Source organism: Podarcis erhardii (assembly GCF_964252035.2).
Source record: "Podarcis erhardii genome assembly, chromosome: 2".
NCBI classification, from domain to species: Eukaryota; Metazoa; Chordata; class Lepidosauria; order Squamata; family Lacertidae; genus Podarcis; species Podarcis erhardii.
In genome coordinates this window covers 115,951,211-116,095,006 of record NC_138498.1, presented here as the reverse complement: position 1 = coordinate 116,095,006, position 143,796 = coordinate 115,951,211, and the positions used below count along the sequence as shown (strand labels likewise).

General features: G+C 47.1%; 1 protein-coding gene across 20 annotated transcripts; it reads left to right on the top strand.

Moving 5' to 3' along the window:
* The first annotated feature begins 31,136 nt into the window (after positions 1-31,136).
* On the top strand, positions 31,137-143,224 carry TNXB (tenascin XB). Of its 20 annotated transcripts, none has more exons than XM_081852226.1 (46): positions 31,137-32,117; positions 66,901-67,351; positions 68,359-69,033; positions 69,935-70,047; positions 71,363-71,516; positions 73,568-73,849; positions 77,994-78,686; positions 81,114-81,446; positions 83,545-83,826; positions 88,758-89,066; positions 89,662-89,961; positions 90,892-91,179; positions 91,480-91,767; positions 92,229-92,513; positions 93,717-94,028; positions 95,455-95,757; positions 97,258-97,569; positions 99,077-99,388; positions 100,738-101,049; positions 102,634-102,918; positions 104,128-104,415; positions 105,505-105,792; positions 106,283-106,570; positions 107,927-108,205; positions 109,749-110,039; positions 111,250-111,567; positions 112,799-113,110; positions 115,677-115,991; positions 117,046-117,348; positions 117,870-118,196; positions 119,894-120,184; positions 122,719-123,003; positions 125,120-125,407; positions 126,426-126,710; positions 130,200-130,511; positions 132,053-132,175; positions 133,013-133,156; positions 134,739-134,858; positions 135,371-135,514; positions 136,104-136,234; positions 136,882-137,014; positions 138,896-139,047; positions 139,363-139,459; positions 140,614-140,775; positions 141,822-141,985; positions 142,979-143,224. In XM_081852226.1, exons 2-46 carry the CDS (start codon positions 66,910-66,912, stop codon positions 143,075-143,077), a joined length of 12,219 nt encoding a protein of 4,072 aa, XP_081708352.1. In that variant the 5' UTR covers positions 31,137-32,117; positions 66,901-66,909; the 3' UTR covers positions 143,078-143,224. The 20 variants fall into 20 exon arrangements, with proteins under 20 accessions (XP_081708352.1, XP_081708353.1, XP_081708351.1 ...); XM_081852227.1 differs by having other exon boundaries at positions 95,446-95,757; positions 97,267-97,569; XM_081852225.1 differs by having other exon boundaries at positions 95,446-95,757; positions 109,752-110,039.
* The last annotated feature ends 572 nt before the right edge of the window (positions 143,225-143,796 follow it).

Sequence of the window (143,796 nt, the reverse complement as noted above, 5' to 3'; positions counted from 1 at the left end):
CAGCGGCAGCAGGAGGCCCCATTAGCTAAAGTGGTTCTTCAGGTTAAGAACAGTTTCAAGTTAAGAACAGACCTCCGGAACGAATTAAGTACTTAACCCGAGGTACCACTGTAAAGCCTCTTAGCAGCTTACACACACACTCTCTCTCTCTATCTATATATATGAATGACAGTTAAAAACAGGTATGCAAAAACATTCAAAAGATCATTACAATTACGTACCAAACATTCTTCATGTCTGCATAGGCTTGCCTCAATAAGAATGTTTAAGCAGGTGCTAAAAATAGTTCAGCAATGCAGGGATCTCAGCTAAAGCGTTCATGACAAAGGGCCACCCAATCTCTGCAAGGAAGGAGAGGCCACAACTTTCAGAGGAAGACTGTTCCCTCGGTATGCAAAGTTGCAGCATTTCCATGGGAAGTTTTTGGATACTCACTGATTGGAGATGAAGCAGGATGTCCGCCCCAAAACATTTGCAGTGAAAGCGGAATCATGTGTCACTGCCCTAATATCATATTGAGCACAAATAATCGCAAACGCGCCATAGAAAGGACACCTGAAGCATTTTGGAGTAGTGCTGGGTCAAGACACAAGAAGTTTCAGTCCAAATTCAAGATGGGATAAAAACGAGGTGTGTTTGTGTGTGTGAAACTGCCTTCTTGCTTCTGTCTTTCTGGGGTAGAGGGGTGACTTTTCCAAGAATGACCCAGTCCTAGAATGCCAGCACATACTTCACAAGCAAACACACCCTTCATGCACAAACACACAAACACAGACAGATACAGGACATTCTGTTTATGTATGTTCTGAGTGGCTGCAAGGAGAGTGAAGCTGAATTCAGATTTGCCTCCCAGGCTAAAGCAGGTCAGCTGATACTATTGTATAGCACCAGGTGATTGACAGATGGGCGCAGCTGCTCACCTGCAAAACATGGCCTGTGGAACTGTGTAGAGATAAGGATTTGGCCTGTTGCCTGGATTCGGTCCTCTCCCGATCCCTGCTTTAACTGAAATCGACTTCCCTCCTGCTCCCACTTGTTGAGTCTCGTCCAGCCCTCTGGAGCAACAGAGAAGAGGGCTTCTCCATGATGTTCCTTCAGATACTTGGAAACACTATCATGCCTCTGCCCAACTGTCTCTCCTAAAGGCTAAACATAGCCAGCTTCTTCCATTGTTCTTCATAGGTAGAGAGAGATGGGTGAACCTGCCAATTTCAGTTTCTCCCATGTTTTCATTTTTCCAGTCATAAATTCGGTCCTCTGCATTTCCAAATCAACGTGCAAATATTTTTGGGAGGGGAAAAAAGCCCTCAGGAAAATTAATCAGAATTTTAGTGCACATGTTTTTGCAAAGCAGTTTCCCCAAATATGTGTTTTGGTACATTATTTTCACTAACATATTTATACTTATGCAAACTTATAACTCCAACATGTGCATTTTTCTACACATAACTTGGCTGGAGAACTGAGTCACAAAATTGAGAGAAGTGCACATTTCAAAGGCGGTTGGGCTGAGAGGAAGTGATTGGCCTAAGGTAACTCAGTGAGCCTCATGGCTGAGTAGGCATTCGAACCTTGGTTTCCCAGATCTTAGTCCAACACTCTAAGCAGAAAGCCAGTGTGCCATAATACTTAGAGTGTTGGACTATGACCTGGAAGACCAGTGTTCGAATCCCCACTTGGCCATGAAGCTCAGTAGGTGACTTTGGGCAAGTCATAATCTCTTAACCTATCCTACCTTACAGACAAACCTAGACAGCATCTTAAAAAGTAGAGACATCACCTTTTCGACAAAGGTCCGTATAGTAAAAGCTATGGTTTTCCCAGTAGTGATGTATGGAAGTGAGAGCCGGACGATAAAGAAGGCTGATCGCCGAAGAATTGATGCTTTTGAATTATGGTGCTGGAGGAGACTCTTGAGAGTCCCATGGACTGCAAGAAGACCAAACCTATCCATTCTTAAGGAAATCAGCTCTGAGTTCTCACTGGAAGGACAGATTGTGAAGCTGAGGCTCCAATACTTTGGCCACCTGATGAGAGGAGAAGACTCCCTGGAAAAGACACTGATGGGAAAGATTGAGGGCACAAGGAGAAGGGGACGACAGTGGACAAGATGCTTGGACAGTGTTCTTGAAGCTACCAGCATGAGTTTGACCAAACTGCGGGAGGCAGTGGAAGACAGGTGTGCCTGGCGTGCTCAGGTCCATGGGGTCACGAAGAGTTGGACACGACTAAACGACTAAACAACAACAACAACCACCTCACAGAGTTGTTGTGAGGATGAACTGGGGAGGAGGAGAACCACAGTGGTATCTTTGAGCTCCTTGGAAGGCAAAGGTGGTATATTTATGTAATAAATAAATAAATACACCACACTGGCATGACACAGAGAAGCAATGGGCATTCTCATTTGTGGGTTATGCACACCTTCAGCTCACAAAAGATACGCCCTGTTGCGACTTATGGAAGTTAGCAGGCTGCCTTATGCCGAGTGATGCCATTGGTCCATCTAGTTCAGTACTGTCCACACCGATTGGCAGTGGCCCTCCAATCGGTGTGGACAGTACTGAACTAGATGGACCAATGGCATCACTCGGCATAAGGGGTTGACTCTGGGACCCTTTGCATGCAAACTGGAGGCCCTGGCCACTGAGCTATGGCCGTCCCATAAATTCTGGGCTTGACGGATCAGTGGCGTGGCTTGTGCTTTTGTCCCTTCAGATGGTCTGGATGTTCCCAACCCGTGAGGAAAATGCCAACCTCTGGGCTCTGTTCTTTCCATGCGCAGGGTGCAGGGCTTTCTTTACCTTGCCATCAGCACCTTCCTCTGCCAGGCTGCGAAGTCTTTGCCACTGGCCAGGCAGGGATATTTCCCCTGTGATCTAATTCTGTGTTGTTTTCACCAGCGATCCCCAGGGCGGAGGTGGCAAGAGAGCCTTCTCTTCCAGAAGAGGCTTAGTCGTTTGCCAGCCCATGGCCAGGAAACTCTGAGAGCTGAAGCTTCTGTCTCCTGGGTGGCCTTCAGCTGCTTTGTCAAATGGGCTCAGGCAGCTGCATGTGCTCAATCCACGTGCCTAGTCTGCTTCCATGAGATGGAGTGGTGAAGAACCTTGGGTCCAAGGACTGGATGTGGCCCTGCAGGCCTCTCTCTCTGGCTCTCAGATCCCTTCCCAGGAAACTCCTCCTCCCTAAGCCACAACCCTTATTCTCAGGCCACACCCCTCTGTGCCCTTCCTAACTGCTTTTGCCTGGCTGGACTCTGTCCTTGGATTGTGATAATGCCCCTTGCTTGACCAGTTGTTGGAGCAGATGATATGGCGGAGCAGAGGCACGGATCTGTCCTCTCAGCAGGTGATTTGCTACTGCTTACCAAGAGGGAGGGATGGCAGGGAGGCTGGATTGAAGATTAAATCTGTAAATTAAAATTTAATCCTCCTATGCCTTGTGTGTGGGGAGAAATATGAGAGTAAACAGACTGTGAAGCCCTTTTAGCAGAGTAAAAACACATACACATTGGCAGCTTGCTGGAAACTTGGAATTAGGCAATTACACCTTTTATCTGTGTCAACAACAACAACAACAACAACAACAACAACAACAACGTGCCTCAGGCTGGGTTTTAGCATAGACCACATGTTTTAGCAAAAATTAAAAGGTTTACTTACATTTCAATGCAGGCAGAAAATTATTCTATGTAGTATTCAGTTAAAAATGCTTCTTGGTTACAAAATACAAAATTAGTTTTGAAAATGGAGTCTGGGCTCTGAGCAGAGCTCAGGCATGTATGTCTACTCACATCGCTGGGTTGAAAGAAGTGAGAGATTGAGGGAAGGAGGAAGGAGAAAAGATTAAGATCCTTTGTCCTATTTCCTGCTGCAGGAAATAGAGAATATTATGTTGTAGAGATTTGTCTTCGCTAAGAATACAGGAGTCTTAACCCCTTTATATTTAGTAAACATAGCTGTCATTTTGATTGCAGATTTTCCACAGTTGGCATGGTGCAGATGCACTGGCAGAACCATTCCAGTATCCCTGCTGTTGCATTTGCACTGCACCAACCTACATTGCCCTTACGCCCACAAACACACCCCAGGGTCCCAAGGCTGTTCAAGCTTCCCATTGGCTGCTATTTGTGTAACCAAAGGAGTGCAGGCTAATTGTGTCTGTGCAACTAACATGTTGAGTTGGGCCCCAAGTCTGCTTTCTGCTTACGACGTGCTGTGGTTGTCTGGTCCAACACATTTTGCTGCCTGAGGCAAAAGGCAAAATGGTGTTCCTTCCTTTCCACATACAGAAGCAAACCAGACTGAGAGATGCTATTTGCTTTCTCTTGGTTTTCATTTATTTTTTGGTATTATGAATTATGGTTTGTGTTTTATTATGTAAACTTGGTTGCATGGGTGGTAGTAGTGAATAAATGGATAAAAATGGAACATTATTTCAACAGTGGTGATGTGACAACATCCAGTGCGCACGCCTCCCCCCCTCCCCAAAATGTAGTCAGCAGGCTAGTGTGGCACATATAGCTCAATCCCCCAATATATTGTATCCCCTGCCTTATCTTCAGCATCCACTGCCTAAGAAAGCTGCCTGATTCTACCTAATGATAGAGCCGGGCCCAATAGTCTCTATTGGCTTACTATTTTTATACTACAGCACTGGATGAAATGGGCCATGGGTCTGATTCAGTATGCAGCTTTATGTGTTGACAAGTGTATCCTCCTGAAAGTTGAAGAGCCATGAAATCCCAGACAAGTATTGATCGATGTCTGAGAAATGAGGTTCCACAAAATTGTCTCCCTTTAGTTGGCAAATGTATTAAGAGCAGCCAAAACGTTGCTCACCGTGAAATGGCGGCCTGCTCAAATCCCCATGGTTCAGCAAGGGTGTGGTACAACGGCAAAAGTTACGGAATTAGTGAAATTAAGAGATGAGAGACCGGAAAAAAGAGCAAATGGGAAAGACAGGGTTGTATGAAGCTGAAGTTTAATTTGGAATTATCCAAGTTTAGAAAAAAGTTTGATTGTGAGTGGGATGGTGAGTGGGAACTCTGAGAGAATAAATGATTCATATGACCTGTTGATACTAAATTCATGAATATATTTGATTCTTTGTAATACTGACCAGCTTAAAATGTTTTATTATAGATTTGATATATGTGCTGGAAGCTGCCCAGAGTGGCTGGGGAAATCCAGCCAGATGGACGGGGTATTATTATTATTATTATTGTTATTATTAATTGATGAGTGTGGACCTGAAGGAGCATAATAATATATCGTTCTGATTTTAAATATGATGGCTGTATTATATGTTGTGGTTTGCATCCTGTATCAACCATACTCAAAGTAAACCCACTGAAATTCATAGCTGTGAACTAACTTTGGCATTGTCAAGCTGAAATGTGTGCAGAGGAGGGCAACCAAGATGAGCAAGCGCCTGGGAACCAAGCGTTATGAGGAGCGTTTGAAGGAGCTGGGTGTGTTTAGCCTGGAAAAGAGAAGACTGAGAGGAGATAGGATAGCTGTCTTCAAATATCTCAAGGGCTGCCACATGGAGGAGGGAGCAAGCTTGTTTTGACAACCATATGTCAGGAGTGCTCTGATGGTGTTTCCTGCTTGGCAGGGGGTTGGACTCGATGGCCCTTGTGGTCTCTTCCAACTCTATGATTCTATGATTCTATTCTATGATTCCTGCTCTGGAGGGAAGGAGCTGAACCAAGGGCTTCAAGTTACAAGGAAGGAGACTCCAACTAAACATCATGAAGAAAAGGGTCCCCTCGGGAGGTGGCGGACACTCCTTCCTCACGAGCAAAGGTTGCATCTGTCTTGAGTGCTTTAGTTGATACAGTGATATCTCAGGTTACATACACTTCAGGTTACAGACTCCGCTAACCCAGAAATAGTGCTTCAGGTTAAGAACTTTGCTTCAGGATGAGAACAGAAATCGGGCTCCGGCGGCGTGGCAGCAGCAGGAGGCCCCATTAGCTAAAGTGGTGCTTCAGGTTAAGAACAGTTTCAGCTTAAGAACAGATCTCCAGAACGAAACAAGTTCTTAACCTGAAGTACCACTGTATTCCTCCCTCAGGGTCTCTTCCAGCTCTATAATTCCATGATTCTCTGATTCTTAAGTCTGATGATTTCGGTGGGGAAACCAAGCACAACTAAGTTGGCAATCACCTTACACGTTTGTTGTTATGTAACTTTTATTACGTAAAGCTTTCAAGGGGTGGGGGGTGGGGGACAGAACAGCGAAGTTTAGAAAAAAGCTTGATTGCGAGTGGGATGGTGAGTGGGAACTCCTGACGGTGTCTGGGTGACGGATCATAGCAAGATTACATGTCCTCTTAAACGAATGAACAGCTCAGGCAAGTGGGTTCCAAAGCAGTTTAACAGCAGCAGAAAGCCGCCCCCACCTCAGATCCCGAGGAGATTCAAAATATTTACCTCAGAAGCGCACGCAAGTTCCCTCTAATGCAGAAACCACCTTTGACATGGGAGATGCTGGAAAGTAGGGGTTGATATTTTCAGGCCAGGGGGCACATTTTGTATTTTGAGGATGAGTCTTAGGTGCCAGTCACAAAATGGCTGTCATCAAGGGGCATGACATCGCACAAATTGGATGATGATAGCATTCATCGGGGGGGGGGCAGTTGGATAAGCTGCAACCCCCAGATTCCCAGGTATCTTTTTTTTAAAAAAAAAAAAATTGAATTTAGTTTACAGTCGCACCTCAGAAGTCGAACACCTTGCGAGTCAAACGTTTTGGCTCCCGAGCGCCTCAAACTTGGAAGTGAGTGTTCCAGTTTGTGAAAGTTCTTTTGAACCTGAAAGTCTGGTATGGCTTCTGCGGCTTCTGCAGGAGCTTCCTGCAGCCAATCGGAAGCCGCACCTTGGTTTCCGAACTTTTTGGAAGTCGAACAGACTTCCACAGTGGAGGAGCCAGTGTGGTGTAGTGGTTAAGAGCGGTAGTCTCGTAATCCTGGGTAACCGGGTTCGCGTCTCCGCTCCTCCACCTGCAGCTGCTGGGTGACCTTGGGCCAGTCACACTTCTCTGAAGTCTCTCAGCCCCACTCACCTCACAGAGTGTTTGTTGTGGGGGAGGAAGGGAAAGGAGAATGTTAGCCGCTTTGAGACTCCTTCGGGTAGTGATAAAGCAGAATATTAATTCCAAACCTCCTCCTCCTCTTCTTCTTCTTCTTCTTCTTCTTCTTCTTCTTCTTCTTCTTCTTCTTCTGAGGTACGACTGGTAGAACCTGAAATGTGAAAGGGAAATCTACAGACACTATTCTCAGTTTTTGGGTGAGAAATTAGCCTTCTTCCTGCAGATGCCTAGGGACAGGACTGCAGAATGATGTAGGTTCGACTCCACCCCACCCATCATCTTCTCCATCAATGGGCGGAAAGGCACCCACACCAGCCATTGTCGCAGTCATTCACAGAAAAAACCTCTGTGCCTCTCCTCTTTCAGAATAGAAGGCAGGCTGGCTATCCAATCTTGGTACAGTGGTGCCTTGGGTTACAGACGCTTCAGGTTACAGACTCTGCTAACCCAGAAATACTACCTCGGGTTAAGAACTTTGCTTCAGGATGAGAACAGAAATCGTGCAGCGATGGCGCAGCGGCAGCAGGAGGCCTCATTAGCTAAAGTGGTGCTTCAGGTTAAGAACAGTTTCAGGTTAAGAACAGACCTCCAGAAAGAATTAAGTTCTTAACCCGAGGTACCACTGTATCTTAAGATATATGGCTATGTTTAAGGGGACAGGCACTATGTAGGCAAGGCTGAAGCAGCACAAAGAGGAACAGAGCAGAAAGCACAAATAGCCTCTCCAATCTACAAATCAGACCCCTTCTCCTTCCAGAATCAATTCCTCTCCTCCGTCACTGCCCTTTCCCTACCTTTTGGTGATACTTGCAAAAAATTTTGCAGTCAGAATAAATTATGTAGATCAACATTGTGGGGGGTGGGGTTTAGTTTCACATGCCTCATGCAATTTATGGTGGCAAACTTGTGGGTGTGGCCAGATGTTTGTGAAGTTTGCAAAAGGCCAAACATTGTTGTGAGACTAAATTCTTCAGCTCAAGACTTTTTCTTAAAAAAACAAAACAAAAACATGCCTCCATCCCTTCTATGTGCTGAGGTCAATCTTTGGGATTCCTTGGTACGGGGATCAGACATGTTAGAAAATGAAATGAAACAGGGGAAACCTTCCAGAGAAAAGCCGGTAAGTTCTAGCAATAAAATAATCTGGCCTTAGTGAGTGTTGTGGTTAAAATACACCCCCTTCCCCCACCATTGCTGTTTCGAGGTCTGGAAGAAGAGCTGGCTGTGGAAGGTGTGCAGGGGATAGTGGCCAAGATGACCCAGGGTCTGGAAACCAAGCCTGATGAGGAATGGTTGAAGGAGCTGGGTATGTTTAGCCTGGAAAAGAGGAGACAGAGCGGATATAGGAGAGCCATCTGCAAATATCTCAAGGGCTGTCACATGGAAGAGGGAGCAAGCTTGTTTTCTCCTGCTCTGGAGGGAAGGAGCTGAACCAATGAATTCAAGTTACAAGAAAGGAGATGCCGGCTAAACATCAGGAAGAACTTTCTGACAGTGAGAGCTGTTTGACGTGGAATGGACTCCCTCAGGACTCTTCTTCCTTGGAGGTTTTTAAGAAGACGTTGCAGGGCCACCTGCCATGGATGTTTCAGTTGAGATTCCTGCATTGGAAGGAGCTGAACTAGATGATCCTCAGAATCCCTTCCAACTCTTCCATTTTACAATTTTATGTTGGTCTTCCATAGCATAAATTATCCCAGAAAACACCTCCAAGGAAACAAACATTATCTGTTCCAGTTACAGATAGGTAGCCGTGTTGGTCTGCCATAGTCAAAACAAAAAAATCCTTCCAGTAGCACTGTTAGTTAGTGTTAGTAGCACTAAGTTAGTTCTAGGTATGAGCTTTCGTGTGCATGCACACTTCTTCAGATACACTGAAACAGAAGTCACTAGACCCTTCTGGAATTATCACAGCTATCTGCCAATCACCCATTCCCACCACCCTTCTGAGTAATACCCCTCCCCACCTTCTCACTATATAGAAGGGTCTGGTGACTTCTGTTTCAGTGTATCTGAAGAAGTGTGCATGCACACGAAAGCTCATACCTAGAACTAACTTAGTTGGTCTTTAAGGTGCTACTGGAAACATTATCTGTGTGTGCCCTGTGATCAATATGTTTGATTACTTGTGGAAGGGAATGAAGCCAGGCCTGGAGGAGGAAGAGAATTATTATTGGTATAATAATGTGGGATCATAAAATCATAGAATTCTAGAGTTGGAAGGGACCCTGAGTGCCATCTAGTCCAACCCCGGCAATGCAGGAATCTCAACACGTGGTCCCCCATCTAATTTGAAACCTATTCCAGCTCCTGCTTAATTCTGCAAATGCGCTAGTGGTTTCATTCCTGCACCACTAGAAGGACGCATTATTACTATTGCTATTAATATGTTTGGGTTTTCCCCCCAAGCTGCACAGTTCTGCAGTTTTCAACCTTGGCCTCTTCCACAGTAGCCTCGATTTCAGTAATGAAAGTCATGGATTTCTCCCCAATTTGAGCCCTGATGAAAAAAGCAGGCAGCTTCTAGCAAACGGGAGGCCGAGCTGTTTTTTCAATGAGCCCCTTCTGCATTGTTTTCGGCTGCCATGTTTCCAAACACTTTGTTCTCTCGAAAACCCAGAAGTGCCGACTCTTCAAGCGTCTGTTAGAACGTTCAGCCAATCCAAGGGTCAGGGGAGAGATTGGATGCATTTCAAGCTTGGAGGTGAAACTACCCAATTTGCATGAGGGTGCTGTGTTCATTCTGATTTGCTTGTGAAGTGCTCATATGTTTCCCTGTTAATTGACTGTCTATCCGACACTTTTCAGTGCATTTCCCCACTGCTTTCCTAATGAGGGCAACAGATCCCTATAACCCACTTTGATTGTGCTGACTTATTTGGGGGGTGCCCTCCTGTAAAATAGTGACTTGTAAAATAGTGCCTGTCTGAAGGCACCCTTACAGATATGACAACTCAGCAGTAAGAGCCATTGGGTTCAGTGGAACTTGCTCCCAGGTAAGTGAGTACAGTGGTACCTCGGGTTACATACGCTTCAGGTTACATACGCTTCAGGTTACATACGCTTCAGGTTACAGACTCCGCTAACCCAGAAATAGTGCTTCAGGTTAAGAACTTTGCTTCAGGATGAAAACAGAAATCGTGCTCTGGCGGCGCGGCAGCAGCAGGAGGCCCCATTAGCTAAAGTGGTGCTTCAAGTTAAGAACAGTTTCAGGTTAAGAACGGACCTCTGGAACGAATTAAGTACTTAACCTGAGGTACCACTGTATAGGATTGCAGGCTAACTGTATTTTATTTTCCTGGAAGCTGTTGGCTAGGATATTTGTTTTAGTTTCTGGAGTTGTTCAAATGGATTTTGTTTGAGTGCTGTTGAATTGCTTTGCATTTTTATTGTTTTATTTTTCTGGTTGGGAGCAGCTTTGCTTCTGTTCTTGATAAAAAAGCGCAATGAGAGGCGTTTTACATACAGTCATATCTCAGCTCCCAAACGCCTTGGGAGTCTAACGTTCCGGCTCCCAAACGATTGAAAATCGGAAGTGATTTTTCCAGCTTTCAAATATTCTTTAGGAAGCCGAACGTCCAACAGGGCTTCTGTGGCTTCAGATTGGCTGCAGGAGTTTCCTGCAGCCAACTGGAAGCTGCACTTTGGTTTCCGAACATTTTGGAAGTCGAATGGACTTCCAAAACGGATTCCGTTTGACCTCTGAGGTACGACTCTCTCTCTCTCTCTCTCTCTCTCTCTCTCTCTCTCTCTCTCTCTCTCTCTTCTATGTCTTCTTCAAAAACACACAGAGAAATTTCCAAAGCACCAACAACAGTTAAAGAACAAACAGGTAAGAGCTAGACAACAAGTTTGTTTGTTTTTAAGCAAGCAAATGAAAGATCAATGAAATAGAGATAAGACCAGCCATAAAACAATCAGCAGCAATAAAAGAACAAATATTCTCCACTGAAAGCCCGAAGGATAAAATTATCATCACCTGGCACCTAATAAAGTAGATTGTTAAGCATATTAGTCACCTTTCTGAAGAAAACTTGTACTTACAACACAAGGTGACTTACAACATAAGAATCCCACACTAAAATAGTTTAAATCTTGAATAAGCCTGAACAGTAGCAGCAATTAAAAACCATGCAAACAGATCATCCAGGAAGTTTTGAAGTGGGCTGTGGTTATTATTCATTGCCAAAGGGGGAACACTTAGCACGTTCTCAAGGGCGGTGCTGTCTTTTCCTTCTTTTCCAAGGCAAAATTGCCTCTTCCGAGAGACCATGTCCACTGGGCTCCTCTGGCAGAAGCTGTTCCACTAGGATGTAGTGAGGGTGAATTGGGAGAAGCAGGGCCACTCCATCCACTCTGCTGAGAGATCAGCTGCTGGTGCTTTTATCTCTCTCTCACCCATTTCCATTCTAACTTATCCTGGAATTAACATGCAATCCGTGCCTTGGTTTGCTTGTTTTCCTCTTCCCTCCTCAACCCTCTTTCTTTGTGTGTTATGCCTTCTATAACACATCAATCTTGTGTAAGCTGCTCTGGGAGCTTTTTTTGGCTGAAGAACAGGGTAAAAATCCTTTGAAAAGGTAAAATTAGGAATGTCAACAGTCGTCCTGTTGCCAGAAGGCCCACATATCAGACAGGGCGGGGAAGCTAACAGCTTTCCCCTTCACCACTGAGTTTTCTATGATAAAAATATGATTGGATCCCACCACTGCACTCCCTCTGGCTCAGAGGTGTTCAGACTTCAGGTTTGTGGGTTATATTTTGTTCCTCACTGGACCTGCCAACTGTGGGAGGCTTAGCGTGGTACAGTCCAAACATTGGCCAGAATACTGCATCTTCCTTGGGCGGGCGGGTGTCAACCAGATCTCCTCACGTATCTGTACACCTGCAGCCATGAACCCTTATCGTACCACTGTAAACAGTTACAACTTTCCCAAAGAATTCTGGGAACTGTAGTTGATTAAGGGTTGTCCAGGGTTGCTAGGAGACCCCTACACTTGCCACAGAGCGAAAATTCCCAGAGGTCCCTGGGAAGAGGGATGGATGTAAAACCAGCTCTGTGGCCCCAAATATTTGGGGAAGCCATGAGCATTCCAAGTGGCATCATACTGCTTTAAATGCATAGTGCCGGTGCAGCCTATGGCGAACACTGAATGCAAACCCAATTAATGTAGAACTACAAACGCTGCCTTGCTCATTTGCGGAAATGAGCAGGAACCACTTCATGGATATAAGTGTGTATCGAAGGCTGCATCCTAGGTTCCTACCAAGCTTCTCAGTAAAGGACCCCCTGAGAAACTTCTGAGGAAGCCCATATGCCTGTAGAAGAAATGCTACATTCCCACGGAAGGGGGATTCCCAGAGTAGTTTAATAACCAAGGGAAATGTAGCTCTGTGAGGGAGGTCTCCCTAACAGCTCTCAGCACCCTCAACCACCAGGATTCTTTGCTCAGGTGTGTGAGATATAAGAGGGACTAATCAATCTACAAAACCACCACCACCACAAAAACGTTTTGCAACCCACTGCCTTGAAACTTTGGCTTGTGAAAGAGCAACTTTGGGCTGTCGGCTTGCACGTCTGACCTACAGAGGGAGCCTCTCCCACATTTGAATGGCTCTCCGTTCACGGTGCATGGATGCAGATACACGGATCTCCCCCTCTCCGCCCTCTGGTCCCTTGGGACGAGGCCAGAGCAAGGATGGCGACTCCCCTGGTCTGCAGTCATGGGTTTATGATGTTCCTGGCTCCTCCGATTATTGACTACCCCTGGTTAGGCTCATCCTTTGACAGCTCCCAGGACAACAAGCCAGGAAGGCTGGCTCCAGCACCGTTCACTTGCTGTGCGGGTGTCCCCCTCAAAGGGGAGAGAATGGACACGCGAGAGAGAAACCCCAGATTGCGTACCCGGGCCAGGCCGAAACCAGTAAAACATGAGCCTCCCCACTGCTTTCTGGGTCAAGGAATCCAAGACAAGACTCCCACAGGGACATTTCTGGGCTTCCAACAAGCTGACGAGAAGAGAGAGAGAAAGAGGGAGGGAGAGAGAAAAAGGTCACCCGGCAACAGCCGTCTGGACAAACAGAAGACGGCCTTCCTTCCACACTGGCTCGTGGCCTTTGGGTTGCCATGGAAATGGGCTTGGAAACGTGCAGGCCTTGTCTGGTGACATTTCGATCGGGGGTCCCCCACACACATGCAGAAGTAGCTTGTTCTGACGACGGTCCTCCGTCATTTCTTTATAGACAGAGCAGGTCTGCTGTCCTCTGTTTCTTGGCATCCTGGCTGGTGTTAGGACGGCCATCTATTTAAACTGTTTGCTTATTATATTGGTAGTCCACTTTTCTGATATTTTATCCTCACAGCAGCCCTGTGAGGTAGGTTAGGCTGAGAGATGGTGACCAGCCCCTAATATCACTTGATGATCTCTGTGACCAAGTGCACACTGCTTATTTAAAACCCAGACTCCCCCCCCCCCGAGAATCCGGGGAACTATAGTTTATTGAGAAGGCAGGGAATTGTAGCTTTGTGAAGGCTAAACTGCAGCTCCCATAATTCTTTGGCTGGAAGCCATGTGTACACAGCTGAAGAGAGGGTTTTGAACCTGGGTTTTCCCATTTGAACCACAACAGCCTCCCCTGGCTATTAAGGAACAGTTCCTTGAACAAACAGAAAACCCAAAGGCGGCACTTTGGATGGTGTCAGTGAGGAAAATGTCACCTTGCTGGTTTTCCATCTGCTGTCCAAGGCTTGAGCCAAGATTCTTCGTCCATAAAAAAAGGGGGGGATGAATGTGTGAGGCAAAAGCAGAGAAAAGTGTGCCTCTGGGCATGTTCAAAGTGCTTTTCCTGTAGAACAGCGAGGCTCCACACACCTGAGGTTAGTAGACAAGAGTTCACAGGGACAAGGGATACTACTATCATATATTCTCAAACTGGCACGTGGAAACTAAGCACAGTTTTCCCCCCTCGTGTTGTCCAGCCACCCCCCACATCTGATCCAAAACCCCTTCTCCAACCCCTCTTAATCCCTGACCCTCCTTTGAGTCCCAGCCTGAGCTTGAACTTTCCCTTTCTCACACTCTTGTTTTCTTGCTCTCTCTTCTCTCCAGAGACTCCTGGACGTATTTTTATCCATGAGCTCAGCTCCCGTTGTATATTCCTGGGATCTGGAGCAGGAGAAAGCGACTCGGGCCCAGTTGTCTGGGGTCCAGCTGGAGCCTCGTCCACGACGAAAGGGAGAGGATGAAAATGAAGAAGGGGAAGCAGGAGAGAGAGAGAAAAAGGGGGAAGATCTTGGAAGGGAACATTATAGCAGCAACGAGCTTCTCTGGAAGGACATCCGGGGTCTGTATGGGTTAGAGGGGAGCCATGGGGAACTGGACACCAGAACTCGTGGGCTCCATTGCAGCAGATTGCAGGGACCACAGAAACCGAGAATTGTTTCCTCACAAGAAGCATTTCATAGAATCATAAAGTCATAGTTGGGAGGTATCCCAAGGGTCATCTAGTCCAACTCCCTACAATGCAGGAATCAGAGCTAAACGTGACAGATGGCCATCCAGCCGCCATTTAAAAACCTCCAAGGAAGGAGAGTCCACCAATTTCCAAGGGAGTCTGTTCCTCTGTCAAACAGCTCTTATAATGAGAAAGGTCCTCCTGATGTTTAGTCGGAATCTCCTTTCTTGTAACATGAAGTCATTGGTTTGAGTCCTACCCTCCAGAGCAGGAGAAAATGAGCTTGCTCCATCTTCAATGTGACAGCCCTTGAGATATTTGAAGATGCTTATCATATCTCATCAATGCTCATCAATGGTTCCTCTTCATCCTGGAGAATGGTGCTCATCAATGGTTCCTCTTCATCCTGGAGAAGAGTGACTAGTGGGGTGCCACAGGGTTCTGTCTTGGGCCCGGTCTTATTCAACATCTTTATCAACGACTTGGATGATGGACTCAAGGGCATCCTGATCAAATTTGCAGATGACACCAAACTGGGAGGGGTGGCTAACACCCCAGAGGGACAGGATCACACTTCAAAACGTCCTTGACAGATTAGAGAACTGGGCCCAAACAAACAAGATGAATTTTAACAGGGAGAAATGTAAAGTATTGCACTTGGACAAAAAAAAAATGAGAGGCACAAATACAAGATGGGTGACACCTGGCTTGAGAGCAGTACATGTGAAAAGGATCTAGGAGTCTTGGTTGACCACAAACTTGACATGAGCCAACAGTGTGACGCGGCAGCTAAAAAAGCCAATGCAATTCTGGGCTGCATCAATAGGAGTATAGCATCTAGATCAAGGGAAGTAATAGTGCCACTGTATTCTGCTCTGGTCAGACCTCACCTGGAGTACTGTGTCCAGTTCTGGGCACCACAGTTCAAGAAGGACACTGACAAACTGGAACGTGTCCAGAGGAGGGCAACCAAAATGGTCAAAGGCCTGGAAACGATGCCTTACGAGGAACGGCTAAGGGAGCTGGGCATGTTTAGCCTGGAGAAGAGGAGGTTAAGGGGTGATATGATAGCCATGTTCAAATATATAAAAGGATGTCACATAGAGGAGGGAGAAAAGTTGTTTTCTGCTGCTCCAGAGAAGCGGACACGGAGCAATGGATCCAAACTACAAGAAAGAAGATTTCACCTAAACATTAGGAAGAACTTCCTGACAGTAAGAGCTGTTCGACAGTGGAATTTGCTGCCAAGGAGTGTGGTGGAGTCTCCTTCTTTGGAGGTCTTTAAGCAGAGGCTTGACAACCATATGTCAGGAGTGCTCTGATGGTTTCCTGCTTGGCTGGGGGTTGGACTCGATGGCCCTTGTGGTCTCTTCCAACTCTATGATTCTATGATTCTATGATCTCCTCTCAGCCTCCTCTTCTCCAGGCAAAGTCGTAAGACTTTGTTTCCAGACCCTTGACCATCTTGGTTGCCCTGCTCTGCACACGTTCCAGCTTGTCAACACCCTTCTTAAATTGAGGTGCCCAGAACTGGACACAGTATTCCAGGTGTGGCCTGACCAAGGCAGAATAGAGTGGGATGATTACTTCCCTTGATCTGGACACTATAGTTATGTTGATGCAGCCCAGAATAGCATTAGCCTTTTTTGCTGCTGTATCACACCGTTGACTCGTGTTCAGCTTGTGGTCCACCAAGACCCCTAGATCCTTTTCACATGCACTGTTAGTAAGCCAGGTGACACCCCCCCCCCAATCTTATATTTGGCCCATCTGGTTCTTCCTGCCTAAATGCAGAACCTTACATTTGTCCCCGTTGAAATTCATTTTGTTAGTTTGGGTCCAGTTCTCCAACCTGCTAAGGTCATTTTGAACGGGAGTTTGTGGAGATGATTCCTGGAGAGTGGTGCAGTTGGCTGAAGCAGCCCCAGCAGAAAGCGGGTCGTTGTTGTAACTGCTAATTAATAAAAAGACTGTATGAAGTCTTGTCTTAATGCATTGAACCCAAACCTTTTACAAGGCAGCCTAAAGGAGGTTGAGAATTGGCAAGCCATGGAGGGAGGTGGGGGGAATAGGAATACGGAATCAAAGGACTTTATTCAGACTCCTTGTTCAAATTTGTTTCCTTGTTCTTTCGCTCCCCCAACCCCAATAATTATCTTTGGCCCACCTATGCTGCCCCTCCCTTTCCCAGGTTCCTCTATAGGCCCCTGTCTGGGACGATCGCAGGCCCCCAGAAGTCTGTGTTGACCCCCTTTGCAGGCCAAAACAAACGCCACTCCTCTTTGAAGGGCCGTTCCTGGAAGGACTGGCTGTGGCGATGGGGTTTCCAAACCGCTGGGGACAGAGAGACCCTTTTCTCTGCTATCACTCAGGCTTTTCATCCCCTCACACACTGGCCCCACAGAGAGCAGGAGTGAGGAGCCCAGCCAGGCAACCTCAGCGCTTGGGACTGGCCTGTAGGAATGTGCAGGGAGGTTAAAAATGCCGGGAGTGTGATCCTGTCCTGTCTCCCAAACTGCATATGTAACCAAATTACTGCCTTTTGGAAACGGACATTTTATGTCGGGCAGGGGTGGGGGCACTTAGCACATGCTCAAAAGAACCATCTTTTGGTTGATGGAAGGTGACAAACCTGAACCTAGGAATTGTGTGAATTTTCTTGAGGCAGTGATTTAGAAGGTTCATAATCAATCAATGGTAATAAGAATATTAAAAGTCAGGTGGCACATCAGGAGATACCTGGCCTTTTAGAAGACATCTGAAGGCAGCCTTGTACAGCAAGGTTTTTAATGTTTTAGGTTTTTTGTGTTTTAATATTTTGTTGGAAGCTGCCAGAAAGTGGTGGTGGTGGTGGACAACTTTCAGTAACTTAAATTTTCTGCTGGGTTGGGCTGAAATGATGGAGGAAGGGGTCAGAGTGCTGGACTAGGGCCTGAGCGCCCTGGGTTCGAATCCCCACTCAGCAATGAAGCTCACTGGGTGTCATTGGGTCAGTCAATGTCTCACAAGCTAACCTACCTCACAGGGTTGTCATGAGGATAACATGGAGAGGGGTGCAGGGAGAACCGTGTATGACTTCTTGAGCTCCTTGGATGAAATCTGGGACATGAATGTAATAGCTAATACCTATTGATCTCCTTCTGCAGGACCTGTAAGATAGAGCTATTCCACCTAGCCTTCAGTTTGAATTAGCCTGATCCTCTATTCCGTTTTCCCCTTTCCTCTTCTATGAAGAAACCCTTTCTGGGACCCCACATTTAATTCTTCCTTGGTCTCCTTGCTGCCACTAGTAGGACCAACTTGGCCAGTTAGCCCTGGTGATCATTTGATGTCTACTGACTGGGTCCCCCCCCCCCCAAAAAAAATGACCCTGAATTTTAGAATGTTATTGATATTGATGCTGCATTTTATGTTGTATTTTATGCTGTTTTCAAGTCGCATTTTAATCAAGGTTTTATATTTGCTGTTAGCCGCCCTGAGCCCGGTTTTTAAACCGGGAAGGGCAGGGTATAAATAAAAAATTATTATTATTATTATTATTATTATTATTATTATTATTATTATTAAATATAACATGGGTGACTAAACATTGTGTCTCATTTGGCCATAAGTGGTGACAGGAATGTGCTATTAAATGGGTGTTTCTTAAGCATGACTGAAGGTACAATTAAGGGAGGAGGGAAGGATGAGTGTTTGGATTGCATGACTGGCATTGCTATAACATGCTTAACGTGAGTCAACAGTGGGATGCAGCAGCAAAAAAGGCTTATGCTATTCTAGGCTGCATCGATAGAAGCATAGTTTCCAGATCAAGGGAAGTAATAGTCCCACTCTATTCTGCCTTGGCCAGACCACACTTGGAATATGTTGGGTATGTTTAGCCAGGAAAAGAGGAGACTGAGAGGAGATAAGATCTTCATATATCTTAAGGGCTGCCACATGTAGTAGGGAGCATGCTTATTTTCTGCTTCTCTGGAGGGTAGGACTCGAACCAATCACTTCAAGTTGCAAGAAAGGAGATTCCGACTAAGCATTTGGAAAAAAATTCTGACAGTAAGAGCTGTTGGACAGTGGAACAGACTCCCATAAGAGGTGGTGGGCTCTCCTTCCTTGGATGTTTTTAAGCAGAGGTTGGATGGCCATCTGTCATGGATGCTTTAGCTGAGATTCCTGCATTGAAACGGGTTGGATTAGATGATCCAAGATTCTCTGATTCTATGGTAGTTATTTGGATGTCTGAAAACCATATCAAATACTCTTATAATCAGATTGCTTCCCCCTCTCCCCCAATTTAACTTGGAATAACTTGGAAGACCCTCTGAACATTCCTTGATTATGAATCAGGAAGGTTTGAAATAGCTCTGTTGTCACGAACCTGTCTACATCTAAGTCCCATTATTATGGTGTGTGTGTGTGTGTGTGTGTGTGTGTGTGTGTGAGAATAATATAAAGGGGTTACCAGAACACATGGGGGGAAACGGATGTGCATGTGTAGAAAATAGCAATTAAAATGATCAAAGAGTTAAAACACTTTCCCCAGAATGAGACCCTAAAACATTTAAAATGAAGGCGGCCGGGGGAGGGGGTGGAATACTGTTGCAGAAGTTTATAAAGCGATGTCTGGTGTTGAGGATGTACAGTAGATAAGCTCTTCCTCCTCTCTCCAAAGCCTATACAATGGGCCGTAAAATTTAGATAGGGAAATTTAGCACAGGGAAAAGGATGCACACATACGGCACAGTAAGAACACAAGAGCCTGGTGAATCGGGCCAACGGCGCATTGAGTCCAGCATCTTGTTCTTAAGTGACCACACAGATGCCTGTGGAAAACTCAAGCACAAGAGCTCTGTCCCTTCTTGTGCTTTATAGCAGGCACGTCCAACCCCTAAGAGACTGCAATCTAAAGGTAAAGGTAGGTACCCCTAACCATTAGGTCCAGTCGCGGACGACTCTGGGGTTGCGCGCTCATCTCGCTCTATAGGCCGAGGGAGCTGGCGTTTGTCCACAGACAGCTTCCGGGTCATGTGGCCACCATGTGGCCAACCAGAGTGGCGCATGGAAACACCTTTTACCTTCCCGCCGGAGCAGTACCTATTTATCTACTTGCACTTTGACATGCTTTCGAACTGCTAGGTTGACAGGAGTAGGGACCGAGCAACGGGATCTCACCCCATCGTGGGGATTTGAACCGCCGACCTTCTGATCGGCAAGCCCTTGGCTCTGAGGTTTAGACCACAGTGCCACCCACATCCAGCTCCCAAGAGAATATAATCTACTCCCAGTATGAAACAAGTGGCAGTGATCTACCCATTGTCATTAGGGGGAGGGAGTTAAAGTTGCTGACCTTTTTTAAGGGGAGGGCAAAGTTGGGGAAATGAAAGATGAAAGTTATTAAGCTCAAAAACAACATCATGGCAAAAGAACAGACAAAGCGATAAGACAAGCTTAGTCTCTGAAACGACTTCCCAGTTCATGGACAGAAGGACGGCGGGGGCGAAGGCATCCTACACAATTCTTTTTACAGCCAACAATCAAAAGGGAGCTTGCAATCGACAGCAATCATTCGGGGATCGACCTGTTGGACATCGCTGCTTTACAGCTACTTGTATTCAGAAGCCTCTCTGCCTCTGCCCATGGAGGCAGAGAATCGCCAGTATGGCCAGTAGCCATCGATAGCCCTATCCTCCTCCATGAATTTGCCCAATCCTCTTTTAAAGCCCTTCAGGTTAGTGACCATCCCTCCTGGGAGGAGTGAGTTCCATAGTTTATGCACCGCATGTGTCAGAGCTGCCCCAAGGTCCCAGCTCACAGAGGACCAATGCCAGGTCGTCGTTATATACAAAAGTCTTTATTGAAGTTCAGTTTCCATTTCAAAGCCGTAGCGCGCAGCTCTACGTCTTAAACCCTAGACCGCCGAAGTTCCGTCTGAATCTCCTCCCCCGACACCAGTTTAAGATTCTAGCCCTGCTCCACCTCTTCCTCTGCTCTCTCCTCCTCTGGGTCCTCCTGTCCGCTGAGGCATTCCCCTTTCTGGACTCTTCTGACGCTGAATCGCCTGACTCCTCCCCCTGCCTCTGGCGGGCTTTAGGACCTGGTTCCCAATCCTCGTTCTCTGCTGTCCCGCGCGCCTGCACATTTGAACTTGGCTCTCGCGCCAACCCAGTGACCTTCCTCCTGACCGTTACACTGCTTCTATCACTGCTTCCCTCTTCCGGGATGCTGGCTGGACCTGACCTCTCCTCCGTTGCCTGACTCTCCGATGGAGGCGTGATCAGCCCTGACCCATCTTCTCTCCCTGCTGGGGGATACGCTGGCCCCGATACCTGGGGCTCTTCCCTCCCACTATGCTCTGGTGGGGAAGCTGGTCCTGATCTCCAACTACTGCTCTGGGAGTCACCGCTGGCCCCTTGCTTCTGGAGTGTCCCCCTTGGGACCCCCCTTGCCCTGGCCACCGGCGCCCCCTTCTGTGAATCTTCCGATTCGCTGGAGAGGCTCATGGAATCTCTCGGGCCACTGTCATCTTCTCCTACGCTGCCCTCAGATTCTTCCCCTTCGCTCTCCCTTTCCTCCCTTCCCTGCGCTTCTGCTCCTGAGCCCCTGACAGCATGCATTGCTTTTTTTCTTCTTTCTAAAAAAATGTTTAGAGGTACTCTCATTTTGACTCGAGAAAATCACCATTTTCAAATCGTTCAAATTGGAGAAAATAAATACAGTAAATGGACAAAAGTACAAAGATTTACAAAATGTTTAGGGGTATGCATACCCCTGCGTCCCCCCCCCCCGAGAAAAAGCACTGACCATGTGAAAAAGTTCTGTCCTTTATCTGTCCTATTGCAGTTTATGTGGAAATTGTTCAACTGGGTTGTGCACTTCTTGCGGTGTTTTATTCATTGCTTGTGACTACTTTTGTAATTGTGCAAATATTTTCATGGTGTAAGCTGCCTTGAGCGTGGTCTGAACTATGGAAAGGCAGCACACAGATAAATAACGATGATGAATCTTCCAGCATGCTGCTTCATTGGGCATCTATGAGTTCTAGTGTGTTATGAGAGAGAGAGAGAACTTTCTTTATCCACTCTATTATTCCATGCACAATTGTATACACTTCCATCATGTTGCCTCTTAACTCACCTTTTCTCTAACAAAAAAGTCCCGAATGCGGCATCCTTCCCCCTTAAGGGAGATGTTCCATCCCCTTGGTCGTTTCGGTTGCCCTTTTTCTGAATCTAGGGAACTCACTGCCACAAGATACCATGGCCAGAATGGGTTTAGAGTAGCCTAGGTTTAGATGGTTTTTAAAGGCTACCTGGACAGCACTGGCACATCATGAACGATTGGATGATTTGTTAGTAGCTCCAGATCGCCTCCTTCTCCATGAATTTGTCCAATCCTCTTTTAAAGCCATTCCCAATTAGTGGCCATCACTGCCTCCTGTTGGAGCGAGCATGGAGGGCTACACAGGTCCCTCATCACTGCCTTATCCTCAGGGCCGGCCCTATGACGAGGCAGCGTGAGGCAGCTGCCTCAGGTGGCACATACCGAGGTGCAGGGAAAGGACAGAGCTGGGGGTGCTATGTGGACTGTCCTCAAGGCCTGTATTGCTGTAAGATTCAACCACCACTCAAAGTGACTTCTTAATGTGCCATGGGAAAGGGTGGCATCTTGCCCTTTGCCTCAGGTAGCAAAATGTATTGAACCGGCCCTGCTTATCCTATAGCCCAGGGGTCGGCAAACTTTTCACCGGTGGGCCGGACCATAGCTTGCTGACTCCTGCTATAGCCTTTCTCTCGACCAGTCAGGCTGTATTAAGGATTATGCAAATCCCAAACGCTTTGGCAGCACACGAGATACCAAATCTGACGAGGCCCTTCTGGCAAAGGGTCAGACAGCAATGAACCAGCTGGGAACCATCGGCTTCATTCATTCATCGGCACCGACGCCACGGTTTGACCATAATAACAGCTTGTCCTTCAGCATGCATTAGGCGCGAGTGGAAGCCTTCAAGCCTAGGAGGCTAAACCAGGATTAAGTTCTGCCCATTCATAATTAAGTTCTGCCCCTTAATAATTTTGGTGAGTCTCTAATGTGCCCCTTCATGTCTTATTAAAGAATTCTCTTTTTTTCTGAAATACACACTTTAATTACCAGCCAACCCAGGACACATCACATATTGTTGATACTGTAAATGTTCCTTTTAAAATAATTTGTCAGCCAGTTTGTGTCTCCTAAGAAGCTTTTTTTTTTTGAATCCCCAAACTTTCAAAAACTATATGGGCATAAAGAATATATGGAGCATAACGTCTATTCAGACCATCAGTAGGAGGAGTCTCCTAAACTCCCAGCCCCCATAAGAAACTGCAGTTCCCAGGATCCTTTGCGACAGAAGCCATGACTGTTCTAAGTGGTATGGTACTGTTTTCAATGTTGGAGAAAACAATAATTTCATAAAACTGTATTTTGATCATTCTGTTTTCTTTTGAGCCTATGGCCTAGCTAAACTGTACTGCCTTTTACAGTACAGAACCAGCTGCTTTTTGGTACTGTACCTAGCGAATGTCCATTCCAGTACCCTGAAAAGAATAAACTGTTAGAATCTATGATGGCCATTGTATACATGAATCAACTGGGCATGGCAATTGTGATTAATCTTGAATTGTTTTCTGGACAGATGAAAGAGGACACTTTAAATGAACAGGAAAAATAATCAAAAGCCTTAATAAAGACAGACACTGAAAAACGGTTATATGTAATCAAATGATACTCTGATGAGGGCTGATTTGAAGAGCCAAATAATTTTAATTGGTTCAGGATGATGGTATTGGGTTTCAACGATTAAGATTGCTGTGATCCTTTGATTGCTGAATAGAAATGACGTGTGTAATTTGGAAGTGTATACAAACATTGCTTTGGATGTGGTTCTTTGCAGCCTCCCCCTTATTTTCAAGGCTGTCCCTGTGTGTATTTGTATTTAAACGAAGGCCTATCTTTCCCCTCGGAGCTTGCATCCTTTTCTTTTGGAGTTTCTACAAGGGTAACCTCCAGTCTAGGAACCTAGTCCAGCATCTTGCTTCAGCCAGTGGCCCGCCCAGATGCTCCCAGGAAGTCCACAAACACACATAGGCCACATCTGCACCCTAGGGCATGTTGGGAAGAGGGACCACTCTGGAAAATCTGTAGCTCCATGAGGGGGAAAGGGGGCGTTCTGACAAATCTCAGCACCCTTCCCTTTGGGGGAAGCTGTGGCGGTTTGAAGTGTTATCACCGCAGCATCTCGTCCTCACTGTGGCCAACCAGATGTCTTTGGGATGCTCACCAGCAGGGCTTGAGCCTAGCAGCCCTGCTTGTGACCCCTCGCCACTGGTACCCAGCTGGGATTGCTGCCTCTGAACATAGGACATAGACCTCATGGCAAGTGGCCACCGGCAGCCCTCTCCTCCATAAATATCTTCTGCATGACAAGCTCTTCCAGATCGCCTGCTTCTAGCCTGCGTTATCCAGCTGACTGGCTCCGATCCGTATCCAAGAAACACATCCACAGCCTTTTCTCCTCAAGGAGCCCTTGGCTCTGATCTCGGTCCCACAATGAAAATTTGTTCTTGTCTTGTAAAGAATGTATTGGGTCTCGTCGTAATAAGCAATGGAATGAGCTGGGAGGGAAAGAGAGGGGTTGTTGGAAGAGCTTGGCTTCCCTCCACCGTGTTGTTCAGCATCCGCTCCTCTTATTGCTGTCCAAACCTGCCTTCCCCCTCACGATTCTCGCTCTTTCTCTCCCTCTTTCCAATATGTGACCTCATCTCTTTCTCCAGGAAAGATCACGACAAGCACCGTTGGGGGGCGGAGGGTGGGGCAGTCTGTGGGGAAGGAGGCCAGCGGCAAAGGGTGGGTGGAGGGGGTGGAGAGAGTCACAGAGAGGGCAGGTAGGGTGTCCAAACTCACCAGGAGCCAGGGGGTGTAGTGGTGAGAGTGCCGGATTAGGACCTCTGGAGACCAGACTTCAAATCCCCACTTAGCCATGAAGCTTGTTGGGTGAGCCTGGAGAAAATGGTGGAATATCGATTCAATAAGTAAACAAACAAACAAACAAACTATGGTTAGGGATGGGATGGGGAATTTGGTTCATTGTGCATTTTAAGGTGAAATTACCCAATCTGAATTTCTGAAGACAATACAGGAAGAGAAACTCAGCCGTCCTTTGAAATTCACACTTCTCTGAATTTCGCCATGCTGTTTGTCCACCAATGTGTATGTGTGTGTGTGTATATATATATATATATATATATGGGGAGGGATTGTAGAAATCATAGAATTGGAGAGTTGTAAGGGACCTCTAGGAACATCTAGTCTGATCCCCTGCAATGCAGGAATATGCAGCAGTCAAATATGGTGATCGAACCTGCAACTTTGGCATTATCAGCACCAAGCTCCAGCCAACTGAGCTATCACATGCTCATGCAAATGTTGATGAAAATAACATGCAAAATATTAGGGGAAACTTCTTTATATCTCTTCTTCTTTGGTGATCACTTGTCTTTCATAAGCACGGTTTTAACAGTGAGTCCGTAAGTGACTGTGGAGGCCAATTCTGGATCCACATGTCCTTCCACACTGGGACTGAGGTTTCCGGGCGGGAGTTGATCACGGTGTGTATTTGCCAAGTGTGCCTTCCTCTTAGCACGTTTCTCCCTTGCATCCTGAGTTCGAGTGTCTTCAAAGCCCGTGGCACCTTTGGTAAAGGCTGTTCTCCAACTAGAGCGCTCGCAGGCCAGTGTTTCCCAGTTGTCGGGGTTTATACTACATTTTTTAAGATTTGCCTTGAGACAGTCTTTAAACCTCTTTTGTTGACCACCAGCATTGAGCTTTCCATTTTTAAGTTCGGAATAGAGTAGTTGTTTTGGAAGACGATCATCAGGCATCTGCACAACATGACCAGTCCAATGAAGTTGATGTTGAAGAATCATTGCTTCAACACTGGTGATCTTTGCTTCTTCCAGTATACTGATATTAGTTCGCCTGTCTTCCCAAGTGATGTGTAAAATTTTTCGGAGACACCGTTGATGGAATCTTTCAAGGAGGGAGATGGCGTTTTTAAGTGGTCCATGTTTCACAAGCATATAGTAAGGTTGTAAAATGTCAATCTTTATATCTATCTCTATGTGGAAACATGTGCACTAAAATGCTGGTGAGTTTTCATGAGGATTTAAAAATAGTGATTGTAAACTGTTGCAGAAATGTGGAGAACTGAATTTAAGACTGGCCAAATGAGGAACCTGAAATTGACAGATCCATCCATCCCTATCTGTAGCTTAGTTTGGTACTTTAAGAGGCACTGGACTCTGCAGCATAGTGTCAAGTGTCCCTTATTTGAAGGGACAGTCCTTTATTCCAGCACCATGTCCCGCTGCTGTCCCTTATTGATGGATGTCCCTTAAATGTCCCTTAAATTTCAAAGGAAGCAGCTCCTCTTCCTCCCTCCCTGCCGGTCAGGGAGGAGGGAGGCTCCAACTGTGTTGCTTCGCTGTGTTGCTCACCTAATAAGAAATCTAAGAACGACTGGGGGGTGGAGCTTGCATGCCTTGTGTGTGGCTAGTTAATGCAAGCTGAGGAGGTTTTTGAATGCTGGACGCCATTTTGTTGCACGTGCTGCTGCAAACTTTGCAGTGCAAAGCCAGGCCGGGGAGCCATCTTAAGTTGAGACTGCATAGGCCTTGTGTTGCATGTGATTCAGATTCTATTCAGTTGAACCTCTGGTTCAGACTGGAGTGCCTGGAACAGGTGAGTCTGCAGGTCCCTTATTTTGGCTGCTGGTCCCTTATTTTCAAGGCTACTGGTCCCTTATTTTCAAATCTGTAAGTTGACAGCTATGCTCTGCAGTCCCCCGTCATAGTGCCCTGGCTATCAAGCACCTCCTCCAAGAGCTGAACTGGGAGTTTTTTTCAGTGCCAGGTTTACATCTTTTATGCGCCCAAACCATTAAATTAAAAAGACATGTTGTTGTGCTTTTATTTCCAGTCTGCTTTTCGTGTCTTATTGTCCTTCTGCCGCTTACTCGTCATGCTTTGAGATATCTGGCGGTTTTCAAAATTGCTTTTGCAGTTTTATTTTGTTTGCAGCTTTCCAGGACTTAATGTATTCTTCTTTTTTAATTTCTAAATGGCCTTGAAAACAATATAAACACGTCACAGATATTATTGTCTGCTTACAGTAACAGATAATGCATTACTCTGCCCCTTCCCATGACTTGCAAAAAATGCCAAACAAGCACATTTTTCTTGGCAGAATTTCCCTTCGCCTGATGCAAAAACTTTGTGTTGTGTCTTGTGTCTCCATGTGTGTACTAGAGTTCATTTATTTATTTTGCAGGACATATATACCACTTGATTGAAATAAAACCTCCAAGCGGTTTACAATATAGCTATCAAGAAAAAAAAGTGAGAAACAACTATATAAAGCATACAAAAATAGTTTGAAATCAACAGTAAGCTAAACACCATATTTAAAAAAATGTCAGCATTCTACATTTCTGGATAGGCTTGTCTAAACAAAAAACATTCTTAGCAGGTGCTGAAAAGAGTACAGAAAAAACACCTGCCTGGTGTCACTAGGCAGGGAGTTCCAAAGTGTGGGTTCTACCACACTAAAATTTGATTTCCTACAAATACATAACAAGTATTATGTGGAACCTGCAACAGAGCCAGTTCCTATATCTATATATCTCTATCTATCCATGTATCTGTTATAATTATTGGGTTTTTTATGCCATTCACATTTTTATCTGTAAAAGGCAGGGTATAAATATAAATATTAATACTGTAATGAGGTAACCATATTTCAAAAAGTGAAAATCTGGACGCAAAAGTTGTTCAGGTTTTTTGGGCAAAGTTGTTGAGTTGTTTTTTTGTTTGTTTTGTTTTTTTGCAAACTCTCCAAAAAAGAGAGAAAATATTTCACCTTTTTGTTTTTTGAAAATTACCACACACCTGGGTTAAAATAATTCCACCCAGATGCCATTTTCGATGGACAAATTCCGGCACTTTCCAAGAAATTCCACCCGTGTGGCGGCCCTAATTAATATTATTTTATTGTGCATTCATGAAAGCTCAAGGGAAGACATTTCTGCTTCATTTCTAGTTGGTGTATACTGTAACTCCCTGCCAAAATCATGTAACTTCTCCTACCACAAATGTGTTACTTGTCCAGGTCCTGTTTCACTATACCACAAGTGTGTCCCTCCAGAGGGCAATCTGGCACTAAATGCAGGAGAAACAGCGTAGAACAATTGATAAACAGAATGATGTCTGGTCAGCCCACCATAAATGTAATATGCTATTGTAGCATCAGCATGCCAATGACATCTTGCAAAATACACCTGCAAAAAAACAAACAAAAAGTAATCAGTCTGGAGTTGCACCAAAGAGGGGAGCTGCAAGAGATTGTTGCAGCACAGAGTGCTACTGTTTTGTTTTGTTTTGTTTTGCAGGCTGCCGTCCTATACGCACCTAGGCAGGTTTAAGTAGTGGTCAACTCAGGATGGTGTTAGGATGGGACTGTCATTCAACCACTCCCTTCCAGTCCCCCTTTCCCTGCTGGTGTTTTGTTTCCCCATTTTGAACAGGCATTCAGCATTCTATGGTCACCGAGCATGCTCAGTTCTCCTTGGGCTGTTTGGGGGGATTTTCCTACCCCCAAAACTTAGGTCCCCCTACAAAAAAGATTATTTTTGTATCACCTTGCCGACAAAGGTCCATATAGTTAAAGCTATGTTTTTCCCAGTAGTGATGTATGGAAGTGAGAGCTGGACCATAAACAAGGCTGATCGCCGAAGAATGGATGCTTTTGAATTATGGTGCTGGAGGAGACTCTTGAGAGTCCCATGGACTGTAAGAAGATCAAACGTATCCATTCTTAAGGAAATCAGCCCTGAGTGCTCACTGGAAGGACAGATCGTGAAGCTGAGGCTCCAATACTTTGGCCACCTCATGAGAAGAGAAGACTCCCTGGAAAAAACCCTGATGTTGGGAAAGATTGAGGGCACAAGGAGAAGGTGACGACAGAGGATGAGATGGTTGGACAGTGTTCTTGAAGCTACTAACATGAGTTTGACTAAACTGCGGGAGGCAGTGGAAGACAGGAGTGCCTGGTGTGCTCTGGTCCATGGGGTCACAACTAAACGACTAAACAACAACAAGATGGGGTTTCCCCATCTTTCATCTGTTAAGGCAAGAGAACAAAATTTCTGTGGCAAGTTTATGAGGCCAATTTTGCAAGAAATGTTTTTGAAAGTGTTGAGTTTCATGGCCTTGTGCCGACCTATGTGAAGGATGTTCCAATGATAACAATTCTCTATCTCTGTTCCCCAGTCTCCCCAGTATTTTTCAGCTGCTAAAGAACGCTGTTGCGCTTTGTCCAAGAACATATGAAGAGCTCGCTGCATCAGACCAATGGCCCACCCCATCACAGAATCATAGGATTGTAGAGTTGGAAGAGACCCGAGGGTCATCTATTCCAACCCCCTGCAATTCAGGAATCTTTTGCCCAGCGTGGTACTCGAACTCATGACCCTGGGTTGAAAACTCTCCTGCTGTTCTCACAGCAGTCAACCAAGTGCCTCCAGAAAACCCTCAAACAATACCTGAGCAAAAGAGGACTCTTCCCTCCTGCCATTTGCAGCAACTAATATTCAGAAGCATTACTGCTTCCATGACGCACCCATAATCGCAGATGACCAACTCCACAAATCTTACGTCCAGGATTAGACTCTGACTGACCCGATCTATCAGTGATAGCAACATGGTAATCTGTCTCCATTATTTTTAACATGTTTAATGAATGGATTATTCTCTCTCAGTGGAGGCTGGTGGTCCTTAGGACTGGTAGGGCAGAAGGGATGGAGCTCAACAGTAGGTGGCGCCAGAGAGCCAAGTGATCCTAGTTTTGTCCCAATTTTTCTCCCTGATGACTTCTGCAAGGGTAACACTGAACCTAAGGAGGAGGAATCTAACAGATAGTGCCACCCTCTGGACTGTTTGGAAGTAAGGAGGTAGTTGAATGGGGGACCGTTTTTAAAAACATATTTTATTTATGATTTTTAGTTTCAAAATTTGACTTCCTTCCCCCTCTTTCTGCAGTTCCTTGAATTTTTTTAAATATTTTTTGCATATCCAAATTAACTTAATTTGCTAATTTATTCACCTACTTTAAATATATACTCTTATAAAACTGCAGGCTATTACAATAATCCTGCCAATGTTCTTATCTGTTTACAGTTTGTTTGTAGAGATTCAATAAACCATTTCCATTCTTTTATAAAAAGTTTGTTATCTTGATTTCTTATTCTTCTGGTAAGTTTCGCCATTTCTTTTTTAATTCATAAGTTTTGGTATCCATTCTTCTTTTGCTGGGACTTCTTCTTTCCATTTTGGGTCAAGAAGCATTCTTGCCACTGTAGTTGCATACAAGAATAAATTTTTATACAGTTTGAGTAGTTCTGTCCCTAGAATTTCCAAAAGGAAAGCTTCTGGCTTCTTCTTTTTTACAACATATTTATTTTTAAACATCTTTATTTTCTTTTAAACATCTTTTTCAATTCATTATATATCATTTCCCAGTAAGCTTTAACCTTACTACAAGACCAACGCATATGATAAAAACGGGAAAGTGCTTTAGCCTTTACATGTAGTTGTTTCAATGGCTTTAAAATGGAGTTTGAACAAACAAAAAATGATTTTCCAGGTCTTTGGGGTTCACAGCACCTACGTAGGAAGGAATTGTCTAGAACAGGTAGATACTGGCAACATAACACAGATGGTGTCTCTTTCTGAAAGTGGATCCTGCAAACATTTTTGATTGCATAGAGACTAATAAAGGTAACGGGACCCCTGACCGTTAGGTCCAGTCGTGGACGACTCTGGGGTTGCGGCGCTCATCTCGCTTTACTGGCCAAGGGAGCCAGTGTATAGCTTCTGGATCATGTGGCCAGCATGACTAAGCCACTTCTGGCGAACCAGAGCAGTGCACGGAAACGCCGTTTACCTTCCCGCCGGAGCGGTACCTATTTATCTACTTGCACTTTGACATGCTTTAGAACTGCTAGGTTGGCAGGAGCTGGGACTGAGCAATGGGAGCTCACTCCGTTGCAGGGATTTGAACTGCTGACCTTCTGATTGGCAAGCCCTAGGCTCTGTAGTTTAGACCGCAGCACCACCCGCTGTACTAATGCTAATGCTAATGCTAATGCTAATGCTAATGCTAATGCTAATGCTAATGCTAATGCTAATACTGTACTTCAAAGCTAGGAGGATAAAAACCCACCACCCACTACGCAAGTGTTAAATCACACTTTCTAGTTCATCCCCCCCATCACTTTCCCTATTATAAAAGTCTGCCGGGGCAGCAGGGTTGTTGAGCAAGATCTTTAAATCAACTATAATTAAGCAACCTGAATGCCAGTATGTGACTGAAACCCAACCCCAAATAATGACCGTCTGAGAACACCCTGGGAGTCTTTTTTTCAGCTGAAGAAACCACAAAGATCTGATTATTAATAAATTCAAGGAGCATGCGCCTACATCTATTTAATTGTGTATACACGGAATGGGAAGCTGTGTTTTGTGGAGCAGTGAATCTGCGGAATTCACTGCCACAAGAATTCACTGCCAAGTCACCAACTTTAGAAGGCTGTAAGGGGTGTAAGTGTCTGCTAGACAAATTCACAGAGGATAAGACTATCAGTGGCTTCCAGCCAAGATGGCTATGCCCTGTCCCCATTGCTGGATACCAGTCGCTGTTGGGGGTCACAAGTTGGAAAAGCAGCACAAGTCCTACTTGCAGGGTTTCCCATCGAAGCATCGGCTTGGCCACTGTGAGAACAGGTTGCCTGACTAGGTGAGTTGCTGACCTGGTCCTTACATTTGTAGATCATGCCAGTTGCGTGACAGTCTGCACAGGGGATCTCCTCTTATGTGGAAGCAACAGCTCTGTCGGAGAGAGTGCTTGCGTGTGAAGCAGCTTTTAGTTTATGGTGTGTGGAGCCACAACAAGGAGAGAGACAGAGAGAGAGAGAAAGACAGACAGAGATGGTTCCAGGGGAAAGGATCAATGGATGGAGGCCACATATCACACAGGGAGAAAGAGGGCGGCAAAGTGAAAAGAGATGTGTATGCGGGAGGGAGAAAGTTTAACATAGATATGAACAAGTGTGTTGGAACAGGAGGACTATGGAGTGATCTGAATCTCTGTGCCAAGATAGTTATCAGAGAATCCCATTATGATCTCATGGCGTTTTGTGTCTGACTGCCTCCGATTCCAAACCAAGGAGAAGCAAAGGAGTGAATGAGTCTATGTGTGTGTTTGTGTGTGAGTGTGTGTGTGTGTGTGAGTGATGCACATATGCTCGCTCACACCCCAGTGCTGTACTGAGCCAGGAAATCCAAAGGCCAACACATTCGCCTCCTCTCTCTCTCTTTCTCCAGGGCAGGAGAAAGAGTCGCGCAGAGAGAGGGAGCGAAGCAGAGAGAGGCAGCGGACGAGTGGAGCTCTTTGCAGCCCGAGCATCAAACTTTTTGCAAGTAAGGAGGGGATTCCCTGTGGGGCAGCTGAAGCAGGGAAAGTCCTGGGGGGGAAGTGGTGTTGTGTGCTAAAGATGCCCTGCAGAGCACCTGAGTTTTGAAAAAAATATTTGGGCTTTCCTGAAAGGATCCCCGAGCAGCTACAGTGATAAAGGAAAGCATTGTTTTGCTGATGGGAAAGTTGAGTTTTTAAGAACATGTCATGGTAACAAGAGACTGACAGGCTGGGGAGAGAAGGGAGCAGAGGGACAGATGGATGGATGGATGGAACGGAAGAGAGATTAAGGGTGAATGAAGGCAGGGAGAGATGAAGCAGTGTTAGAGCAGGCAAGAGAAGGCAGTGCTGTTTGACACACGGATAAGTTTAACGCACGAGTTTCAATCTCTCAAGATTTAGTGGCAATCTATAGAGCACAGACAGGTGGCTTTTTAAATAATAAACTATTGTGCTTACTAAAGTCATGGTGGCATTGTGAAGAAAACGTGAATTCATTGACGAAAATAAAAAGTACATCGGCTGAGCATAGCCATTGAAGAAGTATCGCAAAGTGTGAATGAACGGAATGATGCTCTAGAGGGACGAAAGGATAATGAATGGTTGTGTCTTATCTATGAAGCTATAATTCCTCTGGTGTCACCGAGAAGCTTGTGAGAACGTTTCCAGAAATCTGTCTTATCTCTAAAGCTATAATTCCTCCGCTGTAGTCACACAGCTTATGAGAACGTTTTCAGAAAACTGTCAAAGGAGAGCTCTTTCAGCTAAGAGAGAGCCACGTGGAATTCAAAACCTACTGGGGTAGCCTGTAGGTCTCTGTGTGGATTTCGAAGTAGATTGGCAAGTGGGGTTGACTGCCGGCTGTTCAACAATGGCAGCAACAAGAAAGCCAATTTTCCTGCCTTTGTTGGGGTGATGAAATGGAGAAGAATGGTAACCCAAAGTGGACTTTTGTGTGCGCTCAGTTCAGTTCCGGCACCGAGCATTAATTCACAGGTTAACCATGTGCTCAGAGGCGCACAGTTCTTTCACACTATGTCCTTTACAGCTGGCTCTTCTGGATAGATCTTGGGCAGCCTTCGCCCGCCTGGTGCCCTCCATACGTTTTGGACTACAACTCCCATCAGCCCCAGCCAGTGATGGGAGTTGTAGTCCAAAAGCACTATAATCCAAAGCATATGCTGGCTGGGGCACCTGGAGGGCAAAGGCTGAATCTTGGGGTTCAAGTGAGTAGGGTGTGTGTGTGAATCTGTCCATTTAATTTCTGTAATTTTATATTTTTCCAATTAGAAGTTCAGTTCTCCATATTTCCACCACAGTTTGCTACTATTAATATTTTTATAGCAAGTCCTCAGGAAAATTCAGCAGCATTTCTCCCAGTGATACACCTGTTTTAAGCAGAATGTTCTATGCAAGCAATTTCCCCCAAACGTTCTTCATTTTGGTATGTTATTTTCACAGTTATATGCAGTTTTATGCATGCTTTACCCCAGCACATGTATTTATGTACACATTTATTGGCTGGCAAGACTGCACTGCAAAGTTCGGAGAAGTGTGAATTCTGAAGGATGGTTAGGTTTTGTCTTGGAAAGCATGGATTAGGTACCTCTACCTTTTGACATGAAGTCAATCAGATTTCTCTCCCATTCCTACTAGTGAGAGAAGCCAGCTCTGACAAGTCTGAAGTCTGCCCTAGATATCAGATGCTTGTGTGTGTGTGTTTGTAGACATTGGGGCTGTCTCCTATCTGAAACCCTGGACAGCTGCTGCCAGTCAGTGTACGCAATACTGAGTTAGATGGGCCAGTGGTCCAACAACATAAGGCAGCTTCTCGTGTTGCTAGTCTTTGGGGAAAGGACCTTAGCTCAGTGGTTAGAGCATCTGCCTAATATGCAGAAGATCCCAGGCTCCTGCCATCTTCAGGGAGGTCTAGGAAAGTCTCCCTGTTTGAAACCCTGGTGAGCTACTTCCTATCAGTGTGGCTTAGATGGACCAATGTAGAAGGCCATTATTCTACATTCCTATCAGTTTCAAGGAAGGGTAATTTTCCAGAGCAGTAGACATCTTAGTCCGTTGCAGCAAATCCAACAAAGAGTCTTGTGGCACCTTGAAGACTCACAGATGTGGCCTTTGTGGTCCAAGCTCCAGCTCACCCATCTCATGGAATGTGACCCTGTCTTGCAGGCATTTAAGAGGAGGGCGAAAGCAATGGGAAAGGGCAGAGGTAACTGGATGTACTGAAGCATAGATAGCAAGGTGGGTGAAGGATAAAGGCTGAGATAAAAGATTCAAAAGAGGATGGGGCTCCTGCTCCTTTAAGAGGGAAACTCAGCAGGTATGTCACTATTAAAGATGCAGGAATCCTGTCCTCTTTTGCATCTGGTGTCCCTAAGAGCAAACTATTGTTTGGGGCACAGAACTGGATAGACTGAGATTGTATATTTATACATTCACCTATTTTAATGGGCATAACTAATTCATGATTTCGTTGGGTCTACTTTGAGTAGGACTCAATTGGATACCACCCAAATATCATCTAGTCCAACTCCCCTGCTGATGCAATAAATCTACTGGTAATTTGGCCACCGAGGTTCTCTGAAAGAAGGAGAGTTTTTGTCTCCTTCCAAGTCCATCTCTGTTCCAGAGTTGAATGCCTTACGTTGTCAGGACATTCTTTCCAAAGTTCAGTCAAAAACCTGTTTATTGTTGTTTGAACCAGTTGTTTGGGGCGACTGGAAACAGATCTACCTCATCAGAGAACTTGATGCTAGATTTACGGCACAAAACGATGTTTTTGCAGGCTTTTTAGGGTTTTTTTAAGTCAATTCCAGGGACGCAGGTGGCGCTGTGGGTTAAACCACAGAGCCTAGGACTTGCCGATCAGAAGGTCGGTGGTTTGAATTCCCGCGACGGGGTGAGCTCCCGTTGCTTGGTCTCTGCTCCTGCCAACCTAGCAGTTCGAAAGCATGTCAAAATGCAAGTAGATAAATAGGTACTGCTCCAGCGGGAAGGTAAACGGCATTTCCGTGTGCTGCTCTGGTTCGCCAGAAGTGGCTTAGTCATGCTGGTCACATGACCCGGAAGCTGTACGCCGGCTCCCTCGGCCAATAAAGCGAGATGAGCGCTGCAACCCCAGAGTCAGCCATGACTAGACCTCATGGTCAGGGGTCCCCTTACCTTTAAAGTCAATTCCATCAAGTGGTGGACTGTCTACCAGTTCATGGGAGAAATGCAGGCTGAGAAATGCACACAGGAAGCAGTCCTCACCAGAAAACTGGAAGAGGACTGGACGATCCTTTACTGATTCCATTTATTTCCTTATATCTCTAGCCTACCTGCCCAAGGGGGCTTTTGCATGGTTCTCAAGAGGTTGCCCTTCCATGCACAGACCAGACCTCCTTAGCTTCAGCAAGGCAGTGGCCTCGTCTGCCTTCAGCATGGGCTCCCTAACTATAGCAAACTCCTACTGTGCTTTGACATCTGCAATGGTTGGCATCCATTTGGGCTGGTAGGGTGAAAAGAAGGGAGCTCAACAGTAGAGGGAGCCAGAACCAACAGCAAGCAGAGGCAACCAATGCTAGTCTTGCCCCCTTCCTCCTCCCTGCTGAGTTCTTCAAGGGCAACACTGATACTAATGCTAACAACAACAATCTTATTATTTATACCCCTCTCATCTGGGTGGGTTGCCCCACCCGCTCTGGGGAAGACTAAGGGGGAGGATGGTTGTAAGAAAAAAGGCAGAATGAGGTTGGTGGGGCAATGCCCCCTTCGCCTCCACTGTTCCACATGCCTCCTACCATTTTGATACTGCTGCAGCCTTCCAGTAGAGCCTTGTTCACATCACTCCACCTCGGAGTCCAGGGATGGTGTAGAGCAGGGTGTGCTGCTATACCAGGAGAAGGGGACCTCAAGGCCCAGGGGAAGGCTATGGCTCTCCCCAGGCCAGAGCCTTCACGGACTCTTCTCCTTGAGTGCTTTTGCTTAGACAAGACATGCCCTTGACTCGCAATCATGCCTCTTGCTTGCCTGGAGAGGGGGGGAAATGGATGGATTTTGGCAAGTAGGAGAGGATATAGTAAACTTAATTTATCCCTTCAGTCTCACGTGAGTGAGGTTTAGAGCTTTCGCTGCTCTGAGTTAAAATATTACAGGAATAAAAACAGACTTGAAAGTAGGCTGCTTAGCCTTAAATATACTTAAATATGCCCCTGCCCTTTGGGATTCACCCTCTTTCCCTCCTACAAAAATAATCAGATGACAGACTGCGCAGTAAGCACAAAAAAATATGATGTTTACTCACATGTAAGTCTTGCCAGGATTCAGCACTGTGAAGAATACGAGGCCAGCAGTGATACTTACAAGTTGCTTTCTACATACTAAAAGTACTAAGACGGTGTTTGCTCTTGGGAGAGAGCAAATGACACATTGATTTCCATCAGCAGGTAAATGAGAAAAGAGGACGATAGAGACGAGGAGGAAATAGTAAGGATAAAAATCGTTTGCCTAAGGGATATGATACCGCAGAGATATCCTCTCTGGCAATTCAGCTCTCTGTGAGCCTTAACCCCTTTATACACTTGTACAGTAAACATAAATTGTCATTTTGGCTGCAGATTTTTTCCCCACAGGATGGAGAGGTGTTGCCTGTGTTTGTAGAACCCTCTGGCTTTTGTGTTGTTGATATATAGCCAAAGAGTGACATTCTCTGCTCCATCTGCTTTTCCCTCTGTCCCTTCCCACTGCTGAAATGCAGGCTCTGGGAGATTGTGCAGAAGGACATGTGCCTTTGGGGCCCTGCTTCCCTCTGCGTTGTTATACCTTTGGTCTGATCCAGCAATTCAGTTCTTTTCCCCATGATGGTGGTGGTGGTGGCTGGTAGCAATTGGGACTGATAGGGTGGAAGACAGGGAGGCCGACAGCAGGTGGCGCCAGAGCCAATGAGAGGCAGAGCCAGCTCATTCTAGTACTGTCTCCATCCTAATCGCTTCTGAGGGTGAAACTGGGACAAAGGGGTGGGGCATTTGATGCTCATTGGATGGCTCTGAGCAAATCGCTCAACCTAACCTTCTTCGGAGGACAGAAACATAGGGAGATGCCTTATTCCAAGTCAAGTGGTTCATCTAACTCAGTGTTTCTGAATAGACAGGCAGATTATTTATTGGGTTTCAGCTAGCAGGGCCTTTCCTTAGATAGATCAGAGAGGTCTGACTCTCCATAAGGCCGCTTCCTGCGTTCCTATGTAAAACTGTCATAGCAAAAAGTCACAGCAGCAGTAGGATGATAGCACAGATGTCCCAAAACTGGCAAAGGGAATTAACATCTGAGAGGAGAGGTTCTCAAGAGAAGACATTAGAATCATAGAACTGTAGAGTCTGAAGGGACCCAAAGAGTCATTTAATCCAACCTGCCACATTGTCGGAACCACAGCTAAGTAACCCCTGACATTCAACGTCTGTTTAAAAACCTCCAAGAGAGTCCAGTCCGCTCCACTGTCAAACAGCTCTTACCATCAACCTGGTTTTGTTTGCAGAAATGCAGAATTTTCTTCTTTCTTTTTAAATTTTTTATTCACAATTTCAACATAACAAATTATCAAAGCATATCATATTCATTATTTCTCCCAATTTCCCCCCTCCCCCTCCCCCACAAATCCTCAGCTCTTCTCTGTGATTTCTCAACCTATATAAACTTCTGCATATTGTAAAATTGTACACATCCTTATATTATCTGTCTACTATGTTAACCCTCAATAAATTCGTGTATGTTTATTCAAAACCTGCCAAGGAATCCAGCTCATTTTGTTGTCTTCTTAAATAATTTGTGAAAGGCTCCCAGGAAAAGCAGTATTTTCTAACTAAGTGAAGATGTACTTGAGGAACACTGAAAAAGTGTGCATGCACACGAAAGCTTCTACCAGAACAAACTTAGTTGCTCTGTAAGGTGCTACTAGACAATTATTATTATTATTATTATTATTATTATTATTATTATTATTATTATTTCGACTGCGTCAAACCAACACGGCTACCTACCTGAATCTAGAATTGAAGGAACACTGTTTAGGGTATTGTGTTAGGAATTCTGTTACTCTCTGGAGGCCTTCATGTGCATAAGAGCACAGTGGCTGTTCTCACAAAACAAATTCCTTCCAGTAGCACCTTAAAGACCAACTAAGTCAGTTCTTGGTATGAGCTTTCGTGTGCATGCACACTTCTTCAGATACAAGTGTGCATGCACACGAAAGCTCATACCAAGAACTGACTTAGTTGGTCTTTAAGGTGCTACTGGAAGGAATTTGTTTTGTTTTGACTATGGCAGACCAACACGGCTACCTATCTGTAGCTGTTCTCACAGATATTCATGGGATGCCCAACGGCAGGAATTGAGCACAACGTTACTCTAGTCTCCTTTCCTGCAGTTTCCAGCAACTGGTATTCAGAAGCATGCAAAGGATGTGAGTCCGCCCCAGATGTTGCTGGACTTCATCTCCCATCAGAACCAACAGCCAGCATGACCAAGGGTCAGGGGTGGTGGGAGGCCTTGTCCCAGCAACATCTTGAGGGGACGGCGGTACAGATTTGCCACCCCTGCTTTCTACTGTGTCACTGATTCACCTGAATCCATGTTGCTTATGCGAGATCCACACAATGTTGCTGTTGTTTAGTCATTTAGTAGTGTCTGACTCTTTGTGACCCCCTGGACCAGAGCACGCCAGGCACTTCTGTCTTCCGCTGCCTCCCGCAGTTTGGTCAAACTCACGCTGGTAGCTTCAAGAACACTGTCCAACCATCTCATCCTCTGTCGTCCCCTTCTCCTTTTGCCCTCCATCTTTCCCAACATCAGGGTCTTTTCCAGGGAGTCTTCTCCTCTCATCAGGTGGCCAAAGTATTGGAGCCTCAGCTTCAGGATCTGTCCTTCCAGTGAGCACTCAGGGCTGATTTCCTGAAGAATGGATAGGTTTGATTTTCTTGCAGTCCATGGGACTCTCAAACGTCTCCTCCAGCACCATAATTCAAAAGCATCAATTCTTTGGCGATCAGCCTTCTTTATGGTCCAGCTCTCACTTCCATACATCACTATTGGGATCCACACAATATGTGATGTGTTTATTGTCTGGTACATAAAGTGTGCATTTGGGGGGGCAGGGGGTGGAACCCTTTAACGGGAGTCATCAATGGGCAGAACTTCATCCAGCTTTAGTCTCTTAGACTCTGTCCTAGGTTTGAATCATTCCACTTGCTCCTGAATCATGTTGAAGGGCAAGCTGTCATTGTGGTCAAATTACAGCGCAGGTGAATGAATGAATCGTTGCTGTTTGACTCTTCGCCAGAAGATACTTTTCAGATTTTGTCTTTCCTGTGCTGCCAAGGTTTGAAAGTTGCGTCATCTTCAGTGTAGCCTGACTGGTTCAGGTAAAGGCTCTAGGATAAGGACCTGTGATTGGGGAACCTGTGCAGCCCTCCATATTTGTCCCTTGCAGGAGGCCACCAACATGGAGGGCTCTAAAAGAGAATTGGGTGAACATAATGGAGGAGGAGAAGACTCTTGATGGCTACTAGCCAGGGCAGCTTTGCTCTGATGGTCAGAGGCTTCTGAAGACCAGCTTCTGGAAGCCACAGGAGAGGAGAGTTCAGCTGCCCTCAGGTTCTCCATAGGCATCTGTTTGACAGTGGAACGGTCTCCCTCAGGAGGTGGCGGACTCTCCTTCCATGGAGGTTTATAAGCAGAGGTTGGACGGCCATCTGTCCTGGATGCTTTAGCTGAGATTCCTGCATTGCAGGGGGTTGGACTAGATGACCCCCAGGGTCCCTTCCACCTCTGCCATTCTATGATTCTGCAATCTAGGTGGCCGCTGTGAGCACAGGATACTGGACTGGAGGGGCCATTGCCCCGGCAGAGCTCATCCTTACACGCTTTAAAAGCTGTTTGGAGAGAATGAAGTTGGCTTAGACAGACTTGCTCCCTGAGGCAGAGTGATGGCCCGGACCCAATGTTTACACAGAAGTAAGCTCCAGCGGATTCAACTATGCTTATTCCCAGTTAAGCCGTGTCCAAGATATTGCAGTAATGAGGTTCTTTCCCATCGCCGTGAGCCATCAGTGGGGAGGGAGGGCTGAGCCAGGCTTCCCCTTTGCCCTTTCCTTGTTTCTTTTTAAAGTAGATTACGAAGCTCTTTGAGGCAGGATTCCTGTTGTTCCAGGACCTGCAGGAGAAGCCCAGGAGACGCATTCCGACCCGATGATCCCGTGCAAAACAAAGGGCAGGGAAGCTTCCTTGGCCCATTGCAGAAAACCTTCAGGCGTGGAGTGGGCCCATGCTGTGGGTGGGCGGAGCCAGATTCAAAAGTGGGCAGGGCAACGAATGCGACTGTTTTGCTGCTGTGCAGAAGAGGACATCCTAGCCGTGCAAAGGTCAGGGGTTTCCACACAGACAAACCACATTGCACCTCTCCCACCAGGCAAGAAGTTCAAGGGCACATTCCAGGACTAGAGTGGGGTGTGGCTTGTGGTGTAGTGGCTAGAGAAGAAGAAGAAGAAGAGTTTGGATTTGATATCCCGCTTTATCACTACCCTAAGGAGTCTCAAGGGGATGCGGGTGGCGCTGTGGGTTAAACCACAGAGCCTATGACTTGCTGATCAGAAGGTCGGCAGTTCAAATCCCCGCGACAGGGTGAGCAACCGTTGCTCGGTCCCAGCTCCTGCCAACCTAGCAGTTCGAAAGCATGCCAAAGTGCAAGTAGATAAATAGGTACCGCTCCGGTGGGAAGGTAAACAGCGTTTCCATGCACTGCTCTGGTTCACCAGAAGCGGATTAGTCATGCTGGCCACATGACGCTGCCTCCCTCGGCCAATAAAGCGAGATGAGTGCCGCAACCCCAGAGTTGGTCATGACTGGACCTAAAGGTCAGGGGTCCCTTTACCTTTTTAAGGAGTCTCAAAGCAGCTAACATTCTCCTTTCCCTTCCTCCCCCACAACAAACACTCTGTGTGGTGAGTGGGGCTGAGAGACTCCAGAGAAGTGTGACTGGCCCAAGGTCACCCAGCAGCTGCATGTGGAGGAGCGGAGACGCGAACCCAGTTCACCAGATTACAAGACTACCGCTCTTAACCACTACACCACACTGTAGTGTTGGACTATGAACCGGGAGACCAGGGTTCGAATCCCCGCTCTGCCACGCAGCTCACCTGACCAGACACTGCCTCCCAGCCCAAACTACCTGAAATAGAGGCAAGCTGCGGAACTGCCGGGGGTGCCAACATCCCCGGGTACTTCCCTAACACGGCCGACCCACCCATGAGACAAGGTGAGGCGACTGCCTCAGGCGGCAGCAAATCCTAAGGTAGATTTTTATTTCCTGCTAGTTACTGGTGTAGATCTTCACTCACCCCTTCTTCCCTGGTGGGGAAGTGAAGGGTGCCGTTTTGCGGTTTGCACCAGGTGCCAAAATGTCTGGTGTCAGCCCTGCTCCCTGAGGTCTCAGGAGAAAGATCCAGCCTGTGGCTATATTTTTGGAGGAGGAACATGGAGGCAGCTCAGCAGCTCACGGACTGGGAGACCTCCCCTGGTCTCCATCTGCTTGAACAGGGTGCAAACAGAGACCGTTGCAAAAGCAAGGCTGAGCTGGAGTGGCGCTCGGCAGAGGAGCCGTGTGTGTGTGTGTGCATGATTTGTCATGGGTAGCCGATAACCTTGCACAGAATGAGATGCAGATGCTGCCAAGCCTTGCCCAGAAAAGCGGCCAAGAAAGGTTCTAACATAAATAGAAGATATGCAAAAGGAAGTACCATGATTACAGAGGGGCGTGTGCCCGCCAGTTTATCTCCAAACGGGAAACTCCAAGGAACACAGTCAGCTAAGATGAGAAGGGTTCAAACAGAGCTTAGCTGGAGCCGGGAGTTGCAGTTGTGGTGGTGTTTGTGTTATCCTCCAGGATTGTCGTTTCAGGGCCAGGAGGTTGTGAATAAGCATGGGCAGAGTGTGTTTCTTTCCTGCTGAATATTTCCATCCTCATTCAGCTGAAGTCAAAGGAGCAGAATGCTGGGGAAAGGAGAGTGCCTCTGAGCACATGCAGAGTGTGAAATAGCTCCATCCTAGGCATGTCTGCTCAGAACTAAGGCTCATTTAGCTCAATGAGACTTTGGGGTTTATGTTTTAAAGCAGATGACAAGGTGTCTGTGTGTGTGTGTGTGTGTGTGTGTGTGTGTGTGTGTGTGTGTGTGAAAGCATGACTGCAAATTCTTATGAGAAGTCCAGAAGCCTTTGCTTTTGATATGGAGGAGAACATGCTAGCAGATAGGACATAGGTTGTTTGGGGTCAATGCAAAGGATATTTGGCAAGGATCATGGGTGGTTCTTGTTTCCTATTCTAAACACAAGCGTTTCCTTTGCTCAGGCCCACCCTACAACCGCTCCCTCTCCTCTGAAGGCCTTTTCCCTTTTGGTCCCAGCGTGCATCTTGCTGCCTATTGTTTCCACTCTGTAGTGAAGAAAAGGACTTTTGTGCATGCTCAGGTGCCCTCTTTCTACAATTCTCTACATTCTTACACTCCATAGCTCCAAATGTAGGCAAGAGAAGTGGGTTCTGGGGGTGCCCTTGGCAATGATCTCTAGGCCCCCACCTTCATGGGATTGCTGGAAATGGCAGTGCCGGGGAGTGTCTGACCAGGAAGTCTGTCAGTTCCAGTTTGTTTCAGTTTCTAAGTTTTCCAGTGTTAAGTTCATCTCTCCTCATTTCCACATCAGTTTGTGATTTATTCGTTAGTTTAAAAAGGCTTCATGATAGTGCAATTTTCTCCTTTTCCCCCCTCTGCAACTTGGCCTAATTCTATATAACATTTGCAGACTAATTTCACCAAATATAATGCATCTTGGTATGTTGTTTTCACTCATATACACATCCTCGCGCATGCATTACCTTGGTATTCATGCATTTTCGTACACATTACTAATTACTTGGCTGGAAACCGGCACTGCAAAATTTGGAGATGAGCCGGTTTCAAAGGAAAGGTGCATCCTGGTTCACTTACTAAGAAAATAATAATAATAATGACAACAACAACAACAATTTATACCCAACAACAACAACAACAACAACAACAATTTATACCCTGCCCATCTGGCTGGGTTTCCCCAGCCACTCTGGGTGGCTCCCATCATCATCATCATCATCATCATCATCATCATCATCATCATTTTTTTATTTATAACCCGCCCTCCCCAGCCGGGCTCAGAGCGGCTAACAATAATAAAAGTAACACAACATTATAAAATCAATTCGTTTTAAAATCAGTTCAAAATCAAATTAATGGTAACCATTGGGCTAGAGTTCTGTTCTATTAATAATAATAATAATAATAATAATAATAATAATAATAATAATAATTTATTTATTTATTTATTTATTTATTTATTTATTTATTTATTTGTACTCCACCCATCTGGCTGGGTTTCCCCAGCCACTCTGGGTGGCTTCCAACAAAGATTAAAAATACATTAAAATGTCACTTCCCTGAACAGGGCTGCCTTCAGATGTCTTCTAAATGTCAGGTAGTTGTCAGATATAGTATTGACCCTCCTCTGTACGTTGATTGTATCCCCAGATTTCTTTCCCCCTCGCATCGACATGCCTTTAGTACTGCTGGTTTTACAAAGAAATGAATGGAGCAACTGAAAAGCCACCCTAAGCATCCATTGCTTTGAACTGAGGCTTCGGGACATTTTCACAGCTGATCTGAAAAATCGCTTTAAGTGCCTTCTGGTAGGCTTTAATGACGTGTCGTCTCTGCGGCAGCTGTCTTACATTACCCTGCTAAAGGCTGCTGCTAGGCTGAGAGGGCAGGCGGCAGCAAAATGGTTAGAGCATCTCCACTGCATGCAGAAAGTCCCAGGTTCTGCCCACCTCCAATAGCATCTCTAGGAACAGCTGGTGAAAGGTTCCCTGCTTGAAACCCCGGAGAGCTGCTGCTGGTCAGTGTGTACAATACTGAGCAAGATGGAACCATGGTTCTGACTTGGAATAAGGCAGCTTCCTGTGTACCTTCTAGGAAAAGTGAGCTTTACTGAGCGATTCTTGGAATCTCACTACTGAGCAGGCTGTTATGAGAATAAAACAGGAATACAGTCAAACCTCGGTTGTCAGGATTGGGTGGCTCCTGTGGACCAATCAGACTGCTGCATTCTGAATCCTATTGTTCTAGGACCAATCAGACTGCTGCATTTTGGATCCTATTCAACTCAGTACATAACAGTTCCGGAAATCCATTCGGCTTCTGAAATGTTCGACAACCGAGGCACGGCTTCTGATTGGCTGCAGGAGCTTCCTGCACTCAAGTGGAAGCCGTGTCGGACGTTTGGCTTCCAAACAATGTTCAAAAACCGGAACACTTACTTCCGGGTTTCCGGCGTTTGGGAGCCGAAACGTTCTAAAACGGAAACATTTAGGAACCGAGGTTTGACTGTACTGGATAATTCCTCTGTAAGTGTCAGGGGCGGGAGCCTGGAGCAAGTCAGTAATACCTCACACAGGGTCAGTGAATTTAACTATTTAAAGGAACAAACAGCACAGGAGGCCTGGCTGAGAGAGGGCAGCAACTCTTCCCAGTAGGTCTTGTCCCAATGCGGCAGTTGCGGAAGCTGAAGATCCCCACCTTCCCACAGCTTCTTAAGTCTCCTCCTCCCAGGGTCCTTCCCAAGCAATCTGAGACTCTGTAGATATGTCTCTGCTCCTCCCTCTTCATTCCTTTTCTGGTTCTGCGAGACCAGAGGGGAGGTCCCCTGGCTTCTTCAGGAGTCTGCCTCTTGGTCTCCCTTCTCTCCAGCCTCCTCTCCTGCTTTTGATTCTGGATTGCCCTCTGCCTTAGCCTCTTCCTGCTCACTAAACCCTGTTGCCTCTTCAGCTTCCGACCCTCTTCTTCCCAGTCTTCTCCCTCTTTTCCCTCTGACCACTCTCTGTTGTCCCACTACCACTCCCTGGGCTCTGACCCTTCTTCCCTTGGGGTTCCCCACCTGGTGCCTTCCACCCCTCCTCTGCATCCAGCCAATTCATGACACCAAGGAAGGTTTGGGATACAGAGAAAATAAGTTTTACATTTAAATTACAACCGCAATGCAAAAACCCCTGTTTTTATAGTGTCATGGATGGAAAATTCTTTCAGGTTCCTCCCCTAGCAGGTTGCCAACTCCCTAGGAGCCGGGGCAGTTTCTTCCCACCCCCAAGTATTTTTGAGGGGGTCAAGCCCCCTCAATATTCAGGGGGTGATCAGCACCGCCCACTGGCTCCTTGCGGCATCGCACATGCGATGTCAGGGCATTGTATGATGTCACACGCATGGCGTCATGATGACTCGCAGTGTTGTGCGCAAGATGTAATGACATTGTGCAGCGTTGCACACGGGCCCCCTCAATCCTCTTAAAAAGATGGTGCCTCTGTCCCCTAGCCTAGACTGTCTTGTTTTTCAACCAAATACATTGTCCTTTTCGTTAACAACTTGGAACATTCCGGAAAGCATTAAAAATAGAAAAAGGTGCTGGTGCCTGGAGAAGGGGTAGCAAAAGAGCCCTGTACAGTGGTACCTCGGGTTACATATGCTTCAGGTTACATACAATTCAGGTTACAGATTCCGCCAACCCAGAAATAGTACCTCGGGTTAAGAACTTTGCTTCAGGATGAGAACAGAAATCGTGCTTCGGCGGCGCAGCGGCAGTGGGAGGCTCCATGAGCTAAAGTGGTGCTTCAGGTTAAGAACAGTTTCAGGTTAAGAATGGACCTCTGGAACAAATTAAGTACTTAACCTGAGGTACCACTGTATTCAATTGTCCGAAATTTGCACTGCTCCAAAATTTGCAATGCAGTCCCGTCAAGTGCACCTAAAAAAACCCAAAGCATATACTGGGGTTAGGTGTGCATCAAAATGCATGTTTGTGAAAATAACATACAGATTTGTGTTGCGGTAGGGGAAATGGCTCTGCAGAAAATCAAGTGCGTAGTAAGCAAAATTGCACAGAAGCATATGTGAAGGGAAATCGGCACTGATCTGCTGATTAATTTTCATGAGGACTTAAAAAAGAAATGGCAACTGAAGTAGAATATGAAGAACTGAATTTAAGATTAGAAAAAAAAGATTAAAATTGAGGGTCATGTGTACCTGGAACCTCCTGAGACACTTACGGGGTCCATGTGGAGGAGTCCTGCCTGTGAGCCAGGAAGGAGGGAAAGAAGCACAGCATCTGTTTGGAGGAGGAGAGGACAGAAGGCTCTTGTGTGTCGGCCATTGGTTCAGGGCACAGTTCCGACCTCTTCACTTCCCAAGGAAATGGGCCCTGAAAGAGCCTTTCTCTCCACGGACTGCTGTGCATGGAGCCCAGCTTGCAGTCAGAGAGAGAGAGAGAGAGAGAGAGAGAGAGAGAGAGAGAGAGAGAGAGAGAGAATCAGCCTTGAAGGAAGGAAGGTGGCAGCAGCAGGAGATGGAGAAGGCATTTCACCCTCAGCATTTGGGGTTCATTTTGATTGAGGGTGAAACATGCTTCTTTTCAGAGCTAGGTTTCAGCCACAACCACATGTGCAAGAGGTGAAATGATGTAAAGAGCCCCCTGGGCATCTACAGAGTGCCCTTTCCTCAGCACTGAATGTCCGAAGAGCCTGACGGATCAGGCCCATCCGAGTCCAGCATCCTTTTCTCTCGCCAGGCACCTCTGGGCACCCGCAAGAGGTCGCTGCCCCTTGTTGGAAGGCCTTCAGAGAGGGACAGCACCCTCCCCCCCCCGGGCAAATGGGCTGCATTGTCAGGCTGCTCTGACCTCCAGGAAGCGGCGCGTGTCCAGGGCGACGTAAACAGAGAGAAGTCTGCCAGATACTGCTTCTCCCATCGCCTGCAGGAAGAGGCCACATGTGGAAACGTTCTCTTTGATGAGGCTCTTAAAGCGCAGAGGCTCCCTCGCCTTTGTTCTTTGCAGGTCTTGTTGATGTGAATCTGATCTGGAACGGGCTTTTCACTGATGGATGGTTGTGGGGGGAGAGAAGAGTCAACAGATCCGGGGGGCATTGTGTAAGTCTGTGTGTGAGTATTAGTTCGGCCGGTACCAAAATGGAGTTACTGCTCCCATAGCGGGGAGGGATCCAGACTCCCACTATATCACCAATTATTGAATTTATTCCCCACCTTTTCTCCATAAGGTCTGCTAATGCTCCGTTGATGCCTTCCTTTTGTGACATAAACAGAGGGTAGCCTCATAGCCTGCAGGTCCATGCTGGGAAAAGCCACACATTGAAATACGCACTTTGATCCAGAGCTTTAAAGGCACACAGGCCCTCTTCTGCTTGCCCAGAAAACATGGGTCCAAGTGGTTTTCTGCTTGTCCTGTGCTTTCTAGGTATGGGTCCAAGCTGGTTTGCCTTTGCCCTGCTGCTCCCTCCGCCCCCTGCAACCCATCTTTTAGCACTAAATCAAAACAAACGTCTATTTGCAGAAAAAACAATTGCTGTTCGTTCTGATTCAGCGCTAAACTGCGGTTTCCCGGGGGGTGGGGTGGGGGAGGGGTGGAAGTGTGGATCATCCCTCAGACTAGAAGCTGGGCCCTTGCTAGTTGCTCTCAAAGTAGAACCATTGAAATTAATGGATATATGGCTAACTGGGGTTCGTTAATCACAGTGAGCCTGTTTAATTCATGCCCAATCTGTTTAACAGTGGGACGCGGGTGGCGCTGTGGGTTAAACCACAGAGCCTAGGACTTGCCGATCAGAAGGTTGGCAGTTCGAATCCCTGCAACGGGGTGAGCTCCCATTGCTCTGTCCCTGCTCCTGCCAACCTAGCAGTTCAAAAGCACGTCAAAGTGCAAGTAAATAAATAGGTACCGCTCCAGTGGGAAGGTAAACGGCATTTCCGTGCGCTGCTCTGGTTTGCCAGAAGCGGCTTAGTCATGCTGGCCACATGACCCGGAAGCTGTATGCCGGCTCCCTCGGCCAGTAAAGTGAGATGAGCGCCGCAACCCGAGAGTCAGCCACGACTGGACCTAATGGTCAGGGGTCCCTTTACCTTTAATCTGTTTAACCCATTAATTGCAACGAGTAGAACTAGCATTGGCTACAACTAGAGGCAGATTTAGGGGAGCATGACCACAGGGCACCACAACTGTGACGAACAACGGAAGAAGAGAGGTGGGAGGCTGGGGGCTGGATTTTGGTGTTGCATAGGGTGCAATTGGAATTCGAATGTCCAATGTTCGTCATTGCTATAACCCTCAGCTTTATTCCTTGCAGGGGTGCCATCTCATAGGGGCCAGGCCCTTTTGGGCCCCCCAATAATTTTGGGGTGAGGGCTGCCCCCCCCCGCAGTATTCAAAGGAGGCGAAGCACAGAGCTGGGCTCCTCCTCGTCCTGCCACAGAGGGGAAGGAATGGGGAAGAAGACCCCCGACCCTCCCCCATGGCAGCGGCAGGTGAAGGAGGGGCTGCCTGCTACTGAAGCTGCTCTGCCGCAGTGTTTGGCTCCACTCCTTGTCTCCTCCCGATGTCCTGATGCCCCATGCGCGACATCACCCCAATTCTCCCTTGGAAGTTGCCGCCTGATTCCTTGCAACCTCTGTTGGTTTGAATCTAGAAAGCGAAATGGGTTTTTATTTGATGTCAAGGAGATGTTGTCTAAACCTGGAGAGGCGGTGATCATGAACTCAGCCAGTATAAATAGCCAGGAATTTGTCAGAAGAGTTCCAACTACATTAAAAAATGGTTTGGTCTTTTTAAGGGAAAACAGGATCAATGGGTTAGACGGATTAAGGAAAATGAAATGTGGCTCTGATTAGTGTTGTTGTTTGAAAGTGCTGTAAAGGATAAATTAGCATATTCTGTTGTATAGAAGATGCTTAACGTTATTCGTAGAATGCATTGAGTTTTAAAGAAATATAATCTTAATCCTGAAATACTGCTGCTGGGGAGGAAGTTTATATTACTTTTGTAATAAGGCTTGGTATGGAGATTGTGTGTGTGTGTGTGTGTGTGTGTGTGTGTGTGTAAAGGTACCCCCGACCATTAGGTCCAGTCGTGATCAACTCTGGGGTTGTGGCGCTCATCTCACTTTATTGGCCAAGGGAGCCGGCGTACAGCTTCCAGGTCATGTGACCAGCATGACTAAGCCACTTCTGGCAAACCAGAGCAGCGCATGGAAACGCCGTTTACCTTTCCACCGGAGCGGTACCTATTTATCTACTTGCAATTTGATGTGCTTTCAAACAACTAGGTTGGCAGGAGTAGGGACCAAGCAACGGGAGCTCACCCCATCGCCGGGATTCGAACCGCCAACCTTCTGATCGGCAAGTCCTAGGCTCTGTGGTTTAACCCACAGCACCACCCACGTCCCATATATATATGCATGCCAGTAGTGAAATGGACTTGCTGCCTAGATTCCAAATCTTAAACTCTGGTGATGACTTTCTCACTATGGATGGGGGGCGATTAGTAATAGAATCATAGAATCGTAGAGGTGGAAGGGACTCTGAGGGTCATCTAATCCAATGCAAGAATCAATAACCGCAAACAGACCAGTTCTGCACTTTCTGACACCATAAATGAAACGAAACACAGCCACCCTTCGAAATTCTCACTTCTCTGAATTTTGCAGGGGAAGCAAAATGTTCAAAATGGCAGGTGCTGGGTGCCTTAAATTATGCCTCGAGATGCACATATTGTTGAAAATGACACACAGAAATGCAATAGAAAATTGCTTTGCAAAAAGAGAAGTTGCATACTAGGCAAAGCTGTGTCTATTGAGAGAAATTTGCAGTAAAATGGAGAGAAACCAGATTTGCCCAGCTGTGCATCTCACTCGCCTCATCTCAGTTTCAGGTGTCTCGACTCTGAGCTTTCCCAAAGCCAGCAACTGCACCTCTTTAACCATGGCCTTTTGACACCTGAGATATGTTTTCGAGGTCCACCCTATTCCTGTGATTGTACTCTGTCTTGATTTCTTGTTAATTGAATTGTTGCAACCTGCTCTGTGACTTGTTGGTGAAGGGTGGGTAAGAAATGATTTAACAACAACAACAATAATAACAACAACATCCCCATGGCATGTAAAGGGTCTGGATCTTCTCCTCCGTTCTCGACGCTTTCCCCTCCAAGAGCGCTGCCTTTGGGTGGGGACCTTGTCTTTTCGCAAAAGAATTTAACACACAGTAAACAGCTCAGAGAAGATGGAGCTGGATGCTGATAGAGGCAGGGCTGGGAGCCCATCCAGCACTTGCTGAAGCAGGCAGGCTGTAATGTACCCCAATGCATTGCAGAATTACACCGATGTGAGGCCCTTTATTGTCCAGCTGTAGTTCTATTTCTTTAACGAGAGGGAGGGAGGTTTCAAGCCTAGGGGTTGTTGCCTTTGTCCTAAAATAAATAAATAAATCCAGTCCTTACACCCATTCCACACAAGATTAACAGAGCACTTCTGGGCCATGCATGTGATAGGCACATAGCTCAGTTGCTTAGCGCATGTTGCCGATAATGCCAAGGTTGCAGGTTCGATCCCCATGTGGGACTGCTGCGTAATTCCCGCATCGCAGGGGGTTGGACTGGGTGACCCTCAGGGTCCTTTCCAAGTCTACGAGTCTATGGTTCTATGATTAGATCAGGGAAACCAAGCCTGATGAGGAATGGTTGAAAGAGTTGGGTCTGTTTAGCCTGGAAAAGAGGAGATTGAGAGGAGATTTGATAGCCACCTTCGAATATCTCAAAGGCTGTCACATGGAAGGTGGAGGAAGCTTGTTTTCTCCTGCTCTGGAGGGTAGGACCTGAACCAACAGATTCAAGTTGCAATAAAGGAGATTCAGGCTAAACATCAGGAAGAACTTTTTGATGGTAAGAGTGCAGTTCAACAGTGGAACGGTCTCCCTCGGGAGGTGGCGGACTCTCATTCCTTGGGAGTTTTTAAGCAGAGGTTGGATGGCCATCTGCCATGGATGCTTCAGTTAAGATTCCTGCACTGCAGGGGGTTGGACTAGATGATCCTCAGGGTCCCTTCTGGTTGGCCACTGGGAGAAAAGGATGCTGGACCAGGTGGGCCATTGGTCTGATCTCGTGGGATCTTCTTATGTTCTCAAAAAATCATGCAAGGCAAGTATTAAGACAGGCTTGCTATGTTCGCACAGAAATTTGTTTTTAAAGCAAATTATAGCAAGCAACTCTGGATGCAGGTGGCACTGTGGATTAAACCACAGAGCCTAGGACTTGCCGATCAGAAGGTCGGTGGTTCGAATCCCCGCAACGGGGTGAGCTCTCATTGCTCGGTCCCAGCTCCTGCCAACCTAGCAGTTTGAAAGCACGTCAAAGTGCAAGTAGATAAATAGGTACTGCTCCGGCGGGAAGGTAAACGGCGTTTCCGTGCGCTGCTCTGGTTCGCCAGAAGCAGCTTAGTCATGTTGGCCACATGACCCGGAAGCTGTACGCCGGCTCCCTCGGCCAATAAAGCGAGATGAGCGCCCCAACCCCAGAGTCGGCCACAACTGGACCTAACGGTCAGGGGTCCCTTTACCTTTACCTTACAGCAAGCGAACAGAAATAAATGCAGTGACATAAACATCTTACAAAAGCAGAGAGTGATCACCGTGGAATTCATCAATTCATTGTGTTGGTGGATGTTGCTTATTTGTTTGGGATTTTGGTGTTTGTTGTGCATCTCTGTGAGCTGGCAGCCTTTAACTAGCCTTAAGGAACTTTACAGCTGATGGCGGATATTGAGGCCATGTCATGGGCTGCCGATCAGGATGGCTGTGGGTATTACCTCCAGGATCAGAAACAGCGCTTCCTGGTTTCTTGGAATCGCAAAGGGGGAGAGCTGTGCTCTTGTGCTCATTTCCTGCTTGTGGGCTCTTTCCCAGAAGAGGCATCTGGTTGGCCACAGTGAGAATAGGGTGCTGGACTCCATCAGCCTCTGGCCTGATCCAGCAAGCCAGGCTCTTCTTGAGAGGTTGTGTCACTGCATCTCGTGGCAGCAGCTTGCCTGAGTTTTGCAATGCGTCCTGCGAAAAAGTGCTAGTTAATTTCACTTGGCTTGACTACTGCCAGGGTCCTGGTTTTATAAGAGAGGGGAAGGGTAGCTTCTCTCTATCTCTCACCTCCTTTCCTCATACTTCCAGTTACAGATAGGTAGTCGTGTTGGTCTGCCATAGTCAAAACAAAAAAAATTCCTTCCAGATACTGAAGAAGTGTGCATGCACACGAAAGCTCATACCAAGAACCAACTTAGTTGGTCTTTAAGGTGCTACTGGAAGGAATTTTTTTTGTTTTCCTCATACTGTTCACTATATTTTAATGAACAGAATATGTGCATTTGGAACCTTTGACCACCCTGGAAAAAGTCTCTGTAGCAGGTTCGTGTGGCCTCAGCAATGGGGACCCACCCCGATAGCTCCGCCCGCAATGCCTTCGCACAAAAGCTCCGGACCTCGTACACACATGCTTCTCTCTTCCTGGCAACAAGCCCCCCCCCTGCCAGGAAAACACGTGAAAGGGGCCTGTCGGGCAGGGTAAGAGGTGGCGGCTGGCCTGGCTGACTCACATTTTCCCGGCTGCTTTTCCACTGCCTCGGCCGGCAGCTGGTCTGTGGGGGGTTGATTAAAGCAAAGCAAAACAACAAATAAGGAATAAGTCGAAGGAAGCCCTGCACACAGCAGGATCTCACAGAGGGTCTCTAGAACGGACAGGTGGGCTCTGCAACAAAACGTTGCAGCGTGGGGGCACTCCTGCCATCAAGCCAGCCATGTCTGCTTTCCAGACACTCCATTCATTTCCCCCTACAGTGGTACCTCGGGTTACATACGCTTCAGGCTACATACACTTCAGGTTACATACGCTTCAGGTTAGACTCCGCTGACCCAGAAATAGTGCTTCAGGTTAAGAACATTGCTTGAGGATGAGATCAGAAATTGTGCTCCGGCGGCGTGGCGGCAGCAGGAGGCCCCATTAGCTAAAGTGGTGCTTCAGGTTAAGAACCGTTTCAGGTTAAGAACGGACCTGAGCATGCCTCTTCCCTGCTTGGAGGGAGGATAGAGTGTGTCTGTAGAAACTAGCCCGGATGTACAGAGGTCAAATCTGTGTTTGTTCCTCTGCCCACTTTTGCTTCAGGCCCCCTCTTACCCCTGGCATGTGGCCCTCAAGAGTTTCCTCGAAGGGAATGTGGCTATCGGTCTCAAATCAAATGGCTTGTCAAAGTTTGCCGCTCTGCTTGTGGGCTGAGAAGTTGCAGAGACTGCAGTGGTACCTCGGGTTAAGAACTTAATTCGTCCCAGAGGCCCGTTCTTAACCTGAAACTGTTCTTAACCTGAGGTACCACTTTAGTTAATGGGGCCTCCCACTGCCACTGTGCCACCGCCACCCAATTTCTGTTCTCATCCTGAAGTAAAGTTCTTAACCCGAGGTATTATTTCTGGGTTAGCAGAGTCTGTAACCTGAAGCGTCTGTAACCTGAAGGGTCTGTAACCCGAGGTACCACTGTGTTTCTTTGGTGATGCACTTCTGCTTTTGGGGTGATGTGGGTCAACCTGCTCACAAGCCACTGCAAATCAGCACAGACAATGCTGAGAGAGATAAAACCGTTCAGCGTAGGGCAGTTTCATGCAGTCTTCTGGGGGGTGCATGCAGAATCAGTTCGTGGTGGACACTGAGTCTGCTTGGGCCTCGTTATCCCATTGGATGAACTGAGAGAGAATCCCTCCATCACACACACACCCCTGTGGCTGCCCATGGCAAGGGAAGAGAAACAATTCCAGGACTGGCTGTCTTGCAGAATCTTGTCTCCTCTTATCTGTGATCTGTTATGCCCCCTGTGTCTGGAAGGGAACAAGGCAGGGAGGCGGAGCCAGAAACAGGGCTAGGCGGAGCCAGAGCCAATGACAGGCAGAGTCAATAACAGGCAACTCCCCATTTACGTGCAACACCAGAACCCGTAAGTGGCACTTAGAGGGGCAAAAATGGCCCCAAAAGAACGTGAACATGGCACAAAGCAGAACCTAGCAACGCCACAAGGCTTTTTCATGTGCAATCCCAGGAGACTTTTCACCGACCTTTGCAGTCTGCAGAGAGTTGCAGTTTGAGCAAGGCAATTTGGAGGGAGTCTGGTAAACGCTGCTGGGTTTTTTAAACGGTTTTCAGAGGTTCAGAAGGTGTTTGCAGGCTTTCTCAATGGTGTTCCCAATACAGTGGACGCTCGGGTTGCAAACGTGATCCGTACGGGAGGCACGTTCGCAACCCTCAGTGCTGCGTCTGCGCACGTGCGGGTTGCAATTTAGTGCTTCTGCGCATGCGCAAAGTGCGATTTAGCGCTTGTGCGCATGTGCAACCTCCGAAACCCGGAAGTAACTCATTCTGGTACTTCCGGGTTTTGGTGTGTCCGTAACCCGAAAAAGCGCAACCTGAAGCGTATGTAACCCAAGATATCACTCTATAGACAATTCCGCTTAAACATGGGGTGCCTCGGAACGTAGCCCTCACGCAAATGGGGGGTTGCCCACATGTATGAGTTTATTGCATTTTTACCCCACTTTTATCCTTCCAGGAGCTCAAGGGGCCATACATGGCTCCCCTCTTCTTCATTTAATCCCCACAACAACCTGGTGGGGTAGGCTAGGCCGAGAGGCAATGAGTGGCCCAAGGTCCTGTGTCTGAGTGAAGATTTGAACCCTGGTCTCCCAGGGCGTAGTCTGACACTCTAACCAGTGTGGTTAGAGAGCGAGTGTGGTGTAGTGGTTAAAAGTGGTGGACTCGTAATCTGGTGAACCGGGTTCGATTCCCCGCTCTTCCACATGCAGCTGCTGGGTGACCTTGGGCCAGTCACACTTCTCTGAAGTCTCTCAGCCCCACTAACCTCACAGAGTGTTTGTTGTGGGGGAGGAAGGGAAAAGGAGATTGTTAGCCGCTTTGAGACTCCTGAGGGTAGTGATAAAGCGAGATATCAAATCCAAACTCTTTTTCTTCTTCTTCTTCTAACCACTGCACCACAACTCATTCTGGTTTTGTCTCCCCTTCCGAGTTCTGCAAGGGCAAGACTGAGACTAAGGGAGAGGAGGCTGACAGCCATTGCCCCCCCCCCGGCTGGTTGTAAGCAGGCAGGCAGGCAGATGTGGGCTGCCTAGACGCAGAACGAGGTTGCTGGGCAGTGCCCCATTTGACCTCATGCACCAGTCTCCCCCGTTCCCTGGGAATGGTTTGAAAGCCCCCTTTGTAATACATCAAGCTGGGTTCTTGCTGTAGGATACGAGCCGGTTTGCAAACATGTGGAAGCCAAGCTGGCCCCTCTGACAGACACTTAACAACGTCTCTTGGACGAACAGAGGGGTTCTCAGGCCTCGGGCTGAGTTTTTTTGGCGGCGAGGTGGAGGAGGAGGAGGGGTGGTGGTCCTAAATTTCAGCTGGGATTAAGGGAGGAGGGGGAATCTGTGGCCGGACCCAGAGCTGTGTTTGCACTGATCTGAAGGATGTCATTAGGGTTGGCTGTTTACAGTCCTCTTTTCATTAAGAGATCTCTGTTTCTCGGGCCAAAGGACTGCTTATAGGAGGATTAAGACGGCGGTTATTTAATTTGGACCTGGGATTTTCTCCCTCTTGCTCAAAGGTCAAGTTTTGTTTGTGCAAATATGAGACAGGGGTGTGTGGGGTTTTTTTGGGGGGGTATGGTGAGGATAGTGAACTGCAGAGGGATAGATTCCGCACATCCCGTCCAGCCGAAATGGGGCACACAGGTGAGGCCCTCTCTCAGGGTGCTAACTCAGAGGTTGGAGCAACCTACACAGCCACAGCTGGCCAAGGGGGCCTTCAGGCACCAGGTGGCATTTTACTTTGTTTTATGGTTTGGGAAGCAGCATAAACTTATGGATGTGGTTTGCATGTATTGTCACTCCCAACCGCTATACGGTGTACCTGTGAAAAGTCAATATAGGAACATAGGAATCTGCCTTATATTGAACCTAGAGCATTGTCAACACTGACTGGCTGCAACTCTCTAGAGTTTCAGGCAGTCTTACCTGAAATTAAAGAATTGTAGAGTTAGAAGGGACCCCAAGGGCCATCTAGCCCAACCCCATGCAGTGCAGTAATCTTTTGCCCAATGTAGGACTCAAATCCATGTCCCTGATGTTAAGAGTCTCATGCGCTACCAACTGAGCTATCAGAGAAGATGCCAGATATTAACCTGAGGCCTTCTGCATAATAATAATAATAATAATAATAATAATAATAATAATAATAATAATTCTGCTTTCAAAGCAGATGTTCTAGCACCTCTGAGCTGTGACCCTTCCCTTATATCTGACAGAAAGCTGGAGTGTTGTTAAGATAAAAGCTGGACCCTCAGATTAAAAAAACTTAAGTTCCATTGTTTTTGCTCATCACTATGTTATGCACTTTTGTGTTTTCGTATCATATGAAGGGCGCTATAGTAATTTAATTAATAATAATAATATAAATAGGTCCAGTTACAGATAGGTAGCCGTGTTGGTCTGCCATGGTCAAAACAAAATAAAAAAATTCCTTCCAGTAGCACCTTAAAGACCAACTGAGTTAGTTCTAGGTATGAGCTTTCGTGTGCATGCACACTTATCTGGTATCTGAAGAAGTGTGCATGCACACGAAAGCTCATACCTAGAACTAACTCAGTTGGTCTTTAAGGTGCTACTGGAAGGAATTTTTTTATTTTGTTTTAATATAAATAGGCACCATGTTACAGCAACAGTTCAGTTTCCTGAACCGGGTTGGGAATTATTATTCATTATTTCATTATTTGTTAAATTTGTATAGCACCCTATACCTGTAGACCTCAGGACTGTTCACAACATAAGATTGCAATATATAAAAAACACAAAACACACAATAAAAATAAGAACAAAGACAACCCAATACTGTGGTACCTCAGGTTACATACGCTTTAGGTTACATACGCTTCAGGTTACAGACTCCGCTAACCCAGAAATAGTACCTCGGGTTAGGAACTTTGCTTCAGGATGAGAATAGAAATCGTGCGGCGGCAGTGGGAGGCCCCATTAGCTAAAGTGGTGCCTCAGGTTAAGAACGGTTTCAGGTTAAGAACGAATTAAGTTCGTAAAAAGATGTAACACTGTAATGCCCTCCCTTCCCCAACACATTTAAAAGGGTCTCACACTCCTTCTGGGCTTTTTGCTTCCCCCTTTTTAAAGCAGGAGGTGTCAAAACATTACCACACGAATTAGTGTCTCAGAGCGGCTGTGGTTATGGTCTCTGTTTGCGTGCCGCAGCAGGTTACAGGCAATAAACAGGTTAATTAAACCCAGAAGCGCTCCCCAAGAGACCCACGCCACATGGCCACCACATGGGCTCAGCTCCTCCTGGATGGAGAAGCCTCATCCCCACCGCCACCCATTCACAACCCCAGATGTGCATGTTGTAATGCTGTAGTAACTCAGGAACCCAGGAGTTGCAGCAAATGCTCTATGAGGTAAGTTGAAAGAATCTGAGGACGGGGTGTGTGTGTGTGGAGCGGTTGGCAGTTTACTTCAGAAATACTGAACTATATAATTGCGGTTTCCTTCAGGCCACACAGGGTGCCCTTGACGGAGATAAGATTTGAACCAGAGTTTTATGGTTTGCACGCTCGCACCCTCAGGATGAAGACATGCCTGGCTTTTTAAGTGCGGTCAGAGTGGTTTGGAATACAGACAGGTTGCATTCCGGTGCATTGTGTGTGCAGACCACTTAAAACGTCAAGGTACGTCTCCCCCTGTGGCTAATCCAGCCAACTGCTACCGCACAGCTCAAACGGGGAAAAGGTCCGTAATTTACCTTCTCCTCCTCATGCGTTTAACAAAGGGGCCACAGCTCTCTGACGAAGCCTATGTTTTCTTTCCTTCATCCTGCTTTCCCCCTGAGGATTCGAACCCAGGGCTCCTCCCCAGTTCTAGTCGCCCAACTCCTCTAGCTTTTGGGGGAGGAAAAGGCACCCTCCATTCAGTCAAGCACAAACCGTGATCAGAGATCAACAGGTTCCAGCAAGGCATATACAGTGGTACCTCAGGTTACATACGCTTCAGGTTACATATGCTTCAGGTTACAGACTCTGCTAACCCAGAAATAGTGCTTCAGGTTAAGAACTTTGCTTCAGGATGAGAACAGAAATCGTGCTCTGGCGGTGCGGCGGCAGCAGGAGGCCCCATTAGCTAAAGTGGTGCTTGGGGTTAAGAACAGTTTCAGGTTAAGAATGGACCACAGGAACGAATTAAGTACTTACACCCAAGGAAGGAGCAGAGCAGGGGCAGAGAGGGTTGTGGCTGGAGAGGTTCCCAAGGGCCACATAGAAAGGTCTGGGGGGCACACACACACACACCCCCCGCGCGCCTGAGCCTGAAGCCCTTTCTCCCTGATCCACCCACCACTGTCATTGTTGCCAACTGTTGAGGCTCCTATGCCATCATTCCCACCACCTGCTTATTTGCGAGGCAGCCATTAAGCAAAGAGACTGTGACGATTCCTCGCTCAATGCACCACTGTAGTCACTTGCTAGGTCATCTCCTCTGGGTCAGAGGGAGAGGCAGGAGGGCACACTGTTGCAGTGGTGAGGAAGAGGAGAAGGTCCCAGGGACTCTTGCCAGTGGGTGCCCTGGGTTCCCGAAGGGTCCCGACCAAGCCAACCCTTGACACCTCCACTCACGACTCTCCCATGCAGGCGGAAGGTCCCTGTGAGGTATAGACTTAACTGTAATACCACTATTCTAATTATAGGTGGCGCTGCGCCCAACTGAGGCAAGTGAGTCATACTGCTGTTCTGGACTGCTCTTTCAAAGCAAAGTTGTTCCAACCATTTTGGCCTGGCTTCATCTCTGAAATATCTGAAAGTTACTGGGAACCAGGCAGAGGGCCTTCTCGGTAGTGGCGCCCTCCCACCAGATGCCAAAGAGAACAACAACTACCAAACTTTTAGAAGACATCTGAAGGCAGCCCTGTTTAGGGAAGCTTTTAATGTTTGATGTATTACGGTATTTTAATATTTGGTTGGAAGCTGCCCAGAGTGGCTGTGGAAGCCCAGCCAGATAGGCGGGGTATAAATAATAAATTATTATTATTATTATTATTATTATTATTATTATTCCGACATTATCTTCAACTGAAAGTGACTGAGATAAAGGGTTGTTGGGTGAGAAGCTGAAGAGCAGCTGTGAGCCAGGACAGACAACTTTACGGTAGATCGGTAGCGGGCAACCATTGATTCGGCCCTTGTGGTTTCTCTACGTGGCCCTTGGGCGCACACCACTTCCAGACCACCCCTCCCAGAGCTGCAGTTCCCTGCACCGTTAACAGCCACAATTGCCAGAATTATTTTAAAAGAGCTTTAAATCAGCCTTTTCATTGGTAGGCTCCCCCCTCCCAGTTTTTTTTTTTTTTTTAAATAGATAAGTCAGAGGGTTATAAAATTTTGTGAAAGTGGCTCTGGAGATTCTTTCCGCCCCACTCCGATATTATCAGAATCCGGGGTCATCCAGTGAAATGGATCAGCAGGAGATTCTGGACAGTCAAAAGAAACACTCTGCTTCACACGCCCTGCACAGATAACTTAGGAATTTATGAACACCCTAATGGGATGATAGCCACAAAGACATAACAAGAGCCCTTCTGGGTGGGTGAAATGGCTCATCTACTTCCCACTGGCTAACTCAGATGCCTTTGGGAAGCTCACAAGCAGGACCAGAGCACAGCAGCACTATCTCTGTGTTTGTGGATCCCAACAACTGCTATTCAGAGGCATATGATGCCTCTGGCGGTGGAGACAGAAAATACCCATAATTCCTAGTAACTGCAATGTAATTAAAACTAGGGTTACCAGACGTCCCCGGTTCCTGGGGACAGTCCCCGGATTTGCAAATCTGTCCCCAGACAAATTCTGTCCCCAGATTTGCAAATCTGTCCCCAGGAAATGTAGCAGCAACAGCCTCAGCAGCCTGGAGCCAGCCTGGTAGCGCAGTTGGCTCTGGCTGGCTCCAGGCTGCTGACTGCCGCTGCCACTGCCAAAGCGGAACCAGGGACATCCATCGGTACAGATCTCCTTCCCCCTTCCCCTTTGTTTTGACTGATGGGGGAGGCTTGGGAGTTGCGGGCAGGTGGGCGTTGCCCAGGAGGAGCACAAGGCGAGTGGTTTCTCTGCCAGGCAAGGTGCAAAGCCCTTCTTTTGCACCCTGTGAAACATAAATGTGCAGAGTTTTTAAAAAACTGGGCAACGTCGCGCTGCCCAACCCATGACTCCCGAGCCTCCTTCGATCTCCTGTCCCCTTACCCCTTTGTTTTGACAAATCAGGGGAGGTTCAGGAGCCACGTGCAGGCAGCCATTGCCAGGTTTTTAAAAAACTCTGCACATTTATGTTTCACAGGGTGTGAAAGAAGGGCTTTGCACCTTTATACACTATGCATGTTTGCTTGGGCCCAGGGTCTTTTGCCTCACCATCCCCACTACTGACTCCCTGTTGCTACTTAGATTTTAAAAAAGTGTTCCCAGATTCATTGAAAAAAATCTGGTAACCATAATTAAAACTCTTTGAACATATTAAGCTACCCATAGGTATGTTCTGGCTGTTTCTCTGCAAGTCCCTGCACATTGTATGGTGACCATCCAAGCTCCCGTCACAGAGGCTGTTTTGCTTCATTTTAAAGCAAGAGAGGTTTCTAACTCTTTTGAAGTTATACATATCTTCCAGTGATTTGGGATCATTGATGGAGGGATGAGACCTCTCCACACGCACACACACACACACACACATCCTGCTCCAGTGCCTTGAATAGCTGGACTGACGTATAGATATGTAGCAGATCACAACTCTCCCAGCCCCCAGCCCTGATTTCCACGCCAAGAAAAACCTCCCTTCCTAAATTTCCGTTTATGAGGCTGCTGCAAAAGACCATTAAAATGCTCTTAGTGCTGGCGATTAGACAAGCAGGGTGCAAACTAAAAATAAAAGGCGTCAACGAGCATAAAAGAGTGTCCCACCCCTGCTAGGGATGGAGAAACCTGTCAATTTTGGTTTCTCTCAGCTTTGTGTTTTCCCCAATCTTTTTGGTTCAGTTCTCCACATCAGTTTGTGTGTGTGTGTGTGTGTGTGTGTGTGTGTGTGTGTGTTTAAAGTCTTAGTGAAAATTCGTTTTGTTCCATACGCACATTTTCTCTTGCAAAGCAATTTCCTTTAATAGAATGCATTTTTGGATATCGCTTGGTTAGAGAACGGCTGTGCAAAATAGAGAGAAGTGCCAGTTTCAAGGGATGCCTTCGCTTTGGTGCTCCTGTTCTTTTGAAAAGTGTGAAGTAGGCAGGTTTGCAGATAAGTTGTGCACCGAACGGAAGTTTCTACCCCTTCCTTTCTCAGAGCGTGCACAGAGTGCTTCCCCACCTCACCCCTGCTCAATTTTCTGCCTGAGGAACTGTGTCCTGTAAAGAGGTCCCTTGGCATCGAGGTCTGTTCTGTCCCAATTCAGAATCCTACTTAATCCCCCTTCAGGCTGGACGTATGGTTAGGCGACAGAATTGGCTTGTGGTGGGAAATACCGGGCCGATGAATCAGCACCGACACTCCTGCCCCCACCCAGCACGTGGCGGTTATGTGCGGGGGGGGGGGATGTGTGGGTCTGATTTATCGGAAGGAGCATCAATACCAATCGTTTGAAACCTCTCTCAATCAAAGAGGCAGCCTGGGGGCTGAGGGGAGAGGGGCAGGCCGGGCCTACCGAATCCTCTCAGATTTGGCGACGGTGGCGTTCTAGAGAGTTTGCAAATGGAGGGAAGGGAAATTTGGAAGGCGAGGCGCCTGGTGCTGCTCTCCTGCTGAGTCCTTCTGTAAGAGGCTATTCATATTGTAGCATGAGAGGAGAACAGGCGTTTTATTTACTCCCAATAAGTAACGGAGCAGCCCCTGGAGGGAACGAAGGGAAGTCCAGGAAAGTTTATTGGAAAATTGCAGCACTTCAGGCCAACAGCTGGAATAATAATAAAGCTGGTGCAGGAGCTCAGATGTTTGTTAACTCCCATGGATTCCAGCAGTGCGCTGACCCGAAGGGAGAGGGGAAATGTTAATTCCCCATTATAGAGTAAGGTTAATTCAGGATAGGGTCTCTCGCCACCATTCCCCCCCTCCGTTTCCTAGACCAGCTGCATGGCAGGCAGAAACTCTATTGGTTAAGCTTTCTTCATCTTCTTCTTCCCTGACAGGAAACTTCAGCTGCTGGTTTTGTTTTGTTTTGTTTTGTTTTGTTTTGTTTTGTTTTGTTTTGTTTTGTTTTGTTTTGTTTTGTTTTGTTTTGTTTTGTTTGCTGCCTTGTGGTTGTTAAAAGGGTACTTTTGAGGGGGGAAGCAGGTGGGTCCTAAAAATAGGTATCGCAGGTGTCAAAGGCCAGGCTAAGAAAGAGCCTCTTCGGCGCATGACTTCATTGCCCTTGGCGACTTCAAGATTGAGTTACGGCGTTGCACTCTATGTGGGGCTTCCCTTGAGCTCAATCTGGAAGCTGCAGCTACTGCAGATTGCTGACCGGAGCGAGACCCTGTCAGCATGTAGCACCTCTGCTTAGACATCTGCGCTGGCTGCCAATTTGATGCTGGGCCAAGTGCAAGGTGTTAGTATTTAAATTCCTTAATAGCTTGGGACCAGTTTATCTGCGAGATGGTCTTACCCCTTATAAGCCCCCTTGACCACTTCTGTCTGTGGTGCCACATAACACTTGTTCCGCATTGGTAAGAAATACATCTTTTCCTCTATAAACCTACACCTTGGAACTCTCTGCTTATTGACACCAGGCAGTTTCCTTTGCTGAACTCTTTTTAGCGCCTGGTTAAACATTTCTGTTCAGGCAAGCCTATCCAGACATGCAGAATGAGACATGTAATCTCTTATAGCTTATTGAAGAGTTTGGATTTGATATCCCGCCTTTCACTCCCCTTCAGGAGTCTCAAAGCGGCTCACATTCTCCTTTCCCTTCCTCCCCCACAACAATGTATTCAAATGTTTGAATACATAGAATTGGTGAAATTGACTTATAAGATCCAGAACCAAAAAGAAGCAAAATTTGAAAAGGATTGGAGTAAATTTGTTGAATATATACGGAGTAATTGTAAGAATTTAAAAACTGTAGCAGGATTAATGTAAATCTTGTGATGTGGATGGAGTGTAAATAAGAAACTGTAAGAAAAGATGAAAACCATTGAAGGGATGGAAGGAAGTCCGGGCGCAATAAGGCGCAGGGTAAATAAGAAGACATACAAATTTTTGAATGTAAAAGTATTTGTTTTATTTGTTGTTGCTATGAAAAAGCAATAAAAAGTATTTTTTTTTGGGGGGGAACAGTATTGGATCCAGGAGTTTGAGGCCCAGGCAAGTAAGGAAATCCCACAACCTCTGGAGGCAGGTCAATCCACGGCTGTGCTGCAGACTGTTGTCACAAGGAAGCTTTAAGGAGAAGATTGAGCTCCCTCTGTCTGTCCTGGCCCACTCTTATCTAATCCGTTTCTCCCCTTCTACCCTGCCAGCTTCCTCCACCATATCTGACTCCTGGCCACGTCTCTGCTTGCATTTCACAGCACTCCATGGCTTGTCCTTCCGTCCTCCCCCCCCCCCGCCCCCTGCTGTGTACTGCTGTTCCTGCTTCCCAACTGCTTGGCTTTGGCGAGCGCTATGGGATCCCTGTCATGCCTCTGTTTTGCATTCCTGCTGTCCACATCAATGCAATTGGAGATATCCGCATTGTGCCTAACAATTCCCTAGCTGGTTGTTGTTTTTTAATCCAGCGGTTGTGCTGCTGCAGGAACAGGCGAGAAAACCACCCCTTTCAGTGGGTTTCTCCAACCGAGGTTGCATCAAGGAACAGCTTCTGTGTCTATATGTGTGTGTGTGTGTGTGTGTGTGTGTGTGTGTGTGTGTGTGTAAGAGAGAGAGAGGTTTTAACACGCGTCAACAGACATGAATTTTCCTGAACTTCACAGTTGTTTTTATTTACTAGGAACAGCTCCTGTTGGCTGGCTGGTTGTTCCTGGTTAATCACTTTCCCCTTAAAAAAACAAACTTTAATTTTGTCTTCTGGATATCCTCCCTCCTTTTAATTAAGTGGGGTTATATTTAGGGGTAAGGGACGCGGGTGGCGCTATGGGTTAAACCACAGAGCCAAGGACTTGCTGATCAGAAGGTCGGCGGTTCGAATCCCTGTGATGGGGTGAGCTCCCATTGCTCGGTCCCTTCTCCTGCCAACCTAGCAGTTCGAAAGCACATCAAAGTGCAAGTAGATAAATAGGAACCGCTCCAGCGAGAAGGTAAACGGCGTTTCCGTGCGCTGCTCTGGTTCACCAGAAGCGGCTTAGTCATGCTGGCCACATGACCCGGAAGCTGTACGCCGGCTCCTTCGGCCAGTAAAGCGAGATGAACGCCGCAACCCCAGACTGGACCTAATGGTCAGGGGTCCCTTTACCTTTACCTTTTAAATCAGTCAAATGCCGTTTCCCCCAATCCCTCATTTTTTCCAATCTTTTTTCCACATTTCCCCAGCAATTCATCCATGAAAATTCATCAAACTCACAACTCCAGTTCTGCCCAAGGCTTTGATGTATAAATCAGATTGGCACATAAGGCGAGCGACAGGTTACAAGAATCAGCAGGTGCATGAGAGCTTAAATACATGGTGCGTTCAACGCTCTGTGGGTTCAAACCTGGCTTGGATGTAGCTGCCCTTTGATTGAAATTGAGGGCTTGTCCTCACTTCCGCTTGTCCTGTGCCTTTAGAAAGCATGGGAGATTTTCACACTTTACCAGACCTGGATCCCAGCAGCTTTCCCCTTTCCCCTCTCCCTTCGCAGGGAAAACCTGCTCTTTAGTGCTAAACGGGAGCAAATGCCTCTGTGGAGAAAACCTGCATCACCATTTATTCTGACGGAGCACTAAAGAGTGATTTTCCCCTGGGGAAAGCACTGAGATAAGCGGAAGTCTGAATAAGTGCTCAGAGAGGGAGAGTTATGGAACAGGAACACAGTATACACTGCCTTAGTATACACTGACTGGCAGTGGGTCTCCAGGGTGTCAGGCGGAAACCCAGCCCTGCCTAGAGAGATCCTGCATGCAGATCAGATGCCCTACCACTGAGCTCCATCCTTTCTCCTACTAAGCAGTCATGCGTCATTCATTGCGCTCCCATTTCCCTTTCACACACTGTGGCTACCAAGGAACATTTTATGCCGAATGTTTCAAGGTTGGAGCTTCTATCAACTCTGCTGTTTGCTGACTTAATTTTGTTTTTAATCTTCCTAAGCCACCCTGAGAGCTTTGGCTGAAGACTAGCCAATAAAGAACGAACCTTAAACAAACACATATTTTGAACTGTGGGATAATTGTATTGTCAAACAATTATGCTTTCCTAACGTAGCTTTGGCCAAAAGCACCGTCCCCCCTCTTGGCTATTACATGAAAGCTGATGCGGTGTAGCGGGCAGCCAAGAAGTTGAGCAGTGAATCAGGAGGTCCATGGTTCAAATTTCGCCTCAGAAATAAACGGACCCGGTGGTCTTAAGCAAGCCAGTCTCTCTCGGCCCATCTAGTCATAGGAGCCAACCTCTAGGGGACGAGGTCCCCTTGGGCCCTTCAATAAAATTAGCCCCCCCCCCAATGTTGATGGGCATTGCCATTCAAATGGTATGGGTGTGCTCATGTTAGGGGAGACCTTACCTGGGCCCCCAAATATTTTATTAAAGTTGGCACCCCTAAATCTAGTACAGCGTCCTGTTCTCACCGTAGCCAACCAGACACAAGATGGACATGAGCCAACAGCTCTCTGCCTACCTGCTATTCCCAGAAACAGTGGCAGCAGAAAAAAATTATGGCATCAACCTTTGTAGGGAGAAGTTGACCTTATCAGACGCCTCTCGCCAGAGTAGACATGGGAGTGGCCATTGCATGCAGCTAAATGCAGAACTGTCCAAATCATGCAGAACAGGGATTGAGAATACCTTCATTCCTCCAGAAAGGTATGCTGTTAATTCTCACCAGCTCTAAACCAGTGGCCATGACAGTGACAGGATGAGAGACTTTGGAGTGGCATACGGTTCTTTATAATTAAAATAATAAGTTATTATTTATACTCCACCCCTCTGGGTGGCTCCCAACAGAATATTTAAAACACAATAAAACATCAAATATTAAAAACTTTCCTGTACAGGGTTGCCTTCAGATGTCTTCTAAAAGTCAGATAGTTGTTTATTTCCTTGACATCTGGTGGGAGGGCGTTCCACAGAGCGGGCGCCACTGCCGAGAAAGCCCTCTGCCTGCTTCCCGGTAACCTCACTTCTTGCAGTGAGGGAACTACCAGAAGGCCCTTGGAGCTAGACCTCAGTGTCCAGACTGAACAATGGGGGTGGAGACACTCCTTCAGGTATATTGGGCCGAGGCTGTTTAGGAGCAGAGACAGGTGTGCTGGCATAGTCTTAGATTGCTTGGTATAGACCTGGGAGGAACAGACTTATGGAACTGTGGGAAGGAGGAGATCTTCAGCCTCCACAACTGCCTCATAGGGACAAAAACTACTGAGAAGAATTGGTGTGCTCATTAAGCCAGGCAACTGTGAGCAGGCCTTGTTTCTCCTAACATATATACTCTCTGTGATTTATTGCTGGCTAGCTCTCTGACAGAGTGTGAAAGAAATATTAGAAAATTGGACAGAAGTACTTCCATTGTAATCAGGAAAACAGATGCAATATTCCACACAACCGAATGCACCTTCAGGTCCATTTTGTCGGCCCTCATCCATCCATCTGTTTTTGTTGCCATTTCCCTCACAGGTCTAGAGCATGGGGAGACAACCAAGACCCATGCCCTTCCTTCTGTTCCTCTTATGGCTGGGGACCTCTTGGGAGGCGCATGTGCCCCACCGGGTCATCCCCTCCAACGCTACCGTTTTCTCTCATATCTACACAATAAAGCTGAAGGGAGATGGCACCGAGGATGAGGGCGCCTCCTCTGCACCCCAAGAGGCGCTGGGCCCTCCTGGCTCCTCCAGAGGAGGGGGCCTGTACGAGCACACGCTGGAAGGGCCAGACCAAGAGCATGTGGTCTTCACACACCGCATCAACCTGCCCCAGCAGTCCTGTGGGTGCCCACCGGGCACCGAGGACACCCAGGACCTCCTGAGACGGCTGCAGGCACTAGAGAACGAAGTGCGGTCACTGCGGGACACCTGCCAGGCTGGGGGAGGCTGCTGCCCTGCGACCAGCAGTTCCCAGGCTAGTACAGGTAAGGCCTTGGAGAGGGTATGCAGCACCGAAGTGACCCCCCTGAGGCACAAGGAAACCTACCTCACTGAGTTCTTGTGCGGATGTAATGCGGGTGGGAGAGAACCCTGTATGCCACAACAGTTTCTTCCAAGGGAGGAAGACTCAGAGCCTGGGGAGTGGTGGTGGGACACTGATGAGTGGTCAGAGGGAGAAGACTGGGAGGAGGAGGTGTCATGAGCTGAAGATGTGGCAGGGTTTGGTGAGCTGGGAGACTCTGTGGCAATGTCCAGAATGAGAGGGAGGTCAAGAAGCATAGATAAGTCAGGCTGGTAAAGAGTCACAGTTGTCTCCCACTCCTGCTGTGACCAGCTCTCCTCTCCTCTGGTCTTCCAGAACCAGAAGAGGCATGAAAAGGGCAGAGGAGAGGTTGGCTTCACACAAACGCAGTCTCTGATTGCTTGAGGGGAAACCCTGGGGAGGATGGGACTTGGGCAGCTGTGAGGAGGCAGGAGCCTTCAGTCTTAGCAACTGCTTCGTAGGGGCAAGGCCTACTGGAGATGAGCTGCTGTGCTCATTAGGCCTGACCCTCCTGTTTCTATTGTGTTCTTGCTAATAAAGAGTTAACTCCAACTTGCACAGTGTGATTTACTGCTGGCTCGCTCCTGACAGGCATGATAGATAGGCATTACAGTCATACCTTGGTTCTCGAACGCCTTGTGACTAAAACATTTTGACTCCCGAACGCCACAAACCCGGAAGTGTTCCGGTTTGTGACTGTTCTTTTGAACCCGAACATCCAACGCGGCTTCTGATTGAGTGCAGCAAGCTCCTGCAGCCAATCGGAAGCCACACCTTGGTTTCGAACATTTTCAGAAGTCAAACAGACTTCTGGAACGGATTCCATTCACGAACCAAGGTATGACTGTACGTGCAAATAAAGAAACCCACAAGATGGTTAGGTGTGGCCTGGCTTTCAATCCCTGACCCCCTTCTTCCCTTCCCTACTTTCTCTCACCCCTCACCCAGGCCAGACGGACACCCGAACCTTATGCTCGAACCATGGTTCCTTCGACCTCTCCCGCTGCCTGTGCGAATGCGAGGCAGGCTGGAGTGGCCCCACCTGTGCCGAGCCAACCTGCCCAGGTGGCTGTGGTGGCCCCCAGCGTGGCAAGTGCGTGAATGGGCGCTGCCAGTGCCGCCCCGGCTACTCCGGTGCCCGCTGCGAGGAGCCGCCTTCCTGCCCAGACGACTGCAACGACCAAGGGCGCTGCGTGGACGGGCGCTGCGCCTGCTTTCCTGGCTACTCTGGACCTTCCTGTGCCGACCCAGCCTGCCCACAGGACTGCCAAGGTCGTGGCCGATGTGTGGATGGGCAGTGCGTGTGCGACCCTGGTTACTCCGGGCCCGACTGTGGGAACCGAGCCTGCCCCAGCAACTGCAACCGGCGGGGAGAGTGCCACAACGGGCGGTGCGTCTGTGAGCCTGGCTTCACGGGCCCAGCCTGTGGAACCAAGGCCTGCCCCAATGACTGCAACCAGAGAGGCCGCTGCCTGAAAGGAGCCGTGTGCGCCTGCCACAAGGGGTATACCGGGCCGGACTGCGGGCAACTGGCATGTCCGGAGGACTGCAGCGGCCGCGGGGAGTGCCAGAACGGAGTGTGCCTCTGTCATGACGGTTATTCGGGAGAAGACTGTTCCATAGGTAGGTAGGAAACACCTGAAGACGAAATCGCTGCGGCCCAGTGGCTCAGGGTGTTGGGTTAGCTTCTCTTGCCCTCAGGCTATTTTGCAAGTTCCTCAGGCACTTCAGGTCAAACCCTGATGCTTGCCAACCGTGTAAGTGAGAGGAAGCCTTTGTTTTTCATAAGGGAAATAGTTGTCTTGTTCATCAATAGTAGGCAGCATACCGAACAAGCTTTTACATACGGTATGAAAAGGTCTCTGATTTAGTGCTCATTTTTCTTTCGTTTAGGTGTTCATCCACGCTATTTTTGGTGATTGCAATTTTTTAATAATTATACATTTTTTTAAAAAAATCATTACATTTACATTCATTTTTTAAAAACATCTGCTTTTAATGTTTCATTTTAAATTGCTGTGACCTGCCCTGGGATATTGGGGTGAAGCACGAGCAATTATTATTGTTGTTATTATTATTATTATAAATTTTATATTGGTTTTTAAATCTGTCTTGAGGTTTTTTGTTGCTTTGTTTTTAAAACAATGTTTTTTAAACATGTGTACATAAATCACCTTGAGGGGAATGTAATTCGAGAATAAAATCATCTTAATTATCATAGTCAGGCACTCTGGTCACCCGATGACAGTCTTTCCTGCTGTGGTGTGATGTATTGTATTTCCATTTTTATTATTTCGCCCTCCTAAATTTGCATCTATACATATACTGTATAATTGCATATGCAAATGGCATGCAAGTTCTAGCCACCCTAGGCATCAGGGCTTTTATCTTGCTGAGGTTCAGATCAATGCGCTTTGGGGGGACACGCTGGGGAGGGTGAGTGTTAAAAGAAGGCTGGAAATAAATTTGGTTTTCAACTCTTTCTGCCTCTCCACCACCCTCCTCTTGCTCTTGACTTGAACAGAGATTCCATCCATTGGCATCCATGTGAAAAATCGAGATGAGACGTCCTTCCGCTTGGAGTGGAACCGCCCGGAAGTATCTGTGGATGCGTATGAAATTCACGTGAAGCCCACAGTAAGCAACCACTCTTTGGGACAATGTGCTTCCACAGAAAGCAGGGAAGGGGGTGAAGGAATGGGTTTCCCAAACCCAAAACTGACTGTGCAGGCAGTTTGAAACTGCACCAAAATCCCTATTTTTCCTTAGCTAAAATCCATTAACTTGCGCTCTGAGTCAATGTATAAACAAGTGCTCAGAGCCCTCTCCTTTATCAGTTTGTGACGGCAAGGATGACCTTGGCTGTTCTAGTGGAACAAGGATGACAATCTGTGCCTTATCTTATGTCCTGACCACAAAAGACGCACAGTCCTAAGTCCGGGAACAACGCCAGAGTGTGTTCTCGGAGATGATGACCTCTTCCTCCAAGATAAGAGTAGGAAGAGGAAGATCCTTTTATGGTCAGAAGTACAGGAAGGAATTCCCTTTTACGGTTAAGAATACCAGAGCAAGAACATATGTGATGTCAACCTGCGTACATAGGCTGACGTGGTTGGAGGAAGGAGAGAGAGGGTGCCTGGAGGATATATATACTGCATGAAACTTCTCATTTCTTTGGACTTGCTGTGGAATCACCACGCAAGTGCCTTCTGCTATCCGGAGAGCAGAATAAACTCTTTCTTTGAACCAACCTCGGTGTCATTTGACTTCCTTCTTCCTGTCCCGGAGCAACGCAGACCCAATCGGTGAACTCCAATAAGGCTACAGGGGGAGATTGTAAGGGAACTCCAATAAGGCTACAGGGGGAAATTGTGAATGGTGTATGGGGGGAGAGGGAATAGAGGTATATCAGGGCCGGCCCTAACATTAGCTAGAGTGAGACAGCCACTTCATGAGGCAGATGCTGAGGGGTACACCAGTGAGATATTGGAGGGCAGAGCTGGTTGCACTATGCAGCTTGCACTGTGGCAACTCAGCTAGCTTGCTGCCCTCAGTTGTGGTGGAGGGTGTTGCCCTATGATTGGTGCTAAAGTAAGATCCAGTTGCCCCTCCGGCTGGTTTCTGTAAGTGGGCTAGGGGCGCACCATTTTGTCTCAAGCAGCATAATATCTTGGGCAGGTGTTGAGGTCTCGCTTAACACTACAACGTCATCCAGTGAACCCAGGTTGTGAGAGATTCAGGAGCGACAGAAAGGACTTATTTACACTGTGCGTGGTTGAAATATGACATTCGCTACTGCTTGATGTGGCGGTGGCAGCCAACTCAGAAAGCTTTAATCAGACCGGGCTGCGTGTGTGTATCAACACAACTGGGCACTGCCCAGCGGTGCGTTTTTGGGTGTTTCCTTCTGGTGCCGAAAAGTTACTCAGCACCTTTCTCCTCTGATGTGCAGCGGGATCAGCAGGCAGGTGAATCAGTACGTCTGTCTGGCACGGAGACAGGCTTCGAACGCAGAGGGCTGACGCCGGGAGAGGAATACACTGTCACTGTCCGGGCAGAAAAGGGGCAGCGCTACGGACCCCCCGTCACCCAGACCGTGCGTACACGTATGTAGCCTGGAGCAACGTGTTTCTCTTTTTAACACTTGATTGGGAGCTGCCCAGAGTGGCTGGGGAAACTCAGCCAAATGGGTGGGATATAAATAATAAATTATTATTATTATTATTATTATTATTATTATTATTATTCTCTCTTTTGTCCATCTCCACCCTTGCGGCCTGTTCCCAGTTCAGCTTTAGGAGTGCGCATCTCCAGTCTAAATTACTCTCTGTGGGGCAGTGATAACAATGATCATAGAATCATAGAACTGTAGTTGGAAGGGATCTTGAGGGTCACCTAGCCCAACTCTTTTTGCCCGCAGCCTTCCCAGGGTGGGCTCAAACCAGCAACCTTCCGGTTAACAGCCAGAGGAACTGACCAAATGCACTGCACCACCTTATAACCCACCTATCCTCCAGTTCTCCCTCTTCCCCTTTTATCCATAGGCAGAGAGGCAGGGACACCCAAAATCACCCACAACATTCTTCTACACTTCTGGAAGTGGCCTTTTCATTGTGTGAAAGCTAAGCTACAACAAAGCTAAGCTGCAGAAATTAGCAGATAGTGGAACGTTTGGAAACAGGATGCACTGGTGTGCGAATGCAGTCTAATTCATGGAGGGTAAAGGTTCCAAGTGGCTACCGGTGGCGGTCTTTGGGCTGTCACATTTCAGCGGTGCCCTGTGTGGTGTCCAAATTCTCCCCTGCTGCCTCTCATGCTCCATTTTGCAGCATTGCTGTGGCGCCCCCTGCAGCGTGGTGCCCAGTGCAGCCAAACTGGTCACGCTATCCTAAAATGGCCTCTGTGGATGCTAACAGCAATGGCTATGTCCTGCCTCCACTGTCACAGCCAACATGCCTCCGAATAGCAGCTGCTGGGAATCTCCAGTGTCAAGAGAAGCACTGGTCCTGTTTCAGGATTCCTTTTGGCACTGCGAGAACATGATGCCTGATGCAGCTGCAAAGCTTCTCTTACATTCTTATACCACCTTCCCCTGCATATCATATCCTTAACTGCACTTCTTTTTCTTCTTCTTCTTCTTCTCTGGCGATCACTCGTAGCTGAGTAAGATTGTCTTCCATAAACACGGTTTTAACAGTGAGACCGTTAGTGGCTGTGGAGTCCAATTCTGGATACGCACATCCTTCCACAGTGGGGACCTAGGTTTCCGGGGGGGAGCCGATCACGGTGAGGGTTTGCCAAATATGTCTTCCTCTTAGCACGTTTCCCCCTTTCGTCCTGAGTCTGAGCATCTTCAAAGTCCATGACACCTTTGGTAAAGGCTGTTCTCCAATTGGAGCGCTCACAGGCCAGTGTTTCTCAATTGTTGGTGTTTATACTGCATTTTTTAAAGATTTGCCTTGAGACAGTCTTTAAACTTCTTCTGGCTCCCAGTACGTTTCCGAGCACAATTCAAAGTGTTGGTGCTGACCTTTGAAGCCCTAAACGGCCTCGGTCCTGTATACCTGAAGGAGCATCTCCACCCGCATCGTTCTGCCCATACACTGAGGTCCAGTGCCAAGGGCCTTCTGGCGGTTCCCTCGCTGCAAAAAGCCAAGTTACAGGGAACCAGGCAGAGGGCCTTCTCGGCAGTGGCACCCACCCTGTGGAACACCCTCCCACCAGATGTGGGAGACTTTTAGAAGACATTTGAAGGCAGCCCTGTTTAGGGAAGCTTTTAATGTTTAATAGGTTACTGTATTTTAATATTCTGTTGGAAGCCACCCAGAGTGGCTGGGGAAACCCAGCCAGATGGGCGGGGTATAAATAAATCATCATCATCATCATTATTATTATTATTATTATTATTATTATTATTATTATTATTATTAACCACCAGCATTACGCTGTCCGGTTTTAAGTATGGAATAGAACTAAACACCCATACTTCCTGTTACACCCTGCACCAACAAATCAAGGTTCTAGTCCTCAGTTTTAAAGCGCTCTGCCTCCGCTCCCTCCCTGCTACTTTCATTCCGCACAAGCTCCTGCTGCCTCTAAGTGCCCTCCTGTCTCATTTGAGTGCCTTGTGTGCTATATACATCTCTCCCCCTCCCAGGAGTAGCTCCTCCGCGTGGCCTGCAGTCGTCGCAGGTGACAGAAAACTCCATGACCTTGGAGTGGGAACCGCCAGCTTCTCGCCCTGACAGCTACATCCTGAGCTACGTGCCTCTGGTTGCCTCTCGGCCCGCCCAGGCCGTGAAGCGTGTGGAACTGCCTGCAGCGCCTGAAAGCGTCACCCTGGACGAGCTGGAGAGCAGCACTCGATACCGTATCACCATGTTTGCCCGCCAGAGCGGCGAGAACAGCCGAGCCACCAGCATCATCGTCAGCACAACTGGTAGGGCCCCAGGAGTGACAGCTGGGAACTAGGGTTGCCCCTTGTCTCAGCTGGGGAGAGATTCAATTTGTACCGAAAGGCAGACCTACCTAATCCACACTTCCCGAAACAGTTTGCGATCCAGAACACAGCAAAGGCAAAGGGAAGCAGAGTGCTTGTGGTGATCACACAGGGTCCCCGGACGTTTGACGGTCTATTGATACCTGTGCCACCACTTTGATTGCCTCTTCGCTGCCACCAACCTGTTTCCCTCGGGTACACACAGTTGTTAACATTAACTAATAATCAGGTTTGTTTTTATAACCATGTACACGTTTAAGGTTTCCTAACAACTTCAAACTGATTATCCCAACAATCTATCTATCTGACTCCACCTAACAGTTCCTCTCACTCTCTCACCACACAACTCGACCAACCCACAGACTTATCCTCCCTCTTCCTTCTCCAACTCCCAACTCTCAACTGACTTCCAAAAACATCCACTCTAACTCTAACTCCTCCTATCAGTTTCCACTGGCCAATCACATCACACTCGTTTTAACCCTTTCTTATGACCCACCTAGAAGGCAAACGCCACAGCGCTCTTCCGATTGACCAACTCCCATTCCTGCTTTCAGTTCTTCAACCTAACGGGATGCCAACACTAAGTGCCTGATCTCTGCCACAGATACCTCTAGTACAAAACTAAATAAAAAAATTCCTTCCAGTAGCACCTTAAAGACCAACTGAGTTAGTTCTAGGTATGAGCTTTCGTGTGCATGCACACTTCTTCAGATACACTGAAACAGAAGTCACCGGACCTTTCTATATAGTGAGAAGGTGGGGAGGGGTATTACTCAGAAGGGTGGTGGGAATGGGTGATTGGCAGATAGCTGCGATGAGCCTGTTGACGACTCTTAACGACTGCAATAGGTCTAACAGGAAAAAGCAAGGGGTGAGAAGGTGAAAAATGGCTTTGTCATGTATAATGAGATAAGAATCCAATGTCTTTGTTCAAACCAGGTCTCTCCATAGTTTGAAGTTTGGTGATAAGTTGCAATTCAGCAGCTTCTCTTTCCAGTCTATTTCTGAAATTCCTTTGTAATAGAACAGCTACTTTGAGATCTTGTATAGAATGTCCTGGGAGATTGAAGTGTTCTCCTACTGGTTTTTCTGTCTTGTGGTTCCTGATGTCGGATTTATGTCCGTTTATTCTTTGGCGTAAGGTCTGGCCTGTTTGTCCAATATAGAGAGCTGAAGGACACTGTTGGCATTTTATGGCATACACAATGTTAGAGGATGAGCAATTAAATAGTCCCGAGATGGTATGTGTGATGTTGTTGGGGCCAGTAATGGTGTTGTCCGGGTGTATGTGACAGCAAAGTTGGCATCTGGGTTTATTGCAGGCTCTGGTGCCAGTGTCCGTGTTAAGTCTGGTTATAGTATTATTGTGGGTTAGGAGTTGTTTAAGATTGGGGGGCTGTCTGGAGGCAATGAAAGGTCTTCCTCCCAGAGCTTGAGAAAGAGAACTGTCTGTCATTGTCATCAAGCTCTGGGAGGAAGACCTTTCATTGCCTCCAGACAGCCCCCCAATCTTAAACAACTCCTAACCCACAATAATACTATAACCAGACTTAACACGGACACTGGCACCAGAGCCTGCAATAAACCCAGATGCCAACTTTGCTGTCACATACACCCGGACAACACCATTACTGGCCCCAACAACATCACACATACCATCTCGGGACTATTTAATTGCTCATCCTCTAACATTGTGTATGCCATAAAATGCCAACAGTGTCCTTCAGCTCTCTATATTGGACAAACAGGCCAGACCTTACGCCAAAGAATAAACGGACATAAATCCGACATCAGGAACCACAAGACAGAAAAACCAGTAGGAGAACACTTCAATCTCCCAGGACATTCTATACAAGATCTCAAAGTAGCTGTTCTATTACAAAGGAATTTCAGAAATAGACTGGAAAGAGAAGCTGCTGAATTGCAACTTATCACCAAACTTCAAACTATGGAGAGACCTGGTTTGAACAAAGACATTGGATTCTTATCTCATTATACATGACAAAGCCATTTTTCACCTTCTCACCCCTTGCTTTTTCCTGTTAGACCTATTGCAGTCGTTAAGAGTCGTCAACAGGCTCATCGCAGCTATCTGCCAATCACCCATTCCCACCACCCTTCTGAGTAATACCCCTCCCCACCTTCTCACTATATAGAAAGGTCCGGTGACTTCTGTTTCAGTGTATCTGAAGAAGTGTGCATGCACACGAAAGCTCATACCTAGAACTAACTCAGTTGGTCTTTAAGGTGCTACTGGAAGGAATTTTTTTATTTTGTTTTGACCATGGCAGACCAACACGGCTACCTATCTGTAACTAGTACAAAACTGGTAGGGAAACAGGACTGGGTTTCATAGTCCATGCCATCTGCTTCCCTAACATGCAAATCAATCCACATGTGAGGCCAGCAGGTGAGCTTATGGGGCCACAGGTTATGCCACGTGGCAAGAGATTAAGGGAGAAGGATGGCTCAGGATGAGCAAAGGAGGCAGGTTTGCATTAAAATGTGAAGCTGACGTTCTCAGCTTTCTGAAATAAGTGCATGAACGGAAACTCAGCTATCTTTCGAAATCTACAATTCTCCCAATTTTGATAAAGGACTAAAACCTCATGGTGAAATGGAAGAAATGGTCATAACAAAACTCAACAAACGTATGCCTAGGCCCAGCGATCCTCCATTGTTACTTCCTAACTCCTTGCTAGGACTAGGGACCTGCTCATACCTTAGCTTAATGTGGATTGTGAACCTCTTGTGTCTCCTTTGAATCGCCCACGTCATTCTCCTCCAACTTCTGCTGTCCCCCATTTTCTCCACCCTAAATTTGGAGATTCCCTATGCGATCGATGCAGCTCTCCTATTTGGATTTTCAAAGCATGAGGAATCTCTGACTTTAGGGGGGAGAAAGTGTGGGATAGCAGCAGTAGGAGGAGAACACCACAGGGACAAGGCTTGCATGTTCATCTGTCTCCAGCCTAGACAACAATGGTGGTGAAAAGGAGGCTCAGCAGTGGAAGACAACTGAGGCACCACCCCACCAACCTCATTCTGCCCTCAGCCAGTGCCCAACTGCCCACCTTCTTTCTTAAAACCAGTTCAGGCCGTAAGCCCTGGCTGTCACCTTCCTTCTCCTTTAAGCCCAGCAATGCCCCAAAGAAAAACTTGGCAGGAAGGAAGATGGAGGCAAATCTAGGACTAGTTGGCTCCACCTGCCATTGGCTCTGGCTCTTGCCTGTCATTGGCTATGGCTCCGCCTACTGTTGGGCTTCCCTGCCTTCCACCCCACATCCCAAAGGGCACCAGTCCCAACAGCCATCCCTGGGGGGCAAAGGCTGCCACTGCCTGCCTGCTTGCTGGGTCTCAACCTCACAGGTATTCAGGTGGCAAGAACAGTGAGCAAGGAGGACAGCCACAGCGAGCAATGACGGCAGTGAGAAGGTGGACTCTTTAAGGGGAATTGGGGTGTGGAGGGTGTCCTGGAGACAGCATCCCAGTAGGAAACTTGTGTGCCAAAGGGTAACTGCAAGATGAATATGAAACTGCCCACATTCGGTGCCTCTCATCTTTCACCATAATCTTTTCCACACATCTTTTCTATCCAAGTATTATTACCATCTCATTATTTCCTTTCGACAGCTGCAGTGGTCAGAAGATAGCGTCCCTTTCTCTCCCACAGCCCTTTGTTCTTCCCTTCTCTTTACAGCGTCCCTTTCTCTCCCACAGCCCTTTGTTCTTCCCTTCTCTTTACAGCTCACAGGTCTCTGGAGATCCAACGCATGGAAAGCGCTACAAGGGTGATTTCTGAGGAGAGCTCAAACTAACTGCCTCGCTTTTATTGCAGCTGATGTGAGAGCTTGAAGGAAGGTTCCCAAGAAGGCGTCAGCAGTGCGCATGTCTCTTCTGTGGGGTGCCAACTCCACTGCAGGCTGCTTCAGAAGGGGTGGATGGGTGGGAAACCAGGGATTTTCTAACCAATTGGGGATCTACCTCTGCAATTGATTTACCACTTCCCATGCATCCCATCTCCACAGCTCACTTTCATCCCCTCCTTTGCTGTAACTGCCTCAATTTTTGATCCCACCAGCACCAGCTCTGAGCCAGCCAGTCCGCCAGTACTCCACACCACCCCCCTCTTCTTCCCACCGAAGGCCTGACTCTTCCTCCTCTGGGCCTGGAGCCGGGCAGCCGGGCAACAGGCCGCAGCCAGGACGTAGCCCTTCCAACGTCACCAAAGCTAAGGAGCTTTTCATGAAGAAAATGACAGAGAACATCTCGACCAAGCTCTCCCCGTACAATGGGACCCTCCTCGAGCGTCTGGAGAGCTACCTCCACGCCATAAACTTCCCTCTCCATGGCAACCGGACCATACAGAGTGTGGCCAGGGACATATACATCTATCTAATTCTCCGGAAGCCAGAGGAGGTCATAGAGAGTTTCAAGGACCGGCTTGATAGAGAGACTGACGATCTGCTTCAGAAGACAGAATCCCCAACTGCGAGAGGCAGCTACTCCCACTCAGACCATCCCAAGCCGGCGGTAGTAGGCAGCTCCTCGGGCAGCATTGAGGTGTCTCTGGACAGCGTGAGAGGGGTCTCTGACAACGTGGTCATCCTCTACCGCAATACGGGGACTGGAGAAGTAGGGGAGCTAGTGGTGCCTGGAGATTCCTCCAGAGCAGTTATCACCGGATTGGATCCTGGCACAACCTACCATGTGGAAATCCACGGGGTGCTGAAAGGACGTTCCTCTAAGTCATACTCCTTTATAACCGCCACAGGTACCAGGATGGGTAGGACGTCCGTCTCCCAGGGTGGTTCGCTATCTCCTTCTTGCCTGTAATCATACAATCACATGCCTCGTCCGTGTTGCCACCACACTGAATCTGTGTGCCGTCCAGACATGTGTTGCTTTCGCATTCTCCAGAACAGGAGTGGGGAACCTTTTTTTTTTTTTTAAAGTCTCCATTCTCAGACCAAACAAGCGAGAGGCATTGTATTACATTTCAAGGACCTCTTCCAGCTAGTTGAAAAGACTTGAAGAGAGGGTGGAGCGTGACTGACAAAGGTTGTGGCCTGGGGAAAGTTCTGAGGGCCAGATTGAGGAGGGTAGAGGGCCGCATTCTGCTCTCAGGCCTGAGGTTCCCCACCCCTGCTCCAGAAAGTCATTCAGACAGCGGCCTGCTAATTGTGTTCTCTTTTTCCTAATCAACAGCTTTCTTGACTTCCTCACTTGTATCGTTCTTCACGCCAATGTCACGGTGTCCACCAGCTAATTATCTTCTTCTTCCTGAAGCCAAATAATGCAATCACTTGCAGCTCCCGGAATTTTGTCCAGTCTGTTTTTTTGTGCTACACACTGCTTCTCGCAGTCGCTGTGTTTGCCTTTGCTCCTTGTCTGTGTTGCCACAAGATCGTCTGAAAGTCTGTGAACCAAACTACGATAGCCTTTGGAGGGGATCTAAACCCAAAAACAAAACAAACAAGCAAGCAAAAGACAGTTGTGGTTGGACTCCAACTCCCATGAGCCCCAACCAGCATGGCCACAGGCCAGCGGGATGATTCAAGTTGTAGTCCAGCAAGGCCTTGAGGGGGACCCCCTGTCCTATGAATTTGCTTGCAAACAAAGGAGTATTTATAGGCTTCTTGATAAAAATGTTTATGATGATCCCCGTCAAGTATGATGCTAAATATAAATGATGTTTGGAGAGGAAAACAGGGTGACTGAGAAGGATTTGATTTAAGTATTTCATTGCATTTTTATTCTGGTTTTCTGTCTAAAACACCAGCTTTGTCCAAACCTCCCCTTTTATCCTCTCTAAAACCCTGCTAGGTAGGTTAGACTGAAATATAGCAACCATCTCTAGATCACCAGTGCTCTAAACACAACCTCACACTGGCAGGTTATTGTATCTAGTTTTAAGTATTTAGTTTAAGGTTATGCCTTGAACATTTATTAGGAAGACCCAAAGAGTTAAAATAAAAGAGGGGACACCCCACCCCAAAAAAAATAAACTTCACAATTTTTCACCTTCTGAATTTTGAAATTCCACTGAACTTTATGTTTCTGCGAAATGTTGTTTTGGCACTACTTCTTCTCTGTCACGTGATTTATTTATCTTCCATTGTGCACCCTTTTCCCAGCCATAGTCGCGTGCTGACCTTGGTCAAAAGTGTCTCTGGAGACCTTTGTGTTTAACTGCTTTATTCTTCCTCCAGGCAAAGCAGTGGTCCCGAGCTGTTGCCTTCATGTTGCTTCTGTGCGGCTGAAAGATTTCTCCCTCAATCACACACTTTCTTTTGCAGCAATGTTGGCTTCCACCACGCACCCATCAAACCAGTTCACGTAGCTGCTGTTCCCACCATCCACTGCTCAGCATCTCTATGTGCTCACCTTGAAATTAACTGGGATATTTGAGTGGGGTGTGCGCGTGTGTCTTTTTCAAGCAGGTGCTCTCTCTGACTGGGTGAAGAGGCCATAGAGGAAATGATTGTGGTTCTATCCAGTACCACAACGACTTCTGCCCATGTAACGGGACTTATTTGCCTCATTTGCCCCCATTGGGGAGGGACAGGGAGTCCCATTGCACAGGTGGAAGTCCTTGTGCTAAAGGGATGATTTTGTGGGATACAGCCCTTTTCTCACCCCCTCTTCTTGACAGGGTCAGCTCTGATACAGGTTTGGCTAGCATACTTCTCCACTGAACTGGCCCCTGCTCTCCCCTAAAATCAGCATTCTTGATTAGAATTAAAACAAAGTTATGTTTGGGCATGTAATTCTTAATAAAATTTATCCTCATTCAAATTTTCTTGGCAAATTAGGTCTAGGGTGAAAGTGGAGGGTGAGTTTAGTGTAAATACTCTCACTCATTGCAAAAAAAGAAAACAAAAAACGCACAGCCCTACAAAAAAACCCTAAAGCGGTATATACATTTTGTTAAATAAAATAAATAAATAGCACAGGGCCTGGAGCCCTCTTGAGATGTGCTATCAGTGACCCATGCCCTAAGTTTATGGACTGCCACATTCTTTACTAGCTAAAGCCATCACATAGCCTTCAAGGGCAGCCCACTGCCACTGAGTACACTACAGTAGTCAATATGCCTTTCACTCCTTATTCCATGCCCAGGGAACGAGGAGGTATGCTAGTTGGAGTAAAGCCGGGGAGGAGGTTGCAATTTTCTCACCCGACATCTCTCTTTCTTCAGCTCCAGGATCTCCTTCAGCTGCCAAGACCCAAACTTCCCCTAGACTCACCACAAAAAGCCCTGAAGTGCCACTGCAGGACCTGACTGTGACGGACGTCTCTCCGGACAGTCTCCGTGTGACTTGGTCGGCCCCACCCAGTTCCTTCCGCAGCTTTTCCCTTCAGTACAGGGACCCCAAATCCAGTGCCCCACCAGGGGAAATCAGAGTACCGGGGACAGAGAGAAGCGTCACCGTGATGGGTTTGACCCCCAGAACGGAGTACGAACTGGAGTTAAGTGGGGAGAAACCTGATGGGAGCTACAATCCTCCTCTAACTACAAAGACATCCACAGGTACATCGCTCTGGGCTCCCCGAAATGAGGACGCTGCCATATGCAGAGTCAGATCATGGCTCCGTCTAGCTCAGCATTGCCTACACTGACTTGCAACAGCTCGCCAGGCTTTCAGTGGGCAATCCCAGCCAACCAAGGACCTTCTCCATTTAGAAGAGATGCTCTAGGCACGAGCCACAACCCTCATTTACCCAGCTATACTTGATCACCTTTCTTTTTTCTAGGCCTCCTTTGCTTTGTTTCAGAACCTGCACAAAGACAACTTCATAACACCTCTTATAATATTTCTGACACAAACCAGGAAGTTCTCTAACCCACTAACTCCCATATTTCTTCCAGACCCAAATTTTGGGGTTCAGCAGCCCGCTTCTCCATTCTGGTGTGATAAACACCAAATTTTTTTCATTCCACTTTGCAGGATTCTGAGATGTTGACGGTTATTTATCATGAGCTGCTTGCTGGGTGTGGGATGGGGGTCGGGCAACACTGAATCCTAAGGCGTAAGGGAAGGAGGTCCCCACAACCATTCTAGAGGGTTACCTAGCAAGAGTTGCCATGTTGATTGGCCTCTATACTGCTGCAGTAATTAGTTACGTTTTACATACTGTATTTTGGTTTTGTATTTTTTTAATATGATGGAAACTGCCCTGGGATCACTTGTGTGTGATGAAGGATGGTGCCGCACACACCCTTGCAATACTGTGCTGTGACTTGAGCACCTGCTTTTAGCATTACGGCACCAGTTTCCTGGAATTCTCTTCCCATCAAAGTGAATCAAGCCCCAACGTGTCTGTGTTCTTTCAGTGTTATATTGCTAACCTCCCTTTCCTCTCAACTCCTTCCCAAATTAGGCTGCACACACACCCTACTTTTAAAGCACATCTCCACACCCCCAGTATTCTGGGAACTATAGTATACCCCTCACAGAGCTATAATTCCAAACAGCCTTATACATTTCCCAGGCTTCTTGGGGGGACATGATGTGCTTTTAATATTTCTTCTTCTTCTTCTTCGGCGATCACTCGTAGCCGAGTAAGATTGTCTTCTATAAACACGGTTTTAACAATGAGTCCGTAAGTGACTGTGGAGGGCAATTCTGGACCCACATGTCCTTCCACAGTGGGGATATTGGTTCCCGGGCGGGAGTTGATCACGTTGTGGATTTGCCAAGTGTGCCTTCCTCCTAGCATGTTTCTCCCTTGTTTCCGTGCAGCCTTGATCTGTTTTATTTCTACAGTTTTCAGTTCTCATTATTAATGCTTCGGTGCTGTGTTATGATCTGTGTTGTGCATTCTATATCTGTGTACTGAAGAACATAAGATGAGCCTGCTGAATCAGACCAAGGGCCCATCAGGTCCAGCATCCATCCTCTTCTCATAGTGGCCAACCGGATGCCTGTGGGAAGCTTGCAAGTGAGATATGGAGCACAACAGGACTCTGCCTACCTTCCATTTCCAGTAACTCACATTCAGAGGCAAAGAGAGGCAGAGCATATCCATCATGGCTAACAGCTGTTGATAGCCTCCCAGAGTGGCTGGGGAAACCCAGCCAGATGGGCAGGGTATAAATAATAATATTTATCATTATTATCATTATTATTATTGCCTTGCCTCCATGAATTTGTCTAATCCTCTTTTAAAGGCATTCAAGCTGGTGGCCATCACTGGCTCCTATAGACACCGCTTGGGTAGTTTTCTGAAAATATAGTGGTGTAGAAATCTGGAAATCAATGAATTAATGAATGCAACTGATAACCTACCATGAAATAAACTTCTTCAGTCCAGAGGAGGGACTGGACTGTAGCCAAGTTGCTCGCAGTCCACTGTCCCCTGGGCTCATGGATTGTTTGGTCATTACAGTTTGGTCATTAGGTGGCACTAGACTTGGTTGCGTAAGATAGAACACAGATCACGAAACAGTATTAAAACCAGCAATTAAAAACTGCAGAAATAAAATAGACTTCTTCTGGGTAGGCTTGGTAAAATAAAATAAAAATACTTGGGGATTAGAAGAATTATATTTTCTCCCATCCACTTACTTCTTTCCTTTTTAAGAGTTCAGCAGCCATCATCCTCTCTTCCTCTTGTTCGTTTTTCAGCCCCAGCACCAGCCCTGGAGAAGCCCACTCTGGGGCACCTCTCCGTCTTGGACGTCAAAGAGAACTCTGCCCGCCTGTCCTGGGACGTCCCCACGGGGACCTTTGACTCCTTTTTGATCCAGTATAAAGATGCTGAGGGCAAGCCGAAGAGTCTCCCCGTGGACGGAGGATCCCAGGAAGTCACCATCTATGACCTAGCGCCTTCCCGGAAGTATAAGTTCAGTCTTTATGGACTCGTAGGCCGCAAGAGACATGGCCCTGTTTCCACAGAGATGGTTACAGGTGAGCGATGTCTCTCCAAAATGTTGGTTGGCATGCTTCTTGATTTTTAGAGTTGAAATGAGTTTGGGGTGGGGGGATGCCGAGCAAATCCTAAATCAAATTGGCTTGCAAAAATAAGTCGCCATCACTATCCTGGACTCCTACAGGGGGAACACCAGGGTGTGAAAATTATAAATTTATAAATTAAATGAACAATACCCTTCCCTTCAGGTATGAGTGCCATTGCTTTTGCAGCAAAAACAGTGCCGTCCATGCAAAAGAGGGACGTGGCAAGGTTTGCAGAAGTAACCCCACAAAAAGTTAGTAAGGGGGGGGGCATATGGAGGAACTCCAAAACAGCCCAACGAGAACAGTTTTGGTTGTACCTAATGCTAATTATACTCAGAGTTGAACCATTTAAGTTAAGAAACATAACTAATCTAGGTTTATTGATTTCAGTGAGTCTACTCTGAGTAGAATTTAGTTGAATACAATCCATAGAATGCTAACTATTGGGCAGCGGTTAAATAGAAAAGTGTGTAGGAAAGGGAATGGAATGGATTATTCCAGAAGGGGAGTAGGTGGCTACCATGCCCCTTCCAGAATAATTCATGCCAGCACACTCCACACCACATTTCATTGCAGGTCCCATTTGCTTATATACCTTTAAAAAAAAAGTCAAAGCCAGATACTCACCAGGGGCAATGTTATTTCTGCGCAAAAACAAATGAGGCAGATTTTCCAACAATTATAACCATGCCTTGCCAATTTTGTTGCATCAGATTAATGATGATTACATTATAAATTGTTGCGCTGAAATTTCTCTCTTCCATAAATTATGTATTCCAACGCTCCCAGTTATGCAGACCGTTGGATCCATCTGTTTTTCTTTCTTTTAAAAGTGCATTTGAATTGGCATATTATTATCTGCAAAGTAATTGACAATACCTCAGTTTTATAAACTGAACTTCACTGTCAGAAGTCAAAAAAAAAGATAGCATGAACATTTCTAAATTTTCAGAAGTAATATTCGGAGCCTGAATTCCGCCCTGTCTCAGATTTGTAAAATGTGCAAACGTTAATTCAAGGCAGCCTAATCTGCTGGAATCTCTGCTGCTTCTGAAATGCGCATGTAATTTCTAGGCCTTCCTAACTTTATCCAGGTCTGTAATTCTGCAGAAACACAGACACTCAATATGTGGTACTGAGCACAGGATTAAGAATGTAAGAGCCTGTCTGCTGGATCAGGCCATGGGTGCTATGCAGCATGCATGGCCCTGGCACTGAAATTTGTGGGTGCCCAGCCAAATTCACGAGGAATTTTGTGGGTGCTCAGGCACCCAGGGGGTTGGCACCTATGCATTCAGAGATGTACCACTTTTGATTTTAGAGGCAGCATATAGCCAATATTACAAATAGGTCCTGATATTTTTGTTTTCCATGAATCTGTCTAATCCCCTCTTTAAAGCCGTCCAGGTTGGCAGCCACTGCTACACCCTGTGGTAACAAATGCCACTGTTTAACTCTGCCCTGTGGAAGGAAGCACTTCCTCCTTGAATATCCAACTGTTGAGAGAGAGAGAGAGAATGCCATTTCATTTCTATTTCATTCCCTGCTCTGGAGTGCTTACTGGATTTCAGGAAATTCAAAATGGCTGCCACCATCAAAATGGCTTCCTCTGTTGCCACTCAGTCTTATAGAACCAGTACACATTTCTACAGGGTGGGCGGATCATTTCCCTCAAGAAGCTTATTTTAGTCAATAGGTGCTGTGTTAATCGTACGCCTCCCGCAAAAGGACAGTGATAGAAGCCAGGCGTGTTAAAAACACAAAGTCAAACTGTGCCGTTCCAGTCAGTCCTGGTTTTGAACCTGGAATGCACAGGGAGACTTTAGTTGCATTTAGATTTCTTTGTTTCCTTTTCCAGATAGAAATGTCTTGTAAAAGCCCAGAGATGTTTTACTTGAAAGCAGGCCCAAAGGTTTAAAAACTATCCCATCATGGTGTTGCTTTAAAAAAAAAATATCCAGGAGGAGGGAGGAATCAGAGAGAAATTGTCCATGTCCCATGTATGCCTAATCTATAGTAAGCCCTACTGAGTTCCGTGGGATTTACTCCCAAGTAAACATGGCGCTGATGAGTTGGCAAAATGGTTTGGCCAAAGAAAAAGTAAGCTGAGGACAAAGTACCTCTTCTAGGCCCAAGGGTGTGGGCAGCAGAATACAGCTGTATCTGTGAAGAAGCTCTGACCAAAAGGCAGGAATGGAATTTTTATGACTCAAAGTTATTACACTGAGGCAACAGAAACCCCTTTCAGGCCAGGCCTGTGGTCTGAATCCAACACTTGTGGCCCTGGGAGTGTCAGATGTCAAGGAAATACTATCTGACTTTTAGAAGACATCTGAAGGCAGCCCTGTATAGGGAAGTTTTTAATGTTTGGTTTTTTACTGTGCTTAATATTTTTAATTTGTTGGAAGCCACCCCAAAGTGGCTGGGGCAACCCAGTCGGATGAGCGGCATATAAATAATAAATTTTCATCATCATCATCTGAGCTCAGCTCTCCAACTTTCTGTTTATATCTAAACTCTAAAGACAGTTTCCTCCTCACAAAATTCATCATGCCCTCCAACATTTTTCCAATGAAAATAGGGATGTCCTATTCCATAACAACAATTTTACTATTTAAACCCCACCCATCTCACTGGGTTGCCCCAGTTACACCAGGCAGCTTCCAACATATATAAAAACATAATTAAACATTAAACTTCTGTATGGAGAGCTGCCTTCAGATGGCTCGGGGTCAGATAACTTCATACCCTCCAACATTTCCAATGAAAATAGGGTCATCCTACCATAGCCTCCAACATTATTCTCATGAAATCGGGGACATCCTAAAGGAAAGCGGGACATTCTGGGATCAAATCAGAAACCAGGACAGCTTTTATAGCTCCTGGACTGTCCCTGGAAAATAGGGACACTTGGAGGGTCTGATTCATATGAAAGGATGGGGTTTGGGGTATGAGGTTCTGCTTTCTTATATCATTGGATTTTTCTGCCAAGCATAAGGAAAATTTGCTGAGGAGATAAGATAATGTTCCTATCGTGTACCATTTCCCAGAGTTGCTTCATCTGGAATAAGTCGGCAAATTTCAGAAAATTTTGCTTTAATCACTATTTCTCTACAGCTCCGGCCCAGTTCTTCCTAGTGTTGTGACGTGGGGTTTGCGATTTCAGCTCTCTTGACATAATATGCTGGAGACAGTTCTCTAATAACACTTCTTTATTAAAGCAACAAGACTGAGACCTGAGGAGGGGAGAGCTACATTTATAGGGACAGGGAACTAGCTAGAAAGGATACATTTTGGAGGGAACAATATCAGGCAATCACAGTCCTGCCTTTTGGAGGAAACCAATAAGGCAGAGGATCCAAATACAGCAGCTTAAATGAACCAATAGTAGCTGTACCCTCTGGAACCAAAAGGCAGTTACTTTACCCTAATGCAAATACAGACAATAATAATACAGATATAAAATCCTTTGACTCAATACACAACACCTAGTCCCACCCTGACAAACTTTACTGCGCTGGTTATCTTTCAGCATAGCTCTGCTCATCCTCCTTTTGGTCTTATTTGCTACACTTCTATTAACACAAAAAATAAATATCTGCAAATACATAATGTATAAACCATTATAAAAAATAGCACAGCTCAGAACATGGATGGGGGGGGCAGAGAGAGAGAGAAATATGGTTCATGTCACATTTTATGCAACTAATTCTGACTTATATATACAAACTGAAGCACAACTATCTTGCAAAATATGCACTTCTCTGAAATTTGTGAGGCGGTTCTCCGAATCATGTGTCCAAAAAAAATTGTATACTAGGCCAAGTGTGAACAAAGATGGGAATAACATATTAAATGCATTGATTTAGCCCTGTGAAATAGCTCAGTTGGTAGAGCACGAGACGCTTAATTTCAGGGTCGTGGGTCTGAGCCCCATGTTGGGCAAAAGATTTCTGCATCGCAGGGGGTTGGACTAGGTGATCCTAGTGGTCACCTCCAACTCTATAATTCTATGATTCAAGGGGATATTGCTTGCAATTTATCTCAACAAGAACTCAGTAACTCGGAGCAGGGCTTCTAGTGCAGCTGCCCTTTTTCAGTGGAATAGCATTACTGCTGAGATACGACAGGTGCCCCATCAACATTTTCCGTAAACAACTGAAGGCATTAAGCAACTGAAGACATTAAACAACATCTTTGTTCCGACAGCCTTTCCTAGATGGATAAATGGTCTATACCAGGGTTGGCCAACTCCCAAGAGACTGTGATATACTCACAGAGTTAAAAACTGGCAGTGTTCTACCCCCTTTTTGGGGGTTCGGGTCAAAGTTGTTGAGTTTTTTTCAGGGAGGAGGTAAAATGTTGAGCTATTTTTACGGGAGTCACAGTTGTTCAGCTTCTTGGCGGGGAGCCAGTGATCTACCAGTGATCTACCAGTAGATCATGCTCTACCTGTTGGACATGCCTGGTCTATACCACAAGTCCTGTTAGGGTTTTTGCCTTCTTTTAAATTTATTTGCTGTATTTGTGTATTTAACTGTTTTTAATTTGCTTATATGGAAATCACTTTGAGGAGATTGCTTTAAAAGTTATTATTATAATTAATTAATTAATTAATTAATTAATTAGACTTGTTAGTCTATTGCTACCAAAATGTCTCTGATGTATGTCTTGTGCAAAATTGCATGCAACAATGTGAATATTCTGGGGGAAATGCACAAAAATACTGATATATATTTTTTGCAAGTTGATGTAGAAAAGGAGAACTAAACTGAAACCTGGAAAAATGAGAAACTCAGAAAAATCGACACTGGCAGATCCATCCTTAGCTCAGTCCCAGCACTCCCTTAAAAATATATATTCTTTGCTTCTTTGCTCTCTAGGCAAAGTCCCAGCCCCAGAAAAGAAGCCAGAGAGAGAAGTGACAGCTCCACCCGGCCTGGGAGAACTCTCTGCCTCAGATATCACCAGCAGTTCTGTTCGCCTCTCCTGGAGTGTCCCCTCTGGGAGATTTGATTCCTTCCTGGTCCAGTACAAGGATGCTGAGGGCAGACCCCAAGTGCTGCCCATGGAGGGGGACTCCCGCGAAGTCACCATCCCTAGCCTGGCTCCTTCCCGCAAATACAGGTTCAATCTCTACGGCATCTCCGGTCGCAAACGTCTCGGCCCAGCCACAACAGATGTCACCACAGGTCAGCAGAAGGCCTGCCATGAACTATAGTATTGTGTTTGCAGAAAGTGGCGTCTTTCCCCCACTCTAACCCATTTCCTAATCCAGGGCGTAGTGTTTCATTTTTGCTTCACCCAGGACGCAACTGTACACAGAATTCAATCTGCCTTTGCATCTAGACAATGAGAGGACAAGTGTGGCTGTTACCCCACTTATCTGGGTGTAAGCCCCCTTGAATTCTGAGTAAGACTCATTTAGGATTGTGCTGTAACATGCTTTCACCTTCTCTGAAGCCCTGCAAAAGTTTTGTGTGCTGAAAGTGCTCTTTTAAAAACCAGTCACCTTGGATTATATGAAAGGATGAGTGCCACCTATGCACATAAGCACTCCTGTGGTCTTTTCAACAGGCAAAATGAAAATAAACACCCAGAACAAGGGCTGACATTCAAGGTGCATTTTATAGCTCAGTCCTACATATTCAGCTGCTTTTCCCACCATGACCAGGAAAGCAGGAATTGCTGAGCGCAGGCTTAGAAACATTATGTGTGGGTCTTTAGGCCTATTGAGGGCTGCTGCTGCTGCCTTTTATTATAATTCGTCTTGCTTCCCTATAACAGCATCACGGGACGAAGAGCCTGTAGCTGAGCCTGAGCCGGAACCTGTCCTTGGTGACCTCTTAGTCTCGGATGCCACCAGCAACTCTGTCCGTCTCACATGGAGTGTCCCCACTGGCAGCTTTGACTCCTTCTTTCTCCAGTACAAGGACCCTGAGGGCAATGACCAAGCCCTGACCGTAGACCAACATTCCCGCGAGGCCGTTGTTCCTAATTTGGTTCCTTCCCAAAGATACAGATTCTTCCTCTATGGAATCTCTGGGCCCCAGCGTCTTGGACCTGTCTCAGCTGATGCCACCACAGGTTAGCACAAGCATTCAGTCCACGTACAGTAGTACCTCGGGTTACATACGCTTCAGGTTACATGCGCTTCAGGTTACAGACTCCACTAACCCAGAAATAGTGCTTCAGGTTAAGAACTTTGCTTCAGGATGAGAACAGAAATTGTGCTCCGGTGGCTTGGCAACAGCGGGAGGCTCCATTAGCTGAAGTGGTGCTTCAGGTTAAGAACAGTTTCAGGTTAAGAACGGACCTCCGGAACGAATTAAGTACTTAACCCGAGGTGCCACTGTATATGTCTTTTCTAACTGGCAGAGCTTTCGTCCTGTTTCTCCTTTTGGGCTGGCAAGATCAGAAAATGATGGAGCCACAATCTGAATCCTAAAACTTTGGAACGCCATCTCGTTCTGTGGTGCTACGAGAGCAGAGGATTCATTTTGCGATTTTTTTCACAGTGCATGTCTGCCCATGACAAAATTAAACGAGCAGCGAGCTTATTTCACAGCCATTACTAAGGAAACACAGGAACTGTCGTTCTGCTAACGAGCCATGCAAATTGCAGTGCTACTAAGGAGCCGTGGGAACTGTGGTTCTGCGAAGGTGTAGGGGATCTTTAGAATGGAAATCATAGTATCTCCAGAAAGCTATAGATCTCAGGATGCTTTGGAGGATATTTGCATGGTTTGGTAGATGTGGAAGTCGAAGTAGCTAAAACTTTTTTCATTTTTGTTCTTTCAGCTATTGTCATTGTTTTTGATGTTTCTCTCCAAGGGCCTTTTAATTAAATTTGACAGATGTCACATGGTTTACGCATGACCTGGAGATGAAACACCCATCTCTAGGTCAGCCAGCTGTCACAGAGCTCATAAGGAGGGCCTTCTGCCTCTGTCTCATCTCTTCCTTCCCCCATCCATTAAGATGTACATTCTCATCTCTTCCTCCTCTGTGTCGCAGCCCCACTACCAACAACGCCTGCTCCTCAGCCCAGCTTGGGAGAGCTCTCAGTCTCGGACGTCACCACCGACTCTGTCCGTCTCTCCTGGACTGTCCCCACTGGGAGCTTCGACTCCTTCCTGGTCCAGTACAAGGATGCGGAGGGGAAGCCTCAGGCCCTCCCAGTGGATGCAGGTTCCCGCGAGGTCACCATCTCCAGCCTTGTGCCTTCCCGAAGATACAAGTTTAATCTTTACGGAGTCTCTGGTCGCAAGCGTCTGGGTCCAGTTTCTACTGACACAGTCACAGGTCAGCAAGGGGAGGTTCTAAAGACCTTTTGTCAGTCATAATACATGGCCATGGGTATAGCTTAGAGGTATATCAGCCGCTATGTCTGCAGAAGGTCCCAGATCCAGTCTCCAACACCTCCAGACAGGGCAAGGAGATGTTTCTTGCCTCAAACCCTGGAGAGCTGCTAGCAGTCAGTCTGGATACTACTGAACTAGATGGACCAATGGTCCAACTCAGTATAAGCTAGCTTCTTATGTTCCTGAGAACCACCCTGGTAGGTCAAATGATTTTTCTCTCTACTACTATCTGTTTCCCCAGCATCACCTCCAAAGGAACCTTCAATTGCTCCCAGCCTGGGGGAGCTCTCTGCTTCTGACGCCACCAGCAATTCCGTCCGTCTCTCCTGGACTGTCCCCACGGGGAGCTTTGACTCTTTTCTGATCCAGTACAAGGACGCTGAGGGCAAACCTCAGGCAATCCCAGTGGAGGGAGCTTTCCGTGAGACCGTCGTCCCCAATCTGGTTCCTTCCCGCAGATACAAGTTCAACCTTTACGGACTCACTGGCCGCAAACGCCTCGGCCCCATCTCCACAGATGCCACCACAGGTCAGCAGCAAGAGTCATTTGGGCTGGATGTGTTTTAGTTTTCTTGTTTTCTCAGATGGCATCAGCAGTGTCAGAAGTGGCTGCCGAACACTCACATTTATTGCTTTCCCGTTGATTTCATAGGCCTTGGTTCCAAGGGACTCCTCTCAGGATACAGTTACTCAGTCAGTGGGTGGGTGAGAGGAGCAATCTTTGTATGTTCTGAGGAGGGATTGGGGAGAAAACTGAAACATTTTGCATTTATTGGTAAATCCACCCAATTCACTTTTCCCAAACCAATACACAAGCTGAAACACATTCGTCTTTTGAAATCTGTGTTTCTCCTAAATCTTGTAATACAGTTCTCCTCCACCTTCTTATAAACTTCCATAATATGCGCCCTCCTCAGTTCGTTTATCTTCTAAACTGCCCACCTAGGAGAGCATTCGTTCAGCAGCATCTACTTCTTTCTGTTCCTCCAGCATCATCACAGGAACAGCCAACTCCTCCCAGCCTGGGGGAGCTCTCTGCTTCTGATGCCACCAGCGATTCCATCCGTCTCTCCTGGACTGTCCCCACGGGGAACTTTGACTCTTTCCTGATCCAGTACAAGGATGCCAAGGGCAAACCTCAGGCAATCCCAGTGGAGGGAGCCTTCCGCGAGACCATCGTCCCTAATCTGGTTCCTTCCCGTAGATACAAGTTCAACCTTTACGGACTCACTGGCCGCAAGCGTCACGGCCCCATCTCCACAGACGCCACCACAGGTCAGCTTCACTTGATGAGCAGGGGCCCTTTTCCGGGATCTATTTTCTGTGTCATTTCATGCAAAGCTAGTGGCTGAGCCCATGTGGGACTGTCCAAACCAACCTGGACCCTGTGACCATCGTCTGAGGCCCTTCTTCGTGTGCCTCCTTGCCTGGAGATATTTCAGAATTCCCACCCTCCTTATTCATAGAATCATAGAATCTTGAGTTGGAAGAGACCACAAGGGCCATCGAGTCCAACCCCCTGCCAAGCAGGAAACACCATTAATTTCCTTCTTTCCTCAGGAAGCAGCAGCGGTGTCAGAAGTGGCCACCTAACAGTCAAACTTATTGCTTTCCCCCTGATTTTACAGTAGCTGTGTTGACACGAACCTCTTCTATCTGTTCCTTCTCTTTCCTATTTGTCTTTTACTCTTCTCTTTCCCACCCCTGCTGATCCATCTATGCCTTTCTGCACATCCCTCAAAGATACAGTTACATAGTCAGTGTAGCAGAGAGAAGAAGCACCCAAATTGATGGGGGGGCCAAATTGAATCATTTTGCACTTCTCAGTAAATCTCCCCAATTCACACTTTCCAAAGCAACAAGCAGACCCATTCTTCAACATTTGTACTTCTCCAGGGTTCACAATGCAGTTCTCCAGCCAAGCAATACATCCCAAAATGTGTGTGCTGGGGGAACGTTGTATTTTTTATGTTGTGAACTGTCCTGAGATCTACGGGTGAAGTGCACTATACAAATTTTAATAGTAGTAGTAGTAGTTTAGCTCTCACTCAGGGTTGGGGATTCTCATTTGATCTGGGAGCCATATGCGGCCTTCCAGGCATCTCAGTCTGGCCCTTGGAACTGTCTGCTAGACACACACCCTCCCCTCAGGACACACCCCTCACAAGCCTTGCTTTGCACCCAAGTATTTTGGCCTGACTTGGAATGTGTCCTTGGACTCTGATATTGCTCTTGCTTGCTTGGGTGGGGGATAGAGAGACATGTCTGACTGTATGCAGAAAATAGCCTACTTTACAAAGGCAACATTGACATTCATGGCTCCACCCCCTTCTGCCTCTAGCAACACCCACCATTGGCCTGGGGATTTTTGGGGGTAGACCAGAAGGGAATGCATCCCTCAGGCTGGTAACAGGGCCCCCCACCGCTCCCCTCTATCTTGTCCCACCGCTATGGGGTTACACTTTCTCTCTGTTTTAGCTGCTGTAGGAACGCCACCAAAGGCCACCACAGAAAAGGTCACCGTCATTCAGCTCAGCCTGGACCAGTTGTCCGTTTCCGACATCACCAGTGACTCAGCCCGTCTCTCCTGGACCGTCCCAACTGGGAATTTTGACTCCTTTCTAGTGGAGTACGAAGATGCAGATGGGAGGCCGCAGGCGTTGCCCGTGGATGGGGCTTCCCGCACACTCACTGTCCCCAACCTAGAGCCCTCCCACAGATACACGTTTAACCTCTACGGACTTTACCGTGGCAAGCGCTATGGCCCCCTGCCAGTGGAGGCTGTTACAGGTCAGCAGTGGATGAACTGGCCAACTGGGCTGTGGTCTTTCCCCTCCCCCCTCCCCCCTGGGCACAGTTTCCTCCTTTCTTCCTCAGGGCGCATCTGCAGCATTGGAAGAAGATGCACCTCAGCCTATGAATTTCTGTTCTCTTTCAGGAATACCTTTTGAGCTTTACACCTGAAGGGCCTTTCTTGGGTGGCGGGAGGAGAGAAAAACCTCTCTGCTCAAGTGATAGCCTGGCCCACAAACAGATACTTACTTTTTACATTCATCATAACATTGAGCTAAAAGTTCCTTCTCCCCTTCCGTTGCGAACCACTTTCCCAGCCCCATTTGCACTACATTTATGGCAGGTTTGAAGGGGCCTGTGGAGACAGAATGTAGAAAATATGAGGTGGCATGGGGACTTGCATAGTCTTGCTTCCTTAAATATAAGCACCATGTCGCTCCACAATTTTGCATGTAAACGGTCCCAGGTTTAATATTGGACTCCTCTACTCCGTTTAAAAAAGGAAGATGGAGCAGGTGATCGGAGATTTTGTCTGACTAGTGATGGAGATCCTATAACCCTCCAGATGTTTTTGGACCCCAGGTCCCATCAGGCCCAGCCAGCATGGTTGATGGCCTGGGATGATAGGAGTTGCAGTCCAACAACATCTGGAAGGCATTTGGGTTCTTCATCCCGGCCACAATTGCTGGAGAACTGTGGACCAGGAAAATCTAGCTTGTTAAACTTCTCCTAGCAACTCTAAACTCCGTTAACAAACTACAAATCCCAGGATTCCTTTAGCAGGGAAGCCATGACTCTGACACTGGGCCTCAGTCGCCAGCGGTGTAACAAATTTGTAGCTGAATTTTCATTGTGCCTTATTTTCTTTTTAAAAATAAGATCAAGTTGAAACTGTGGCAGAAATGCAACAAGCTAAACCTGAAACTAGAAAAAGGAGAAACCGGGAAGAACCAGAAATGACTGCTTTGTCCATGCCTACCAGCATGCAGTGCCCCTTTCACACGTAATTTAGCTTTCACTGGGTTAGGAAACCTCATTTGGCTGGGAGCCATATGCGGCCCTCCAGGCATCTTAATCTGCCCCTTGGAACTATCCGCTGGACACACCCCTCACAAGTCTTGCTTTAGTCTTTTGGCCTGACTTGGATTGTGTCCTTGGACTCTGATACTGCACTTGCTTGCTGGCTTGCGTGATAGACATGTCTGAGTGCATGCAGAAAACAACCTACTTTACAAAGACAACATTGACATTCATGGCTCCACCCCCTTTTGCCTCTAGCCACACCCACCATTGGCCTGGGGACTTTCGGAGGTGGACCAGAAGGGAATGCATTCTCAGGCTGGTAAAAGTGTCCCCCACCCATGCCCTATGTCTTGTCCCACTGCTATGGGGTTACACTTTCTCTCTGTTTTAGCTGCTGTAGGAACGCCACTAAAGGCCACCACAGAAAAGGTCACCGTCGTTCAGCTCAGCCTAGACCAGCTGTCTGTTTCTGACATCACCAGTGACTCGGCCCGTCTCTCCTGGATCGTCCCAACTGGGAATTTTGACTCCTTCCTAGTAGAGTACGAAGATGCAGATGGAAGGCCACAGGCGCTGCCCGTGGATGGGGCTTCCCGCACACTCACTGTGCCCAACCTGGAGCCCTCCCACAGATACACGTTTAACCTCTACGGACTTTACCGCGGCAAGCGCTATGGCCCCCTGCCAGTGGAGGCTGTCACAGGTCAGCAGTGGATGAACTGGCCGAGTGGGCTCTGGTCTTTCCCCTCCCCCTGCCCCGGACACACTTTTCTCCATTCTTCCTCAGGGCACATCGGAAGCATCGGAAGAAGATGCACCTCAGCCTATGAATTTCTGTTCTCTTTCAGGCATACCTTTTGAGCTCTACACCTGAAGGGCCTTTCTTGGGTGGCGGGAGGAGAGAGAAACCTCTCTGCTCGCGTGATAGCCTGGCCCACAGGCAGATACTTACTTTTTACATTTATCTTAAAATTGAGCTGAAATTCCTTCTCCCTCTCCATCGCGAACCACTTTCACAACTCTGTTTGACATCACCAGTGACTCAGCCCATTTCCCCTCCGCTTATGGCAAGTTTGAAGGGGCCCAGGTTAAAGGATTGCAGAAAATTTGAGATTGCTATGAGACTTTCTAGGTTTCAAAGTCTGGTTTGCTAAGGGTCTCCTTACAACTCTCATCTCCCTTAACGAACCAGAGATCCTAGGATTCTTTTAGCAGGGAAGCCATGGCTCTTAAAGGGCCTCTGTCTCCCATGGTGTAAGATATCTGCAGCTAAATTTTCATAGTGTCTTCTTTTAAAAAATCTGGAAAACCCCCAAGTCAATTTAAAACTGCTGCAGAAATGCAACAATCTGAACATAGGCGTAGAGAAGGGGGGGCAGCTGCCCCCCAGATCAAGTAAAACAATAGAAATATTGACCAATCACATCGCTTCTGCCCCCCTAATAAAAGTCTTGCCCCCCCCAACAAACATCCTGGCTATGAGCATGAATGTGAACCCAAAACTAGAAAATGGAGAAATTGTGGGAAACCGAGGCTGACTGCTTTGTCCATGCCTACCAGCATGCAGTGCCCTTTTCACATATAGCTTAGCTCACTATGGGTTAGGGGACCTCATTTGGCCTGGGAGCCATAAGTAGCCTTCTAGGCATCTCAGTCTGGCCCTTGGAATGATCCACTGAACACACCCCTCACAAGCCTTGCTTTGCACCCAAGTCTTTTGGCCTGACTTCAAAGCGATAAACAACTACCTGACATTCAGAAGACATCTTAAGGCAGCCCTGTTCAGGAAAGTTTTTAATGTGTGATATTTTAGTGTTTTTTGGTTTCTATGGAAGCCGCCCAGAGTGGCTGGGGAAACCCAGCCAGATGGGCGGGGTACAAATAATAAATTATTATTATTATTATTATTATTATTATTATTATTATTACTGACTTGGAATGTGTCCTTGATATTGCTCTTGCTTGCTCGGGTGGGGGATAAAGAGACATATCTGACTGTATGCAGAAAATAGCCTACTTTACAAAGGCAACATTGGCATCCATTGCTCCACCCCCTTTTGCCTCTAGCCACACCCACCATTGGCCTGGGGACTTTCGGAGGTTGACCTGAAGGGAATGCATCCTCAGGCTGGTAACAGAGTCCCCCACCCATGCCCTATGTCTTGTCCCACTGCTATGGGGTTACACTTTCTCTCTGTTTTAGCTGCTGTAGGAACGCCACCAGGGGCCACCACAGAAAAGGTCACCGTCGTTCAGCTCAGCCTAGACCAACTGTCTGTTTCTGACATCACCAGTGACTCGGCCCGTCTCTCCTGGACCGTCCCAACTGGGAATTTTGACTCCTTTCTAGTGGAGTACGAAGATGCAGATGGGAGGCCGCAGGCGTTGCCCGTGGATGGGGCTTCCCGCACACTCACTGTGCCCAACCTGGAGCCCTCCCACAGATACACGTTTAACCTCTATGGACTTTACCGCGGCAAGCGCTATGGCCCCCTGCCAGTGGAGGCTGTCACAGGTCAGCAGTGGATGAACTGGCCGAGTGGGCTCTGGTCTTTCCCCTCCCCCTGCCCCGGACACACTTTTCTCCATTCTTCCTCAGGGCACATCGGAAGCATTGGAAGAAGATGCACCCCAGCCTATGAATTTCTCTTCTCTTTCAGGCATACCTTTTGAGCTTTACACCTGAAGGGCCTTTTTTGGGTGGTGGGAGGAGAGAAAAACCTCTCTGCTCGCGTGATAGCCTGGCCCACAGGCAGATACTTACTTTTTACATTTATCTTAAAATTGAGCTGAAATTCCTTCTCCCTCTCCATCGCGAACCACTTTCACAACTCTGTTTGACATCACCAGTGACTCAGCCCATTTCCCCTCCGCTTATGGCAAGTTTGAAGGGGCCCAGGTTAAAGGATTGCAGAAAATTTGAGATTGCTATGAGACTTTCTAGGTTTCAAAGTCTGGTTTGCTAAGGGTCTCCTTACAACTCTCATCTCCCTTAACGAACCAGAGATCCTAGGATTCTTTTAGCAGGGAAGCCATGGCTCTTAAAGGGCCTCTGTCTCCCATGGTGTAAGATATCTGCAGCTAAATTTTCATAGTGTCTTCTTTTAAAAAATCTGGAAAACCCCCAAGTCAATTTAAAACTGCTGCAGAAATGCAACAATCTGAACATAGGCGTAGAGAAGGGGGGGGCAGCTGCCCCCCAGATCAAGTAAAACAATAGAAATATTGACCAATCACATCGCTTCTGCCCCCCTAATAAAAGTCTTGCCCCCCCCAACAAACATCCTGGCTATGAGCATGAATGTGAACCCAAAACTAGAAAATGGAGAAATTGTGGGAAACCGAGGCTGACTGCTTTGTCCATGCCTACCAGCATGCAGTGCCCTTTTCACATATAGCTTAGCTCACTATGGGTTAGGGGACCTCATTTGGCCTGGGAGCCATAAGTAGCCTTCTAGGCATCTCAGTCTGGCACTTGGAATGATCCACTGAACACACCCCTCACAAGCCTTGCTTTGCACCCAAGTCTTTTGGCCTGACTTCAAAGCGATAAACAACTACCTGACATTCAGAAGACATCTTAAGGCAGCCCTGTTCAGGAAAGTTTTTAATGTGTGATATTTTAGTGTTTTTTGGTTTCTATGGAAGCCGCCCAGAGTGGCTGGGGAAACCCAGCCAGATGGGCGGGGTACAAATAATAAATTATTATTATTATTATTATTATTATTATTATTATTATTATTATTACTGACTTGGAATGTGTCCTTGATATTGCTCTTGCTTGCTCGGGTGGGGGATAAAGAGACATATCTGACTGTATGCAGAAAATAGCCTACTTTACAAAGGCAACATTGGCATCCATTGCTCCACCCCCTTTTGCCTCTAGCCACACCCACCATTGGCCTGGGGACTTTCGGAGGTTGACCTGAAGGGAATGCATCCTCAGGCTGGTAACAGAGTCCCCCACCCATGCCCTATGTCTTGTCCCACTGCTATGGGGTTACACTTTCTCTCTGTTTTAGCTGCTGTAGGAACGCCACCAGGGGCCACCACAGAAAAGGTCACCGTCGTTCAGCTCAGCCTAGACCAACTGTCTGTTTCTGACATCACCAGTGACTCGGCCCGTCTCTCCTGGACCGTCCCAACTGGGAATTTTGACTCCTTTCTAGTGGAGTACGAAGATGCAGATGGGAGGCCGCAGGCGTTGCCCGTGGATGGGGCTTCCCGCACACTCACTGTGCCCAACCTGGAGCCCTCCCACAGATACACGTTTAACCTCTATGGACTTTACCGCGGCAAGCGCTATGGCCCCCTGCCAGTGGAGGCTGTCACAGGTCAGCAGTGGATGAACTGGCCGAGTGGGCTCTGGTCTTTCCCCTCCCCCTGCCCCGGACACACTTTTCTCCATTCTTCCTCAGGGCACATCGGAAGCATTGGAAGAAGATGCACCCCAGCCTATGAATTTCTCTTCTCTTTCAGGCATACCTTTTGAGCTTTACACCTGAAGGGCCTTTTTTGGGTGGTGGGAGGAGAGAAAAACCTCTCTGCTCGCGTGATAGCCTGGCCCACAAGCAGATACTTACTTTTTACATTTATCTTAAAATTGAGCTGAAAGTCCTTCTCCCTCTCTGTCGCGAACCACTTCCACAGCCCCGTTTGACATCACCAATGACTCAGCCCTTTTGCCCTCCATTTATGGCAAGTTTAAATGGGCCCAGGTAAAAGGATTGCAGGAAATTTGAGATGGCAATGGGACTTACATATACCATAGTTTGCTAAAAGTCTCCTAACAATTCTCATCTCCTTTAACAAACTAGAAATCCCATGTTTCTTTTAGCAGGAAAAGCATGACTCTTAAAGGCCCTAGTCTCCCATGGTGTAAGATATCTGCAGCTGAATTTTCATAGTGCCTTATTTTTAAAAATCCCCAAAAAACCCCAAAGTAAATTTAAAATTGCTGCAGAAATGCAACAAGCTGAACATGGGCATAGCCAGAGGGGGCAGCTGCCGCCCCTTCCGACCATGTAAAACAATAGAAAAAACGATCAATCACATTGGTTCTGCCACCCTAATGAAGTCCTGCTGCCCCCCCCCCCAACAGAAATCGTGGCTAAGCCCATGAAGCTGAACCCAAAACTAGAAAAAACAGAAACTGGGAGAAACCAATTTGCAAAGGCAACATTGACATTCATGGCTCCACCTCCTTTTACCTGGGTGGCGCTGTGGGTTAAACCACTTGCCAAACAGAAGGTCGGCGGTTCAAATCCCCACGACGGGGTGAGCTCCCGTTGCTTGGTCCCTGATCCTGCCCACCTAGCAGTTCAAAAGCACGTCAAAGTGCAAGTAGATAAATAGGTACCGCTCTGGCGGGAAGGTAAATGGCATTTCCGTGCGCTGCTCTGGTTTGCCAGAAGCAGCTTAGTCATGCTGGCCACATGACCCGGAAGCTGTATGCCGGCTCCCTCGGCCAATAAAATGAGATGAGTGCCACAACCCAAGAGTCGGCCATGACTGGACCTAATGGTCAGGGGTCTCTTTACCTTTACCTTTACACCCACCATTGGCCTGGGGACTTTTGGAGGTGGACCAGAAGGAAATGCATCCCTCAGGCTGGTAACAGTCCCCCACTGCTGCCCTACGTCTTGTCCCACCGCTATGGGGTTACACTTTCTCTCTGTTTTAGCTGCTGTAGGAACGCCACCAGGGGCCACCACAGAAAAGGTCACCGTCGTTCAGCTCAGCCTGGACCAGCTGTCCGTTTCTGACATCACCAGTGACTCGGCCCGTCTCTCCTGGACCGTCCCAACTGGGAATTTTGACTCCTTTCTAGTGGAGTACGAAGATGCAGATGGGAGGCCGCAGGCCTTGCCCGTGGATGGGGCTTCCCGCACACTCACTGTTCCCAACCTGGAGCCCTCCCACAGATACACGTTTAACCTCTATGGACTTTACCGCGGCAAACGCTATGGCCCCCTGCCAGTGGAGGCTGTCACAGGTCAGCAGTGGATGAACTGGCCAACTGGGCTTTGGTCTTTCCCCTCCCCCCACCCCAGACACACTTTTCTCCTTTCTTCCTCAGGGCACATCGGAAGAAGATGCACCTAAGCCTATGAATTTCTGTTGTCTTTCAGGCATATCTTTTGAGCTCTGCAGCTGAAGGGCCCTTCTTGGGTGGTGGGAGGAGAGAAAACCCTCTCTGCTCGAGTGATAGCCTGGCCACAAGCAGATGCTTACTTTTTACATTTATCTTAGCACTGAGGTGAAAGCTCCTTTTCCCTCTCCCTCGTGAATCCCTTTCCCAGCCCCGTTTGCACTACATTTATGGCAATTTTAATGGGTGGGGAGATAGAATGTAGAAGATTTGAGGTAGCAAGGGTACTCGCATGGAAAATTGGTGTCAGTTTTTCTTGCTTCATTAAATATGATCTCGGTGATCAGACTGGGATATAAGGGATCAGTCGGTCCTTCAACAATCCTGGACCCAAGTTGTTAAGGGCCTTGTGAACTAATACATGACCCCTGGACTTGGCTCTCTAACATATGGGCAGCCCATGCAAGCTTTTAAGCACTAGATTTATGCAATGACAACAGTCTGTCCCTGCCAACAGTGCAGCCACAGCATTTTGCACTGGACCAGGCACCAGGGTAGCCCCACACAGAGCGCATTGCAAAAGTCTAATCTTGAGGTTACAGGTTACAGGTAGGTAGCCCAATAACAAACTTAGTTGGTCTCTAAGGTGGTGGCACTGTGGGTTAAACCACAGAGCCTAGGGCTTGCCGATCAGAAGGTCGGCCGTTCAAATCCCTGCAACGGGGTGAGCTCCCGTTGCTCGGTCCCTGCTCCTGCCAACCTAGCAGTTCAAAAGCACATCAAAGTGAAAGTGGATAAATAGGTACCGCTCTGACGGGAAGGTCAACGGCGTTTCCGTGCGCTGCTCTGGTTCGCCAGAAGCGGCTTAGTCATGTTGGCCACATGACCCAGAAACTGTACGCCGGCTCCCTTGGCCAATAAAGCGAGATGAGCACCGGAACCCCAGAGTGGGTCACAACTGGACCTAATGGTCAGGGGTCCCTTTTTAAGGTGCTACTGGAAGGAATTTTTAAATTTTGTTTTGACTTGAGGTTACCAGTGCATACAGATCACCACGGCCATAGCTTTTATGCATCATTTGGGCGCCAGTCACCAGTGGTGATAGTTATTTGCAGCTTTGAAATATGCTGTCAAGAACTGCCCACTTGCATTTGCGTTATCTTAATCTCGTCCTGGCAACTAGTGAATCTGAAAACAGGTTATTTCTGCACCTGTTTCTGATCCAGTTGGCATTCTCCAGCACCCCTGAGTGCCTGCTTTTTAGCCTTGCTGTTGGGGGAAAACAATGGGCGAGTTAATCTCGTCTTCCATTTTGATATAGCTCTTCTGTCTGTTCTATGCCTTAGGCCCTAAGGCTTAGAGGGAGCACACTGGGAGACCTTTTGCATTCTTCTAATCATGACTTAATTTTTACAGGAGCAGAAGAGTTTCCGACTGTTAAGTAGTACTTCACTCTTCACCGCCTTTTTCTCTCCCTCTGTGTTTTAGCCTCGGCAGTGACGCCGCCACCACAACCCACCCTAGGGGAGCTCTCAGCCGTTGATGTTTCTAGTGATTCTCTCCGCCTCTCCTGGACAGTCCCCACTGGGATCTTTGACTCCTTCCTGGTCCAATACAAGGATGCGGAGGGGAGGCCTCAGGCCCTTCCGGTGGACGGAGGTTCTCGCGAGGTCACCGTTTCTAGCCTCCTGCCTTCCCGTAGATACAAGTTCAATCTTTATGGGATCTCTGGTCGCAAGCGGATTGGCCCCATTTCCACTAGTGCGGTCACAGGTCAGCTGAGGTCACAGCAACCATAATTCTTTCACAGGGGAAGCAGTTTATTTCCATTCTGTCTCAGGAGCAGGGGCATCGCTGCGTCTCCATCTGCAATGCAGACCGAGGGTGCATGTATATATATACAAACGAAGTTGCCACTGTGCCCCGGAAGTGCGTTTCCCCCCCATGTCAGAGCGAATTATTCATTTCGATTGTCATATAGAATCATGGAATCATCCCACTGGAAGGGACACTGAGGATTGTCTATTCCTGCAATGCAGGAATATGCAGCTTTAGCCACCACTGACGTTTTCCACGAAACCCCAAAGCAATGCTTGCTTGAGCGCATTGTGGGAGATTAAAATAGTGGCTAGATCCATTTGCCAGGCAGTGTTGAGATTGCCGGGAGGTTATAATTTTGGTAAAAAACCAGAGGCCTTCTTTTTGGGGTTAATTGATGAGGAAATTTTTAAAAAAAATCGATGTAAATTTGCTTATGTATGCCACAACGGCTGCTGCAAGAATGTTGGTGGCCCAAAGATGGAAGCAGCAAGAACTCCCCTCCCTTGAAGATTGGCAGATAAAGATTGGCAGATAAATATATTGAATTGGCAAAGTTGACGGGAAAGACAAGAAACCGGCGCAATGAATTGTTTCTTAAGGACTGGAGCAAATTTACAATTTATTTGAAAGAAAATTGTAAATATTTGAAAATGTTTGCAGCTTTAACATGAAATGTTTTGTAATGTGAAATTAAGGAGCTAATTTACATATAAGAGGGTGAATGATAAAGATAATATTTAGTAAAGAAGTGGTTACAGAAATGCGAATGATCTGACCAAAAAAAAAAAGGGGGGGGGGAGTCAGAAAGAAGGAGAGAAGGAGGTCAATACTCACTTTGAGTAACATGGTAGTTAGGAAGTTTAAGTAATTTATGCGAAATGTAATTTTGGAAAACTCAGTAAAAATTATGTTTTTTTTAAAAAGAGAGTGCCGGGAGGAAAGGGGGTGAAAATTAAGGGTATCCGGACACGCAGTCAGCAGCTGAGCCTGTAAGCGCGCTGGCAATGATGCCAGGTGGTGATGCCAGTGCTGGGCAGAACACAAACCCTCTGGCATAGGTGATAAGTTGGAAGAAGCATATCTCTCTCTCTCTCTCTCTCTCTCTCTCTCTCTCTCTCTCTCATGGTGGCCACTGACTCCTTATTCTACTCTCTGTTCCAGATCAACTGATGGTGAAGCCCACTCCAGCACTCAAGCTCGGAGAGCTAACAGCTGGTAATGCCATGCCAAATTCCCTTGATGTCTCCTGGACTGTGGAGGCCGGGGACTTTGACTCTTTCATCATCCAATACCAAGACGCTCAGGGCAAACCCCAGGTTCTCCCTGTTGACGGGCGCCTCCGCTCTCTCCACCTCCACGACTTGGCCCCGTCCCACAGATACCAGATCAACCTCTATGGTGTCTTGGGCCGAAAGCGTCTGGGCCCCATCTCCACCGAAGCAGAGACAGGTCAGCAACCATCCTTCTTTAAGACAGCCTCCCCCCAGTCTGGAGACCACCAGGTTTGGGGAGGTATTTGTCCTAGACAAACGTGGCAGCATTCTCTCCAGGCTCACATTTCCATCTTGGCTCGAGGAACTGGATTTTCAGATGTGATAAACTTCCAAACCACTTCTGTATCTTCATGTGGTTGTATCCAGTTCCTTTCTACTCAGAATAAACCCAGGAGCATTAATGGACACAACTAACTTTGTTCTGTTAATATCAATGGGTCTACTCTAAGTAAAGGTAAAGGGACCCCTGTCCGTTAGGTCCAGTCGCAGACGACTCTGGGGTTGTGGAGCTCATCTCGCTTTACTGGCCGGGGTACAGCTTCCGGGTCATGTGGCCAGCATGACTAAGCCGCTTCTGGCGAACCAGAGCAGAATGGAGCAAAAAGATACACCACATGGTTAAAAATGTTGGCAAAGCTTTTAACGATTTTGAAAAGAATTAATAACGCAGCCATGTGCAAATTCCTATTTTGGCAAGTCCCCACTTCATTTCAATTTATTTTAGGATTTAGTTTGCCCAAAGCCTTCAGAACTGCTGTCCCTTTCAGAAGAGGCTAGTATGGAAAGGGACCTAGCTCAATGGAAGAGCAGCTGCTACCAAGTCACTGTAGATCAGGGTTTCCAGCTCTTTTTCGGAGTATAATTCCCATCATCCCTGACCACTGGTCCTGCAAGACAGGGATGATAGGAGCTGTAGTCCAACAACAGCTGGAGACCCAAATTTGGGAAACCCAGGATTAGACAATACTAGATGGAGCAATGGCCTGACTCAGTATCAACTACCTTCCCATGTTCCAAAAGTAGGGGGCACTTTGGGATCAGCTTTAGGAGAAAACGCTTGCCGCAAATTGGAAAGTGTCACATGGAGGTTTGTTTATTTGCTTGCTTGCTTAAAGTAAAAGCACCAGGCCTGGAGGTGAAGCACCCATCTCAAGGTCAGCCAGATATCACAGAGTTCATTAAAAGAACCTTCTGCCTCTGTCTCATCTCTTCCTTCCCACATCCGTTAAGATGTACATTCTCATCTCTTCCTCCTGTTTCGCAGCCCCACTACCAACAACGCCTGCTCCTCAGCCCAGCTTGGGAGAGCTCTCAGTCTTGGACGTCACCACCGACTCTGTCCGTCTCTCCTGGACTGTCCCCACTGGGAGCTTCGACTCCTTCCTGGTCCAGTACAAGGATGCGGAGGGGAAGCCTCAGGCCCTCCCAGTGGACGGAGCTTCCCGCGAGGTCGCCGTCTCCAGCCTTGTGCCTTCCCGAAGATACAAGTTCAATCTTTACGGAGTCTCTGGTCGCAAGCGTCTGGGTCCAGTTTCTACTGACACAGTCACAGGTCAGCAAGGGGAGGTTCTAAAGACCTACCAGCCATAATACATGGTCAAGAGGCCATGGCCTCCGGGTATAGCTGCTGCTGTGCATACAGAAGGTCCCAGATTCAGTCCCAACATCTAGGTAGGGCTGGAAAAGATTTCTTGCCTGATACCCTGGAGCGCTAATAGCAGTCAGGCTGGATACTAGATGGACCAATGGTCCAACTCAGTATAAGGTAGCTTCTTATCTTCCTGAGAACCACCCTGGTAGGCCAAATGAATTTTTTCTCTATGACCTGACTCAGTATATAAGGCAGATTCCTCTATTCCTGAGAACCAACTCAGGACAGTTGAAATTTTTCTCTGCTACTGTTTCCTCAATGTCACCTCCAAAGGAGCCCTCAATTGCTCCCAGCCTGAGGAGCTCCCTGCTCCCGAGAGCCTTCTGCGTCTTCTTACCTCTTGCTTCCCCCATCCCTTAAGATGCACTTACTCTGTTTCTCCGTTTTTCAGCTGTACTACCAACAACGCCAGCTCCTCAGCCCAGCTTGGGAGAGCTCTCAGCCTTGGATATCACCACTGATTCCATCCGTCTCTCCTGGACTGTCCCCACGGGGAACTTTGACTCTTTCCTGATCCAGTACAAGGACGCTGAGGGCAAACCTCAGGCAATCCCAGTGGAGGGAGCCTTCCGCGAGACCATCGTCCCCAATCTGGTTCCTTCCCGCAGATACAAGTTCAACCTTTACGGACTCACTGGCCGCAAGCGCCACGGCCCCATCTCCACAGACGCCACCACAGGTCAGCTTCACTTGATGAGCTGGGGCCCTTTCCCAGGATTTATTTTCTGTGTCAATTCACACAAAGATAGTGGCTGAGCCCACGTGGGGTTCTCTCAGGGACTGTCCAAACCACCCTGGACCCTGTGACCATCATCCCTTCTTTGTGTGCCTCCTACATGAGGAGTCCAGACGGTGGCAACACGAGTACAGGTCCTTACTGGTAGTTGTTCTTCTCTTTGACATCTGGTGGAACGCCCTCCCACCACATGTCAAAGAGAAGAACAACTACCAGACTTTTAGAAGAAGTATCTGAAGAAGTGTGCATGCACACGAAAGCTCATACCAAGAACTGACTTAGTTGGTCTTTAAGGTGCTACTGGAAGGAATTTGTTTTGTTCAGACTTTTAGAAGACATCTGAAGGCAGCCCTGTTTAGGGAAGCTTTAACAGACCACTGTATTTTAATACTTTGTTGGAAGCCGCCCAGGGTGGCTGGGGAGACCCAGCCAGAAGGGCAGGGTATAAATAAAAAAAAGAAAATGTTCCTCTTCAACAAGGCATTCGTCTCATTAACTTTCTATGGCTTTTTAAATGTGTTTGTGGGAGGAAGAATTATTGGTTTGTTTCATTATGTATTTTACGTTCCCATTTTGTACTTTTTCTGTTGTGATCTTCAGATGAGGGGCGGTATACAAATTTAATAAATAATAATAATAACGTTCATTCTGCATTTGCAAGGAGTTAGCCTTTCAGCGTGGCAGCTCCCATGGTTTGGAACTACAGTGGTACCTCGGGTTACATACGCTTCAGGTTACAGATGCTTCAGGTTACAGACTCCGCTAACCCAGAAATATTACCTCGGGTTAAGAACTTTGCTTCAGGATGAGAACAGAAATCATGCAGTGGCGGCGCAGCGGCAGTGGGAGGCCCCTTTAGCTAAAATGGTGATTCAGGTTAAGAACAGTTTCAGGTTAAGAACAGACCTGAGGTACCACTGTATTGACATTAAGTTGGCACTATCGCTGTATTGTTTTAGACAATACACTAACCCTGATGTCTATGTTCTCCCTTCACTGTTGAAGGCAGTATATGCCCCTGAATACCATTGGGTGGAAATTGCTGGTGGCGAGAGCACTTGTACTTGCTGGTTTCCCATAGACATCTGGTTGGCCACTGTGGGAACAGGATTCTGGGCTAGAATGGGCCACTGGCTGGATCCAGCAGGGATCTTCTTCTATTCTTTTGCTTCCTGCCCACCTTCCTGCCCATCTTCCTGCCCATGCCACTACCTGAAGAACCTATTGAATGATAAATAAGTCGATCACAGGAGCCAAGTTGGTCATTTTTGTTCTCTCTTTCTCTGTTCTCTACTCCAGTTGCAGAATTGCTGGCTGCACCAACCTTAGGAGAACTCTCTGTCTCTGAAGTCACCAGTGAGTCTGCCCGCCTCTCCTGGACTGTTCTAGCCGGGAGATTTGATTCCTTCTTAGTCCAGTACAAGGATGCTGAAGGCAAACCCCAGCAGCTGCCCTTGGATGGAGGCACCTATGAGACGACCATCTCTGGCCTGTCTCCTGCCCGACGATACAAGTTCAACCTCTATGGGATTGTAGGACGCAAACGCCTTGGCCCTGTCTCTGCCGACACAGTCACAGGTCAGCACATGGCTCTTTGGCATGAATAGGGCATTGGGAGCGGTGGTGTAAATTTGGTTCAGTTCACATGAAAAGCTACTTAATCTGCACTTCCCAAAATGACACACAAAGCGAAACACAACTAATCTTCAAAATCTGTACTCTTCCAAATGTTGCAGTGTGTATGAAACCAAGGCAACCAAATAATGTGCACACAAACGTGCAGATTTGAAGGAAGTGGGAATAAAAATGTCTATGCTCAAGAAAATAACGTACGAAAATGTAAGTTATGTTGGCTGAAATATACATTAAAATGTGTATATTAGGCAAAATTTCATACAAATTTAATACCGGCAACAACCATTTGGCACACTAAAATGCAGGCAAATTCTCACACAGGCTTTAAAAAAATCATTAGAAACTGATGCAGAAATTCGGAAAACCAAAGATTAGGGGAAATGGGAAACAGAGAAACTGAAAGTATCAAGTCTGTCCCTCCCTCGGCATGTGTCTGGCTATATTAAGCTATTTCGCATATTTCAGACAAAAATGTATATGCAGATCCATATAAAAAAGACTCAATGATCTCTTTTCAAAATGAAAATTTACCAGCCTAATACAGGCAATAATGAGGTAAATATTGGAAGCCTGGAGAGTTCTGCCAAGGTAGCCTTTGAGTTTATTTGTATGTTTGCCTGATGTTGAACTACACTCACCAGCACTGCTGCCATTTAAATTTCCCTCAAGGCAATGCCTACAATGCATTATCATTGCATTGTGGGAAAATTTCAGTGGTCCCTCTGTTGGTGAGTCCGGTCAACTAGGCCTCACCCTTCTTTGGCTGGCCCCACTACTACTGGGCCACCCTGGCCTACCTGGAGCTAGATGAGCATGGCACCACTGGGGAAAGGAGGGGGTGAAGCAGGCCAGTGCTGCTGACGGGGAGGGCAGGGGTATCAGCCGACAGAGTTTGCCCTGACTCCCGGTGCTGGCCCTGAAGAAGCAGTTTGGGTGGAGTTTCATTCTATGTGTGAGATTTTGAGCAGGAAGTAAACAAGGGGATGTTAACTGTTTTTCCTCCTGTGGAGGCGAATTTGTGAAGCTAAGTTCCTCAAGAGGAGGGAGCGACACCTAAAGCAGTTTAAGGCTCTAGATAGCACCGACTTGTAACCTCAGCTGTGTTTCTTACATGTCAATTATGAAAATCCCTGGCGGTGATGGAATTTGAACTCGCCACTCTTAGCTTCGAGCCTAATTTATTTGCCTCTGAACCCAGCATACAGTGGTACCTCGGGTTACAGACCCTTCGGGTTACAGACGCTTCAGGTTACAGACTCCTCTAACCCAGAAATAGTACCTCGAGTTAAGAACTTTGCTTCAGGATGAGAACAGAAATCACGTGGTGGCAGCGGGAGGTACCATTAGCTAAAGTGGTGCTTCAGGTTAAGAACAGTTTCAGGTTAAGAACGGACTTCCGGAACAAATTAAGTTCTTAACCCGAGGTACCACTGTACTAGCTGAACACAGATTTAATTCCTGTTTGTTTTTAATCTCTTGGCCTCAGTAGCTGCAGTGTCTGGCGAAGGCCCAGCGAAGCCCAGCCTAGAAGACCTCTCTGTCTCAGAGGTCACCAGCAATTCCGTTCTTCTCTCCTGGACTGTCCCCACTGGGGACTTCGACTCCTTCCTGATCCAGTACAAGGATGCAGAGGGCAAACCCCAGGCACTGACCGTGGAGGGAGTTGCTCGCGAGGTCACTGTCCCCAACTTGGTTCCTTCCCACAGATACAAGTTCAATCTCTACGGGGTCGTTGGCCGCAGGCGCCTGGGCCCTATTTCCTCTGAAGCCACCACAGGTCAGCAGAAGTCTTCTCTGTCTTTTTCTGTTTTAGGGGCAGAAAGGAGGAAACACATTCTCTCAGTGACATCCTCTCGCTTTCTAAGCTGTGTCTGCATCATCCCACTTCCATTTACAATTTGCCTTTTCCCACAGCTGCCACGCATGGGGTCGACATCTTCATCAAGCTATCCGCTAAGTCCCCAAGGTCTCGTTCCTGGCCTGTCAATGCCAGTTCAGTCCCCACGAGTGTATATGTGAAATCAAGATTTATTTATTTATTTTTGCCCTGACATCCAGTACAGTACTTTATACTGGCTTACATTAAATTGCTCTTGCCACTTTTCTGCCTGTTCATTCAGTTTGGAGAGGTCCTTTTGGAACTCTTCCCAATCTCTTTTTGTTTGAAGCTCTCTGAACAATTCTGTATCCTCAGCGAAACTGGCCACCTCACTGCTCACCCCTAACTCTCAATTGTTTAGAAACAAGTCAAAAAACACAGGTCTCAATGCTGTTCCCCGTGGGACTCTACTTTCTACTTCTCTCCATTCAGAGAATGTTTAGTCTTATGCTTCCTGTTACTTAACCAATTCCTGATCCACAGAAGTTTCATGGACGTCTCTTAAAGAGTCTGCTGTCATTGTGAGGAGGCAATGCTTTCTGATTTTTTTTTGCCAAAAAAAGGTTTATTTTAAAATACGAAGGGGGGGGGTATACAGGCAAACTATTGGACTATGGTTGTGCACACAATTACTGATTTAAAATGAGGCTGTGCTGTTCTTTTTCTCGGTATGGATCAAAGCTGGCTTGGGGGGAAATGCCGTACCTGTATTTCCTAAGCAATGACAGGAAAGATATAGGATAGATATGGATCAAGGCTCGCTTGATGTGTATCCCTCTACCCAAACCAGCGGCAGGAGGGCTCTAGATGCAGAGTAAATTGGAGTGTGCACACAGCCTGAAACTCGTTCTGTCCTTTTTCTTATTCTCTAATTTCCCATTTCCTCCCTCCTGTAATGGACGGTGTTATAAGCAGCTGTGTTGAAGGAACTCTGCCACAAATGCACATTGGCTGCCTTATTTGTCTTTGCAGGAATTTTCTCCCGTCAGGATGTGTTAGTCTGTTCACCCTTTCCTCCCTGTACTTGATAGCAAAATGATCCTGGTGATTCATTTCTCACAATGGCGGGACCTTTACCCCTGTTCCCACTCCCCATTTTTTGTTCTAGCTGAAGCCGAGGAGGACAACAAGGAGGGAGAAGAAGACGAAGATGATGGAGAGAGTGAGCCTAGCTTGGGGCAGCTCTCAGTCTCAGAAGCTAACAGCCATTCAATCCGTCTTTCCTGGAGTGTCCCAACTGGGAATTTTGACTCCTTCCTTGTTCAGTACGAAGATGGAGAGGACGAACTGCAGACCATGGCTGTGGACGGTGGTTCCCGTGAGGTCACAGTCTCTAACCTGTCTCCTTCCCAGCGATACCGATTTGACCTTTACGGACTCTCTGGTGGCGAGCGGCTTGGCCCCGTATCCACTGATGCCTCCACAGGTCAGCAGTGCACACACAAGGCCCTTGCCCAACTCCTAGAGAGAAAAGTCACATCCACAGCATACACTTCAAGCACTATCACCCTGGGAGCTGTAGTTTAAGGGCACTGGGGACTCTAGCTCTGCGAGGTCAGCACTCTTAATAAAATGCAGTCCCATGATTGCTAAAGTGGTCTAGTAAGTGCTTTAAATGTATGCTGTGGATGTGACCAAAGCGAATTGGCTGTTTACTTCTCTGCTGGAGGATTTACACTGTTTTCCATTAGACATGGGATCGGGGAGAAAGTCCATTCAGTTTGCATTCGGTAGTGAAACTACCAAAGTCACACTTCCCAAAACAACATGCAAGCCAAAACATAGCCAACCTTCATAATTCACACTTCTATGGATTTTAAAAAGGGACGCGGGTGGCGCTGTGGGTTAAACCACAGAGCCTAGGACTTGCCAATCAGAAGGTCGGCCGTTCAAATGCCCACGACGGAGTGAGCTACCGTTGCTCGGTCCCTGCTCCTGCCAACCTAGCAGTTCGAAAGCACGTAAAAGTGCAAGTAGATAAATAGGTACCACTCTGGTGGGAAGGTAAACGGTGTTTCCGTGCGCTGCTCTGGTTCGCCAGAAGCGGCTTAGTCGTGCTGGCCACATGACCCGGAAGCTGTACACCGGCTCCCTCGGCCAATAAAGCGAGATGAGCGCCGCAACCCCAGAGTCGGTCATGACTGGACCTAATGGTCGGGGTCCCTTTACCTATGGATTTTAAACCCAACCAGTGTGTACAAGAATGCATATACTGGAGTAAAGTGTGGATAAAATTTCACATATTGTGTGGTGAAAATACCACACAATAATTGCATTGTGTTAGGGGAAATTGCACTTGCAAAAATGTGTATATGAAGAGAATTTTGCACTAAGATGCAGATGAATTTTCATGAGGATGTTATATACTTTTTAAAGAAATGAATTCGCTCCATCCTTGTCATCATTTTGGCTGCTCTTTCCTGAACCTTTCCCTGCTTTACAATGCTCTTTTTAGGTGACCAGAGCCTCACATAGTATTCCAACTTATTTAAAAACCCTGCAACCAGGATCAATAAAACTATGCCTGTCTAAGTATTTTCCTGTTCCTGAAGTGCAATCTACTGTACAATTTTGCAAACCTCACAGCCAGAAGTTTATTGATCACGGAAAGGGTGCTCCGCTAACATCTACTGTTGACTTTCCTTTTTTGTTTACAGCTCCGTTGACACCAGTGACAGAGAGGGGGGAAAGAGGAACGCCACCTCCAGGGTCTGACTTTGGGCAGCTCTCTGCTTCTGACGTCACCAGCGACTCTGTCCGCCTCTCTTGGGATGTCCCCTCTGGGATCTTTGACTCCTTCCTGGTCCAGTACAAGGATGCTGACAATAAACCACAGGCACTGCCTGTAGATAAGGAGACCAACTCTGTTGTGATTTACTACTTGGTGCCTTCCTACAGATATAAGTTCAACCTCTTTGGCTTGTCTGGACGGAGGCGCTTTGGCCCAATCTCAGTCATTGTTGTCACAGGTCAGCAGAGGATCTAAAAATGGATGTCATTCTCTCTGTAATTTCAAGACAGCTGTTTTCTCCAGTCCTCTGTTTCCTCCCTCCGCTTTCCCTTTCTTACTGCTTTGGTTGCAGATCTCTTTTTCAGAAAACGAACCGGCAGGAAAGACCGTCTTTCCTTGCATCAGGCCTTCTGTCTGGCAAGATGGTGACAAAGGAAGTATAAGGAACAGCAGCAAATACTATTTCAGATACTATTTAATTATTACTAAAACATCCCAACAGTTTACATAAAATGTCGTCAGATATTCATCGATAGCAATACAAGCAGACTTCTGAAATGGAAAACGTAATAAAATTATCAAAATATAGATTAACTTTTCAAAACAAATGTGCATCATATAGTTTACATGTCTAGGAAGGCTGCCTAAACAATAAGATTTTTAGCAGGTGTCACAAACAGTGACAATGGAGGCGATTTATTGAATATTTACAGACAAATTGTAAACAGCTAAAAAAATTGCTGTTATAAACTGCAGCTACATAAGAGTATATTTTTTAAGAAGATAAATAAATGAGAAAGTTAATTTAATTTGGATATGCAGAAGATATTAAAAATAAATTTAAGGAACTGCAGAAAGGGGGAAGGAAGTCAAGTTTTAAAATGTCAAAATGACTGTAAAAGCAATGAAATGTATATATCTGAAAAGTATAAAACAGTACCTACCAAAACTCAACAGGCAAGGAGTCCTAAAAAGCAGGTCCTGCCACACAAATATATCAATTTCTAACAAGTGCAGCATCTTAAAAAGTAGAGACATCACCTTGCCAACAAAGGTCCGTATAGTAAAAGCTATGGTTTTCCCAGTAGTGATGTATGGAAGTGAGAGCTGGACCATAAAGAAGGCTGATCGCCAAAGAATTGATGCTTTTGAATCATGGTGCTGGAGGAGACTCTTGAGAGTCCCATGGACTGCAAGAAGATCAAACCTATCCATTCTTAAGGAAATCAGGACAAGATGGTTGGACAGTGTTCTTGAAGCTACAAACATGAGTCTGACCAAACTGCGGGAGGCAGTGGAAGACAGGAGTGCCTGGCGTGCTCTGGTCCATGGGGTCACGAAGAGTCGGAAACAACTAAACGACTAAACAACAACAAAAAGAAGTGCAGAATGTAAAAGTGTCAGTTCCACATAGTGGGCACATATGGGGTAAGGTGATCCTCAAAATAAGCTGGTCCCAAGAGCAACACATGGGTCAGAACCTACTTCATCCATTGAACAGAGTATTATCTTCAGTTGGCAGATCCAAATATAGATAGATATAGATATACGAAGTCATTTCATTAGCTTCCCCTTGTGCAGTGGGCCTTCTCCCTCTCTCCTGGACGTTCTCCCAAATCTCTAGAGCAGATTTGGGAAGGTGCAGTGTGAGAACATAGCAGAAGAAGAACCTGCTGGAAGTCCTTGTGTTAATGGGACAGCTCCGTTAGGAGCCAGCCATGGTCACCCACTCCCCACTTCTCCAAACAGTGAGAAATTCCCTTAGTTTTAGTTCCCTTCAAATGAGGGAGTACTGGAAGCATGTGGGGTCGTATCCAACTACGTTCTACTCAAGAGTAGACCCACTGAAATTAATAGCCTTTAGTTATTGTTGTTGTTTAGTCGTTTAGTCGTGTCCGACTCTTCGTGACCCCATGGACCAGAGCACGCCAGGCACTCCTGTCTTCCACTGCCTCCTGCAGTTTGGTCAAACTCATGCTGGTAGCTTCGAGAACATTGTCCAACCATCTCGTTCTCTGTCGTCCCCTTCTCCTTGTGCCCTCCATCTTTCCCAACATCAGGGTCTTTTCCAGGGAGTCTTCTCTTCTCATGAGGTGGCCAAAGTATTGGAGTCTCAGCTTCAGGATCTGGCCTTCCAGTGAGCACTCAGGGCTGATTTCCTTAAGAATAGGTAGGATTGATCTTCTTGCAGTCCATGGGACTCTCAAGAGTCTCTTCCAGCACCATAATTCAAAAGCATCAATTCTTCGGCGATCAGCCTTCTTTATGGTCCAGCTCTCACTTCCATACATCACTACTGGGAAAACCATAGCTTTAACTATACAGACCTTTGTTGGCAAGGTGATGACTCTGCTCATGCCCATTAATATAAATAGTTCTGCTCTGAGCAGAACTAACATTAGGTTCAACCCATGCTGTCTTTATTAGGGATGGGGAGAATAATAGAACTGTAGAGTCGGACAGGACCTCTAGGGTCATCTAGCCCAACCCCCTGCAATGCAGATTTGACCCTACCTCATTTGCACTTCCCAAAGCAGCACCGCTGAATTGTCATGAGTGTTTAAAATGTGCAAACTGCCACAGAAGTCTGGAGAACTGAATCCAGGATTTGGAAAATGGGAAACTGAGAGACACCAACATTAACAGATTTGTCTCTGGTCCTTGGGATGTTTATTTTGATTTATTTATTGCATCTATGTGTAGTGTACACTCTTCCTCTGGTAGAATATCTGAAGACCAATGCCCACTGCAATGTTATCCCAGCATCAGTCCCTCACTTGCCATTTCTGTTTTAATTCTCGCAGCAACACAGCTAAAGAGAGACGAGGTGGATGCAGAGGAATCTACCGGAAGGGAACCCCGCTTGGGACAGCTCTCGGTCTCGGAGGTCACCAGCAATGCTGCCCGTCTCTCATGGAGTGTCCCCGAAGGAAGCTTTGATTCTTTCTCTGTCCAGTACAGAGACGCAGAGGGAAAGCCACAGGCGCTTCCTGTAGGAGGGGGCTCCCGTGAGGTCATTGTCTCCAACCTGGTCCCCTCTCACAAATACAAGTTCAATCTCTATGGTATCTCTGGAAACCAGCGTTTGGGACCCATATCTGCCACTGCTGAGATGACAGGTCAGCAGCACCTCCGGGAGAAATTGAGGGGGCTGTGTACTAATGATTTCACCTCCTCACTCTAACTGATCTTTTCCACATTATTACATTTTATTAGGTCCCTAAAACCCTCGGGGAGGATCAGTGCCTGTCCTGCTGTCTTTCTTTCCTTCCTGCTTGTTCCTCCCCTTATAGGGCAAAAAAGCCACTGCCCCACTGGACTCCGCCTGTCCTCAGCTACCCCCACCTGTCTGCCTTATTACAACCACCCCACACGGTGGCACAAGCTGTCAGCTTGCTCCTCCTCCTTAGCTGTTGCATTGCTCTTGTCTCACAGGGCAAAAAGAAGGATCAGAACAAATCTAGAATTCGATGGCTTGGCTTGTCATTGCCTCTGGCTCCACCTACTGTTGGCCTCCTGCCTTACGCACCACCAAACCCAACAGACACCAGACACCACCATTTCTGGCTTGCCCCTCTGATGTCTGGCTCCTCTCTCACCCCACTCTGGTGCCGTTGGTCAAGCCTTGACAACTTCATTTTGCAATGAACACACTAGCATGAAGCCTTGATAGATCACTATCAAGAGCCAGTGTGGTGTAGTGGTTAAGAGCGGTAGACTAGTAATCTGGTGAACCAGATTCGCGTCTCCGCTCCTCCACTTGCAGCTGCTAGGTGACCTTGGGCTAGTCACACTTCTCTGAAGTCTCTCACCCCCACTCATCTCAAAGAGTTTTTGTTGTTGGGGAGGAAGGGAAAGGAGAATGTTGGCTGCTTTGAGACTCCTTCGGGTAGTGATAAAGCGGGATATCAAACCCAAAGTCTTCTTCTTCACCACTGTGCAGCATACAGACATGCCATATCTAGTCCTAGAAATTCCTGGCAGCTTGCATGTAGATGTGGGAAGTTTCCAACTGCATGTCACAGTTTCCCAAATTTCCCTGTCTATTGTGCTAGCATGCTTTCCCGCCTCTCCTCTTCCTAAAGCTGGAGAGACCTGTAGAAGGCGAGAAACATCCCTTGCGAAGATACCCCAATAGCATTCTCTCCCTCACCATCTTCGTTTTAACTCTAGCCACAGATCCTGACGTGCAAGCGGTGGAAGGAAAGGTGGAACCTCGCCTGGGACAGCTCTCGGTCTCGGAGGTCACCAGTAACGCTGCCCGTCTCTCATGGAGTGTCCCCGAAGGAAGCTTTGATTCTTTCTCTGTGCAGTACAAGGACGCAGAGGGAAGACCCCAGGCACTTCCTGTAGGAGGGGGTTCCCGTGAGGTCATTGTCTCCAACCTGGTCCCCTCTCACAAATACAGGTTCAATCTCTATGGCATCTATGGAAACCAGCGTTTTGGACCCAACTCTGCCAATGCTGTGACAGCAGGTCAGCAGCAACTCCTGGAGAAATTGGGGTGCTGGGGAGTACTAATGATTTCACCCTCCCTATTCCTTAACTCAACTTTTCCTCTTTAATAGGTTCTAGGTCAACTGATAGTTTCTGAAACCATCTGTGGACAGATCACTGCACGTCTTTCTTTCTTTCCTCATCATCTGCTCATTCCCCTCTCCTGATAGGGTTTGGATCCACAGAATGCATGAAAATTTCATAATGTGGTTTTGGATGGGCATAGAAGCAATGGCACTTGATGATGTTCTGTCACTCCCAGTGGGATATCGTACAGGACAGAACATGGGTGACCTCATATAAAAATAGATGCATATGGTAGGCACGATTTGCATGAATTGTGCATGTGGAAATTTCTCTTCTCTGCTCATTGTGTCTCAAGCATGAGGGGAGCTAAAGGTAGAGGCCTCCACCAAAAAACCATCCCAACCTCAAGGTCGTTTTCCTTCCTAGAAGCTGTATCCCAACTTCCTCCACCATCTTCCTCTGTCTTCTTATAGCTCCAGAAACAACTCCACCAGGTGAGGAGGAAAAGAAGCCCGAAGAAGCCGCAGGCCAAAGAGTTCAGCCCAGCCTTGGAGACGCCACAGTCTCTGAGGTCACCCCAGACTCTCTTCTCCTCTCCTGGAACATCCAGGAAGGTAGCTTTGACTCTTTCCTCATCCAGTACAAGGATGCTGCAGGGAAGCTCCAGGTGTTACCTGTGGACGGCACCATGCGCTCTCTCCACCTCTACAACCTCATGCCGTCGCAGAGATACAAATTCAACATCTTCGGAGTCTCTGGCTCTAAGCGCCTTGGGCCTGTCTCGACTGATGCTGTCACAGGTCAGCAGAGGCTTGTTCGTAGCTCCCTGGATGCCTTTGATTTTGGCCACATCGTCACTGTATTCATAAAAGCTCCCCCTCTATGAGTTGTTGGTGTTTTAAATGACAGAGCCCCTGCATCCCTAACAGGTGCAGGAAAGGAATGTGAAAGGAAACTTTTTCCCAGGTTTGAAGTGTAGCAAAGAGGTCAGAAGGGCACCTTGGTCTAAGGCTGTGGTTTTCAAAACAACAGTCTTCAGAGAAGGGTCTCCAGGGTTTCCATTTTCATTCATTCATTCATGCAGACAATTTATATACCGCTAAATTATAATTAACTATGCAAGAAAATTGGTGTAATAATAATAATAATAATAATAATAATAATAATAATAATAATTTATTATTTATACCCCACCCATCTGGCTGGGTTTCCCCAGCCACTCTGGGCAGCTTCCAACAAAGTATTAAAATACAGTGGTCTGTTAAACATTAAAAGTTTCCCTAAACAGGGCTGCCTTCAGATGTCTTCTAAAAGTCTGGTAGTTTTTCTTCTCTTTGACATCTGGTGGGAGGGCGTTCCACAGGGTGGGTTCCTCTACCAAGAAGGCCCCCTGCCTGGTTCCCTGTAACTTGGTTTCTCGCAGTGAGGGAACCGCCAGAAGGCCCTCGGCACTCAATAAGGATGAGTTAAAACTACAAAATGAGAAGTCCATTAAAAAAAACCCTTCAGCAGGCACTGGAAGTTCAAGAGGGTTTGCTTGACATCAAGTGGAAGGGGGTTCCACTGATTTTGAGCCCATAATACATAATGCACAGCTCCTGGTGGATATGAGCCTTGATCTGAGCTGCGGGGGACCTCTAACGGTGACTCACCCAAAGGCTTCAGTGATTGGGCAGGAATATAGGGGATTAAGTAGTCCCTGTGGTATCATGGAACAAAGATGTTAAGGAAATTGTAAATTAATGCAAGAACATTAAACCTGGCTTGGTGGCATATGTGCAGCCAGTGGAAGCTCTTGAGTACCAAAGTTATGCGCCCATCAACAGTCTAGGTGCAACATTTTGCAGCAGGTTGACATGCTCTCTTGTTGAAACTCTCAAGGAGATTTTGAAAAATAAACCAGAACATTTTAAAGCTAGGATATTTAGCAGGATATGCACTGATCAGAAATGAGTTAGTGTGGTATCTCCAAAAACTTTTGCAGGCACAAGAAGTGTTGAAAGCTCTGATTGCTCACATCCACATCAAGAGAGCAAATCGTGAATGTGCAATAAAAAGGGGTGTCTGGATGGGGCCCAAACCGAAGAACCACCCAAGCATACCCAAGCATGGAACCCAAGCATACCTTTGGAATTACCATATTTTTCCGTGTATAACATGCCCCTGTGTATAACACAACCCCCAATTTTAAACTTGAAAAAATAGGAGGAAATATAGTCTTATACACGGAAAAATACAGTATTTGGTCCAATACACAGTTATTAAAGGGGGCACCAATCACCTTAACCCCCCCCCCAAATTATGGTTCAAATCCGTCTCCACTCACTAGCTTCCTCTCCTGATTTCAGTCCCGTAGGTTGACATTCTCCATTGTGTTTCTCCCTGTTGAGATATCTTAACAATTCTTTTTTTAAAAAAAATTAACAGCACTTCAGGCTTTCAGCTTGTGACAAGAACCTCTTCGTTTTCTGCTCCGCACCCTTCTTTCCCCCTCTAGCCCCAGAACCAGCACCAAGCGAGGAAACTCAACCCAGGCTCGGAGATCTCTCTGTGTCCAAGACCACCAGCGACTCCGTCAGCCTCTCTTGGAGTGTCCCTGCGGGCAACTTCGACTCTTTCCTTGTCCAGTACAAAGACAGAGAGGGCAAGCCCCAGGTGCTGCCCCTAAACGGTGATTCCCGTGACGTCACCGTCCCCAACCTGGCTCCTTCTCACCGATATAAGTTCAACCTTTATGGCATTTACGGACACAAGCGTCTTGGTCCCATTTCCACAGATGCTGTCACAGGTCAGATGGCACCTTTGCTGGGGGGGCAGGGGTTCTTGGTTTGGAAGCTATGGTTCTCCACACACACACAACACACACTTTCTTTCCTTAGCGGACTGGTGACAGCTGCATTATGAGAAACATAATTCAAAAAAGAAAGAAACCTGCCTCTCACATGAATTGTGACTTCAGCTCAACAAACTATTCTTTCCTGCTAAATCCCTGTACTGTACTATTAACTGTATTTATATCCCAGCCTTCCTCCAAGCAGCTCTAGACGGTCTGCACAGTTCCTCCTTCCTTGCTTTATCCTTCCAAGGTGGGCTCGGCTGAAAGATAAGGGATCAGCCTGCTGATCAGGGACCTGAACCGGCTTCTCCTTGCTCCACAGCCTGGCAGTCCTAACTGCGCTCGCTCAGTCTCTTTTTCAGACCCCGTTCACTCAGAGAGCTGTTTAAAGTGAAGAGGGAAGAGGAAATACTGCCTGTTCTTGTTGGTGCCATTTGCCACGGGGTGCACTCCAAGCACCAGCCTGTCAGGAACCGGCTAGGCACGCTCTCCCAGGGGGCACAGCAACAAACGCCGGTTTAGACCGAAGGCCTTGGCTTTGCTCCAGCTGCCCCACCTGAGTCCGCAATGGGGTATATGAGTGGGAGACTCGCAGGATGGAAAACTCCCTCAAGATTCGATTCCTCCATGTAGAAAACTAATACGTCAGCTAGGCCCAAACCCTTGTCCCTGACACGTGCCGGTTTGCGGTGTGGAGATAATTTCTTTTCAGCGAGCCCTGCCTTGCCCCCACGGCCTGAGTAACTCGCAATGTGCACACATTTTACTTGTACACATTCAGCTTTATGTGCTTAGCAAATATATATATATATATATATATATATATATATATATATATATATATATATTTTAAGGTGTCGGGCGGGGGGGGGGGGAGAGAGACTTTGGCAATCTCACCTGCCCATGCACTTTGAGTATATGCAATTTTGGCTTTATGCACTATCCCCAGAATGTAACCCTCATGTAAATGGAGAGTCATCTGCAGTGCTTTCTTTCTTTAAAAAAATGTTTAGGGGTACTCTCATTTTCCTACTCATATTGAAATACTGCCCCTCAATGAGGCCAAACTTAGATTCACAAAATGTTTAGGGGTATGCATCCCCCTGCATCCCCCTCCCCCAGGAAAAAGCACTGGTCATCTGTATAGCGCCCATTACCTCAGAGGCTATTAGGCCTCAGTCTGTGCTACAAAGAATCTCCCTCATGCAGGCTCCTCAGGTCCTCACTGTGCTCTTAGACCCTAATAGACCATAATCCCCAGATTCCCACATCTCATTAAAGAGAGAGAGAGTTCTACAAGCATTTGAGACATGAGGCAAAATCCTAGTTTTCTCATTTTGTGTGTGAGAAGCAAGCCTGCTCCCCTCCTAACTTTCCCCACCCTCCTGCCACTAGAAACATTCCTGCAGATGCCCTTGATTGGCTCCCAGCTCTTCCCAGCTCTGCAGGTTATTTTCCCTGGTTTCTTAGCATTACTGAGAGAAAATGTTCCTGCTCCTTTCTCCTGCCCGTCTTGCTTGACTTTTGGGGACTGGCCACAGCTTGATCCCCCAATCTCTTGTTTTCCCTCCCTCCTTGGTCAAGTGCCTCAGCCCCTAGGGCTGGGTGGGGGGCACTCTGAGAAAGTCCTAACTCCTCAGAGTGTTGTCCTCCTGAGAGGCCCTGATGGCGCTTGAGGGGATGTTAACCCTCCAAGGCTTCTCTATAAAGAAATACGAATCCCTAAACTGCTTTCCCTGTTCATGTTACCATATTTGGGCCTGTTCCATCACTTCCCAGTATGTCCCAATTCATGGCAGTGAGTATTGGAGGCCAACTACCAATGTGGGAATATCTCCTTGTTTGAACAATAACTGCCGCTGCTCAAATTACGAGGAGAATTGCAGAGGGCTTTAAAGACCTCTGCCCTTCTTCAAGTTTCAACCAAATCACGCACAGGCACCCAATAGCCTTCTTTAAAAAAAAAAAGAAAAAAGCTCATAATGGCAAAGTAACAATTTGGGTCTCACAGCTGGGTCACAGTCCACCCTAAGGTGAGTCATGCCAGCAGCAATGTTTGGGATGGACTTCATTACCATTACGCTGTTACCAAGCTGAAGTCAGTTGAAACATGTGGCTTTGTTTTTTGGAGAAAAAAAAAACATTGACAGACAGATGTGCTTTGTCACTGGCCTTCAACGGGCGGGTCAGGGCCCACTTTCAGGCTGAAGCCTAATCCAAAGTAGGTTGCAATAGCAGCACTACCGCCATGTAGCAAAAGAATATTAAGAAATGGTCCTCAAGTGCATGTGTGAGTTCCAGGTCTGAAAAGATTGAAGGCTGCTGTGCTATATAATAACTGTAACCTCTCTTTTCTGTTTCTTTTAGCTGTTTCTTTGTTCTTTATATCTGTGTTAAATGACAAAATTTACCAGTAGCTGCTCTCTGCATCTTCACTGTTAAAATATTTTTAATCCGGCATCTCCTATCTCATGTCTCTGTTCCAGGCACCCAGCCTGGGGCCCTCACTCAGCTGAAGTTTGGAGAATTGTCAGCCCATGACATCACCCCAGAATCAGTCCTCCTCTCCTGGACCGTGGAGACTGGGAATTTCGACTCTTTTATCATCCAGTACCGGGATGCGGATGGCAATCCCCACGCTTTGCCCGTGGATGGTGGCATGCGCTCGCTGCGGCTTCATGATCTGGTCCCCTCCCACAAATACAGGTTCAACCTCTACGGCGTCTCGGGCCGCAAACGTCTCGGGCCCATCTCTACAGAGGCCACCACAGGTCAGCCCTGGTGGTTCAGTGGCCACCTAGCAACCATTTCTCTCATTTCTCTTTTCATTCTAGGTCTCTCTCACACACAAATCGCTCTCCCCTCTCCCCATTAGCACGTCTTGAGAGCTGTGGGCTTTGCTGGTGCTTTTCTGTTTTGGATTTCAGCTTGCCACTGGGAAAGACATAATAACAGTAGACCCGTCTACTATGGCATTGTTGGCAAAGTTACTTTAATAACGCAGTCGGAGCCCAGAGAGAAACGTCTTGATAACGCTTTACTGAGGAAAAAAGAATGAAAAGAGTGTGTCATTTGATGAGAAAAGAACAGCAAAGCTTTGTCTTTCTAGCCTTGCACACAACACAGAGACATTCAACCAAACATACAGAAGAAAACTCCCTCAGAAATACATATCAGTAAGAGCATGCGCTACCTCAGTGAGGATCATGCCACTGTGCTTGGTTGCTATGCAACACCCCCCCCCACATGACCTCCCCTCTTGGCTAGTTGACTTCAACCCTAACAAAATTAACTCCTGCTGTTCCACTTCCCAACAGACATCATGCCTTTCCTCTGCATGCGCTCACAGAAAAGGACCCCCTTAATTTAACCCTATACCATTGCTGTTATTTTCTCAGTCCATGTTTTAAATTTTTATTTCTGCCATTCCCAGAGCTCTGTTTCCCGACCTCTGGAAATTCAGCTGCCCACTCCTCACTTCCTGGCCAAACAGTCATTTTTTATATTTAAAAAAAAATCCTTTTACATTTCACATATAAAAATGACCTTTGATTTTCCTTCCCCCTTCCCCCTCATTTCTCATATTCTCATATGAGAATGGGTGTGCATGTGTTTACAAATGCATCATTTTTATCTTTGAAATGTTGGAGGATTTATTTTTTTAAAATGACCTAACTAAACTGCCTTACCTTTATGTGTTAGGATGCTTAGACAAAGGGTAAACTGAGGCACAAGGTTTTAAGAGAAGTCATGCAGTGTGCCTTCTGGGTCAGGGAGAGGTTCTTCCCTAGGCTGTCCACCCCCACTTATCCTAGCTGAACTCTCTTCCCTGCAAAGGGATGCGGGTGGCGTTGTGTTATAAACCACTGAGCCTCTTGGGCTTGCTGATCAGAAGGTCAGTGGTTTGAATCCCTGCGACGGGGTGATCTCCTGCCAACCTAGCAGTTTGAAAGCATGCCAGTGCAAGTAGATAAATAGGTAGATATGGCGGATTGAACCTGACCTGCATGCATGGTAGCTTCTCTAGCAATGAGCTCCAGTCCTTTGCAGAACGTTTATTCAGCATTTCACATATACTATACCTTAAAAAGGTAAAGGGACTCCTGACCGTTCGGTCCAGTTGTGGACGACTGGGGTTGCAGCACTCATCTCGCTTTACTGGCCGAGGGAGCCGGCGTACAGCTTCCGGGTCATGTGGCCAGCATGACTAACCCCCTTCTGGTGGACCAGAGCAGCGCACGGAAACGCCATTTACCTTCCCGCCAGAGCAGTACCTATTTATCTACTTGCACTTTGATGTGCTTTCAAACTGCTAGGTTGGCAGGAGCTGGGACCACAGCACCACCCGTGTCCCTTTTATACTATACCTTAGGGTTGCCATATTTCAAAAAGTGAAAAATCCAGACACAAAAGTTAGGCTATGTCCGAGAAATTCTGGACGTATAGCAGCCCCGCTATAGCTGTTGTATTCTAAGCCCCAGGATCACTGCTTGATTACCTTATATACACTTCTGCACAACAAGGACACTACTCCCCCTGGTGCCTGATGTATAAATTAACTCTGCAATGTTCCTGCATTGCTTTTAAAGGAAAATGAGTAGTGGTTCTGCTGGTTAATGACACCATTTAACCCAGGATTTTGTGGGCGTGGGGAGACCTTAGATGCATTTTAAATATATGGTATGGATTGTGACCTGCGAAATGTATTTATGCTGCTGTTTCTTCTGGAGTTTTCCCAATGGACCAGGTATGAGTGCCTGGAATTTTTGCCACTGCAGATTAACATGGCTGTTCCTTTTTAGATAAAAGATAACGTGGAAGTGAAATTAAGGCTTTTATCAAAGCCTTGTCGGTTCAATCTTCTGCCTCTCTCTTTCCTATCCCCAGCCGCTTCAGAACAGCCAGCCCCTCCCAAGCCCAGTCTGGGGGAGCTCTCAGCCTCTGACATCACCAGCACAACTGTCCGTCTGTCTTGGAATGTCCAGTCCGGGGATTTTGACTCTTTCATCATGCAGTACCGAGATGCGGAGGGCAAGCCTCAGGCACTGCCTGTGGGCAAAGACTCCCGCGATGTCATAGTCTCCGGCTTGGTGCCCTCCCGTAAATATAAGTTCAACCTATTTGGCATCTCTGGACGGAAGCGTCTTGGACCCATTTCCACTGAAGCAGTCACAGGTCAGGGACCCAGAATTCCTGGGGAGGGTATAACACCCCCTCTTTCTTCCCCCCTGATTTTATTCATTTTATTTTACCCTCCTTTGAGACTCTTTCACTCCTGCATTCCCAGTACCTATGCATATCTACATTATAGCTATATAAATATAGTATAGATTTCTCTTGACTGTGTTTATCTTGTATCCTGCAGTTCTCACCTCTGTACCAGTTATGGAGGATGAGCAGATCTGCAAAGTTGTTCTTATATTGCACATCTTACCTGCAGTTTTTATAATTTCCCATACTTTACTCCAACTCTGCTATCTTGTTTGAAAAACAGGGCTATATTGGGGCTAAATCTACTTGTGCCGTGGCCTTACTCCATAGCTGCAGAACATGATATTTATTCCATACTTGTAATAAATTGATTTTTACTGTGGCAGCACCTAAACTTTGGAACTCCCTGTCTTTAGACATCGGGCAGGCACCTTCACTGCACCCTTTTCAGCGCTTGACTGAAACATGTAAACATTTTGCTTATGGAATGCTGGCATGTGTTTTTATCATTTTGCTTACTGTTTATTAGAATTCACTTTTTAATGTTTTTAAATGCATTTTAAACTATCTTATAGTGATAATCTTAATGTTTTAATTTATTTTTTGTAAACTGCTTAGTGGTGGTTTTATTACAGTCGTACCTTGGAAGTCGAACGGAATCCGTTCTGGAAGTCCGTTCAACTTCCAAAATGTTCGGAAACCAAAGCACAGCTTCTGATTGGCTGCAGGAAGCTCCTGCAGCCAATCGGAAGCCACGGAAGTCCTGTTGGACATCCGGGTTCCAAAGAACGTTCGCAAAACGGAACACTCACTTCCGGGTTTGCGGCATTCAGGAGCCAAAACGTCCAAGTTTGGGATCCAAAGTAAAAATCAAACATTACATAGATGCTGTGAAATAAATAAATTGGGGGCTAGCGTCCGCCTTACATAAAATGACAAGATGATTCACATTCATTTTTGCTGCTCTTCTTATTTGTTCTAGCTCCAATGGTGAAAACAGAGGTCCAGCCCACACTGGGCGATATTTCCATTTCCGAGGTTACTCAGGACAGTGTCCGCCTCTCGTGGACCATCTCTGCTGGGAAATTTGACTCTTTCCTCATCCAGTACAAGGACACTGAAGGAAAGCTCCAGGCAGTACCCGTCGATGCAGATTCCCGCACAGTCGTCATCAAGGACCTGACCACTTCCCACAGATACAAGTTCAACCTCTATGGCATCTCTGGCAGGAAGCGGCACGGGCCCATCTCTATAGATGCTGTCACAGGTAACATGGGTGCTAGAAGTGAGCCAGCAATAAACTACACAGAGAAAGTGAACTCTTTATTAAAAGAAACAGGTTCTGTTTAGGAGTACCTAATGAGCACTCTTCAATACTTCTTCAGTAGGTCTTGCCCCTGTGATGTACTTGCAGAGTCTGAAGGTCCCTGCCTTCCCACAGCTGCCTAAATCTTCTCCTTGCCCAGATCCTTCCCAAGCAATCTGAGACTCCACTGGTGTGTCCGCCTTTGCTCTTCCTGCTTCATTTCTCACCTGGTCCTGGGAGACCAGTGGGGAAGGGAGCTTGCCGCAGCAGGAGGGGAAGACCCCCTGGATTCTTTCCCAGCCTGACTCATCTCTGCCTCTTGGCCTCCCTGCTCTCCTGCTTCTGGGTCTGATTCTGGACTTCTCTCTGGCACAGACTCTCCCTGCTCACTAAGTCCTGTTGCCTCTTCAGCTTCTGACACCTCCTCCTCCTCCTCCTCCAAGTCTGCTCCCTTTTCTCCCTCTGACCACTCATTGGTCCCACCACCACTCTGAGCTTTCTTCTCTTGAGGGCTCCCCAGCTCCCACTATTTCTTTGGGTCCAACCAGTCCATGACAATGGTCTGAATTGCTGCTGTGTCATTGCATCTTCCTTTCCAGAACCACCTATAGGTCTTTCTTCCTGTCGCTCTCATATTTGTATCCTTTTCCTCTACTCCATAGCCTCTCTTCTTTTGTCCTTCCCATCTCACCACTTCTTCTTAGAACAAAAGAAGTGCTCTGTTGGATCAGACTAAAGTACCATCCTGTTTCCCACAATGGCAAACCAGATGCCTCAGGGATGTCTACAAGCAGGGCATGAAGGCAATCTTGCTCTTTCTCCCCAGTGACTGATATTCAGAGGCATAGTGCCTCTGAACATGGAGGATCCATTAAGCTAGAGATAGCGAACTTGGGGCTTTCCAGATGTCATTGGACTCCAAGTCTCATCCCTCAGCCAAGCTTCTCCAGCCAAGCAGTGTGTTCAAAAATGCATATACTAGGGTGAAGTGTGCATAAAAACTGATATTTTGGTGAAAATAGCATGCAAAATGCATATACAGTGGTACCTCGGGTTACATATGCTTCAGGTTACATATGCTTCAGGTTATAGACTCCGCTAACCCAGAAATAGTACCTCGGGTTAAGAACTTTGCTTCAGGATGAGAACAGAAATTGTGCTCCGGCGGCACAGTGGCAGCAGGAGGCCCCATTAGCTAAAGTGGTCTTCAGGTTAAGAACAGTTTCAGGTCAAGAACAGAGCTCCGGAACAAATTAAGTACTTAACCCAAGGTACCACTGTATTGGTTAAAATAACATGCAAAAAATGTGTTGTATTAGTGGAAATTGCTTTGTAAAAGTGTGCATCTTAGGTGAAACTGCATGCAAAAATGTGCCTACTGTATAAGGATAAATTCACCCCAAAATGCTCATGGATTATAATCGATAATATTTTAAAGAAACAAAAACAAATCTGAACCCAATATGGAATTGTGGAGAACCAAACTTTGGAAGAATGAGAAACTGGGTGAAACTGAAAACAGCAGGTTCTCTTAGAGGGCCTCTCCTGGACATAAAGGGGGTGAGGCAATTGTCCCCCAAAGAATCACCTTCTACATGCAAGCATCTGCTCTACCGCTGCCTTATGAGCCTTTCCCAAAAATTCTCCAAGCCCAGAGAGGGAAGAGATTTTCCTGCTGGGACCTCTTCCACTCCCTGCCCCTCTAGGCCAGCCAGCCTCGCTGTAAGTGTGCTCAGTCAGCAGAGTGAGGAGATCCGAGTTTAGATCCAGCTCCGTTTCCTTGGCTTAAAAAAACACAAGAACTGGCTCGGAGCAACAGCCCGTGCTTGTCAAAGGAGCAGGACGCACGCAAAAAGCAGAAATGTGTGGAGAGATTAATGGTACAAGTCAGGCCACTTACTAATGAGCTGACAGAGGCCGACACTTACGTTCGGTGTTTACGCAAAGGGGGGGGGTGCTGGCGTGTGCAGCATGCGAGCATGTCTGAAAAATGAGGCAAGGGCCTTGTGGCGCTGACGTCTCTTTGTCAAGGCCAGTCCTGTTGCAGAGAAGAAGGATGGAGCCGGGGGCAAGAGGCACAGCTGGAGGATCAGCCACAGGCAAGGCCGAGGAAAAACTTAGACACGTGGCACCAGCAGTTTGAACCCTGCCCTTATCCCATCTAGTTAAAAGTGTGCATTCTGAAGAGTACATAAGATAAGAATCTCCGCAGGATCAGGCCGATAGTCCAGCACCCTGTTCTCACAGTGGCCACCACGTGCCTGTAGGAAGCCTGCAAACAGGACTTGAGAACAAGATGTCTCTCCCCTCCTGTGTCTTCCAGCAAGTGCTTTCCTTCTTTTCTGTCCTTAATATTTCAATGGTCTGCTTCGTTGGATGTTCCAGTGAGTTCCAGTTGGGGGCCGGATTAAGACCTTTAGAGGCCCTAAGCACTTAAAAGATTTTGGTGGCCCCATATATATCTAATTCAAAATACGGACAAGAATAAACCGTAAAATATTTTTTTCCGTTTTCGAAATGAAATGTAACCTACAGTAAGATGGAAAACAATATTTATTTTTGAATACTTCCACTTTATATTTGAAAAAAGTTCTCCTACTTTTTCTCATGGCGGTCTTTGATCAGATCCTCAAAACTAGTCTTACATATCTGCTTCTGTACTTAGCAGAGATAAGACACCCAGCATGCCTTGCTGCATAGTTGTTCTGCAGGGATTTTTAATATATTTCAGCTGAGAAAATAATAATAATAATAATAATAATAATAATAATAATAATAATTTATTTATACCCCACCCATCTGGCTGAGTTTCCCCAGCCACTCTGGGCAGCTCCCAATTGAGTGTTAAAAAAAATACAGCATTAAAAACTTCCCTAAACAGGGCTGCCTTCAGATGTCTTTTAAAGATAGGATAGCTGCTTATTTCCTTCCATCTGAAGGGAGGGTGTTTCACAGGTCGGGCGCCACTGCTGAGAAGGCCCTCTGTCTGATTCCCTGTAACCTCACTTCTCGCAATGAGGGAACTGCCAGAAAATGAACATTTTGTGACCATTAATGTTAAAAATCCAGCAATGGAAAATAACTGTGGTGCCCTCCCCCTCCCCTTGATGCCCTAAGCATGTGCTCACTTTGCTTAATTGTTAATCCAGCTCTGGTTCTAGTTTTAAGGGCCACAGAGGGTGAGGGGTCTTCCAAACCAAATTGGCCCCCTTCCTAACAAGCCCCACCATGGAATTCACCATTTTCAGTCTTGCCACATCCTGAGATCATATAGTCATTCAGCTGCCCACTACAACCCCAAGATCTCTTTTCTGATTAGTCACCCCCAGTTCAATTCTGTGATGGTGATGGTGATGATTTTGGGGTGTGATGTTCATCACTGTATACTTAATCTGAACTTCATCTGTCATTTTGTTGCCTGTTCACTCATCTCTATTCTTTATCCCATAGCTTTCCCAGAGGCCAGCAAACGGGCCTTCCTTGAAAACCTGGTTGTCTCTGAGGTGACACCCACTACGCTGCAGCTCACATGGGAAGCTCCCGAGGGAGAGTTTGATTTCTTTTCGGTCCAGCGCAAGATCTCTGTTCCGGATAGTGAAATGAGTCCCACACCGACCAAGAAAATCAACGTGACCGGGAATGAACGCTCTGTCGTGTTTCGGGGCCTTTCGCCCAACACCGAGTACAGCCTTACCGTCTATGGCATCCAGGACGGGTCAGAAGCGGCCAGCATCAACACAGTAGCAACGACAAGTGGGACAGGTAAGAAGGCCACACGTGCCACCTTGCTACCCAGAAAAGCAGGAATCTCCTGAAGTCTGTCGGCTGAATTACGCTTGCATGCATGGGCAATCCGAGGGAAGTCCAAATCCACATTCCATGTTACAGCTAGGAAAACTGGCTGCCACTTACTTGTGAGCCTTGCCCCACAGCTATTGGCTGAGATTCCATGATGTCATGGAATGTTTGTTGTAAGAAACGGTCTCTAGCTACTGAACAGATTTGTTGATGCAGCTCATGTGAGAAAAGCAGAAGGCCAGTTAAGTGTGGGGGAGGGAGGGAAACCCACGCCATGTCCTGCTGGACCCACAAGAGGCCTGGTGTTGTTGGGCAGAAATGGAATGAATAAATGGGGAAGACTGAGGAGGCAGAGAGCCTATGAGATTGGTTTTGCGGGAAATTAAAGGATAAAGGCTGAGAGCTTTTGGCATGAAATTAGGAGAGGGAAAGAAAGCTGTCTTCACTGCTGCTGCTGCCAGTTTTGCAAGCGAGACATGTTGGCACCAATAAAAGTGGCAATGAAAGCTGTTTCCAGCAGCCACCATTCACTCCCCCCCCCAATAATCTGTTAGCAACTCTACATGATGATGTAGCATTTGTCCCAAGGGGCTACGGGGGGGGGGGGAGCATGGTGGCTACAAGGAAACATTTGCATCACCACTGCTAAACCCTCTTCGACCCCTCATTTTAACCCATTTTCTTGCAGTGCTGAAATGCCCTCATTCTTCTACCCACATATGAAGCAGCAAAAATGAGAGGGATTTTTAGAAAACCAACTTGTCCCTCATTTGCTTTACAAACGTAGAATTATTTTTACTTCTTTTGTTCAATAAGGCATTTTTAAAAAAGTAAGGATTTCCACCACACACACAACACAGCCAGCTGCAACCACCAAACTGTACCAGTTAACCTAGGCTAAGAGGGCCATAGGGGGGTGTGCAGAAGCGGTTATCTCGAAGGGTCCGAGCTGATCTTTTTTGAGGCAGCGAGAAGCAGCCCCAACAGCTGCAGCCCTGGCTTCGCTCGCAGGGTTCGGCTGGCGTCCAGCTGTGGTTTCCTTTGTGAGACCCGAGGAATTAATCTTTGGCGTTTCTCTGTTTCCTTTGCGGTCAGCCAAACTGGCCACAGTTAATCCCAGGAGAAAGGGAGGAGGATTTCAAGTGTGGGGGGGAGAGCGAGCAACAGAGAGGCAGGTGCCAAAGCGTGGGTATTGTTTTGGATGCCGAGGGCCAAACGATGCGTTATGTTGGAGTCATGCAACTGGAACCCCCTACGTAATTTTAGTCTCCAAAAAAGCAGGCTATTGGGCTCAGGGCCACTCCATGGGGAGAGCAGGGATGGCGGATCCAGCCCTGTGTCCCCTGTGGTGCTGCTGCAGCAGCAGAAATCCAAATCCATCTCCTCTCTCCCACTCCAAACTTTTTTTAAAGGAAGAACATGACATTAGGAGCTCCAACAATGCAGCTCCAAGCTCTCATGCATGCAACAAAACAATCTGTTCCCTTTTCTCTTTCTCTTTCCAGAGCTGGATAGCCCCCGGGACCTGCTCTTCAATGACATCCGCGAGACCTCTGTGGTGGCGAACTGGAGGTCACCGTCATCTCGTGTTGATGGTTATAAAGTTTCCTTCCAGCCCTCAGATGGAGGTGAGGACTTGTATCCTGTCTCCCGTGGGGTAGACAGGGTGGCAAAAGGGACGCGAGTGGCACCATGGTCTAAACCACTGAGCCTCTTGGGCTTGCCGATTGGAAGGTTGGTGGTTCGAGTCCCCACAACGGAGTGAGCTCCCGTTGCTCTGTCCCAGCTCCCGCCAACCCAGCAGTTCAAAAGCGCACCAGTGCAAGTAGATAATTAGGTACTGCTGTGCCTGGAAGGTAAATGGCGTTTCCGTGTTCTCTGGTTTCCGCCGCGGTGTCCCATCGCACCAGAAGCTGTTTAGTCATGCTGGCCACATGACCCGGAAAGCTGTCTGTGGACAAACGCTGGCTCCCTTGGCCTGAAAGCGAGATGAGCGCCCCAACCCCATAGTCGCCTTTGACTGGACTAAACCGTCCAGGGGTCCTTTACTTTTAGCTTTACCTTTAAACAGGGTGGCATTACTGGCTTCCTAGATATCTTCGATATCCTCAAAAATGCATTACATTAGGGGGAATTGTGTTGCAATTCAGGCAACATTGCACACAAAAATGTGTATGTACTTTACTAAAATACTGATGGATTTTCGTGGGGAACTCAATAATAATCATCCACAAACCTATGTTGACATGTGGAGACTAAACTATTAAGGTTTGGAAAAGTCAGAAACTGAGAGGATTGACCTGGCAGATCTGTGCATCCCTAGCAGCAATCCTACTCTTGGAGTCCAAACAGCAGCTTAAGTCCTGACCAGTTGAAGAACAATGTGCCGCCTCCTAAGACAAGCCTTTGACATCCTGGTGTCCTGCAGTTCTGCAGAGATTTGAGACCTGCTAATTCTGTTGCAGGAGAGCCAAGGAGCATCTCTGTGGATGGATCAAAGCTCCGAACAACCATTGAGGGCCTGACCCCCGGGGCCAGCTATGAGGTCACTGTGATGTCTGTTCGTGGGTTTGAAGAAAGCGAGCCCTTGGTGGGTTATGTCACCACAGGTACGTCCGTGGGCGAAAGCTGCAACACCCCATAATTTTATTCGTTTCCTCCTTTTACAAATTTATAAGCCACTTCACACCGAGAAACTGTCAAAGCAACGTACAAAGAACAAAATGATAAAATGCAAGAGATGCAATCTCTAAAAGCAAGCTAAAAGCGATAATGCCATTTCTGTAGTTATGCCATTGGCAATATTCCGTAAGCAGACCTGGTTACATTTCTAGGAAAGCCTTCTTAAACAAAAACATATCCAGTAGTCACTTGAATGACAAGATGCTATGTGCCTGTCTAATTTCAGCTTCCGTTTACAGATAGGTAGCCGTGTTGGTCTGCCATAGTCAAAACCAAAAAAATTCCTTCCAGTAGCACCTTAAAGACCAACTAAGTCAGTTCTTGGTATGAGCTTTCGTGTGCATGCACACTTCTTCAGATATCTGAAGAAGTGTGCATGCACACGAAAGCTCATACCAAGAACTGACTTAGTTGGTCTTTAAGGTGCTACTGGAAGGAATTTTTTTGGTTTTAATTTCAGCTTGTAACTGATTCCAGAGTGCTGGAGTGGCCACACTAAAAGCCCAGTTCCTAGTACAAACTAAGTGCACTTCTGGGGCATATGGAGCTCCTCCCAGCAGGGCCCATCACAGGCACACAGTTGCCAGACAGGGATATATGGGGCGAGGTGGTTCCAAGTCATTCAGGGCTTTAGGTGCTAAAAGCAAAACCTTGAACTGCATTCCGTGGCATATTGGCAGCCAGTGCTACTCCCTCAGCAGAGGTATTCTATGGCGTCAACAGGATGTGCTAGTCAGTAGCCTTGCTGCTGCATTCTGCAACAGCTGCAGTTTCCAGGGGAAGCCTCACATTAAGCACATTGCAGTGCAGTCGTACCTTGGTTTTCGAACAGCTTAGTTCTCGAACGTTTTGGCTCCCGAATGCTGCAAACCCAGAAGTGACTGTTTCAGTTTGTGAACTATTTTTGGAAGCCAAACATCCGACGGAGCTTCCTGCAGCCAACTGGAAGCCACGATTTGGTTTCCAAATGTTGTGGAAGTCGAACGGACTTCCGGAATGGATTCCATTCAACTTCCAAGCTACGACTGTACTCCAGAGAAGCCTAAGTGAAGCTTCACATAGAGCACATTGCAGCAATTCCATTTTAAATTTGTATACCACCTTGCCACATTGCTATCCACAAGGCAGTTCACAAGCCATAGGAACAACAAAAGATACAACAAAGATCACACACGTGACAACCAATCAGATCCAACGCCAATAATGAAAAATCATGACTACAAAAATAAACAACTTAGTGATCCATTTGAAATATAATATTGCATGATAGAAACAGCAACAACTCTCAACCACTTCCGGTCTCTTCCAAGACCAGGAATCCACTTTTAAGAAGCCACCTTGTAATTAGGACCATTTACGCATCAGACCTGGGCACAGCAGTGTGTCTGCAGGGTTTCAGGGTGTAGGGGGAGAAGGGGGTTCTCTCCCACACCTTCTTCCTAGGGTCCTTTCATCCAGTTCTGCCAGGGCTTGTACTTCCTTCAGCATCCTCCTCTCTCTTCCTCACAGTTCCGGATGGCCCTTCCAACTTGCGTGCCATCGACGTCACCGATTCGTCAGCTGTGCTTACGTGGCAACCTGCTGTGGCTGAGATGAACAACTACATTGTTACCTACGGGCCTGCCGGTGGTAAGAGTTCGGGATTTGGGCAGGGGGTGGGGTGATTTGCAGGTGGTCAAGGCCCTTATTCCATTTTGGAGGCAGCAGGGAGACTGAGAGTGTAATTCATTGCATTATACTTGTTGCCACAAAAGGCAGACATGGCCACAAGACAAGAGGAAAAGGTGTGTAAGCCTTGGACTTCTGTGATCTGCATTGTTGTTGCTAGTAGAACTTCAAAGTCCCACAGCTGGAGTCAGACGAAAACTAGTGGCTCGGGGACAGTGGTGGAAAGTGGCCCAGAATTAAGGTGCAGAATCGCTTACAGACGTGTGTAATTCACACTAAAATGCTGGTGAATTTCCATGAGCATGTTACCTTTTCAAAAAAATAAAGATTGCAGGTGATGTGGCAGCGTGGAGACCTGAATCTGTGAATGCAAAAAAGGTTGAACCGAAGAAACCCGAAGCCGACAGATCCACCCATCTCTACTTGCAGCAGGGCCCATTCTTAATAATCCGTCTCTTCTCTTTCTCTCCCAGGTGCAAGGGCTTCCGAGTCAGTGCCAGGGAACCGGGCTGAGCTGCAGTTGTCAGGGCTGCACTTGGACACGGAATATCGGGCCAGCGTGTATGGGGAGAAAGGAGGGAACCGCAGTTCTCCCGCCAGCGCCACGTTCACCACCGGTATGCTCACAAAGGGCAGGAAAGGGCCAAGACTCACAAAGGGCAGGAAAGCCAGCCAATGGAGACTGGAGGGCCTGAAATAGATTTGGGAGGGAACCATGTCCTAAGTCTCTTCTGCCTCCCCTGTCAGAGGCAGTATATGCCTCTGAAGACTAGTTGCTGAAAATCGCAAGTGAGGACAATCCTGTTTTCAGGCTTCCCATAAACATCTGGCTGGCAGCTGTGAGAACAGCTAGATGGGCCTTTGGCCTGGATCCTGCTGGGCTCTCATTTTGTCATCCTTAGTCAAGTTTACTTAGAATCATAGAATTGCAAAGTTGGGAGGTACCTTGAGGGTCATCTAGTCCAACCCCCTGCAATGCAGAAATCTTTCGTCCAACATGGGGCTCAAACACTTGACCCTGAGATTAAGAGCCTCGTGCTCTGCCAGCTGAGCTATCCATCCCTTCACTCCCTTCTTGGGTCCCTCTGGTTTACGCTGCTGAGAGGGTACATGTTGCATTGAGAGGGGCAGGAATCTTCCCTGTGCCAGGTAGATAACTTGACTGCTCTGGTTTTTCTTAAACCTTTATTCCTCTCCATTTTCCAGGGGCAGATGGACCCCGGGATCTGCAGGCTAGTGAAATCTCATCCCGCAGTGCTCGTCTCACTTGGCTGCCCCCCCGTGCCCCTCCTGGTGGTTATCTGCTGACCTATGAAACCCCGTCTGGACAATCAAAGGTACCCAACTGTCTAGTATTGTCCTGGTTATGCACTCCCCAGTTCCCTGAGAAGTGAGAATATCCAGGGATGGCACTACAGCGCATGGTTTGTTTTCAAGTCGAAACCTACAAAGCAGAGTCCATTGGGATTAAACAGTCTAAACCGCAGAGCCTAAGACTTGCTGATCAGAAGGTCGGCGGTTCAAATCCCCGCGACCGGGTGAGCTCCCATTGCTCAGTCCCTGCTCCTGCCAACCTAGCAGTTCGAAAGCACGTCAAAGGGCAAGTAGATAAATAGGTACTGTTCCGGCAGGAAAGTAAACGGCGTTTCCGTGTTCTGCTCTGGTTCGCCAGAAGCGGTTTAGTCATGCTGGCCACATGACCCGGAAGCTGTACACCAGCTCCCTCGGCCAATAAAGTGAGATGAGCGCTGCAACCCCAAAGTCGGTCACGACTGGACCTAGTGGTCAGGGGTCCCTATATGTAGGCCCTGAACAATCCCTCCCTGAGAATAAATGAAGTGTCAGACTCATTGGCTGATTCACCTTTCTGATAGTAGGGCTGAGAGCACTCTACTATAGGGGAAGAGTTTTGGGGTTAACCATGTAAGCTCCACAGCATGTTATTGGTTTGGCTTTTCACTGCCCCTCATTGTCTGCTCCACAGGAGATCACCGTGGACGCTTCTGTCACCTCGTATGAACTCCAAGACCTGATTCCTTCCGGTCGGTACCAGGTTCAAGTCCAAGCACTGAGAAGAGGCACTCCTACAGCCCCAACCGCCACGTCCTTCACCACCGGTAATTGCTCTGCCTGGGGCGTCCGAGGGTCAACACATTTGTGTTTAGGCACACAAGGCTTTGACAGCTTCGCAAAACCTGCACCAGAGAGAGAACACCCGTTTGCGTTACGCATGCCTCTCCCAACCCCAGTTTTTCATTCTGCAGTGATGACATTCACATGTAAGAATGAGACTCACAAGTCATTAACTCCAGACTCATCTCTGTTTGTGTGAACACGCACCTCGAGGAGGAAGAGGGGGAACTGCTTCTGTTTTCTAGAACAAGAGGCTGCTCTCTTGCGATTCTGCATCTTGGGACCACACGCCCAACCCCTTTATGCTATGAAACAGGAAGATTTAAACACTAAGTGAAAATTGGCCCCCAAAAGTCTCTATGCCATTTGTAGGCAGTGGTGTCTGACAGTTTTTCTCAGAACAATCCCTTCTGAGCAATGGTGACTTACAGCCATTGGGGCTGGCAGGGCAGAAGGCAGAGGAGGCCAACAGTAGGTGGAGCCAGAGAGCCAAGGACAGAGTGAGCCAGCTCATTTTGTCCCCATCCTCCTCCCTGCTGAATTTTAGAAGGGCAACATTGAGATGGTTAGTTCCTCCTTCTGCAATGATTATAAGAAGGACAGCAGGAGGGGGCTGGCTGAGGTTGGTGGGACAGTGCCCCATTCTCACCAATGGAGCCTCCACTGTTTCTGAGACAATTCAGCTCACTTAATATTGAATTATGTCATTCATCTGATCTAGTTCTTTCCCTCCACCCACCCCCGCCACTGCCCCAAACATTAGTCTGGTAGCAGGTGCCTTTGGGAAGCTCATAAACAGGGCACAATAATGGAAATCAGTCCCCAACAGCTGCTCCTGAAAATGGAGGTTATCTTCCTTTACACTGAAGTGGGAACTGTGACAAAATGTTGCAGCATGGAATACTCCTCTTTGGGATTTGAGCCAGCTGGCCATGCTCTCTTCCAGGTACTCCATTCCAGCATACCCCGCCCCAAGGTTTTCTGCTCACCCTCCTTTCAACAGTCAACCAGCATTCTGTCAATCTTGTCTTCTTTGGGATGGTTTGGAGCACCTTATTTCCCCATGTTTTAGTTTTGTATCTTTGGGGTTCCCCTGAGCCTACCTGTATGGATAGCTACATAAAGATCAGCAAACAGAGAATGAGCTTGCAATTAGTATACAGTGGTACCTCGGGTTACATACACTTCAGGTTACAGACGCTTCAGGTTACAGACTCCGCTAAACCTGGAAACAGGAACAATTGCCGACGCTCGAAGAATGGAGAATGAAACTGATGGATTATGCAGAACTAGACAAACTAACAGGAAAGATCAGATATCTACGAGATCAAAAGTTCATCGAGGACTGGGGAAAATTTTCAGATTATCTGAAATGTGTATGTGATGAGCAAATAACGCTAGTGGGATTTCAAGAAGCTCTGTGAATGTTAGAGGACTATTGTATTGATGAAAACTAAGAGGGTGAAGGTCTATAAAATGCAATATAAAATTAGGAAATGCGTATTTAAAAATTTGAATAATGGATGATTGTCAGAAAGGTTGAAGGAAGTCTAAAAGAGAAAATATGTGATAAATTCAGATTGGATATTATAAATGTATGTTGGAAAATTTAATAAAAATATTTAAAAACAGACTCCGCTAAACCAGAAATAGTACCTCAGGTTAAGAACTTTGCTTCAGGATGAGAACAGAAATCATGCTCCGGCCGCACGGCAGCAGCAGGACACCCCATTAGCTAAAGTAGTGCTTCAGGTTAAGAACAGTTTCAGGTTAAGAACGAACCTCCAGAACGAATTAAGTTCTTAACCCGAGGTACCACTGTATAGGATAGACATTGGCAGAGTCGTCTTTTCTTTCCTCGGCAGGACCCCTGAGATACCCCTTCCCTCGGGATTGTGCAGAGGAGAGCCAGAATGGGCCGGGACCCTCGAGAGTGAGGACGATTTATCTTGGGGGCAACCAGGACCGCCCCTTGCAGGTGTACTGCGACATGGAGACTGACGGAGGAGGCTGGATAGTGAGTATTAAGGAGGGTAGCCGAGGAATGGAATTATGGGCAGAAACATTCAAAGGTGGTGTCAGCTCAAAACAGATTCCCCCATCCTTGTGGGGTTTCTTCATTTATGCAGTTGTGCTGTTCAGGAGCATGTTGAGGGGCATTAATTTGCATTATCCAGAAATCCAGCTGTAGCTGGCACTGACATTGGGCCACCTTGATGCAAATTTTTACCCACAGCAGACATAAACACACCAGAAGTTCATTTGCATGTTCAAAACTCTCTCACACACATTCACCCCACTGTGCCATTTTGCTCTTCCTCCTTCTCTTTAGGTCTTCCAACGTCGGATGAACGGCGAGACCAATTTCTGGCGCAACTGGCAGGAATATGCCACCGGCTTTGGCAACCTCACCCGGGAGTTCTGGCTAGGTGCGTACATCGCTTAGCTGCCCTTTAATTCCTCCATCTGCACAAAAGGATGCTGTGGCAGGTTTGTTGCCACTGTCCTTTTACAAACTAGGAACGGAGGCAAAAAAGCACATGGCACAAGAAAGGCTTTCCCCAGCCATGCTGGGATTAAAACGAGGCCTCTCAAACATAAGCCATATGTCAGGGACGGAGGTCAAAGGTGACCCTCCAGGCCTGTTTACCTGGCTCTTGGGATGCTCCCCAGGCCACACTCCTCACTGGCATTGCTCAACACTCCCCTTGGGTGTCTTTGCCTGGCTGGAATTTGTACTTGGATTCTGATGGTGGTGTTGATGATTTATACCCCGCCCATCTGGCTGGGTTTCCCCAACCACTCTGGGCGGCTCCCAACAGAATATTAAAAACACAAGAAAAAAATAAAACATTACAGGGTTGCCTTCAGATGTCTTCTAAAAGTCAGGTAGTTGTTTATTTCCTTGACGTCTGGTGTGAGGGTGTTCCTCAGGGCGGGCGCCACTACCGGGAAGGCCCTCTGCCTGGTTCCCTGTAACTTCACTTCTCGCAGCGAGGGAACCACCAGAGGGCTGAATAATGGGGGTGGAGACGCTCCTTCAGGTATACTGGGCCAAGGCCGTTTAGGGCTTTAAAGGTCATCATCAACACTTTGAATTGTGCCCAGAAATGTACTGGGACCAGTGTTATGTGGTCTCGGCGGCCACTCCCAGTCACCAGTCCAGCTTCCACATTCTGGATTAGTTGTCGTTTCTGGGTCACCTTCAAAGGTAGCCCCACGTAGAGCGCCCCCATGATACCTGTTGCTTGCCTGGATGCAGGATAGAGAGGGTTGCGTTAATTTGTGTAGAGCGAGTAGCCTGATGCACAAAGGTAAACTTTACATCCGTTCTTCCTCCTGCTTTTGCTACTGGCCCTTGGAAGGTTGCACAGGGGAAAAATTCGGCCCTCAGGCTAAAAAGGTCCCCCACCCTTGCAGCAGTCTGATCGCGCTGGCTCTCTTTTGCTGCAAAGTCACCAGAAGCCTCTTCTCCAAAGAAAACAAAACACGCAGCCTAAAGTGACAGCCATGTTGCAAGAGGATGGGAACCAGGGCGCGCGAGGGAAACGGGGCTCATCCTGCTCTCTGCCTTGCTCTCCAGGGAACGATGCTCTGCACCAGCTGACGACATCAGGGGACTATGAGCTGCGCGTGGATCTGCGGGCCGGGAACGAGTCTGTCTATGCAACCTACCAGAATTTCCGCGTGGATCCCCCTGCTGATCATTACCGCCTGCACCTGGGCAGTTACAGCGGCACTGCTGGTGAGGGGGGCTGGGGCTGGGGCTTCCAGGCCGTCACCAATCAGAGAGCTTGCAAGAAGAGGATGCTGAAAGGCAGTTTGGTTTCAGAGGGAGCGCTTAGGATGTCTGCAGGGCAACTTGACTCAGAGGAACAATAAGAGCTGTCTGACAGTTCTCCCTTGGGAGACTGTGGACTCTCCTTCACTGGAGGTTTTTAAGCAGAGGTTGGACGGCCATCTGTCATGCATGCTTTAGCTGAGATTCCTGCATCACAGGGGGTTGGACTAGATGACCCTCGGGGTCCCTTCCAACTCTACAATTCTATCGTTTTGTGAACATGAGAAAGTTCAAGACAAAACAAAAACCAGAAGCTATTATTCAGAGGCATGCTGTCTCTGACAGTGGAAGCAGAACTTAACTGTGGTGGCTAATAGCCATCAATAGCCTTTCCTTCCATACATGTGTATAATCCTCTTTTTAAAGCCAGCCAGTTTGGTAGCCATCACTGCCTCATGTGGGAATGAGTTCCATAGTTTAACAATGCACTGTGTGGAGAAGGACTTTCTTTCGCCTGCCCTGAATCTTCCTGCATAGATAAAGATGTCTGTTTGTTTTCACAAGCCTTCTCCCTCTCCTTAGATGTTGCAGCTGTCGCCTGCAAATACATAGCAATACATACCCATTTACTCATATTATATTATTCTTTTGAGTGGGGGAACCTCAAGGCAGGTTTGAGCAGGGGGATCTAAGGATTCAAGGCTCGAGGAAGATTTGTACTCCATTTCAAACCCTCTCCTCCTTTCCAGCGTGGTGTAGTGGTTAAGAGCAGTGGACTCATAATCTGGTGAACTGGGTTCGATTCCCTGCTCCTCTACATGCAGCTGCTGGGTGACCTTGGGCCAGTCACACTTCTCTGAAGTTTCTCAGCCTCACTCACCTCACAGAGTGTTTGTTGTGGGGGAGGAAGGGAAAGGAGCATGTTAGCTGCTTTGAGACTCCTTAGGGTAGTGATAAAGTGGGATATCAAATCCAAACTCTTTTTCTTCTTCTTCTTCCCATTTCCGCAGGTGATGCTTTCACCTACCACTCGGGCAGCGTCTTCTCCACCAAGGACCGCGACCCCAACCGAGTCATCATCCCCTGCGCTGTCTCTTACCGCGGCGCATGGTGGTACCGCAACTGCCACTACGCCAACCTCAATGGGCTCTACGCAAACAACCGCGACCACCAGGTACTGCAATGGGGCGAGGGGGAGTGAAGGGCAGCTGCACCTTCCAAACACAAAGTGCTTGCAAATTATGAGTGACAGGCCGGTGTCCCTTTCCCATTGCTGTGAGGGGGAGAGCATCACCTGCTCGCCTGTTCAGTTTCTACCCCCTGTGCACATGTTCAAAGGTCCAGGACCTTTAAATACATAAATATATATGATGAGAAAGTTAAAAGCATGGAGATCCCGTTCTCCAAGACAGCACTTTTTCAGACTGCACACAATTAAACTATGGAAGTCGGTTCTCGGGGGCGGGGGGGGTGGGGGGATGGCTACCAACTTGGATGGCTTTGAAACTTGGATGGCTTTGAAAGAGGATTAGAGGAATTAGTGGAGGAGAGGGCTACTGATGGCTGCTGGTCACCATGGCAACGCTTGTACCTCTGCAGTTGGAAGCAGTAATACATCGGAATACAGTGGTACCTCTGGATGCGAATGGGATCCGTTCCGGAGCTCCATTCACATCCTAAAGTGAACGCAACTCGTGCACATCTGCGCATGCGTGGGTCACGGTTCGCCACTTCTGCGCATGTGTATGACATCATTTTGGGCGTCTGCACATGCGTGAGCAGTGAAACCGGAAGTAACATGTTCTGTTACCTCCGGGTTGCCGCGGAACGCAACCTGAAAAGGCTCAACCTGAAGCAACTTTAACCCGAGGTATGACTGTACCAGTCACTGGTAACCACAGGAGAGGAGAGGGCTCTTGTGTTCGAATCCTGCTTGCTGGTGTCCCACAGGCCTCTGGTTGGCCACTGTGAGAACAGGATGCTGAACTAGGTGGGCCCCTGGCCTGATTCAGCAGGCCCCGCTTATGTCCTTGTCCCCAATCTGGGAACATGCTGTTCCTAGATTATGCATCTCCTTGCTTCTCACTTACCTTCTTTCTTTCTTTCTTTCTTTCTTTCTTTCTTTCTTTCTTTCTTTCTTTCTTTCTTTCTCTCTGTCTCATCCAAGGGCATCAACTGGTTTAACTGGAAAGGATTCGAGTTTTCCATCCCTTTCACAGAGATGAAACTGAGACCCCGCGGCTTCCGGCCTCTGCGTCGGGTGTGAGCAAAGGGAAGGAGGCTGCAGGACTGACTCAGGGGGAGAACAGAGGAGGAGGAGGAGGAAAGAGAAACAGCAGCAGCAACCACCCCTCTGCAATGGGAGATACCTCGCACCCTGCTGCAAATTCCCCTGAGAAAAAGGAAGGAGCAAAACAAAGGAAATGGACAAATTTTTCAAAAGCACCTTGTAGTATTCGTTTCCTCCCCCATCTCCTGCTGACCGGCCACAAGATGAGAGGGATGCGACGCACATGATAGTGGAAGGGGCAGAGTTAAGGGGATGGAATGGTTTAGTTTTGGAGCATGTTGCAGGATAGCTGTTGCCTGGTCAGCAAGTAGATTTTTCCTGGAGAGTCGCTGATAACAAGGGCAGATTGGCCAGCGTCCCAATCCCCAACATGGACTGTTGCCACAGAAGCCATTTTCTCCTCTTAAGGGATGGGTTTGGGCCCACGATCTTGTAGTTGCTGCCCCCGAGCCCTATCCTGTCTGGCTTCCTGCTCCCACACATCTGTTTCCAGTCAGGCTTCCCCTTCTTCAGCTCCCCCCCCCCAGTTCTCCTCCTCCCTCTCCCCCAAATCCTTTCCAGAAAGGAGGTAAACTCGTAAACACAGTCGCTGAAAGCAGGTTAACATTAAAAGCACTTTTTATTTTTGGAATTTCACTTACCCCTCCTGGGAATCTTATAAACTGAAGCCAGCTGCCCCCCCCCCCATCCACACA

Excerpts from the sequence above, each read along its gene's own strand:
- TNXB (XM_081852212.1), top strand. The coding sequence starts at position 66,910 with ATGGGGAGACAACCAAGACCCATGCCCTTCCTTCTGTTCCTCTTATGG. Across the intron at positions 73,850-77,993 it reads CATCATCGTCAGCACAACTG|CACCAGCTCTGAGCCAGCCA; the intron begins GTAGGGCCCCAG and ends TGATCCCACCAG. Across the intron at positions 95,758-97,257 it reads GCCAGTGGAGGCTGTCACAG|CTGCTGTAGGAACGCCACCA; the intron begins GTCAGCAGTGGA and ends TCTCTGTTTTAG.